General features: G+C 46.7%; 1 protein-coding gene across 1 annotated transcript; it reads right to left on the reverse strand.

Annotated features, from left to right (window-relative positions):
- Positions 1-1,011: 1,011 nt before the first annotated feature.
- Positions 1,012-77,881, reverse strand: PODXL (podocalyxin like). The gene is made up of 8 exons (XM_035127355.2): positions 77,044-77,881; positions 22,629-23,090; positions 21,571-21,893; positions 21,145-21,216; positions 7,977-8,133; positions 7,533-7,594; positions 4,198-4,365; positions 1,012-2,806 (listed from the first exon to the last, which is right to left on the reverse strand). The coding sequence occupies exons 1-8, from the start codon at positions 77,879-77,881 to the stop codon at positions 2,612-2,614; spliced, it is 2,277 nt and encodes a 758-aa protein (XP_034983246.2). The 3' UTR covers positions 1,012-2,611.
- Between the last annotated feature and the right edge of the window lie 66,298 nt (positions 77,882-144,179).

A 144,179-nucleotide genomic window follows, 5' to 3' on the forward strand; every position in this document is an offset into this window, starting at 1 on the left:
TGATGGAGGTACAGTTTGGGATCAGGGGATATTTTGCCATATTTGGCCCCTCAAAGCTTCCAGTTGCCCAACTCTTAAGAAGAGACCTTGGTGTGAGCCTACAACATTACTTTTCTTATGGCTATAGCAGAATGATAGAAATAGTTTCTTTTTTTAATAAAAAATTAAAAATCAGTGTGGCACAGCCACACACAGTCACTCTAGTATTTATTGATGAAGATAGGAAAATGTTATGTTGATCTTTTCTGCAAAGGCAAGGTATTTAACAGGGGTTGCTGGAATCTCCTTGGGCTGATACAGGAAGATGCAAGGACTGAGCAATCTGACATTTGAACGCTTCCTTCTTCCTGCACCGAACTTAAGCCGGGCCAGTAAGAGACTTTAAATTTACAGCCTCTAAATTTACATCTCCTGCCCAGAGAATGGCTTTGCCAATGTTTGGGAGTTGGGAGTTCCTGTTCAAATGGATTAGGAACCTACCGGTTTTTGACGGCGGGTTCCAAAGTTATATTTGACCTAAGATACAATCCAAACAGCTGTCATAAATCTGCTTTTAAGGAAGGAAATATCGAAGAATCCACCCATCATCGCATTGTCTCTCCTCAGAGGTCTCACAGCTGAGGGAAGACAAAGGGGCAGATTCATCAAAGGCCATCACATTGTCTTTTATTAATGGGACTTAAGGCATGTTTTATCTCATCCTTAATCTTTGTCTACTGAATAGGACTAGGAAGGGGTCTCGGGTTTTTTAGCTGCTTCCGTTCCTATAACTTATCTCGAAAAGCATGGCGAGATGTTCTCGACAACACTCCTGGATCAAATGTGCAAGGAGACGAAGAAGCAATTTGCAATGGGTTCAGAACTGGTTCCTTGTGCCCACGGCGATTTGTGTAAAGCCCTTAAGAGCATCTCTTTCGATAATTGTGAAATCCAATAACTAGGCTTAAATAAATCGCTGCTTTGAAAAGGTCGTGCTTGCAGCATGGCAAGAACAATGTGGGATTTTTTAAAAAAGGGCAAATTTGGGAGCCTGAAAGAGCCCAACGAGGCTTTGGGGCATCGTCCAATTCCCTTTCCACAGAGAAACAAGCTTCCCTTTGCAAATGTTCCGCTGTTTCAGACCCCACAGCTAAGACCCCCTATTATGCAGCACATGCAAGTTCGATCACTCAGTAGCTTTACGCCCTAAATTGCACCATTAAATGAGTTTATGGATCAAACCATGCATGTCAAAGGCACAAACCCCATCGCCACCGTCCTTGTCTTTCAATGAAAGGAATGGGTGACTGTTTCAACCTCCATTGACTAAATATTGCTATAGCTACTATTAAGAAGAAAAACATGAGATGCTCTTGGAAAGGGGGTGGGGCGCAGATTGGTGTGGATCCCTTTAGCAATGCATATTATATCCCCCCCCCTCTTTTTTCTTTTCGATATTTAGCCTTGGAATAGTTTTCAAAGTGGGCCTATCAACATTGCTGCGGGCCTTGCCTTGCTCCCACGTACAAGGCGACGGCCCATAGCTTAAGCGGTAGAACATCTGCTCTGCATGCAGAATGTCCCAGGCTCGATGATCCCCGGCATCTCCAGGTCAAACTGGCCTGAAACCCTGGAGAATCACTGCCGGCCAGTGTAGAACAGTACTGAGCTAGATGAGCTCAGTGTCTTCTAGTCAAGTATAAGGCAGCTCCTATGTTCCTGCATACAAATCTCTTTCCTGAAATTGTGCCACTGGGCTAATGCTCCCAGTCGTAGCCCATTTGGGTTTTGCGGTGCTTCATTCTTGCACAAACCCTGACGCCAAATTTGCATTCTACAGGAAGAATGCAGAAACAACAACGGAATCTTCCTAGCATGGCTGGCACATATTCAGTGCAGGCGCCAGCTGTCTTGTTGCAAAATGCTTACGTACTGGAACGGGCTAGTTAATGGCCTGATCCTGACCTACGAAGATCGGGAGAATGCTTTTAACGCTGTGCCCTGTTGCCAATATCCAGAGTCTCCTGTATGTTGGAGCCCAATGCACCCCGGGTTTTGCATATCTGCTTGAGTTTTTGCATAATGCGCCCCCCTGCGGCTGTTAACCGTGAGGGAGCGATGCCTTATCAGGCTGCCCACAAACGGCAGAAGTTCAGCTCCAACTCTGTCCTCTGAACAGGCGCTCCCACCTTTTTCTCTGCGGCCATGAGGACTAGAACCTTGGCTCCTGTTAAAATGAGCAGTACATCCAGCCCTGCTCTCATGGTCCCTTAGCATCCGGAGGGGAAAGGGAGCGACAAATCCCTAGTTCCAAACACTCCTGCCTGCCCTAATCAACAATTAAATAGGAGGCACGGTCTTTAAAAATATATATATATACACATATACACACACCAACACATAGAATTTGCTTAGAAAGCTAATGGGATTTTAAAAAACAAAAACAAACAAAACAAAGGATTTGGCCACGGCAGATGCCCCTCGACAAATCCTCTCGCCCAATAACCACGAGGCTCCTTCTGCATGTCGGCACTTGTGGCTGCAAGTTTTGAGTTTTCAGTGTTTTGAAATTTTTGCTTAGCACAAAGTTCTCTCTCTCTTTCCTTTAAAAAACAAAAAAAGCCCCAAGCAATTATAAATGTGTGTCCTCTTCGTCCTCCAGATCCTCTTTCGTTAGGCTATCCATAGGGACAATCCAGCTGTCTCCAAGCTCCCCGTTCAGGTTGACCTTCTTCTCCTGCATCTCCGAGGAGGTCTCCATCACCTCCAGGGTCGGGTTGTCGTGGTAACCGTTCTCCATTGTCTGAAGTTCCTCGGTCAGGCGCTGCTATAAGGCGGGGACCGGGGGTTGGGGTTGGGTAGGAGACATATGAACAGGGACTGAAAAAAAGCTGAAACCATAGAGTTGAGGTAAGGTAAAGGTAAAGGAACCCTGGACGGTTAAGTCCAGTCAAAGGCGACTATGGGGTTGCGGCGCTCATCTCGCTTTCAGGTTGAGGCAGCTGGCATTTGTCCACAGACAGCTTTCCAGGTCATGTGGCCAGCAGGACTAAACTGCTTCTGGCACAACGGGACAGCTAGAGCACACGGAAATGCTGTTTACCTTCCTGCCACAGCGGTACCTATTTATCTACTTGCACCGGTCTGCTTTCGAACTGCTAGGCTGGCAGGAGCTGGGACAAAGCAACGGGCGCTCACCCCGTTGTGCGGATTTGAACCGCCAACCTTCTGTTCGGCAAGCCCAAGAGGCTCAGTGGTTTGGACCACAGTGCCACCTGCATCCAATAGAGTTTACCATAGAGTTGAAAGGGACGCAGGGGTCACCTAGTCCAACCCCCTGCTAGATGCAGAGGAGCGGTGGCAGGCAGCAGCTGGGGAACCCCCAAGGGAAGAAGGCTCAGAGTGGTGGTGGTAACGTTGAGTGGTCAGAGGGAGAAGGCTGGGAGGAGGAGGTGTCGGAAGCTGGCAAGGCAACAGGGCTTAGTGAGCAGGGAGAGTCTGTGGCAGAGAGAAGTCCAGAATCAGAATTAGAAGCTGAAGAGATGAGTCAGGCTGGTGAAGATGCCAGGAGGGTCTACCCTCCTGCTACCACCAGCTCTCCTCCTCCCTGGTCTCCCAGGACCAGAAGAGGTATCAAGAGGGCCGTGCAGAGACAAAGCGACGAGTCTTAGATTGCTTGGGAAAGACCCAGGGGAGGAGATGACTCTGGAAAGGCAGAGACCTTGTCCATTAGGGCAACACCTACTGGGAAGAGCTGCTGTGCTCAGAGGGCCTAGGCTGTTTTGTTTCACTGACGCATTGCGAATTGTGGCAGATAGGCTACCGACACCCAAAACTGGCACTCTGCAATGCAGAGGTTCTCGTTACAGGTAGGTAGCCGTGTTGGTCTGCCGCAGTCGAAACAAAATTTTAAAATTCCTTCCAGTAGCACCTTAGAGACCAACTAAGTTTGTCATTGGTATCTGAAGAAGTGTGCATGCACACGAAAGCTCATACCAATGACAAACTTAGTTGCTCTCTAAGGTGCTACTGGAAGGAATTTTTTTCATTTTGCAATGCAGAGGGTTAGGGTGAGCTTTGCCGATGCCTGCAAATGAAGTGGGATATGGGAGACCCTGGCTGGGAGCAGATAATTCAAGGGTTGGGGGTGTGAAGGTTGGCCCTACAACTCCTGCAAGGCCCATTTTAATAGTGCAAAATGCAAAAAAGCCTGTTTACCTGGTCCTTCTTGTGGGAGAGGCGTTGGTGGCAACAGCCGTAGATGGCGGCGCCAAGTAGCAGAGAGGCAGCCATGCAGACAATGGTGATGATCAGGGGCATGCTGAAGCGATCCTCCATGTCGGGGTCCCTGCTCCTGCCACCGTGGGTGATGTTCTTCACTCCAATCTGTCAAAGGAAGAGGGGGGGTGAATGGCTGGGAGCAGAGGAGGCGCCACGGGGAGAGGGGCATTGGCTGGGCTACTGCAATACAAGCAACGTGGGTCTGCCCTTGAAGACTTACCCGAAAACGTCAACGGGCGCAAAAAGCAGCGGCGAAATTACTGGCCAGGGTTCCGAAACAGCAAAAGCCCTGCTTCAAAACACCTACGCGGGTGGCCACTTTGTACCACGGCCCGATTCAAGGTGATTCAAACCCTAAAAGATTGAATCTGTTCTGCCCGGACACTGAGGTCCAGTACCGAGGGCCTTCTGACGGTTCCCTCGTTGCGAGAAGCCAAGTTGCAGGGAACCAGGCAGAGGGCCTTCTCGATGGTGGCGCCTGTCCTGTGGAACGCCCTCCCATCAGATGTCAAAGAGAAAAACAGCTACCAGATTTTTAGAAGAAGGCAGCCCTGTTTAGGGAGGCTTGTAATGTTTAATTGTTTTATTTCATTTTTCTGTTGTAAGCCGCCCAGAGTGGATGGGGAAACCCAGCCAGATGGGCGGGGTATAAATAATAAATTATATTATTATTATTATTATTATTATTATTATTATTATTATTAAGCCCCCAATATTTGAAATGCCACCTGCATGGCTACTGACCTTCCTAAGGTGGGCAGAGGGGCTCTGTGTGTGGGGGATAATGGCCTGGGAGAGGATTTTCTCTGTGGCAACCCCTAAATTGTGGAAATCCCCGATATTTAGCATCTTCCGCGTCCTGCTCTGGAAGAGCGCTGCAAACGCACATCAGTTATCTTTGTTTTGTGGGACCCTCCTCATTTGCCGGATCTGTCCCTGTCCTGTTTTGGTTGCTGCCGTTTTTCTTACTTAATTGTAACTCATTTACTCTAATTTCTGAAGTATCAGAGAGTTGATGATGATGATTTTTTGCCCCCTTGGATTGGCACCCTATGTGGAGTCACCACCACCCTAAATTGAGAGCGGAGAGCCACCTGGAGCCCCTTGGAGAGAAAGTTAGCATATAAACGCAATGAATAAATACAATTTTCAGGAGCGTTACCCCCCAAGAGGGAGTGGAATTTTACTACTGTACTTTTAGGAGACAGCGGGAGCCTGTCCTTTAAAAGACTTTTTTATTATTAAATAAAAAACCAGGCTGATCATCTGACACAGAAGATGAGATGACCGAGGGGAGGTTACTGTGTTCGGCACATTTTATTTTATTTTTAAAAAAGCTCCATTGTGGTTGCTCACACAATGACACCCCATCAACGCTCTCCGCCCTGCCAGTTGCATTTCCTGGACCAGCAGGAAGGGACAGAATGTGCCTTGTTCCCAGGGCATCCCGGCCCAGGAAATGTAAACTTGATGGAGGGACTCTGCTGTGGTTGCTGTACGAGCAGTTGCAATGGCCGCAGCAGAGAAGAGCATTGGACTACTAGGACTTGGGGAGACCCGTGTTCAAATCGACCTGGGGCCAGGCACTGCCTCTCGGCCTGACCCACCCCGCAGGGTTGTTGTCAGGACAAAATTACTGGAGTGGGAGAGTCTTGCATGGTGTGCTTTAATAATAATAATAATAATAATAATAATAATAATAATAATAAATTTATTTATACCCCGCCCTCCCCAGCCACGGCTGGGCTCAGGGCAGCTAATACTAGATATAAAACAACTGATTAAAATACAACTTAAGAACAAGATTAAATACATTAAAATTAAAATGCAGCCTCATATGGAAGGAAAAGGAAAAGGGGAAAATGGGAGAGGGGATCAGGTTGGCTCCAGGCCAAATGCCAGGCAGAACAACTCTGTCTTACAGGCCCTGTGGAAAGAGGTCTGGTCCCGCAGGGCCCTGGTCCCAGGAGACAGAGCATTCCACCAGGTCGGGGCCAGTGTTGAGAAGGCCCTGGTTCTAGTTGAGGGTTTGCACTTCTGGGAGGAAGACTGGGATGCAAACGTATTAAATAAGGCTCTTTTTTATTTTTAATTGTGTGTGGAGAGGAGAAACACCATTGGGTGTTATTCAACTAAGTTTTACTCAAGTGTAGGTCCACTGAAATTTACAAACATGCCTGAGCTAGGTCCATTAATTTCACGGGGCTTACTCTTGAGTAAAACTTAGCTGAGTACCACTCATCCGCCCAACCCCTTCTGCTATTCAGTCCCCTCAAAATTCAGGGAAATTCATGTGCCCTATCTTTGGAGGGGTTTCTCCCTAAACTCCCCCAATTTCTAAATACAAGCTAGGCTGAAAATATAGCACCAAGTTAAAATGCCCTTAGCTCTTCTCTCTGTTTCCAAAGAGGCCTCAACCTCCCTCCTTATCCCTTGGGGGATGCCCGACATCTTGGCTCAACTGTTATTTGCTTTATTAATTTATTGCACATTCCCACCTTTTTCTCCAAGGACCTCCTCCCCCTCCCCATTTTATCTTCACAACGACCCTGTGAGGTAGGTTAGGCTGAGAGGCAGTGACCGGCCCAAGGTCACCCAATGAGCTTCCTGGCCGAGTGGGGATTTGAACCCGGGTCTCCCAGGTCTAACACTCTAACCACTACACCACACTGCCTCAATGTCAACTGGACACATCATCAACTAGATCACCCTCTATTAATCTACTTCCTTTGCACTCTGAAAGGCGAGTGAGGCACGGCTGACTTGCCCGTGCAAAATCTCCGCCGTGTCTACTTCCCCCAAACCGGTTCCTGCTAATTCTATCTTTAATCATGATTTCCACTCATTTCCCCAGGACATGCATTAAGCTAACTGCCCTGCAATTTCCCAAATCACCTTTGGATTCCTTAAAAATAAAAATAAAAAAGCGTTCAATTGACCACTTTCCTAGTGCGACACTCTAACCACTAGGCTACACTGTCTCTCTTGGCCTCCGCTGCTGATTTAAGAAGGCTTTCAACACCCCCAGATACTGGGGGACAAGCCCCCCACAAAGGCACCACCTCACAACTAATACTGTGAGGGGCAAGCGATATGGGTTTCTGTGCCCTCAGCAAAGCACCCTTCACTCTAACACACCTTGAAGGGCTGTTCTTGAACCCCAGTTGGTGACGGCTGGTTGCCAAGCAACACTTCAAGCAAAAGATCTGAAGATGCCTGACTGACGAGGCGACACACTGAAGGAATGGGACTTCCCTGAACAACCTCCTTACCTTTTCCAGCTCTTCCATCTTCGCCGCCAAAGAGTCAAACAGCTCCTTATCCGCAGAGTTTGCTAACGGAAGGAAACAAAGGGTGAGGAGAATAGAAACACTTTATTTACCTTTTTAAGGCGGTGCAGAAAACTGTGTGGAATAGCAACACACTCGGCTCAGTCGTTAGAGCATGAGACTCTTCATCTTGGGGTCGTGGGTTCGAGTCCAACGTAGGGCAAAAGGTTTCCTGCACTGCAGGGGGTTGGACTGGTGGGCAACTACCAGGGCAGCAGAGCGCAGGTATGAAAGTTCCTAGTTCTTACTCCCGGGCAATCATCATCATCCCAGTGCCCTCCAGATGTTCTGGACCACAGCTTCCATCAGCCCCAGCCAGCACATCTGGAGGGCACCAGGTTGGCGAAGGCTGCCCTATGGGCTCCCCACAATGCACGCGGTACCTACTCAACACAGCGACCTCGAGGACAGCCAAGTACTTGGGGTCGTCTTTGGAGGCCAGCCTCGCCAAACACCCATCCCGGCTCTGGTTGAAGGTGGGTTTCACCGCTTTGCAGAGGACATTCAAGAGAAGCTCTTTTGCGGGGCTCTTCTCCAAACTGTTCTGTAGAAAGAAAGAACAAAATTCGCCACGGTTAGGGCTTTGCTTATGGCAACTTGCTGGCGGCTGCCACCCTTGTGGGAATCGTTTCCTAACACAGGGGCCGTGCCAGTCATGGTCTTCAAATGAGAGAAAAGTGTGGGGTTCACACAGAAACCGGGGCGGGAAATCAATGGAATGGGAAGCCTCCAAGTGACTGTAGCAGCTCTGCAGTCTCGTAGCTGCCGCAGGAAAGCCTCCTTTCCAATGCATGGGCCAAAGGCACAGGAGCTCGCCCCACTGAGCAGATTTGAACCACCGACCTTCTGATCAGCAAGCCCAAGAGGCTCAGGGGTTTAGACCACAGCGCCACCCGTGTCCCAGACACATTAAAACGGCACAGTCTTAACCCACAAGGTTGTACCAGCATCACTTAGCTTCAGTTAATAAGAACATGAGAAGAGACTGCTTGATCAGGATAACAGCCCATCTATTCCGGCAGCATCCTGTTCTCAGTGTCCCCCCTCCCCCTTTTTGCACAATTTCTTTTATTTAGCATGATTTATACTGCTTTTAAAAACAACAACAAAAACCCCTTACGTGGTTTACATAAAACAGTATAAACTAGTGATTAAAACAGACATTTGAAACAGGAGATGTGAAAGAATACTCAAAAAATAGATAAATCAACAGTTTTTAAAATAAATACACGCATGAAGTTATCTGGGTAGATATACAAAGTGTTCGGAAGGCACCGACAACCGAAACAACCAAGGCAATTGCCCATTGTCAAGAAGCAGGGACTTCCAAAAGATAGGTAAAGGTAAAGGGACCCTTGACCATTAGGTCCAGTCGTGACCGACTCTCGGGTTGCGTGCTCATCTCGCATTATTGGCCGAGGGAGCTGGCGTACAGCTTCCAGGTCATGTGGCCAGCATGACAAAGCCGCTTTTGGCGAACCAGAGCAGCACACGGAAATGCCGTTTACCTTCCCGCTGGAGCGGTACCTATTTATCTACTTGCACTTTGACATGCTTTCGAACTGCTACCGTCTTTCCCCCTTTTTAAGACGTAGGCATAATATAAGCCATAGCAGGATTTCTAAGCAATTGCGCGATACAAGCCATACCCCGAAAATAAGACATACTGATAGACCCTTCACCCACTAGCAATAACCCCCCTCCCGCCAGCCAACTCCCCCCCCTAAAAATCTCTCCCCATTTTGCTGTTGTTCCACAGACACGTATTTCCTTTAAAAGCTTGTAAAAATGCACCGAACAGCCGTAGCTGCTGGCTGCCAAAGCCTCGTGATTTCCCTTTCCCGTTTCTGAGAGCATTTTTTTAAATAAAAGGATCCAAAAATATTTTTTTAGCCAAGCTGTGTAAGCTCTACTTGGTGAAGGGGAGAAAAGTGGGGTGGGGAGGAGATGAAGGCACGAGGAAGAAAAGAGGGGCGATTGAAGAATGCAAAGGCTGTTTTCCCTTTTAGGGAGAGACCTCCGTGCGCGCGTCTGTCTCTCTCCCCCCCCCCTGCGTCTCTCTCTCTCTCTCTCTCTCTCTCTCTCTCTCTCTCTCACACACACACACACACACACAGCCCACCTCTCGCTTCCCCCCACCTTTCCATTCAATGCACGTTGATTTCCTCTTAACGGGAATCTCCCGTGTCTGATTGTTGTCTCCTTGCTTTTACCGAAGGCATAAGGCAGCCTTTTAAAAAGCCTGCTGCAGTTTTCTTTCTACCTTATGCTGCTTGGTTGTCTGTGGAGCTGCCCCTTTAAGGATTTGTAAGTAGTTTGGATCGCAGTCCTTGCCTTGGGGACTTTTTTTTATTTATTAAGGACTTTTTCCTTCGCTGTTTGCGAGCTGCTAAACGGAGCTGCTAGACGCTGCTCTACACAAAAGTTAAACTGCCGGTCCTAACAACACGTGCTTCCTCACCTCGCTGGCTCAATTGCTTCTCAATTGCTACCATTTACCAAGTCAGCAATCTTAATTGCTGCTTAGCTGGCTTCTTTGTTCTCAGCAGGTAGCTTCTTTGCTATCAGTGACTACAAAGTGCTACATTGTTGGAACATCAGACTGTTGGAACTTAAGTCTTGGGCAGCTGGCTGGTAGAGATCCTTGCTTGCTTTACGTATAGGCTACTGCTAGGACTGTATCACACAGATAGATTCCATTATACTGGTTTAGATTTAAGAAGCTCCAGTGTAGCAGATTGCTATTAAGTGAGTCCCCACCTTGGAGGAGAGAGAGAGCAGCCCTTCGCGAACATCCCAGGGCCGGGGAGAGAGGGCTGCACACCTCCCTTCCCTCAGACTTGTAATAAAAATACCAGTAAGACATGCCACCAAAAATAAGCCACCCTGTGGTTTTTTGAGAGAAAAAAGTAATAAGACGGTGTCTTAAAAAGGGGGAAACACGGTAGGTTGGCAGGAAGTGGGACTGAGCAACGGGAGCTCACCCCGTCACAGGGATTCGAACCACTGACCTTCTGATCAGCAAGCCCTAGGCTCAGTGGTTTAACTCACAGCGCCACCTGGTTTGTTTGTTTTTTACTAGAATGCAAAATAAAAGGCATGTCAGTTCTGTTGGAAAAAATGCATTCTTGAATCCAAGAGTAATTAATTACAGGTAGAAGAAGCAGGGACTGGCGAATCAGAGCAGCACATGGAAATGCCGTTTACCTTCCCGCTATAGCGGTACCTATTTATCTACAGTACTTGCACTTTGACATGCTTTCGAACTGCTAGGTTGGCAGGAGCTGGGACCGAGCAACGGGAGCTCACCCTGTCGCGGGGATTCGAACCGCTGACCTTCTGATCGGCAAGCCCTAGGCTCTGTGGTTTAACCCACAGTAGGTGGGACTGCACTAAAAGATTGATTCCCCCCCCCCCTTGCAAATGCAGAGCTCACTTTATGTGGTAGCAGTTATATCTGCGGGCGAAATGTCCCTGTCCTTCCTCCCCAGGAGAGACGGGGCTTCCCCAGTTGAGGCAGCTGAAAGCAGAGCAAAGCTCTTTGTCCCTTTCTCTTCCTGGGTGGGTGGGTAAGGGCGAAGGGGGAAATCTGTGCCCTGGATCATTCCCTGCTTTGTCTAAATATTTGGAGAAAGACTCCTTGGAGGTACTAAGGGAGGGGGGGGCAGGACGCAGCGGCCTGCCAGATAGGAAGGAATGGTCCCTAGGCGTGGAACGGCATTGTTAAGATGCATTGTTAAAGGGGGTGGGAGGGGGTCAAGGTCTCCTGGAGAACAGAGCTGCGCCTGAACATTGCCTCCCCTCACTCAAAAAAATAAAATAAAATAATCTAGATCATATCCCTTTCCCTTTCCCCAGTCAAAACTGACTCATTGTGGCAAATTTAGGATTTTGAACAAAGCTGCTCAAGGACAAAATGTGAGGATAAGGAGAAGGGGTTGGAAGAGGACAGGCAGAGATTGAGGGGGGGGGGGGGTTGAGGAAAACCCGGATGGGGTTCATGTTGGGATTTATGAGGGAAAGCACTCTGTGCATGCTCAGAGTTGCTACTACCAACTATTTAAATGATTCTCCTGAACAGTGGACATTTTTGCTCTTTTTTTAATTTAATAACATTTTATTCTTTTTTCCATACATGAAAGTTACACTTGTTACTCGACAATTACCGTATTTTCCCGTGTATAAGATGCCCCCATGTATAAGACGACCCCTATTTATTTATTTTAACCCCAAATTAAGTTGTTTAGCTTTTCTGGGGGGTGGGGGAGGTCACTTCCACCAATCACTCGCCCACCTGCCCGCCACGACCGATCGCTTGCCACAGCCACTGCCAATCGCACACCTCGCTGCAGCCGCCAATTGTCTGCCCACTCGCCGCCACCAAGAGCCCATCTGCCCACTTGCCGCAGCCACAGCTAATCGCAGCAGGCCTTGCCGCAGCGACCAATCACCCGCCCAATCGCTGCTGCTAATCTCCTGCTTGCTGTTGCCATCAATCACACACACACACCCCGCATTATCCGTGTATAAGACATTTTCTTAGCAAAAAGCATTGTCTTATACATGGAAAAATATGGTAGCAGGGGTCAGCAAACTTTTTCAGCAGGGGGCCAGTCCACTGTCCCCTCAGACCTTGTGGGGGGCCGGACTATATTTGGAAAAAAAATATGAACGAATTCCTATGCCCTACAAATAACCCAGAGATGCATTTTAAAATAAAAGGACACATTCTACTCATGTAAAAACATGCTGATTCCCGGACCGTCCACGGGCCAGATATAGAAGGCGATTGGGGCCACACCCGACCCCCGGGTCTTAGTTTGGGGACCCTGGTATACAGTCATACCTCGGTTTAAGTTCGCTTCGGTTTGAGTACTTTCAGTTTAAGTACTCTGCGGACCCGCCTGGAACGGATTAATCCACTTTCCATTACTTTCAGTGGGAAAGTTCGCTTCAGGTTAAGTACGCTTCAGGTTAAGTACGGACTTCCAGAACCAATTACGCTCATACTTCGGGTTATGTAGGCTTCAGGTTGAGTACTCCGCGGCCCCGCCTGGAACGGATTAATCCACTTTCCATTACTTTCAATGGGAAAGTTCGCTTCAGGTTAAGTACGCTTCAGGTTAAGTACAGACTTCCGGAACCAATTGTGTACTTAAACCAAGGTACCACTGTATTCCAATGCAACAAAACTAGCAACTTCCCGCTCACCCAACACTGATGTTTCTAACCCAAATTGCATTTTAAGGTTCCTTCTTGTCTTATTTCATCCTCTCTAACATGTTGCTTAATACCAGGCATCTCCAAACTGCGGCCCTCCAGATGTTTTGGCCTACAACTCCCATGATCCCTAGCTAACAGGACCAATGGTCGGGGAAGATGGGAATTGTAGTCCAAAACATCTGGAGGGCCGAAGTTTGGGGATGCCTGCTTAATATGTTCTGCTGTTTTCTTACACTATGGGAAATAGCCTTTTTATATCTAGAAAGGGTTTCCAGTCTTCCTTAAAAGATTCTAAATTTGCCTCTTTTATCAGTGCTTTAAATTCTGCCATCTCTGCATATTCCGAGATTTTCATCAACCATTAATTCTCCTCCTTCCATTTCTGTGCAAAGAGAATTCTTGCTGCTGTAGCCACATACAGTACATAAATGCTGTTGAAGCTTCCTTTGGGAGTGCTCCAACTGGATGAGGCCAGTTCGGTTCACTCACGGGGTACCCTCCCCCCCCAAACCCACTATGCACCCCTCTATGGCCTTTGAAGCATTGCACATTCTTTGGCAAGACTTAACAGGCCTGGACAATCTGAGCTAATCGAATTCCCACACTAGCAGGAATCTAAAACTAACATCCCTCCCCAGAATGAGGTAATGTCACTTGAATCAACAAAATGAGCACCGAACACATGTTGAATCACACACACACACACACACAGAGAGAGAGAGAGAGAGAGAGAGAGAGAGAGAGAGAGAGAGAGAGAGAGAGAGAGAGCTTGGGGTGGGGTGGAAGGAAGAAAAACCCCACACTGACCCCAAACGGTTAGACGTCAAACCCTGAGCATGTTGGAGTTATAGTGGGAATTTGGTTCCTGGGTTTTGGGACCGGGTTGAAACAGGAGTTGACTCTTCCCCAGCAAGAAAGAGAGAATACAGTGGTACCTCTGGTTACGAACTCAATTCGTTCCGGAGGTCTGTTCTTAACCTGAAACTGTTCTTAACCTGAGGTACCACTTTAGCTAATGGGGCCTCCCTCTGTGTGATTTCTGTTCTCATCCTGAGGTAAAGTTCTTAACCCGAGGTACTACTTCCAGGTTAGTGGAGTCTAACCCAAAGTGTTTGTAACCCGAGGTACCACTATAATCTGAGTTTCCCACAAGTTTAAGGCTGGAACTAAGCAGCCTTTGGCTTGGCTAAAGATGCACTTGAGGTACAATGGCAAATTGGCATAAGGGGCATTTGGTGTTAAGAAACAGCTGGTAACAAGAAATAGGGATGTTTCACCCTCACCCTTCCACTGTTTCTCTCCTACAGTGGTACCTTGCAAGACGAATGCCCTGCAAGATTAATTTTTCGCAAGACGAATGCGTCATGCAATCTGATGGTGACTCGTAAGTTGAATTTGTTTTGCGAAAAATTCATATTGCGAATCGCGGTTTCCCATAGGAATGCATTGGAATTTAATTAATGCGTTCCTATGGGCAAAAAAGAAATTTCAATGCATTCCTATGGGAAACCGCGATCCGCAAGACGAATTTTTCGCAAAACGAATTGACTCGCGGAATGAATTAAATTTGTCTTGCGAGGCACCACTGTATAACGCAATGTCTTATTTATCTATCAGGGCTGAGTTTGGAGGAAAATAAAGAAAACTTCCAGAAAAAGGCTCCCTTGAAAATGTCAACTCCACACCCAATTTTGGGCGTTACTAGGCAAACGAGGGAAACCATTGTAACTCTGCCATTTCCTGAAGGAAAAAGTATAGTGATGTCAACAGGCAGGGAGTTCCAAAGTGTTAAGTGATTCCCCACGAAAAGATTGAGTCCTTACAAATGCAGAACAGGGATTATGTGCCAGTACCTCAAACTAGAGCTGTTGGTTGGGCATACAGGTGAAACTCGGAAAATTAGAATATTGTCAAAAGGTGCATTTATTTCAATAATGCAACTTAAAAGGTGAAACCAATATATGAGATAGATGCATGACATGCAAAGAAAGATATGCCAAGCCTTTATTTGTTGCCATTTTAATTATTTGTCATTAGGCGGGTCAATGATAAATGGAATGTAATTAATGAAATGTAATCGCGATGTTTATTTTTGTATTATTGTAACTATTTGTTTTATTACTGTGGAATTTCCAAAAGAAAGCATTTGTAAAAATTAAAAGAAAAATTAAAAATAATAAGTTGCATTACTGAAACAAATGCACTTTTCGACGATATTCTAATTTTCCGAGTTTCCCCTGTATATGGGGCAAGGCAACATTGGCTCCCAGTACATTTCTGAGCACAATTCAAAGTGTTGGTGCTGACCTTTAAAGCCCTAAATGGCCTCGGTCCAGTATACCTGAAGGAGCGTCTCCACCTCCATAGTTTTGCCCGGAAACTGAGGTCCAGTACCGAGGGCCTTCTGGCGGTCCCCTCTTTGTGAGGAGCCAAGTTGCAGGGAACTAGGCAGAGGGCCTTCTCGGTAGTGGCGCCCACCCTGTGGAACGCCCTCCGATCAGATGTCAAAGAGAAAAACAACTACCACACTTTTAGAAGACATCTGAAGGCAGCCCTGTTTAGGGAGGCTTTTAATGTTTAATAGATTACTGTGTTTTATTTTTCTGTTGGAAGCCGCCCAGAGTGGCTGGGGAAACCCAGCCAGATGGGCGGGATATAAATAATAAATTCTTATCATTATTATTATTATTATTATTATTATAAAGCGATTCCCCAAGTAAACTGTGCCCAGTCCTATGCATTTACTAGGAGTAGGAATGACGCAAACATATTGGCAGCAAGTGTTGAAAACTACCCCAAATGGAAGGTGTGTTTGTGACCCTCATGAAGAGAAACTTGGAACAAGGCAAGTGGGTCGCCTGAACCCTCGATGAATGTGTTGGGAAAGACCCAAAGCCGGGTTTGGCTTTCTTCGTTGATCCATCCACCGGAATTGCTTCCCACCGATCTGCACCTGCTTTCAATGTGGGGTGGAACGCCTCAGGTAGGACTTGGCGGAAGGGGGGGAACTGGCTCTGTTTGCATTTTGCCGTGAACCCAATTTGCCCTCCCTGAAACGACACAGCGGCTGAAATGCAACTATTTACCGAATTTTGCAATGCGCATGTCCAACCACATTTCAAGAGGAAGTGTGCATAGATTGGTGAAAGTAACAAAAAATGCATATTGCCGGCCAACGTGCACAGACAAATGTTTATGTGAGGGGAAATTGCACACTGAGGCATTATTATTATTATTATTTTAAAAAGATGGAAGACAAAAAACATTGCAAAACGGATACCTATATGTGAAAAACTAAAATTAAGACTGAAGAAACCCAGAAACTGAGAGAAATTGACATGTTTGTCTACTCCAAGCATCAGAGGGTCTTGTTATCTGTTGAGAACCACCTGGGACCAAGGAGGGTTATTCTATTCATTTCTCCTCCTTCTGAGAAGGAGATTCGGCTCCTAAGAGAGGCCTGACGTAAGACACCCATTATTTCACAGCTGAATCTTGCCCTACAGGGCAGTGAGGTGAAGGAAGGAAATTGCTATTGTGACTGTGCGAATACCCCCAGAACACCCCAATAACTGTGGGGTAAGACAGTTCTGGAGGATTTCAAGAGGATCTGTTTCAAAACGTAATTGGCGCTTGTCGTTACCGATTATTTCCGACAATGATTATGTCCCTGCGAAAATCAGGCCTGCAGACTTCCTGACTTGGCTGCCGGAAAAGATGATATCACAGCTGCCCTAATGAGCTGAAAGACACTCGCCGGCTCGATTCACACGCTTGCAATTCAACTCACAAGGGACAGAGGCAGCAGGGAGGGTACTGGAAACTCCCCCCCCCCAATAACTGTACCTCTGGCCAGGTCCTTTAATCCGCTGTCTATTTTTAGCTGAATTGTAGGACTAACCTGCTGGGCGTTGCATCAAGCACTTTGCAGAGAGATGATTAACGCCCTGCAAACATTAAGTCTTAAAAATCCCAGCTGGATGCTGTTTTGTTTTTAGTGGATGTCGGCAATTCAGAGCTTGTTCTGGTGGCTTTCAAGCCGCCCGTTTCGAGTTCAAATGTGAATCCATTCCCATTTGCAAACACACCTGGCTGCTGTAGTCCACACCCCGACAAGCTCCCAGTTAAAGGTAAAGGGACCCTTGACCATTAGGTCCAGTTGCGGACGATTCTGGGGTTGCACGCTCATCTCGCTTTACTGGCCAAGGGAGCCAGCATACAGCGTTCGGGTCATGTGGCCAGCATGACTAAGCTGCTTCTGGCGAACGAGAGCAGCGCACGGAAACGCCGTTTACCTTCCCGCCAGAGTGGTACCTATTTATCTACTTGCACTTCGTGCTTTCTAACTGCTAGGTTGGCAGGAGCAGGGAGCGAGCAACGGGATTCAAACCACCAACCTTCTGATCGGCAAGCCCTAGGCTCTGTGGTTTAACCCACAGCACTATCCACGTCCCACAACTCTTCAAAGATTTTCCCGCAACCCACACAATTGCAGCAAGCTGGATTGCTGCAATTGTGTGGCATGCGGGGAAATCCTTGAAGAGTGTCTGGAATCTGCAGAAGACCGCAAGCCGTTTGCTATCTAGAGCAGCGAGGAGGTGGGATCTCGCTAATTCAAGGTGCTGGTACTAGCGTGAACAGCTTGGGACCAACTAGCCTGGGTGTCACAATCTACTCGGGAGGGTTTGCTGGCGGTCCCCCCCCCCCCGCCTGTATGGCGCAGAGGGCAACTATGGAGAGCAGAGCCTTTTTGGTGGTAGCACCCTGTTTCCCAGAACTCCCTCCCAGGGCAAGACTGGCTGCTCTCCCTCACTACACTCATTTAGGCAACAGCTTAACATGCATATATTCTTGCAGAACTCGCGCCACTGGCAACCTCGATTGCATATTGCATGGGTGAACATAAGGAAAGACCTGCAGGGTCGGGCCAAAGGACCATCTAGCCAAGCATCTTCTTCCTCACCCAATGCCTCTGGGAAGCCAGGAAGGATGGAGTCACTGGCGATGCAAATGACACTGGAAATCTGGTTATCACTGGATCACATTCATCAATTTTGCGGAATTAAATAAACTAAATAGTTCTACTTAGATTTTGGATACACGTGCAATTACAGGTGAAACTCGGAAAATTAGAATATCGTCGAAAAGTGCATTTATTTCAGTAACGCAACTTAAAAGGTGAAACCAATATATGAGATAGATGCATGACATGCAAAGCAAGATATGTCAAGCCTTTATTTGTTGCCATTGTAATTATTTGTCGTTAGGCGGGTCAATTATAAATGTAATGTAATTAATGAAATGTAATAGCAATGTTTATTTTTGTATTATTGTAACTATTTGTTTTATTACTGTGGAATTTCCAAAATAAATTTGTAAAAATTAAAAGAAAAAGAAAAAATAATAAGTTGCATTACTGAAATAAACACACTTTCCGACGATATTCTAATTTTCCGAGCTCACCTGTAATTGCTACAGTTTCGAATTCCATTGTGTTACTATCTTCCGTGGTAGATCGAACAAGCCGGTATTCTGAATAATGTTTTTTATGGGGTAAGGTAAGGGGCACTGGGGGTGAGTTTGTGGAAATACCGTGTTTCCCCTTTTTTAATACGTAGTCAGAAAGTAAGCCATGGGAGGGTTTTTCTAGAAGTAAGATAAGTAAGACGTACCCCGAAAGTAAGCCACCATTGTTTCTGTCACCTCCTCAGCCCCTCCTGTGTGCTCAGGGAGCCAGCGAACCAGCAACAGGCATGGGGGGAAAACGCGCCTCTCAGCTGATTTCTCCACCGCCTGCTGAGCGCACAGGGAGAGGGGGGGAAGCCTCTTCCTGTCCCTCTGGAGCAGGCCTGTCTTTCCTATTGGGGCTACTGGTGCTTTCCTTTTCGACCCTGGGAGGCAGCGAATACATCCAATGGTCAGGGCGCTTTGGGGCGCCCATCTCTCCCCGTCTGCACCTTTTCTCCTCCTTCTGGGCCAGCACGCGCCCTCTTTTGCTCGCTCCCTGCCTCTCCTGTGACAACAGGCAGCGGCGGCGGCGGCGGCAGCCACAGCCGGCTGCAAGGCAGAGAAGCTAAGCCCAGCGGAGCCGAGGTGCTGTTGAGCGGCTGCGGGCTCCCTTTGGCCGGCCTTCCTTGTGTGCGTCTGGCCGCGATGCGCCTCCCTCCTCCTCCTCCGGCGTAGCAACAGCAGCGGGAGGCTCCTCCTCCTCCGGCAACGGCAGCAGCGGCTCCCGCTCGGGTCTGGCCGCGATGCGCCTCCCTCCTCCTCCTCCGGCATAGCAACAGCAGCGGGAGGCTCCTCCTCCTCCGGCAACGGCAGCAGCGGCTCCCGCTCGGGTCTGGCCGCGATGCGCCTCCCTCCTCCTCCTCCGGCGTAGCAACAGCAGCGGGAGGCTCCTCCTCCTCCGGCAACGGCAGCAGCGGCTCCCGCTCGGGTATGCACCCCTCCAGCCAGCAGCCAGCCAGGCGGCTCCCACAAGGGCTGCAGCGGTGGCTGGTGGTGCGGCAGCAGGGAAGGCCGCCTAGCCAAGCGAGTGAGCTGTGTGCCCTCTCCACCCGCCTCCCTTTTTCCACCTCCACCACCTCCTCCGCCAGCCAGCCAGCCTTGTCGCCGCTTTTGGGCGCCTGCCTCCGTCCTCCGCGGCCCCCAGGGGCTAGCAGCAGCAACAGCAGTGGGAGGATGAGGATGACACTGCTGGGTCCCGCTGCCTTGAACCGAGTGGCGCTGCTGCAAGATTGCTTAATAAAAAATAGATTGCTTAATAAAAAAACCAAGACACCCCCCGAAAATAAGCCATAGGCTTATTTTCTTGAGTAAAATAAATATAAGACGGTGTCTTAAAATGTGGGAAACACGGTAGTAATAATAATAATAATAATAATAATAATAATAATAATAATAATAATAATAATAATAATTTATTCTTTAGACCCCGCTATGACGAAGCCTAGGGACCCAGGTGGCGCTGTGGGTTAATCCACAGAGTCTAGGGCTTGCTGATCAGAAGGTCGGCGGTTCGAATCCCCGCGACGGGGTGAGCTCCCGTTGCTCAGTCCCAGCTCCTGCCAACCTAGCAGTTTGAAAGCACGCCAAAAAGTGCAAGTAGATAAATAGGGACCGCTCCGGCGGGAAGGTAAACGGCGTTTCCGTGCGCTGCTCTGGTTCGCCAGAAGCAGCTTAGTCATGCAGGCCACATGACCCGGAAGTTGCACACCAGCTCCCTCAGCCTATAGAGCGAGAAGAGCGCCACAACCCCAGAGTCAGACATGACTGGACCTGATGGTCAGGGGCCCCTTTACCTTTACCTATGACGAAGCCTATGACTTGGCCCAAGATAAAAATGATGCCCTGCGTGAATTGATTTGGGAAGGTTTGACGGTGATGGAAACGAAGCAGTGGGGCCTGGTAAAGGGTACGAGAGGCTACCCTATGCGGTGGCAATGTAAAAAAGCCTGGGAAGTGATACATGAAGATTTGAAGAAAACGTTGAAAATGACTTGTGCCGGAAAAAATGGAAGCTATGATTCTGGAAGGTACAGGTCTTAATGGATTTCCCATGCAAAAGACTTGGCTCCTGCATCTGAGAACGGACGCCAGGCCAAGGCCAGCCCATCCCTACCGAAGGAAGACGCCACCGCCAAAAGAGATGAAGGAGATTGGCAAAACAAACTAATGAACTATGCCAGACACACGAGACAATTTCCTCCCCACCCCCCTTTTCTTTTTCTTTTTTAAAAGGGAGAAATGTTCAGGCATAATCAGTAAGCTTTGTGTATTGATTTCCACATTAGTTGAACTTTTAAAGGTCACTTGTAATAATATGCACAAGGTTTTAAAACTGGATAGTTAAGAGTATAAGATTCTGTGGACGTGTATAAATAAGTAAAAAAAAAAATGGACCCAGGAGGAGGAGTTGGAGGGAAGTCAATTAAAATGTATGGTTTTGATTGTGATGTTCTTTGGGTTTTTTTTATTGTTGTTGTTTTGTTATCATAAAATTAATAAATTGTATCCAAAAACAAAAAGTTGCTTTTTCCAGGGTGGTGAAGATGGCAAAGAAGGGAATCGTGTGGCCAGGTGGCGGCAGCAGTGAGTAAAGCATGAGGCCAACCAGGGAGCTATCACAGCCTAACAATTTCAAGAAACGGAACACTGAGCATTGTTTAAACTTGAGGGTCTGCAGAAAATGACGGATCCAAAAGGGAAAGCACTGTTTATCCGCCCAGGATAAATAGTGCTCCCCCCCCCAAAAAAAGGAGAGGAGTGCCATGAAATTCTAATCATATGAAACCACCAATAAGAGACACTCCTTGGGAGGTACCGTACTTACACATGGCGTGGATTGGTTCAAGGTCAAAATGATTGCCTGGTCTTCGGGTGGCACCGCTTTTTCACAAACAATCTAGAAAAAACAGAAAACAAAAACGCTGAACAAATTCCCATGGAATGGAAAAAACAGCATCTCTAACGAAAACAAAGGCTTTCCCACAAATGCAAACTTTTTGCTTCACCCTTGTTTGGCTCTGCAGGGAACTAACACAGCTGGAGCCCAGAGAGAAAACAGCACTTTACTGAGCAAGCTGAACAAAAATGGTGTATAATTTGAAGGGGGAAAGGAACGGAAAGGTTTCACCTGTCTTACTTCCGGCCTTGTACATAGCAGGGAGACCTTCAACCAAAGCACACAGAGGAAAAACTCCCTCAGAAGCAAGCAGAAAGTTAGAGGATATATTGCTTTGGGCTGAGCCCTGGGTACCTTGGCCTGGGCTATGAAAGAAGTATCAGGAGATGCGACGGGTGGCTGCGGAGAGGCTGAGGGGGTCTTCCTTGGGACTGAAGTCCCAGAGCTTGAGCCGGGGGGTGATGTAACCGCTCCCGCTGTATGCATGGCTGTGCTGCCCGCCGTCCCCCCAAGTCCTTTCGTTGTCGCCATTCTTGTCGTTGACTCAGCTTTCTTTGGCTTCTCTGTGGGCACTGTAGCAGGGACAATGGTCTTGCTTGTAGATTTCTCTGCTGTAGAAGCAACAGTGGTGACTGCTCTTGAACCTGGCGTTGTGCTGGTAGTGCCCGGGCTCTTCCCTGTTTAAAAAGAAAAAAAGTATTGAAATTCTTTTAAAAAGTTTGAAATTCTTAAAAATTGAAATTCTTAAAAAGTTTGAAATTCTTAAGGAATAAGCTATCGGAGTAGAAATAGGTGTTATATGCTGTATTTTAATTTAAGTCTAAGATTTATGATGAGTAAGTTTTCAATATAGTTAAGATTTTGATATAGATATGTTTTGAATTTTAGAAACTGCTAAAGATGATTAGGAGTGGAATTCTGATGGGGGGACTTGGGGAAGTCACCTAACAAAGTTAAGAAAAAGTAGAAAATAGTAAGAATTATTGTGCGTTGTTTGTTGTTTTCTTTGTTTTTTGTTTTTTGTTCTTATAAAATAAAAATTATTATTTTTATTTTAAAAAAAAGCTGGGGTGAGGAAAATCAGCACCCTCTCCTAATATATGCAAAACCACGACCTCCACGGTCAGTTTTCTTTTTCACCTGAGAATGAGGCAGGGATTTTTCTGAATAAAGCATCTTGCAGTCTGGGCTCACAGCCACCTTTCCCACTGGGTCTCTTCCGCTGCACCTGTTGAACTCTCAGCCTGATGGGAGGGCTTTCCACAGGACGGGCGCCACTACCGAGAAGGCCCTCTTTTGACGAAGGGTGGTATATAAATGTAACTAATAAATGATAACAACAACCACAACCACTGCTGCCAGCCAGTGTGGACAGCACTAGACTAGGTGGGCCAAGGATCTGAGTACGGTACCTGGAGTGGTAGCAGCTGAACTGCCTGGCTTCTGAGTCCGGGCACTTGTCGCCACAACTCCAGCGTGTGGCGTCGAGGCCGTCGCTTTTGACGCAACGCCTGTCAAGGACAACGTCGTCTCTTGGGGCCTCGCAGACGTAGCTTTGGTCGACGCCACTACGGTCGCAGAGGGCGGTTGGGGGGTGATTGCAGCCACTGATGTAGCTGTGGTGGTAAGAGACCCCTTGACTCCACTTGTTGTGCCTGCTGGTTTATTAGTGGTCCCCGTGGACGTAGTTGGTGGGGGCCTTCCTGTTTGGGGTGCAGTTGTCGAGACACTGCTTTTGGCTGCAGTAGCAGAGGCGGTGGTCTTCAGGGTCGTCACGATCGCCGGTGGAGAAGCAGTAATTCCGGGGGTTAACGTGGTGGGCTTAGCAGTGGGCTTCACCGACGTGCCAATCGTGGTTCCAGCTACGGTAGTTCCTAAAAAGACCCAGAGTTAGGCATGTTTTGGAAACAGTTAACTTGCTCCCGCCCCCCAATCCCCATCATCATCGCTAACCTCCTTTATTAAGCTGAGGCTGGGTGGACCTCTGCCATGGATGCTTCATTCGAGATTCCTGCAGAAGATCCTTGCAGGATCAGGCCAATGGCCATCTAGAGCCTGGTTTCACAATGGCCAACCAGGACCTGAGCACAACAGATCTCTCCCGGTGTGCGATTCCCAGAAACTGGTATAAACAATTGGCTTACATGCTACCAGCTACCCTGGGATAACCGTTTCTCCCAAGCTCTGATTGGTTCATCTATTCAACATGTGAGCCAGAAGTTGAAACAACAAGCTATGAGCCAATGCACGCTCAGTGCAAGGAGGATCGTAGAATTGTAGAATTGGAATGGCGCTCCGAGGGTCAACTGGTCCAACCCCCTGCAATGCAGGAATCTCAGCAGTGGGAACCTTTTTTCTGTCTGAGGGCCACATGGACAAGCACCCAAGGGCCACACATGCCAGGGGCGGGCAGGGCCAGAGGGGGGAAGTGGGCGGAGCAATGGATGCAAAGGTTGTATTTGTACTGGTTACAGGTAGGTAGCCGTGTTGGTCTGGATCGAAGTAAAATAAAAAAATTCCTTCAGTAGCACCTTAAAGACCAACTAAGTTTTTATTTTGGTATGAGCTTTCGTGTGCATGCACAATAGGCTAGCTTCTGCATATGCATGGGCACTCTTTATTCTCCATCCAGCCAAGCAAGGAGCATGAACAGAGTCCAAGGGCACATTCCAGTCAGGCAAAAAACATTTGGGGTGCAAGGGAGGGTTAGTGGGGGGCCAGTTAGATGGACTGGGAGGGCCAAATTTGGCCCCTGGCCTTCAGTCTCCCAAGCTTTGTGCTTGTACTTTGAATTGATCCAGGCCACGAGAGACACAGATTTCCTCTAGTTAAGAGTCAGATTGAGAACCTGAACTGTTGGCTGCGAGTCAGGATATGGCAGTTATATCTAGAGGCAAGCTTTCACTCTTTCTTTCTTTCTTTCGATATTTTATCGGAACAATTTCATTCATAAAGAAATAAGTGATAAAGAAAAAACAAATTATGAAGAAGGGGCAAAAATGATACAGTAGGCAAAATTTATAAATTTTCGCACACTGTCCTATAAAGAAAAATAATGTTACACTCCTGATACAACTCTGGTTATTCATAACATATTACATTCTGTATAAACTCATTCCAAATATCTGTATTATAAATATTTCTATTTAAGGTAAGGCCATATTGGAGCAGAACACCAAAGGCATAAAAACAAAACAAAACAAAAGCAAGAAAGGAAAAAAAGATTCGTCTCATTCCTTCCATCCCTCCTCCACCTTCATCTGAGCCATTTAAGGGTCCTCTTGCATCGCGTTCCCAATTCTTGTCCCGGGGCCATTTCCTATCTGGGCAACTTCCTTCTCCGTCCAGCCACCTTTGGTGACACGGTGCTTAAGGCTGGCTCAGAGTCTATTAATAGCAGGAAAGGGAAATGCAAAAGAATAACTTCGGAAGGAGCAGGAGGGGGACACACCCTGCCCAGCCCGTCCTGAGCCCGCTTGCGCCAACGTCAGTGGCATGGAGCCATAGAGGTGGTGGGATGCGAGGCAGAGCTGTCAAAGGCACCAGTCCTGAGTGTGGGCACTGCAAGCCAGGCTTTGGGAAATTTCTGCTTCCCTTCTGCGGCCTGTTCCGATTAAGCGGGAGCAAGGGGACAAAGGAATCAAAGGCTTCTCCATGGACTCTCTCAAGGGCAGCTGAGGTATGAGGGAGACGGAAGAAGAGAAGGTCCCAGAGTTGTATTACTCCACTCCCTGGATTTTTTTTAAAATTGCTCACCATAAGCAAGGGAAGCAAAGAATCTCACCGAAATCAAAATCCGGTCAAAACCGCGACAGCCCAGGAGCAGAACTTCCCTGCTGTTGCAAACAAACCTCCAAATTGTCTGAAGGTGCCTAGTTTGCTCAGCCCAAAATGCACATATAAAAATGCATCGTCCGAGGGGGTATTGCGTTGCAGTCGCAGAAATGTGTATGCTAGCGAAAATTGCAGGCAGAAATGGGCGTCTTAGGAGAATTCTGCACTGAATCAGTGATGACTTTTCAGGAGGACTTTAAAAAGGCAAATAAAGCACAAACTGACATGGAAACGTTAAAGGACTGGATCTAAGGTCGGAGAAACGAGAAACTGAAATTGAGATATTTGGGCATCCCTTGGTCCAAGTTTCATTCCTTCCTTGCCAGGTCACCGGGACAAGGTTAACTGACAGTGTGTTGGCCTTTGAGCTGAAGATAATAAACGCTTGTCTTTGTAGCCAGGGAGAGGTTAAAACCATTCTCAAAACCCACACGCAGCTCTTGCTCCCTATCGCACACAGGCCTCCAAGGGACAAGCTGTTTGAGGATATGTTCCTTGCTCCGCTCCCAAGGCGCTGGCTAGATAAAAATTATTTTCTGGCTTGGGCCAAGCGGATGGAGGAACTCTGCCTCCTGCTCTTATCAACCCGGCCCAGACGAGGCCAAGAAGGGTAACAGGTTCATGATGGGCCTTGCTCTATGAGATAGCTGGGGCAAGGGGCGGCTCGGGCGGAGGCTTCTAGCCTGAGATGCTGTCTGGCACGGAATTGATCCAGAGGAGGGCAACCAAAATGGTCAAAGGCCTGGAAACAATGCCTTATGAGGAACGGCTTAGGGAACTGGGTATGTTTAGCCTGGAGAAGAGAAGGTTAAGGGGTGATATGATAGCCATGTTCAAATATATCAAAGGATGCCATATAGAGGAGGGTGAAAGGTCGTCTTCTGCTGCTCCAAAGAAGCGGACACAGAGCAATGGATTCAAACTACAAGAAAGAAGATTCCACCTCAACATTAGGAAGAACTTCCTGACAGTAAGAGCTGTTCGGCAGTGGAATTTGCTACCAAGGAGTGTGGTGGAGTCTCCTTCTTTGGAGGTCTTTAAGCAGAGGCTTGACAGCCATATGTCAGGAATGCTTTGATGGTTTTTCCTGCTTGGCAGGGGGTTGGACTGGATGGCCCTTGTGGTCTCTTCCAACTCTATGATTCTATGATGGCTGGCAGGGAAATAAACGTCCACAAAAAGCACCATATGGTAGCCTTGGAAACCTAGGGCCCATTCGCCAGGCACAGAGCTCTCATTCCCAGTTGAAAATGTCTCAAGGAAGGGCCTTATTGGTCGAGCATCCCTCAGCATCTCCAATTAGAGCTGGGGACCATTCCCTGTCCTGAAACCCTGGGGAGCTGCTGCCAGTCAGTGGAGACAATACCAAGCTAGGTGGGCCAGCAGTCACGTAATGGCACTTGGCAATGTGAAACAACGATGGTAAATTATGGGTATACAACAGATGGATAATGGGAAAAGACACAGAAATTTTAATTATAAATATGGAACTCATGGAGGGAGGGAAGACGGTCCGAAGGTTCAAAAGAACAAAACAGAATGGCAGGATAAATTATTTGAATATCTCAAATTGGCAAAAATGACAGAGAAAAATTAGGATGCAGCCTAACCAAAAGTTCCGAAAGAAATGGGAAATTTATAGAGATTACTGTACTTTCAAAAAGCTACAGTGCCCCCCCCCCCCCAAGTCAAAAGCTGGATTTGCTTTGATTAATTTTCGCAAACCGTAATATGGATTTTAAGTATAGTATGCGGAAAACAGAATGATTAAATGATAAAAGAAGCAGTTTAACAACTAGACATAACAGACCCGCGTTGAGGAAGACGGAAGTCTGTCAGGGAAGAAAAGGAATTGGAAATAAAGAATATGGTGACAGAAGTCCGTGTGTAAGAACTTATGGATTTATGGTTGTGTGTAGGTTTTTTGTTTGTTTGCTTGCTTGCTTGTTTGTTGGTGTCATTTTATTATTTTGGTTACTTTATTGTATGTGTTTGTTTATCAAGTAAGAAAACTAAGAAAAAAGCATGAAAACAACAACAAAATAACCTTTTATTTTAATGTTTGAAACGGTTAAAGTTAAAATGTATAAAATTCTGTAAAACCAATAAAAATATTATTAAAAATAAAAATAGATGGGCCAGTGGTCTGAGTTGAGCACTTTTATACGGGGCCCTACAGTTAGGACTTTAGTTTGTGTGCCTTTTGCTAGCAGGAAAAAACAAACCACTTGCCTATTAAAAACATTGGGTCAAAGTGTATCCACATATAAGAAGTTGAGTTTGGCAGTGTTATAACCGTGTTAGAAAATCAGATATATTAGCTAATCTCCAAAGGGCACCTTACCTGAGGTTGCAGCCCCCACAACAAAATGTCTGGGCACCATTTTTTGTGATTTAAATTATTATTATTATTATTATTATTATTATTATTATTATTATTATTCCTCCTTTCATTTCTATACCATATTTTAAAGGGAAAAATCTCAAAGCAGTTTACAACACATTATAATTACTAATGAAACAATCAAGAAACGCAAACATCAGGTAAATATTTCGCATCCTTCTCATTTTGCTTTCCCCGTGTTTATTCACCTGCCCAATTTATGGAGCTGCCCCCTAGCAGAAGGACTATAGGAAGCCAGAGTGGTGTCATTGATAGAATGTCAGACTAGGACCTGGGAGATCAGGGTTCGAATCTCCACCCAGTCAGTCATGAAGCTCACGTAAAAGCAGAGCGTAGTAGTAGTGATGATAATAATAATAATAATAATAATAATAATAATAATAATAATAATTTTATTATTTATACCCCGCCCATCCAGCCGGGTCTCCCCAGCCATCTCTTGTAGCCCCCTCCTCCATGAATTTGTCTAATCCTCTTTCAAGGCCATCTAAATAGGTGCCCATCTTTGTCTCCTGTGGGAGCAAGTTCCTATGTGCTGCATGTGAGTTATAACCCACTGGGAGTAGTCAAGTACAACATTCCTTGTAATGCTAGAGAAGACATGCGAGGGAATGTTTGGTCCAGCCAGTCAAAACTTCCTGTTCCTGTTCCTCCTGGCTGAAGCATCCTTCCTCTTGCATGTGGCTAGAAGGTGGGTGTGTCCTAACCTTTCCAGGTAACAAAAGGACAAGTCATGCAGCACACCTCTCTCTCTTTCCTCTTTTCCATCTTCCCTTTGTCATGTGAAGTGCAGTGACTGCTAGTTTGCAGTCACTGGGATTAATCCCCCATATGGGGTAGATCCACATGTACATATTTGTAACTAAGCCTGCCTTCAGGGATCCAACTGTGAACTGATGTAAGTAAACTTCTTTTATTGACTTTGAATAAGATTGTGGCGTCTTTGTTCTTTTTAAGAGGGATTCAAGGGAACTTACCTGGAACTTACCAATCTGAGACAGACTGAATTGTGTAATAGTCAGAGGCTCACACGAGCCTGCAACCAGCCATCTGCTGTGTATGAAAGGGGGAATGTAACTCTGCTACATAAAGGAACTTGCTAGCGCAAGTTTGGAAGGATATTAATAAACAATATATCCGCTCTTGCCACCCTGAACATTCCCACACTGCATGAAGGAGGGTTTTCTTTTAACTGTCCTGGATCTTTCTGACGTTCAGCATCATGAGAAATCCACAATTTCTAGTGTTAGGAGAGAGGGAGAAGAACCTTCCTTGTCTGCTTTCTGCAGGCCAGGCATAATCTTATGAACTTCTCTGAACTAAAAAGCCCCCAAGGCTGCAGCCTATCTCCATCAAGCCGCTTTCTTTCCTCGTGATAAATTATTATTATTTTTGCTGCATTTTGCTCCGTGAGATAGCAAGTCAGGGGAAGCTAAAGTTCGGCAAGTTGACAGAGCAAATAATTTTTTCCAGCAGGGAAAGGCAGCGTCTGAAATCCACCCAAAGGAGCAGTTCGCGGGGGGCGACCCAAAAGCTTGTCCAGCACACACAGAAGAAGAAAAGCTCCTCGCACATCTGTGCAAAAGGAGCACGCTGAATAAATACACCTATTGCCCCCCACCCGCAAGCTCTTCTCCATGAACAAATTTCCGGAAAAACCTGGAAAATCGTCCGCTGTGAGAGAGATGGAAAAAACCAATTCACAGAGCTCAGGAAATGAGAGAGGAGCTGTCGGGCAGGAAGAGAAGGGATGGCCGGTCCAAAACAGATGTTGCAGCTTGACTTAGCTGTCCCTTCCCAGAGAACCCTCAACGAAACATCAACCCCCACCAAAGAAATAAAATTCAAGCTCACTAGCAAACTTGCAGGTGCATAGCGGGTTATTCTGACTTAATTGGATTTTGCGTGGAGAGGGGAAATCCAGTTGAAATGGGAAATAAGTATGCAATAGCATTTTGAAAATTATGCCCTTTAAAATGTTTTGTGCGAGGGGGGTGGGTAATTGGTTTGCGCCTGTAGTTCTTATTTTTATTACGTATTTTGTGGTTTTTATATTGTGATTTTATGTTGCGAATATGCCCTGAGATCTGTGAGTTGTACCTTGGAAGTTGAATGGAATCCGTTCCGGAAGTCCGTTCGATTTCCAAAATGTTCGAAAACCAAAGTGTGGCTTCCGATTGGCTGCAGGAAGCTCCTGCAGCCAATTGGAAGCCATGGAAGCCCCATCGGACGTTCGGCTTCCAAAAATAGTTCGCAAACTGGAACAGTCACTTCCAGATTTCGATCGTTTGGGAGCCCATTTGTTCGGGAGACAAGGCGTTTGAGATCCAGGGTACAACCGTATACAAATTAATAAAATAAAATAAATAGGTACAGATTCAACAATGAACTCCAGTCAGGAAGCACCCTTCATGAGAAAGGGGCAAATTTCCTACGCGACTATGAATTTACCAGCCAAAACATCTGGTCTTTACTACGGTATATTTTCAATTGTCTCATAAGACTCACGATTGCAAGGGCTTTTTCTTGCGACTCTAATATATGAGGTTAATATTAGGGCTGATATTACAGGCACAGCTCACTAGCAAGTCAATAGTTAGCTTCATTTTAAAAACAGTAATCTCCCCACCACCCCACCCCGGCTTTCAGGTTTGAAGCAAAAGGTATACTGAGCAAGAAGCTAGCCCAGCACTAGAAGGGAATCTTTTGTGGTTCAAATCCCTCGAATTAAATGGTGTCCTCAACCTTTGCAAATCTGTTTCTGGCAGCTTGGGAGAACTTAGCAAAAAAGAGGGGTCTCTTTGTTCAGCCTTGGGCATCAGCCCTGCCCAGTGGTAATTTATAGGAACATCCTCCAGCTTTGTTGGAACCGAAAATCAGTAGGGCCTGCGTTGCCATTAAAGGAAGAGGCCACATTGAAATTCTGCTGGTGGTTCGCAGTTCAGTGTTAGAGCATCTGCTTTGACATGTGCAAGGAGATGCAAGTTCAATCCCAGGCACCTCCAGGTTGGGTTGCGAGAGGCTCCCCTACCTGAAATCCCGGACGGCCCCTGCCAGTAGGTGTAGGAGATACTGAACTAGCTGGATCCATGCTCTGACTCATGCTAAGGGAGCCTCTTTTGTTAGACCAGCAGTATTGCCTCTTCTGACGCACCACGACTCTTCGAATTCTCGAAGCAAAGACCTCCCCAAGCCCTGCAAGCCGATGGTCCTTCAAGCCAGGATGGAGAACCTCCTAGATGTTGTCAGGACACCAACAGCCCCATTCAACACGACCAATGGTCAGGGGTGACGGTAGCTGTTCCCCAACATTATCTGGAAGGCCGCAGCTTCAAGGGGCACCCCAACCTGGGACCTCCTGTATGCAAAGTGGGTCCTTGAGGGTTAGGAATTCCCCAGGTGCCAGCTGTGTTTTGCGACTGGTACGGGTCCAATTGCGACCACATGGAGATCTCTGGATGCCATCTCCATCTGTCTGGTCCCTCAAGATTTCTTAACCAGGTAAGCAGAAGAGCTTATTTACTCCTTCTGTGTTGTTTAGTCGTGTCCGACTCTTCATGACCCCATGGACCAGAGCACGCCAGGCACTCCTGTCTTCCACTGCCTCCCGCAGTTTGGTCAGACTCATGTTTGTAGCTTCGAGAACACTGTCCAACCATCTCGTCCTCTGTTGTCCCCTTCTGTATCCCACCTTTTTTCTGCATGGTTCACCCCCCCCCCCCCCGGCTCAGTTAATCCCTACAGCAACCCTGTGAGGTAGGTTAAGAGAATGTGTCTGACTCCAAGCTCACCCAGTAAGCTTCATGACTGAGTGGGGATTCAAACCCAGATCTCCCCGGTCCTAGCCCGACACCACCCTGGCTTCCTAGAGTCCTTCTGCTATGGGGCAGCTCTATAAATTAAGTAGGTAAATAAACTTGGGGAAAGCAAAGTGTCACTTAGAGAAGGATGTGGAATATTTTCCTCGAAGCCTGAATTTGTTTTATTCCGGATTGTTCATGTTGATCATTTAATGTGTTGTAAACTGCTTTGAGATTTCTTTCTTTAAAATATAAAGCGGTATATAAATGAAACGAAGGAAAAATACGGTGCCTAGACATTCTGCTGTGGCCACCGCAACCTAGGTTAAAGGTGCCATTGGCAATTAGTTTATATATATATATATATATATATATCTTAGTTTCAAACACTGGCGTGCGCTAACAGTGTTTTCTAATCCCCTGTGAAGCTAACCTGATCACCAACCCTTTGCAAAACAGTGCAACTTATTTTTGTGTTCTGAAAAGCAGAGTCCTGTTGCAATACAATGCAAAGGGAACAATACAACGTCGGCTAGTTATGCAATCATATCGCTGCCACTGGCTCAAAGGCTTTTTGTGCGAGGTGGTCTTTAAATAGCTTTGAATGGGAGAAAGGGGGGAGTGCTGGCATTCTCCACCCTTAAAAGAATGGGAGACTCTCCCCTGCCTGCCAAACCTCCCTTCTCGTTCGTAGATGCTGGGAAGCTCCACCGTGAATACCCTTTGTTTAAATCAATGCAAGTCTTGGACAAATGAAAAATAGACCCGATTGTCAAAGGGCAAGGTGGAGACCCACAGGGGCTGATACGACCTCTGTCTCCCAACTTAAAGGCAGTCTTGGGGGACAGAGGCATGGGGCTGGGGGACGGGAATAATTCTCTTCCTCATACTGCCCCCAACAATTTAAATCCCATTCCCACTTGGAAGGGGCTCTGAGGGTCATCTAATCCAACCCCCTGCAATGCAGGAATCTCAGTTAGAGCATCCCTGACTAGAAAATGCAACTTCTGCTTAAAAACCTCCAAGGAAGGAGAATCCACCTTCCACTGTCCAACAGCTCTTCGAACTATCAGAAAGTTCTTCCTGGTGTTCAGTCGAAATCTCGTTGCTTGTCATTTGAATCCTTTGGTTGGGGTTCTACTCAAGCAGCAGAAGACACGCTTGTTTCACCTTCGGATATTTGAAGATTGAGAAGGGCATGGGTATCAGGCAAGATTCAAGCTCTGTTACTTCTCACAAGTTCCTTTCTTGTGTAAAAGGTAAAGGACCCCTGGACGGTTACGTCCAGTCAAAGGCGACTATGGGGTTGTGGCGCTCATCTCGCTTTCAGCCCGAGGGAACCGGTGTTTGTCCATAGACAGCTTTCCAGGTCATGTGGCCAGCAGGACTAAACTGCTTCTGGCACAACGGGACACTGTGATGGAAGCTAGAGCCCACGGAAATGCTGTTTACCTTCCTGCCACAGCGGTACCTATTTATCTACTTGCACCGGTCTGCTTTCGAACTGCTAGGCTGGCAGGAGCTAGGACAGAGCAGTGGGAGCTCACCCCATTGCAGGGATTTGAACCGCTGACCTTCTGATGGCAAGGCCAAAACGCTCAGTAGTTTATAATAATACTACTAATATAATAATTTATTATTTATACCCCGCCCATCTGGCCGGGTTCCCCCAGCCACTCTGGGCGGCTTCCAAAAAAATATTACAGAAATCCATCAAAATTAAAAGCTTCCCTAAACAGGGCTGCCTTGAGATGCCTTCTAAAGGTCTGGTAATTGTTGTTCTCTTTGACATCTGGTGGGAGGGCGTTCCACAGGGCGGGCGCCACCACCGAGAAGGCCCTCTGCCTGGTTCCCTGTAACTTGGCTTCTCGTAGCGAGGGAACCGCCAGAAGGCCCTCGGTGCTGGACCTCAGTGTCCGGGCAGAACGATGGGGGTGAAGACGCTCCTTCAGGTATACTGGACCGAGGCCATTTAGGGCTTTAAAGGTCAGCACCAACACTTTGAATTGTGCTCGGAAACGTTTTCCCCAAAAGTCATTGTGCAGCCCAAATCCAATGCTTCTTTATTTAATGGGACTGGCTTCCTAACAACCCCAATCCTCTGCAAAGGCATGCTGAAGCACACGCAGAATCTTGCAATCTCATGGTCAATGACCTCAGAGTACGTCCCACTGACCACAATAGGGCGTACATAGGGAATAATTGTGATATCAACATAGGGACGAATTAGAAGGCCAACCAGCTGCATTCTATCTCTGCTCCCTTCAAGCTGGAGTTTGCCAGAGGGGTTGAAGACCACCACATTTTTTTTGGGGGGGGGGGGAAGGAACATCAGTGTCCCCCTCTTTTCATTTTTCCAGCTCTACACAAAGGCTCCCATCTGGCCCTCGTTGTTGACTCATGGCTCAAGGTTGGGGGCGACTGGTGGGACCAGCTTCAAGAAAGCATCCGAGCAATGTGGGATGTTGACACAGTCTGTGTTTGGGCATTTCCCGTCTGAAGCTGGAAGGAATGTAGGGGGCACGGCTGTAGCCTGTGACTTTGGCAGTGCGCTAAGGGAGGGAGGCGGGGAGGGAGGCAGGCAGCAGAAGTGTTGCCGTGGCAGGATGTCAGCCCAGGCCAAGGTGGTCCTGGAAAAAGGCACCCGTGGTGGAGTTTGCAGAAGGTGGCAAAGTCTGATGCGGACTGCGCACCCTTAGGACACATAATCTGGGGACTGCATCATCCAGGTAGGGCAAAATTACTGGATGGCCTTCAGAGAGCCTCTCTTCCCCTGGGTGAAAGGTATAAACCAGGCATCCCCAAACTTCGGCCCTCCAGATGTTTTGGACTACAATTCCCATCATCCCTGACCACTGGTCCTGTTAGCTAGGGATCATGGGCGTTGTAAGCCAAAACATCTGGAGGGCCGCAGTTTGGGGATGCCTGGTATAAACAATTCTGAGCACCTTCAGCTAAAACAGGTTGGAAAACCTGCAAGAGATGCTCTTTATAGCAGCACGGAAAATGTGCCTCATTAATAAGAGGGGAATATTTTACAAACCGGTTTATATAAAAAACAGGTTCGGACAAATATCAGCCTGGCTTGTTCAGAGGTCTGGTTCAAACATAAGTTTCAGTCTAGTAAACCATGGTTCATTGCCCTGCAACCTATTATAGTATGGTTTATTAAATTTGTATACCGCCCTTCATCTGAAGATCACAGAGGGCTAGAGCATGGGATTCTCAATCTCAGGGAAATGGGTTCGAGTCCCATATTGGGCAAAAGATTCCTGCATTGCAGGGGGTTGGACTAGATGACACTTGTGCCTATCACTGCCTCCTGTGGAAGCCTTCTGAAATATTTCTCTGTTGGTACCTTGTTGGTGTTGGATTCAAATTGATTTCATGTACATCCTATCATAGACCGACTCCTCCCTTTGCTGTGCCTTCTGTCGTCAGGTAAAGACTGTTTTATTCCAGCAGGCATTTGGGGACTGCCTGTATTTTAAGGAAAGGACTTTTAAATAGTTCTGCGCTATTTTTACTCTCTGTATTTTAACAGCTCTGTTTCATTTTGTTCTAATTTTAAATACTTTAAAGCAATTTTTAAAAAATATGCCTTCAGCCTCCTGCATTTTATCTCTGTTGTTTTAAGATGAGTAAGTTGCCTTGAGTCCCAGTCTGGGGGAAAGGCGGGATATAAATAAATATAATAATATCATTTTTAACATTTTTGCATTTATGATTAAATTTTTTTGTATAAAACATTTTTTTGTTTAAATGATTTTATGATGTTAGATTTTTAATTGCTTTCAGTTGCCTCGCAGGTAGGGCTGGGCGATATAACAATATATCGTCCAAAGCCAGTTTGAAATCCCTATTGTGATATTGGTTTCATAATTTTTGACCTGGCAATATATCACGAATCATAGTGTGTGTTTGTGTGCTCTGCAAAAATCACAATGTGGGGAAAAAACTGCGAAGCCACCCATTGCCTCTACATAGCACCGTCCTTATTTCAGACATTGTGATATATCAGTACATCACAATGTTTAAAGGTAAAGGTACCCCTGACTGTTAGGTCCAGTCGTGGACGACTCTGGGGTTGCGACGCTCATCTCGCTCTGTAGGCCAAGGAAGCTGGCGTTTGTCCGCAGCTTCCGGGTCATGTGGCCAGCATGACTACGCCACTTCTGGCGAACCAGAGCAGAGTGCTACCTATTTATCTACTTGCACTTTTTGGTGTGCTTTCAAACTGCTAGGTGGGCAGGAGCTGGGACCGAACAACTGGAGCTCACCCTGTCGCAGGGATTCGAACCGCTGACCTTCTTTCTGGTTGGCAAGCCCTAGGCTCTGTGGTTTAAACCAGTGTTTCCGAACCTTGTGCCTCCAGATGTTTTGGGACTACAACTCCCATCATCCCTAGCTAGCAAGACCAGTGGTCAGGAATGATGGGAATTGTAGTCCGAAAACAGCTGGAGGCACAAGGTTGGGAAACACTGGTTTAGACCACAGCGCCACCAGCGTCCCGCATCACATTGTTTAGGCTGGTGATATACCACAATGTTGAAAACCAGGTATCGACCAGCCCTACTCGTGGGAAGTCATTCATAAATGAAAATAAAGTACTGTAATAATAACTTAACACACACACACACACACCCCAACCTGCATTGGAGGGGATTGGAATAGATGGCTTCTGGGGTCTCTTCCAACCTTAGGATTCTACGATTTGAAAGCATGCCTGTCCTTACAGTCCACACAGATGCTTTAAATCAACATGCTCACAATGGTCGACTCTTGCAATACACACAACAAGCCAGACAGACACTCATCCAAGCTCCCCGAGCGCTAACAATCTCACAAAGGCTCCACCAGCCCCTCTGCATTGTACAGGAGCTGATAAGAGGAAACAAACACAGTTGCGCCCCTGGAGAGGCTTGTTTGGGCTTGCTGATCCGACAGCAAGATAAGCCCTTCAAAGGCTGTGGCTGAGCTGGATCAGAAGGACGCCCGCCCCTTAAAAAATAATAATAATTAAAAGGAGGGGGGGGGAGCCAGCTGGCCACCGGCCTCATAGCCTTCCTACTACATCCTAGACGCCAAGAGGCTGAAGACGAAATCGGCTTAGTGCCTGAGGCTAATGAGTCTTCTTCCCAATAAGGCCAGAGGGCTTCTTCCATTTCACTTGTATACAGATGAGGAGGGAAACAGAGCAGGAGAAGTAACCCCGGGAAAACAAAGAGAAAATCCAATTTCTTCTGCCTTGCTTCAACACACACACAGAGCAATATGGCTGTCATCTCCTTTCCTATTATTGCGATCATTTGGCCCGGATATCCTGGAGCCATCGCTAAGGTAGGAGGCGATTTGCAAAGGAAGCGTCCGACGCCAGAGTTGTGCAAGAAGAGCTTGCCGGCTTTGCCAAGTCCCCGGAAGAGTCCAAGGATGTGTCACACAGCTCCCTGCGGAAGCTAAGCAGCTCTGGGTGGCGGCCAGTGCTGCCTGCACTGACTGGCAGCAGAGCTCTAGGAGTTTCAGGCAGGGAGTCCCTCTCAGCCCTGTACATGGAGAAGCCAAGACTCAGCCTGGCACCTTCCACATGAAAATCAAATGCTTTGCCCATGAGCTGCGGTCCTAACCAGGGCCTTGACAATGTGTGCATGGAGGACAAATGCGGCAAGTCAGACCATTGGTCTACCTAGCCCAATACTGTCTACTCTGACTGGCAGCAGCTCTCACCAGTGTCTCAGGCAGAGGTCCTCTCCAGCACCTCCAACTTTATTAATTTTCAGAAATATAAACATACAACATAAAACAGTACAAAATCCAAATACTGTATTGAGATTACTCTGAATTTCTTGACCTCCCCTCTTCCCTTCCATGGCTCCTTTTAATTCTATTTTCAACTGCATACCAGTACATAGCTGCCAAGTTTTCCCTTTTCTCACGAGGAAGCCTATTCAGCATAAGGGAATTTCCCTTAAAAAAAGGGATAACTTGGCAGCTATGTACCAGTACTTCTCCAATTTTTCATCTTCCTAAGTTATCTATTCATTCTGTTACTTTACATACAAGTGTATTTAAAATCCTGCTAATGTTTTGACCTGTTTACAATGATTTTGTACATACGTGATAAACATTTCCCATTCTTTTTAAAATTTCTTGTCTTCCAGCACTTGCTACTTTTTAACCCAGGGTGATCAGGTGCAAAGGAGGACAGGCCTCCAAGACTAGGGAGATCCTAGTCAGAGGAGGCTTGGAGGAGAAGGTGGTCAACTGCTACTAGGCATGACAGCCCTGTTCCACCTCGGGCAGAAGCCCCTGCGTATGGGCTTCCCAGAGGCACCTGCTTGGTCTCTGTGAGAACAGGATGCTGGTCTCGATGGGCCGCTGGCCTGATCCAGCAGGCTCTTATGTTTTTGTTAACCGGCAGAAGCCCTTGTGAGACTCTGCCAGACTTTTACGGAGGAGAATAAATCCAAGGACTTCTGTGCTGTGCTGCGATCCATGCACAGCTTTCTCAGGATTGATGTATGGAGAGGAAAGAGCAAAGGATATTGGACACAATATACCAGGCATCCCCAAACTGTGGCTCTCCAGATGTTTTGGCCTACAACTCCCATGATCCCTAGCTAACAGGGCCAGTGGCCGGGGAAGATGGGAATTGTAGTCCAAAACATCTGGAGGGCCGAAGTTTGGGGGTGCCTGCAATATACCATTGGGAAGAGTTATGGAGGGGAAATTATATGAAAATGATGTGTCGCTGGTACCTAACTCGTACTAAAATTAGCAAAAATGTATAGAACCGCTTCAAACATATTTTGGAAGTGTAAAGAGAAAAGAGGGCACATTCTACCACACGTGGTGGACGTGTAAGATGACAAAAGCATACAGTACTGGGAAATGATTTATAATGAGTAGGATCTTTTTTAAAAAATTACTTTTGACAAAAAACCAGAAGCTTTCTTCTTAGGAATTCTAGGTGCAGAAATACCTAAGGAACAGAAGATACTGTTTATGTACACTATGACAGCTGCACGAATGCTACTTGCCCAAAGATGGAAGGAAGATAAAGTATCTACAATAAAAGATGGACTACGCCGAAATGGCGAAAATGACCAAAAAGATAATTTTTTTAAACAAAGAATGGGGAAAGCTTATAAGTTACTTAAAAGAACACTGTAAACCAGGCATCCCCAACCTTCGGCCGTCCAGATGTTTTGGACTACAATTCCCATCATCCCTGACCACTGGTCCTGTTAGCTAGGGATCATGGGAGTTGTAGGCCAAAAACATCTGGAGGGCCGCAGGTTGGGGGTGCCTGCTGTAAACAGTTAAAAACACTGGCAGGATTCTAAAACAACACTTGCAAGGTTGCTAGAACTATGGTGAGAATTAAGTATTAAGAAAATATGGACAACATTATACGATGAAGTTGGAAAAGAGTAACACGGGAAAACTTGGAAGGGTGGAGGGGAGTCTGGGGATTCAGAGAATCCTATGTGTATATGATTATGATTTATTTGTGATGATATTTGTTAAAGGCAAAAATGAATACAAAGAGGTTTTTTTAAAAAAAGAAGTAGCCATACCTCAGGTTGCATCCGCTGCGGGTTGCATTCTTTCAGGATACGGACGCGGCGGACCCAGAAGTGTTTACTTCCAGGTTCCGCCGCACGCGCAGAAGCGTTCTGCACGCTTCGCGCATGCGCAGAAGCGCTCTATCGCGCTTTTGCACATGCGTGAAAGTGCCGCTCGGGTTGTGGACTTTTTGGGGTGCAAACGGTACCCCAGAACGAATCGTGTCCGCAACCCAAGTACCACTGTATGGAGAGCAAAATGAGGGGAATGGGAAGCTTTGCAAGACGCAAGTTAATGCAAGGTAACTCGCTTGATCAATGCCACCCTCCCATCCCCTCGCATGAAGCCCGTCTAGGTGAGAATCGATCTTCCCTTTTCTGTTGACTTACTTGTATGTACTTTGCTGGGTTTGCAGAAACAAGACATATTAAAGCTGGAGCTCATCATGTGTGCACTTAAGCCGCAAAGAGGGGAGAAAGGGGCGCGCTGAATAATTCAGAGGTAAGCGCCAGAATGACCAGCTAAGCAAAGAATCCAAGACGGCACAGAACTTCCCCTTGACCCGGGAATATTCGCTAATGTGTCATCAATATCTAGTAATGGCTAGCCAAGAGTCTCGCTCAGCCCCCTTGGCCTCAAGACAGCCCGGTCTCTCAGCAATTTTATTTCACGGGCTTAGGCCTTCCTCCACCCATTAGGGTGGTACAGAGGCTGAATGGTGTGCTTGTCTTAGTTGGCACTATGGCTACAAGGCTGTAGATCAGGGTTTTCCAAACTTGGGTCTCCAGTTCTTGGCTTACGATCCCTAGGCTAGAAGAACCAGTGGTCAGGGATGATGGGAATTGTAGTCAAAAACCAGCTAGAGACCCAAGATTGGGGGAAACCTGGTCTAGATCAAAGCATTATGGACCGCAACTCCCATCAGCCCAAACAAGCATTGCCAATGATCAGGGATGATGGGAGTTGTGGTCCAAAACCTCTGGAAGGCACCACACTGGCTTCCCTGTTGGTGGCCATTACAACAAGGCAACTGCAAGTCAGTATTGTTTAAAACAATGGAAAAGGCAAAAAAAAGAGGGGGGAGGGGCTGAGCACATGGAAAAATGGCATGGAAAATGAATAGGTGGTCCAGCCCATCACATATGCAGACTAGGATGGTAGCAATACTGTAATAACTCTGTACTACAAAGATGTCATAAAGCAGTGTTTCTCAACCTTGGGCCCGCAGATGTTTCTGGCCTACAACTCCCATGATCCCTAGCTCACAGGACCAGTGGTCAAGTGGGTCAGGGATGATGGGAGTTGTAGGCCAAAAACATCTGGGGACCCAAGGTTGAGAAAGGCTGGAGATGGCAACATCAACCCCGCCATGGGGGAATCCTTTGCAGACGACCGCAGTGCCTGGAGTCAAACAGTCAGGTCATGTATCTGCAGCAGTGATCAGAGGAGGAACGACCGCCGGGAGGAGCGCAGAGAGAAGAAATGCCATGGTGCACCTGCAACAGCACAACCAGATGCCTTCCTCCGCCCCAGCTGCAACAAAACATGTCCCTCCTGCATCGCTCTCTACGGCCGCAGCAGGCACTGCAACATTCCAGCAGTTTGACTTCAGCCCCAAAGGTGCTCTCCTCCATCGTCTCCCGAGAGACAATGTTGCCAACTAACAACAACAACTTACCTGCCCCTTCACCCTGAATTCCCAGTGTGCGCTACAACATTACTAAACAGCCAACGAAAAACCCTCACTTTGGGTCCCTAGAACATTAAGGAAGGATGATCGCCAAAGAACTGATGCTTTTGAATTCTGGTGCTGGAGGAGACTCTTGAGAGTCCCATGGACTGCAAGAGGATCAAACTTATCCATTCTGAAGGAAATCGGCCCCGAGTGCTCACTGGAAGGACAGATCCTGAAGCTGAGGCTCCAAGACTTTGGCCACCTCATGAGAAGAGAAGACTCCCTGGAAAACACCCTGATGTTGGGAAAGATGGAGGGCGCAAGGAGAAGGGGACGACAGAGGACGAGATGGATGGACAGTGTTCTCGAAGCTACAAACATGAGTTTGACCAAACTGCGGGAGGCAGTGCAAGACAGGAGTGCCTGGCGTGCTCTGGTCCATGGGGTCATGAAGAGTCGGACATGTCTAAACGACTAAACAACAACATTGTGCTAGTTATTTGGCCTTGATCGACCATTTTGTTTCTCTTCTAAAGTTAGTGTTTTGAAGGGTTTTTAAAAAAGAAAAGCATTGCTTTCATTGTATTCAGGTGCGAGGAAGGGTGGGGCCCAGCCTCAAGCCCCTTTGGCCTCTGCCGGAGGGAAGGGCCTTATTGTCTCTGTGTTCCTTCTCCGCCGAGACTCCTGGCTCCCTCTCTGACCTTGGGGAGTAGAGGCAGCGCTTTCCTCCTGGGCCTCCGCCTTTTGCTGGCTATTAATACTGGACGCTCCAAGTCGGCCCATTTCCTGGCTCCCTGCCCTCATTCAATCGTAGGCCCTTACTTACCGGCAGCCCGTTACTCACAAGGAGACCTTGCTTGGGCCCAAGGGCTCATTTCAGGCCACTGCAGCAAGGGTGACTCACTCCCTATTCCTTGGGGGTCAGCTGACTGGGGAGTATGCAGGGGCAGTCAGTTTGGGGGTTCTTTCTCCCCAGTCTTATGTCCAAGTTCTACATCCACATCAGCTTGAGAATTCTTTACCTCTCCAAACACGTTTGCAAAGCAGTTTTCCTGAACATAGTGCATGTTTATATGCTATTTTACATTAATCCCTGCAATTATAGTCACACTTTCCACTAGAATATGCATTTTTGTGCACATAGCCCGGCTAAGGAAATCAGCCCTGAGTGCTCACTGGAAGGACAGATCCTGAAGCTGAGGCTCCAAGACTTTGGCCACCTCATGAGAAGAGAAGACTCCCTGGAAAAGACCCTGATGTTGGGAAAGATGGAGGGCACTAGGAGAAGGGGACGACAGAGGATGAGATGGTTGGACAGTGTTCTCGAAGGTACGAACATGAGTTTGACCAAACTGCGGGAGGCAGTGGAAGACAGGAGTGCCTGGTGTGCTCTGGTCCATGGGGTCACGATGAGTCGGACACGACTAAACAACTAAACAACAACAACAACAGCCTGGCTGGAGAACTGCACTGCAAAATTTGGAGAGGAGCGAATTTTGAACCAGGGCCATGTTTCTGTTCACATACTGTTTGCAAAAGTGCAAATTAGGTACATTTGCTTTTACAGTCATACCTCGGTTTAAGTACGCTTTGGTTTGAGTACTTTCAATTTAAGTACTCTGTGGACCCGTCTGGAACGGATTAATCCACTTTCAATGGGAAAGTTCGCTTCAGGTTAAGTTCGCTTCAGGTTAAGTACAGACTTCCGGAACCAATTGTGTACTTAAACTGAGGTACCACTGTAAATGCAAACCAGGGCTCCCCACCCCAGCCAGTACATACCACAACTCAGTTCCTGCACCTCTCCGGTGGGTTTAATTGCCATTAAAAGAGAACAAGGGAGGCCTTCATGGTGAATGCCGGCACCTCTTTCTCTAGAAAAATAGCACTCATGCAGCGGTTCGAATCCCTGCGACGGGGTGAGCTCCCGTTGCTCGGTCCCAGCTCCTGCCAACCTAGCAGTTCAAAAGCATGTCAAAATGCAAATAGATAAATAGGTATCGCTACAGCGTGCTATGGTCCATGGGGTCACGAAGAGTCGGACACGACTAAACGACTAAACAACAACAACACAGCGGGAAGGTAAACGGTGTTTTTGTGAGCTGCTCTGGTTCGCCAGAAGCAGCTTAGTCATGCTGGCCACATGACCCGGAAGCTGTACGCCGGCTCCCTCGGCCAGTAAAGTGAGATGAGCGCCGTAACCCCAGAGTCATTCGTGACTGGACCCTTTAAACTAAATCAAATTTCTTCCCCCAGGCCTACTGTACATGGGGGGGAAGAGTAGTCCGACTGACTCCTCCATGTCAAAGTTTTCCATTCCTCCTTGATTCCCCCCCCCCCTGCTCTATATTCTTCCTCCAATCCTCAATCTGGTCATGGCTCTCCCCTTTTAGGACTGGCTCCAGAGAGCAGCAAGGTTGGACAAATGCAAGGATCCCCAAACCAGCAGAGGATTTTGCAAATCTCTCGCAGCTGGTGGGCATGCAGGCTAGCCTCAGCTCTCAGCAGGTGATGAGGCAAACTGTATTGTACATCGTCTCTTAATCTTGAGGACTGGAAGCCCTACTTTGTTTCCTTTGGACAAGGCACCCCCAAACTGCGGCCCTCCAGATGTTTTGGCCTACAACTCCCATGATCCCTAGCTAACAGGACCAGTGGTCAGGGATGATGGGAATTGTAGTCCAAAACATCTGGAGGGCTGGAGTTTGGGGGTGCCTGCTTTAGACGTCTCAGATTTCACAGGTGTTGTCAATAAAATATCTAGTGAGAAATCTTTTTGTAAAAAATAAACAAAACAGGTGGTCAAGATACAGAGCTGGGAAACTGCTTAAACACTGGAGTCAGACTATTTGTCCACCTGGCCCTCTACTGCCAACTCTGACTGGCAACACAAATATGGAGCCTCAGGTAGAGAAGAGCCTTTCCCATCCCCTGTTATTTTACCTTTTCAACCTGAGATGGGACGGACCGTAGATCACAGATCTTCTACATGCAATGCATGTGCTCTGCTACTGAGATAATGGCCCTCTGGAAAATTCTGCAAGGAGATGTTAAAATATCCACAGGGCGCAGTAAGCAATCGCCTGCCTTCTGCAAGGTCATTAGCAATCACAGGGGTTTCTGTAGCAGCAGAGGTGGAAAAGGACTCTGCAGTATTTTTCAACTTTGGCTCCGCAGGTATTCTATCATATTTGAGCACTGCTTTCGCTGGATGGCCATTATGTGAGCTGTATTTTTCCAACAGTATCTGGGGACCCACGTTTGAAGAACCCTGTGCTAGAAGAACCCTCTCTGGGGAAAATTTGACTCTTGGATAAGCCAGTCGAAGACCTTAGAAGGCTACTCAGTGTTGGGAAGTCTAGATCAGGGAGTAGGGTTGCCAGACTCAATAGAGGACAGGACTTCTGTGCCTTGAATTGCCCTGCTCTCTTTTGAGTCTGGAAACCTTAAAGAGAAACCAGCAGACCCTTTGCTTGGAAATTAAACAAAGGGTCTGCTGGTTTCTCTTTAAGGTTTCCAGACTCAAAAGAGAGCAGGGCAATTCAAGGCACAGAAGTCCTGTCCTCTATTGAGTCTGGCAACCCTATCAGGGAGAGGGGAATCTGACAGTTGTTCAACTGAGGATCCCATTATTCCTGACAATTGGCCAGATTAACTGGAGTCCAGTAATATCTTCAGGGACACAGGTTCCCCACTCCTGACTTAAAAGAAGCATTTAATTAAATCATCATCATCTGAGAAATTGGGGTTTGTTTGTTTTTTGAGGGAAAGGGGACTGGCTGCACGTTCTCAGCTTTTGTATTTGATCTTTAAAATCACTCTTTACATTGTACTCCCAATTTACCGCCGGGTGTGTTTTAATTGGCACTGTTTGGAAGCTTCAAGCAGGCCCAGGTTAGCATTCTGCGGAGCCATGTGGCAGGCTATTTGCTTCAATAAATAGGTCAAATCAAAGAGAAATCTTCTGGGGCCTCTGCGGAAAACAGATCCCCAGAACAAATGGCCCAGGTCCTGGTGCAGACTGACTCCTGGGAGTTGCCGGGAGAGGCTGGTCAGAGTGGGCTTACCTTCCAAGTCCCGGGCTGCAGAATCCGGGACCGGCAGCCGTGTGACACCGGAAGTTGCGTCGACGTAACTTCCGGTGTCGCTTTGCCCTTCTATGGGCACCAAAAATGGCCGCCGCCGGCTTCAAAAGTAGCTTCTACACATGACTGGAAGTGCGTCGACGCAACTTCCAGTGTCACCCCACCCATCTATGGGCACCAAAATGGCTGCCGCCGACACCGGAAGTCGCGCCTACGCACTTCCGGTCATGCGTAGATGCGACTTTTGAAGCCGCCGGCGGCCATTTTTTTGTGCCCATAGAAGGGCAAATCAGGGGGGGGAAATGGCCGCTGGCAGGAGAAAATAACGGAGAAAAACGGGAGACGAAGTGATACGGGGGACCACCGGGAAAAAGTAAGTAAAAATGGGGGGGTTTCCCGGGGAAAACGGGGTACTTGGCAGCTATGCAGAGTGGGTGCAAGAGAAGTGAAAGAAAGTCTCGGAAAGGCTCCTTGGTGTGTAGGCCAATTTCCCAGATCAGTGAACACGGCGGACTCCTTCGTTGCAGGGAAAATATGAGAGAAGCCGAGCATCAGCCCTGCCGCGGCTTCATGGTCCATTCCTGCTAGCAAACTCACGCAACTGAGTCATTCCATTGGGAAATGGGTAACCAGAAATGATTCACTCTGAAGTCAATTGAAAACACACTGGTTGTGCGGGATAGGTGGCTGGAGGCAGAGAACGGTTTGAAATGTGTTGAAGATGGCATTTGAATATAAAGGGTGCATTTGGAAATGGGGCTTATTTAGCTTTCCTGGCCACAATGCTAGCGGTCCTGTTATAGTTTCCAACATTCCTTTCCCACTGTGCTTCCCATTGTGTGATGAAACTGAGGCTTTTGGACTGATCTCCCAGCATGCTGTGCTACCTTTCAATCACGCCAGTGGGCGTACCGTGGCACAACAAGGAACGTCATTGGACAACATCGATCTCCTCCATCCTTCCAACACCTGCATGCTTCTGCTCATCCATGAAAATGGTGAGAAAGGACTCCTCCTTTGGAGTAGCCATGAAGAGCTGAGAAGCGTCTGCCGTCATCAGAACTGGGAACCATGGTAACATCAACTATGGTTAGCTTAAACAAGCCAACCCAAGAAACCATGGTTTGACGTTGGCTTAAGGCTGTCACCCCAGGCAAAGACACCAAACCACATTTAAGAGAAACTAAAAGGAAAACCTTCCATATTCCTCCACTGGGTCGTGCAGCATTTTTTTGGGGGTGAGGAGCCCATGGTTTGTTCCTACTGGTTCATGTGTCACAGCATGATGTGCGAATTCAGTCAGTTTCAGGTAAACTTTTGTCCACACTTCAGCTTCCTACAGCACTCCTTCATAATGCTCACAAACAGCAAATACTGCACTTATCCCACTACACCAACCTCTTTCAAGCTTGAGTCCCCAGACGTTGTTGGACTACAATTCCCATCATCCCCAGCTAACAGAACCACTGTTGTAGTCCAACAACACCTGGGGACCTAAAGGCTGCTCTATGCAAATGTTCAGCAACATTCAGACTATATGGGGCTACCTTTGAAGGTGTTGTGGAAACTACAGTATAGCTAATCCAGAATGCGGCAGCCAGACTGGTGACTGTGAGTGGCCACTGAGACCATACAGCACTGGTCCTAAAAGACCTACATTGGCTCCCAGGATGTTTCCGAGCACAATTCAAAGGGTTGGTGCTGACCTTTAAAGTGCTAAATGGCCTCAGCCCAGTATACCTGGAGTGTCTCCATCGCCATCGTTCAGCCCGGACACTGAGGTCCAGCTTTGAGGGCCTTCTGGTGGTTCCCTCCCTGTGAGAAGTGAGGTTACAAGGAACCAGGCAAATGGCCTTCTTGGTGGTGGCGTCCACCCTGTGGAACGCCTTCCCATCAGATGTCAAGGAAATAAACAACTACCTGACTTTTAGAAGACATCTGAAGGCAGCCCTGTTTAGGGAAGTTTTGGATGTTTGATGTTTTATTGTGTTTTAAAATTGTGTTGGGAGTGGGAAACCCAGCCAGATGGGTGGGGTATGTGTGTGTGTATATAAATTATTAACACTAATAATTCATTTTATGCTCCAGTTTTGAAGGATTTACTTTCAAACATGGGTACAGTTCTTGTGCCTTCAAGGAGCAGCCAAAGTTCTTTTTTTAAAACAAAAACCACACACATCCTAAATACAATATACTGTAAGGTCCTACGGTCGTTTTATTTAAAATTTTCAACTTCCGCTTATTTGGGTCTCCAAGTGGGAGAGGCCTTTTCCTCACTTTCCTGCTTTTTAGCCTGGAAGGGAAACTCCCTTCCGACTCAACTTCAGAAAGAAACTCATCTGGGTTTTCAAAAAAAGAATGAATAACAGCTGAGCCCTCTTAAGAGTGTTCTCCCCGATAAGGGCTGTTTGACGGCACAGAGGCGTCCTTTGATCTAGGCGTAGTTTTGACCCCGACGCAGCAGACTTCCACAGTTCAGTCCTGCCTGAGATCGCCTTGCTTAGCTAATTGGGAGAACAACCCGCGGCATTGAGTCAATATCCCTCTAAACAAAGGAGGCCGAAATCCTCCTTAATCTCAACCAAAAGACCAACCCTACCTCCGACCCCCTACTCCCCGAAATTCACATCCTTTGAAATCAGCCATGGGAAGAGTTATTTCCCCTACGTTCAAAGTACATTCCAGCTGAGAAGAACATTGTATCTGTCAGACTTGGCAGGGTTGCACATCCTCCCACCGGGCTGGGTTCGATCATGACACAACGCAGTTTCTCGCTGCATGTTATTTGCTTCTTGGGGTGTACAAAGTTTAGGCCCAACGTCATGACATACCGACGAGAGGATGAGCGAATGTGTCCATTTTGGCTCATCCCCACATCTTGTTTTGCAAGGCTTAAGTTCAGCTCACCTCATTTCCACGTACGTTGGCAAATTCTTTCATTTAACAAGCCACCACGAAAACCCAAAAACGGGGTTTTATTTGCACATTAATTCCCACTAAATTGTGCAAACTTGCTGTGCATGCTTTTCATTGACACAGTTGTGAACGCATGCTTAGGTCAGACAACTGCATCACAAAATGTGGAGGATTCTGGCCACTGTGAGAACAGGATGCTGAGTAGATGGGCTGTTGGCCGGATCCAGCAGGCCCTCTTCAGGTTCCCAAGTTCAAACGGCAAATTTGGCCCACAAAGCGTGAATTTGTAAGGCTCACGTTAAAAAGTGAATTGGACAGATTTCTCCCCCACTGACACCAACCTAACATCACCTCCAACCAACAGGATGGAGTGATACTCACATGTGAAAAGGCTGAACCATTCAGGAATTTGGAACATGTGCAGAGGAAGGCAACTAAGATGAGCAAGGGCAGGCATCCCCAAACTTCGGCCCTCCAGATGTTTTAGACTACAATTCCCATCATCCCTGACCACTGTCCTCTTAGCTAGGGATCATGGGAGTTGTAGGCCAAAACATCTGGAGGGCCGCAGTTTGGGGGTGCCTGATCAAGGGTCTAGAAGCCAAGCCTTATGAGGAATGGTTGAAGGAGCTGGGTAGGTTTAGCCTGGAGAAGAGACTGAGAGGAGACAGGATAGCCATCTTCAAATATCTGAAGGGATGTCACATGGAAACAAGCTTGTTTTCTCCTGCTCTTGAGGGTAGGACTCGAACCAATGGCTTCAAGTTACAAGAAAGGAGATTCTGACTAAACGTCAGGAAGAACCTTCTGACAGTAAGATCTGTTCGACAGTGGAATGGTCTCCTTTGGGGGGTTGTGGACTCTCCTTCCTTGGAGGTTTTAAAAAGAGGTTGGGTGGCCATCTGTCATGGATGCCCGAGTTGAGATTCCTGCATTACAGGGGGCTGGACTAGAGGACCCTTGGGGTCCCTTCCAACTCTGCAGATCTATGATTCTAACACTATCCAAAAGCACACCAGTCTCTCTTATGCAAAGGCTGCCTCCAGCCACAAGCTGCAATTCCAGTGAAGTCGCGGGGAATATATACTGTTCTGCAAGCCTGCAGCGTTTATTGGAAACTGCAGAAGGGTGAGTTTCTCCTCGAAAGGCTGATTCCTCTGGGAGATTAGTTACAGGCAACTTGAGAGGCAACTGAGGGCAAAAACTGCAACCCAGGGGGAATGGAGACAGGTTGGGGTCTCATTGTCCCCGGTTTCATTGCAGCAGATGCTTCATTTTGCAAGTCACGAATGTTCTAGCTCCGTATCTTGGAGGTGGGCTTCGGAGAGCAGAGATGTCCACCCAGGTATTATGTGACCTTTTCTCCCGCTTGCAGTGCGGGCACCAAAATGACTTTGAGGACAGGATCACACTTCAAAATGACCTTAACAGATTAGACAACTGGGCCAAAGCAAACAAGATGAATTTTAACAAGGAGAAATGTAAAGTACTACACTTGGGCAAAAAAAAAATTGAAAGGCACAAATACAGGATGGGTGACACCTGGCTTGAGAGCAGTACATGTGAAAAGGATCTAGGAGTCTTGGTAGACCACAAAGTTCACATGAGTCAACAGTGTGATGCAGCAGCTAAAAAAGCCAATGCAATTCTGGGCTGCATCAATAGGAGTATAGCGTCTAGATCAAGGGAAGTAATAGTACCACTGTATTCTGCTCTGGTCAGACCTCACCTGGAGTACTGTGTCCAGTTCTGGGCACCACAGTTCAAGAAGGATACTGACAGGCTGGAACGTGTCCAGAAGAGGGCAACCAAAATGGTCAAAGGCCTGGAAAAGATGCCTTATGAGGAACGGCTTAGGGAGCTGGGTATGTTTAGCCTGGAGAAGAGAAGGTTAAGGGGTGATATGATAGCCATGTTCAAATATATAAAAGGATGTCATATAGAGGAGGGAGAAAGATTGTTTTCTGATGCTCCAGAGAAGCGGACACGGAGCAATGGATTCAAACTACAAGAAAGAAGATTCCACCTAAACATTAGAAAGAACTTCCTGACAGTAAGAGCTGTTCGACAGTGGAATTTGCTGCCAAGGAGTGTGGTGGAGTCTCCTTCTTTGGAGGTCTTTAAGCAGAGGCTTGACAGGCATATGTCAAGAATGCTTTGATGGTGTTTCCTGCTCAGCAAGGGGTTGGACTGGATGGCCCTTGTGGTCTCTTCCAACTCTATGATTCTATGACTTTTAGAACTCATTTTGTACTCTTGCAGAAGCCAGAAGAACTCGGGCATTAGAGCTGGTCTTATTATGCTGCAGGCACTCACTCTGGTGTGAGGAACTATATATATATATATATATCTCTGCATATCTCCATGTAACCCAAATAGCAAAACAGAACTTCATGAGACAAACAGCTAAAAACTAAACCCGGCCAGGTGAAGGCTGACATGGGTTCAAGTCTGCTCAAAATTAATCTGGAAACTCAATGCAAATAGAGATTATTTTGGGTGAGCTGTAGAGCAGCCACTGGGATCTCCAGATAGGCTGGGAATGTCCCCTGCCGGAAACCTGGAGAGCTGCTGCCAGTCAGGGTAGACAACATTGAGGTAGATGGAGCAATGAGTGTGACTCGGTGTAAAAGCAGCTTCCTAGATTAGGAATAAAATGTCATGACAACCTTACCCATGTTGAGCATGGGAAGGCCACACCCTTCTAGGGAGCTGTGGGACAGTCTTCTCTCCTCAGAGCCAATGACAAGCAAGGGCCACATCCTGGAGAAGGTGGGAGAGAGATGTTGAGTCAACCACCTAATAAAAATAATTTTATTATTTATACCCCGTCCATCTGGCTGGGTTTCCCCAGCCACTCCGGGTGGCTTGCAGCACATCTAAAACATAAAAGAACATCAAACACTAAAAACTTCCCTAAACAGGGCTGCCTTCAGATGTCTTCTAAAAGTCAGGTAGTTCTTTATTTCCTTGACACCTGATGGGAGGGCGTTCCCCAGGGCGGGCGCCACCACTGAGAAGGCCTTCTGCCGGGTTCCATGTAACCTCGCTTCTCACAGGGAAGGAACCGCCAGAAGGCCCTCGGAGCTGGACCTCAGGGTCTGGGCTCAACGGTGGGGGTGGAGACGCTCCTTTAGGTATACTGGGCCGAGGCCGTTTAGGGCTTTAAATGTAAACACTTTGAATTGTGCTTGGAAATGTACTGGAAGCCAATATAAGTCTTTCAGGACCAGTGTTATGTAGTCTTGGCAGCTATTCCCAGTCTAGCTGCTGCATTCTGGTTAATTGCAGTTTCCGAGTCACCTTCAAAGGTAGCCCCACGTAGAGCACATTGCAGTAGTCCAAGCGGGAGATAACCAGAGCATGCACCACTCTGGCGAGACAGTCTGCGGGCAGGTAGGGTCTCAGCCTGCATACCAGATGGAGCTGGTAGACAGCCGCCCTGGACACAGAATTGACCTGCGCCTCCATGGAGAGCTGTGAGTCCAAAATGACTCCCAGGCTGCGCACCTGGTCCTTCAGGGGAACAGTTACTCATTTCAGGACCAGGGAGTCCCCCACACCCGCCCAACCTCCGTCTCCCAAAAAGAGTACTTCTTCTGTCTTGTCAGGATTCAATCTTGCCACTTTCCCATTGTTCTGCTCTTGAAGCGAGGAAAGGACCTTGTGGGGAGCAGCTCTCCAATTCTAAAGCAAGCTACCCTGGGCTCGGCCAAATCCTTGCATCACAGAGCTCACTGCCTGAAGACCTGCCTTGCTTATTATATAATATACAAGACATTTGCCTGGGTGCGTGTGTGCATGGGGAGAGAGACAGCAGCAAGGAAGAAAACCCAATTGACATGGATATTGCAGGATCTCAGCAACTCAATAAGGCTCAAGAAACTAGGTCACTCCTCTGAGAGAAAAGGAGAAGATTAAGAGGCAGCCTCAGAGAGGTCACAGAATTCACTGGAGATGAACAATTTGCGAGAGAAACCATTAAAAACAACAAGCCCACATTCTGCAATATATAGTAGAGAAATAGCAGGCAGCATGGGAGATCCAGGCCCTCTCCCTCCCCGAAGAAAATGGCTCATTACGGAAGGAAAGGAAATGGAATAAGCACTTATGAATCAGGGCTGACCAAGCCTTTCCTGAAAAAGGCTGATAAAAATAACACTTTGAAGTATCCAAAAGTATACGTGCAAAAAGGTTAGAGATATATGCTCTCGATTCTGGAAACAATCCTGAAAGGCGTGGACTATATCCAATGCCACTTCTGCTCAAAGTAGACCTACTGAACTGAATGACCGTGACTAACTTGGGTTCATTCACTTCAGTGGAGTTTTTCTGAGTAGAACTTAATTGGGTGCAGCACAATGTTATTCATAAAAGATAAAGGGAGCCCTGACCATTAGGTCCAGTCGTGACCGACTCTGGGGTTGCGGCGCTCATCTTGCTCTATTGGCCGAGGGAGCCGGCATACAGCTTCCAGGTCATGTGGCCAGCATGACAAAGCTGCTTCTGGCGAACCAGAGCAGCTCACGGAAACACTGTTTACCTTCCCGCCGGAGCGGTTCCTATTTATCTACTTGCACTTTGACGTGCTTTCAAACTGCTAGGTTGGCAGGAGCTGGGACCGAGCAACAGGAGCTCACCCCATCACGGGGATTCAAACTGCCGACCTTCTGATCGGCAAGCCCTAGGCTCTGTGGTTTAACCCACAGCGCCACACTCGGAGCCAAACTCCAGAGATTATTAGACCCAGGTCAGTCATGTATGTATGTAGCCAATAGGTCTGCCTGGAGTAGAACTTGGTACAGTGAGATTCAAACACTTGCTCCTAGACTTTTAGTTCACCATCCTGTTCTCACAGTGGCAGACCAGATGCCCGTGGGAAACTCACAAGGAGGATCTGAGCACATGCTGGCATTCAGAAGCATCGCTGCCTCCCGGCTGACAGCTATCAATCTCCTCCATGCATTAATCTGATCCTTAAAAAAAACCTTATGAGGAACAGTTGAAGTAGCTGGGTATGTTTAGCCTGGAGAAGAGGAGGAGGAGTTTGAATTTGATACCCCGCTTTATCACTACCTGAAGGAGTCTCAAAGTGGCTAACATTCTCCTTTCCCTTCCTCCCCCACAACAAACACTCTGTGAGGTGAGTGAGGCTGAGAGACTTCAAAGAAGTGTGACTAGCCCAAGGTCACCCAGCAGCTGCATGCGGAGGAGCGGAGACGCGAACCCGGTTCCCCAGATTAGGAGACTACTGCTCTTAACCACTACACCACAGTGGCTCAGAAGAAGAGAAGAGAAGAAATATGAGAGCCATCTTCAATTATCTCAAGGGCTGCCCAATGGAAGATGGAACAAGCTTGTTTTCTCCTGCTCCAGAGGGTAGGATTCGAACCAATGGCTTCAAGTTACAAGGAAGGAGATTCTGACTCAACATCAGGAACATTCATGACAGTAAGAGCTGTTTGACAGTGGAACAGACTCCCTCGAGAGGTGGTGTACTCTCCTTCCTTGGAGTTTTTTAAGCAGAGGTTGGGCGGCCATCTGCCAGGGAGGTTTAATCCAAGATTCCTGCATCGCAGGGGGTTGGGCTAGATGACCCCTGGGGTCCCTTTCCAACTCTACAATTATATGATTCTAGGTTTGTGGCCATCACCACCTCCCTGTGGGAAATGATTCCTGTGCAGTTTGTTTATTTCACATCTTTTGCAGAAAATGGGGCAGAATGGAACGCACAGACCACAGACGTGGCCCAGAAAGAAGACTGTTCTTGTCAATCCCTGGGCAGCCGCATCCTGAGATGTCGGGAGGGAAAAGGTGAATGTGTCACCCAGCAAGTTACAGCTGAGCAATCTGTGAGGAGAGCCTGTCACAGCCCATCACTCCTGAGGGGCAAGCGGAGTTGTTACAACAGGACTACCCAGGCATGAGTTTCCTGCTTTTTTGACTCGCCCTTCTGCTTTGTCAATCCCAGCAGTTTAACACATGGAAACTAAGCAGGTGAAACATCTTCCACAGATGGAGGTCTAGAGAGGCTGTAGCTCAGCACCAGAACATCTGTTTGGCATGCAGAAGATGCCAAACTCAATCTCAAAGTAAGGCTGGGGGTGAATCCAGTCTGAAATCCTGGATAAACCAATGTTCTGCCTTGGTATTATTATTATTTTGCCCCCCCCCCCAAAGCTCAACAACTTTCCTGTCTGGAAAAGTTTCACTGTTTGAAATATGGCAACCCTACTTTATCAAAAGGTCCCAGGGCGATGTACAACATTGAGAACACATTTTACGGAGCATAATGATAAAAACATATTGCAAAGCATAACAATAGCATAATAATAAAATAATCATAAAAGCAGTCCGCCCCCCCCCCCAACCCCTAACTTTAACAGGCCATTGATTATTTAATGGCCAAAGGCCTAGGTAAAGAGGAAGGTTTTTGCCTGGCGCCTAAAGACATGTAACGATGGCTCCAAGGGAGAGCATTCCACAATTGGGGAGTCACCACCGAAAAGGCCCTGTTTTTTTGTTAGATGGTTTTAAGAGAGGATTAGACAAAGTCATGGAGCAGAGGGCTATTGAAGGCTACTAGCCACAATGGCAGTGCTCCTGAATACCAGTTTCTGGAAAACGCAGGAGGAGAACGCTGCTCTTGTGCTCAGGTCTGGCTTGTGGGTTTCCTACAGCTAGTGCCCTTCAGAAGATTTGAACTACAACTCCATCACAGCTGGGAACTAGCTGGCAAAGCTCAGTTGGTAGAGCATGAGACTCTTAATCGCTCTCCCTCCCCTTTATTAATAGTCTTACAATACTGTACATTAAATATATATACGATACATCTCATAAAGTAAATTGAAGTTTCAATCATATGCACAAAAAAGAAAAGAAAAACATATACTTTATCTTTTCTTACCTATATATAAACCTTGAACTTCTGCTGTATTTACGTTTCCTTTTATGCGATTATTAACAAAAATTCTTATCAAACATTATTAACAAAAAATATCCTAAGGACTTTGGACTTCCTGTCAATTCCCGTTGCATAATTTTATTTTGATAGTGAATGTACCTACCATTATTACTCTATTCTTTATATATTCTCTAATACATTCTTACAACAATTTGTACCGTTGATCTTATTTCTCATATGTTTCTTTATCCAAGGTCAATCAAGTGCTGCCATAGACAATAAACCACTGGCATATTTTTGCACATATCTCTTATATTTGTCCCATATTCTTTTTCAAATTCTTGTCTTGAATTACCCCTTAAACTCTTGGCCAATTGCGCCATTTCCACATATTCTTGTAGCTTATTCTGAGACTCTTAATATCAGGGTCGTGGGTTCGAGTCCCACACTGCGCGCACACACTCCATTGCAGGGGGCTGGGCTGGATGACCCTCGGGACCCTTTCCAAGTCTAGGATTCTAAGCCACGCTGGCTGGCCCCAATGGGTGCTCTAGTCCAAAACCCCTGGGCAGGCACCCACTTCGCAAAATAACAATAACAATAATTTATTATTTATACCCCGCCCATCTGGCTGGGTTTCCCCAGCCACTCTGGGCGGCTTCCAACAAAGATTTAAAATACATTAACATGTCACACATTAAAAACTTCCCTGAACAGGGCTTCTTTCAGATGTCTTCTAAATGTTAGGTAGTTATTTATCTCTTTTATTTTTATTTTTTTTTTTTTTTTTTTTTTTTGTTATAAAAAATACTTTATTTCTTATTAAACATGTTACAAAAAAAAATCGAAAAAAGAATAAAGAATAGAGAATAAAGGCTACAGTGAACAATAACTTATGTCAGTCATACATACGAAAAATAATTCAAGTAAATCATGAATACAAACTACAAAAGCAAATTTAACTCAAACAAATCATAAATACCTTGCGATCATTCATTCAACAATAAAATGCCAATAAAGACCAAGGATACCTACTGGGTACAAACTAAGCAACGTGTAAAAAAATCATCCATGTAGCAGTCCTCCGTCTCCTTGGCATGAATAAAGGAAAAAGAGAAAGGAAAGAGGAGAAACCGGCGAAGAGTAACAAGGGGAAAGGAGGAAGAAAAGGGAGGGGAAGAAAGGGGGGGAGGAGGGAAAAGGAAGAAAAGGGGAAAGGAAGGAAAGGAAAAAAGAAAAAAGATGGTTGCTTCCTACTATTTACAATACGCTTTACTTTATATACTCATTATCCCTTACCGTACTACTGTATTTTCTCATTTTTAACTTCTTCCTTTTTGTATTCTCATATCTCCTCTCCTCTTATATCTCTATTCTAAGCATGTCACCAAATTATTCTCTATGTTTTCTTTTTCCAGGTATTCCTGTACATACTTCCATTCTTTTATTATTTTTTGCCTAGATACATTTCTTATTATTGCTGTTAGTTTTGCCATTTTCAGATAATCTATCAATTTCTCCTGCCACTCTTGTACCGATGGTAATTTTTCTTCTTTCCAATTTGCGGCGATCAACATCCTTCCTGCCGCACAAGCATATAACAAAATATTTATTCTATCTGTTGGTATGTTTGTCGGGACCATACTTAAAAGGAATAGCTCAGGGTTTTTCTCAAATGTGCATTTCATCATTTTTTTCATTTTTTCATATACCTCGTTCCAGAATTTTGCCACCTTTGGGCACGTCCACCAGCAGTGGAAAAAGTTTCCCACTTTCTCATGACATTTCCAGCATTTGCCATCTCCAGATCCGTGATATTTTGCAATCTTCTCTGGGGTTATATACCATCTGTGGAACATTTTTAGGATATTTTCTCTGATTGTTGTGCATGCTGTGAATTTAATGTCCGAATTCCATAATTTTTCCCACTGGTGAACTTGAATTGACTTGCCCACATCTACTGCCCATTTTATCATTACCTTTTTGGTTAACTCATCTTTTAGTTCCCATTCCAATAGGAACTTATACATTTTCCCCAGTGGCTTCTTATCATTATTTATAATTATCTCTTGTAATTTAGAATCTTTTATCGAGAATCCAATTCCTTTATGTAATTTGAAAATACTTTGTATTTGGCCATAATGTAGCCAGCTTGCACAATATGTTCTAATTTCCTCATATGGTTTCAGTTCTAAATGGTCATTTACCTTCGTCACTAGATCCTTATAAGATGGCCACTTACCCTCTGGCCTGCTGTTACACATGGCCGTCATCTCCACTGGGGACGCCCACCAGGGGCTTTGGGGTTCTACTAACTTTTTGAACTCTTGCCAAATTTGGTACAACGATTTTTTAATTATATGGTCAGAAAATTCTCTCGGGTTGCCTTTTTGGTCTAATAAAAGATAGGCATGCCAGCCTTTGATGTTACGGAATCCTTCTATCTCTAGCAGCTCTTTGTTCTCCAACGTGAGCCATTCTTTAATCCAGCAGAACCCCGACGCGGCATAATACAATCTCAAATCTGGTACTCCCCAGCCTCCTCTTTCCTTTGTTTCAGTTAGTAATTTATACTGTATCCTGGGTTTCCCTCCTGCCCATATAAATTTGCTTAGAGTTTTCCTCCATTCCTCAAATATTGATCTTTTCCCTATTATTGGGAGCATTTGGAAGAGGAATATAAGCCTTGGTAATATCATCATCTTAATAGCTGCGATTCTGCCTGACATAGATAGGAAGAGATTCTTCCACCTATCTAGGTCCTCTTTTATCTCTTTCCATAATTTGCCGTAATTATCTTCGAATAAATTTATATTATTTGGAGTTACCAATATGCCTAAATATTTAACTTTTTTAACTACCTGCCAATTTGTCACTTTTTCCAATTTTCTTGCTTCTTCCCCTTTCAGATTTTTTGTCATAATTTTAGTCTTATTTACATTTACCTTAAACCCTGATACTTCTCCAAATTCCTCCAACCTCCTTTTCAATCTAACTATTGATTCTTCCGGATCTTCTAACATTATTATAATATCGTCCGCAAACGCCCTCACTTTTATTATATGTTTTTTAATTCTAACCCCTTTAATTTCTTCATCCTCTGTGATCTCATTCAATAAACATTCAATTGATAATATAAATAGCAAGGGCGAGAGCGGACACCCCTGTCTTGTTCCCTTGCTGATTTCGAACTCCTCTAGAATTCTCCCATTCACTATTAATTTTGCCGTTTGTTTTCTATAAATGGCATTTATACCTTCTGCAAATCTTCCCTTTATCCCCATATTTTGTATCGAATTTTTCATAAATTCCCACGACAAATTATCGAAAGCCTTTTCGGCATCCAAAAACACAAATGCTGTTTTTTTTCCAGGATTCCAATCTAAAAATTCTAATATATTCAAAAGTATTCTTATATTATTTACCATTTTCCTTTTGGGGAGGAACCCTTGTTGGTTTCTGCCAATTATTCTATTCAACACTATTTTTAATCTTTCTGCCAAGATGTTTGCATATATCTTATAGTCAACATTAAGAAGGGATATTGGCCTGAAATTTGTTATCAATATTTCTTCGTTCTTCTCTTTCGGCAGGAGGGTTATGTAGGCTTCTTGCCAGGATTGGGGGATATTGCCTTTCTCTAGGGCCTCATTTACTACTTTTTGATACACTTCTATTAGTTCTTCTTGTAGAATCTTATAATGTTGACCACCCAATCCGTCTATCCCCGGTGATTTACCCACTTTTAGCTTTTTTATAGCCATTCCAATTTCTTGCTTCGTTATTAAATTATTTAATAATTCCTTTTCCTCTTCATTTATTAATTTTCCTCTATATTTTCCTAAGTATTCCTTTATCTTTACCTCATCTCCTTCCTTCCCCTTATATAGGTTTTTGTAAAAATTATTTAAGCATTTTTGTATATCTTCGGCTTTTGACCAACAATTTCTTCCTTCTCTCACCTTTGTTATAATTTTATCATTTTGCCTTTTCCTCAATTGCCAAGATAGAAATTTCCCTGTCTTATTTCCAACTTCAAAATATTTTTGTTTATTCCATCTAATCTTATTTTCCAATTCTTGATCTACCACATTCTCTAATTCTTTTTGTAAGATTTTTATTTGGTTTGCTAAATTTTTATCCCTGGGATTCATCCCTAACTCTTTTTCTTTTTCTTCTATCCTTTTTTTGATCTCCTCTATCTTTTCTTTTCTTTCTCTCTGTTTCCTTCTCTTTTGCTGTATATAGAGCCCCCTCATAAAGGCTTTGCTTGCATCCCAGATCGATGTTAATTTTGTCCCCTTCCCCATGTTCAATTCAAAAAATTCCTTCACTGCCGATTTCAGATTTTCCACAAATATCTCATCCCTTAACAAACTCTCGTCCAATCTCCATCTCCTTGAATATTCTTTTTGATCTTCTATTTTTAGCATCACCGGGTTATGGTCGGAAATAAGTTTGGGTAAGATATCGGATTCTATTACTTTTGGGAATAAATTTTTGGTTAGCCATATCGCATCTAGTCTGGCCGCCGATTTTTTGGCCTCCGAATAGTGTGTAAATTTTTTCTTAGCGGGGTTCTGTTCTCTCCAAACATCTTTCATATCATAATTCGTGATTAACTGTCGAAAACTGCCCGGTAATTTCCCTCCTCTTTTTCTTCCTACATTGGTTCTATCAAATTCTGGTTTCATAATTCCGTTCAAGTCCCCTGCCAATATTGTCCCTTCTTCCTGAACATTTTCTCCAATTAGTTTCTCTACTTTCTTAAAAAATTCTACTTTGCACCCATTTGGGGCATAAACATTTACTACTATAATTTCTCCGATACTTAGTCTGATTTTAACCCCTACTATTCTCCCCTCACTATCTTGGAAAAGTTTTTCTGCTTTTAGTTTGGGGTTTACATACGTGACCACCCCTCTTTTTTTCTTTTTGTCAGCGGAGATAAATTCATTCCCCAATCTTCCACTTTTTAGAATCCTTTCGTGTTTTTTCGAGATATGTGTTTCCTGTATACACATTATATCCCATGATCCCTTTTTCAACAGATATTCTACCTTGTTTCTCTTACTTCTCTTATTTAATCCATTTACATTCCATGAGATCAAACTAGTTATTTATCTCTTTGACATCTGGTGGGAGGGCGTTCCACAGTGCGGGTGCCACTACCGAGAAGGCCCTCTGCCTGGTTCCCTGTAGCTTTGCTTCTCGCAGTGAGGGAACTGCCAGAAGGACCTCAATGCTGGACCTCAGTGCTGAACAATGGGAGTGGAGACACTCCTTCGGTTATACTGAGCCGAGGATGTTTAGGGCTTTAAAGGACAACACCAACACTTTGAATTGTGCTCGAAAATGAACTGGGAGCCAATGTAGGTCTTTCAGGACCAGTGTTATAGGGTTTCAGCGGCCAATCCCAGTCACCAGTCTAGCTGCCGCATTCTGGATTAATTGCAGTTTCTGAGTCACCTTCAAAGGCAGCCCCACATAGAGCGCATTGCAGTAGTCCAAGCGAGAGATAACTAGAGCATGCACCACTCTGGCGAGACAGTTCGCGGGCAGGTAGGGTCTCAGCCTGCGTACCAGATGGAGCTGATAAACAGCTGCCCTGGACACAGAATTGACCTGTGCCTCCATGAACAGCTGTGGGTCCAAAATGACTCCCAGGCTGCACACCCGGTCCTTCAGGGGCACAGTTACTCCATTCAGGACCAGGGAATCCTCCACACCTGCCCACCCCCTGTCCCCCAAGAACAGTACTACTGTCTTGTCAGGATTCAACCTCAACCCTCCAACCCCCTCCAGGCTAACACAAGTCTGTAAGGTGCCACAATAACTCTCTGCAGCTGTTGGGGAAACATGTATGACCTCCCCTCCGCAAAAAAATGTTTCACTAACTGCAAACCTCTGGATCATTACAGACCTATCCCTGCAGCACTGCATTGTGGGTAGGAATGAAAGCATCGCCTTTGCAGCGTCAGGAAGCAGGGCAGTGACTCCCCCCCCTCCCCATGCAGCAATATCTGAGATATTCCTCCATATCCCTGTATCTCCCTCCCGGGCACACTCTGCAAAAGGACATCAACATGCATCCCGCACAGCTGTGGCTTCCCCTCGCTGGCTGGCACAGAACCGAGCTGGCAGTTCTGTCTGCCCGGCGACAGAATAAACAGACGGCTGCAGATGTTGGGAGTGTAAAAAGGGCAGCCGCCAGGCCTGTGTGTCAGCAGACACCCAGAGAGACTCCAGCATCCTTGCGCATATAGCCCGTTGGAGCCCAGCACCAGCAGAGTCGAGGGTGGGGGTGATCCCCCCAAAAAAGGAGGCTAGCCCTGGGTGGTACAGTTGCTCCAAACAAAGGGGGGGGGGACTCCAGAAAAGTTCTGCAGGATCTGAAGAAGGAAAAGACAAAGCTGTAGGAGACCAAGTAGCAATAAAATGGTAGCAACTATTTGAACTATTTCTTATGGGAAGTGAATCATAGAGTTGGAAGAGACCACAAGGGCCATCCAGTCCAACCCCCTGCCAAGCAGGAAACACCATCAAAGCATTCTTGACATATGGCTGTCAAGCCTCTGCTTAAAGACCTCCAAAGAAGGAGACTCCACCACACTCCTTGGCAGCAGGTTCCACTGTCGAACAGCTCTTACTGTCAGGAAGTTCTTCCTAATGTTTAGGTGGAATATTCTTTCTTGTAGTTTGTTTCCATTGCTCCGTGTCTGCTTCTCTGGAGCAGCAGAAAACAACCTTTCACCCTTCTATAAGTGGTAGAAGCTCAGCTAATAATAATAATAATAATAATAATAATAATAATAATAATTTTTTATTTATACCCCGCCCATCTGGCTGGGTTTCCCCAGCCACTCTGGGTGGCTTCCAACAGAAAAATAAAATACAATCTATTAAACATTAAAAGCCTCCCTAAACAGGGCTGCCTTCAGATGTCTTCTAAATGTGTGGTAGTTGTTTTTCTCTTTGACATCTGGTGGGAGGGCGTTCCACAGGGCGGGCGCCACCACCGAGAAGGCCCTCTGCCTGGTTCCCTGCAACTTGGCTTCTCGCAACGAGGGAACCGCCAGAAGGCCCTCGGCGCTGGACCTCAGTGTCCGGGCAGAACGATGGGGGTGGAGACGCTCCTAGGCGCCGAATGCCTCCTTAAACCAAGATTCCAGTCGCCAAAATGGAATGCCTAGCTGCCATTTTGGCGCAAGATGGCTCTAAAGTCTCATTTCTCAAATGATTGAATACTTGTGGCATCTGGCTAGTTCAGGTGGCAACTTTGAGCTAGGTGATGAACTTTTGAGTACTTAAATGGAGAAAAGTCACTTGATCCAGGAATGGTCCACACACATACACACATATATATATGTATCGGCCTATTCCGACCACTTTTTCTCAATGGCGACACAGACCACTCATAATCCTATATAATAAAGTGCAAGTGTCTCTGCGTCCAGTATTCCGTGTGTCCCTGGGTTACTGCGCATGTGCTCCAGGGACACAGGGATTGGACGCAGAGACAACCGACAACCGCCACTCCACCAACCCCCGCTCCAAAGCCCAGTCTCATGCTGGAGGTGCGCGGCGAGGGAGAGAAGTGCTCCCCCCCCCCGCAGCCTTGCCGTGCACCGCCGGCATGGGACGGCGCTTCCTCGGCGAATGCAAGCAGGCAGGCAGCCCGCCTGCTTGCCTTCCCCGAGGAAGCCGAAGCGGCAGCGGGCGCCGGGGGAAGCCGGCTTTGGCTTGGCGGCGGCAAGAGAGCAAGCGCCTGCCTGCCTGCCTTCCCCGCCGCCAGTCCCCCGGTGCTCTGTGCAGCGCTGCTGGGTGCCGACCCGGCAGGCCACTTCCTTGATCTGGCGGCCTGCCGGGTCGGCGCTGATCAGCGCTGCGCGGAACACCGGATCGAGGAGCTAGTCTGCAGAGTCAGCGCCCAGCAACGCCGCACGGAGCATCGCCTCCTCAATCCAGCACGGTGTTGCTGGGTGCTGACTCTGCAGACCAGCTCCTCGATCCGGTGGTCCGCGCAGCACTCACATGTGTTCTAGTGCCCGTTTATTTAACGGGCTGAAGACACTAGTGTAGGAATATTCCCCACAACTGTTAGCAGAACAGTGGGATGGGGTAAGTGAAGACAAGCGACAACAGTTGTTCACTGCTCCTGCTCAGACCATACAGGAAAAGTGTTTTGGTTCCTGAAATTCATTCTGATTGTGCAGATAAAATATAATGGATAGAATTCTCCAGGATGGGGTAATAGCGTGTGAAAGCAGTTGAGTTCCAAGGGATCCCCAAATGGTGGAAATGTCAGGTTATCCTATTTTGTATAAGTGCTGTAAACTGCCCAGAGTGGCTGGGGAAACCCAGCCAGATGGGCGGAGTATAAATATTATTATTATTATTATTATTATTATTATTATTATTACTTGGTCACAAGTGGCCAATAGTCAGGTATAAAATGCTCCTGGCTAATTTCAAACACTGCTCCTATGGGAAGTGGTAGGACACCTGCTCTGCATGCAGAAGGTCCCAGATTCAGTCCCTAGCATCTCCAAGCAGGGTTGGGAGAGAATGCAGTCTGAAATCCTGATTGAGGTCAGCTGCTGCCAGTCAGTGTAGACAACAGTGAACTCAATGGACCAGTGGTCTGTGGCTCAAGCGTCTTCCTACAGCCCTAACTGCAAAATTATCACTAAGGTTTTCAAGGGACCACATGATTGTTCTGCATTAGAAGCGGCCATTAAGAACAGTTCATAAATTAAGCCTTACAATGGCCCAGCTAAATGTCATCTTGTAGGCATAAATGTGATGCGGCTCGCAAACTTGAGCGAGATGCCAAAGCCAACAGTGAGGAGATGGAAGGGAAGTGATGTTAAGCCCTTTCGATTGTTGAATTTGCAGAAAAAGACTGGCGTGCAAGGTCTCGCTAGCTGGGGGTTGTGCTACTGCGATGCAGAAGAACATTCACAAACATCCCAATTGTTGAGGCTGAGAAACAGCAAGCTACACATAGCCAACGCAGGGTGTAGCTCTTTCAGGAATGATAAAAGGCTCAAGATGCCCTGAATATAGAACTGGAGAAATTGAGAGATACATAGCCGCCCCGGCACCCTACCTCTCCTTTCTCCTGTCAAAAAACGCAAGAAGGGCCTTCTCACTTGCCAGAAGTGCGGCATTGCCCACGCCTGTGCTGGAGGGACTTTACAAAAAAATCCCATACGCCCAAAGACTCTGCGTAAGCCCATTAGGGGAAATAGGAAGCCCAGAACACTTTTTCTTCAGATGTCCCCTCTATGAAGAAGCTCGAAGGGAGCTCCTGGATCCCATACTGGTGAGGTTAGTAAGCTTCCCGGAAAAGCAATCATACAACTTGCTCCTGCAAGGCAAAGACCAGAAGATAACCAGGGCAGTCGCCAGATTCTGTGCCCAAATATGCAGACACAGACTTTCTCCCGAGTCCGTCTGAATTTCCCAAAATTTGGTACCCCGAGCGAGCTAGGCTCAGTTTTCTGCAGCTTCTATTTTAAGGCTTAAATTTTTTAGCATTGTATATATAATTAACAATTTATTTTAAATGTTGTTCAAGGCATCATATATACATTACGTTCCCTGAAATTGTTCTTTCAAAGGGATTCATTTTATTTTATTTTATTTTTATATGTTATTTTTAAGAGCTGGTCCTTGACTATAAATAAAATCATATCAACATGATAAAAGGTCGGTTCAATGGGGTAGAACACCTCATGGGAAGCTTAGGGGCAGGAAGAGCTGAATGCTATGGAAAGTTAAAGGGAGAATAGGAAATCACATGTAGGCCTGGGGACAGGAAGGTCTAGGTCAGAGGAGGGAATCATAGAATCATAGAGTTGGAAGAGACCACAAGGGCCATCCAGTCCAACCCCCTGCCAAGCAGGAAACACCATCAAAGCATTCCTGACAGATGGCTGTCAAGCCTCTGCTTAAAGACCTCCAAAGAAGGAGACTCCACCACACTCCTTGGCAGCAAATTCCACTGCCGAACAGCTCTTACTGTCAGGAAGTTCTTCCTAATGTTTAGGTGGAATTTTCTTTCTTGTAGTTTGAATACATTGCTCCGTGTCCGCTTCTCTGGAGCATCAGAAAACAATCTTTCTCCCTCCTCTATATGACATCCTTTTATATATTTGAACATGGTTATCATATCACCCCTTAACCTTCTCTTCTCCAGGCTAAACATACCCAGCTCCCTAAGCCGTTCCTCATAACGCATCGTTTCCAGGCTTTTGACCATTTTGGTTGCCCTCTTCTGGACACGTTCCAGCTTATCAGTATCCTTCTTGAACTGTGGTGCCCAGAACTGGACACAGTACTCCAGGTGAAGGTTTTCCAGGTCAGGGGCTGCATTCCCTCGTGGTGGGAAAGCAAGGCAGAGCCACCCACGTCCTGGCTTTGGACCAAACATCATGCAATGTTAAATGCACATTTAGCATGCAGGTTTTAAAAATTAGTCAGCTGTGGGGAGGCTGATAATTAACAGGCTCAGAGCAGGTGTGAAGGGAGAAATTTAGACATTCTTTCACGGCTGTCATCTTGAGGAAAACCCCTCCCTCCAGGTGCTATTTGTATTGAGACGAAATTCGGCACTGGTGCCATTAGGAGAGTTCTCCCGCAAACAAACACCTGCTTTAGAAAGCTGATGGCCAGAGCTGATGCAATTTGCATTTTACAAAAAACAAACACCCTATGTTAAATGCAAGGAGGCATTTAACCTGCAATTTAGCTCTCATTTGCCAAACCGTGATCTGCAAATCAGCCTGGGTCGGTGGCTACTTGCAAACCCAAGTTTATCCGATGCTGTCAGCTCGGATATCATGGCAAACCATGGTTTGGTGCTACATTTGAACCATGTTCATGCTTAATTCAGATACCATACCAAACACGCCAGCTTGAGAAAGGGGTTGTTCTGCAGGAACGTGTTACATTTCTGCTCTGTGCCGGTTCTGATACGGTTAATCACCAGCCTCACCAGAGCTGATGTAATTTGTATTTTGCAATGAAACACTTCTACGTTAAGTGCAAAGAGGCATTTAACTTCACCTGTACTTTGGCCCTCTGTCACTCATTTCCCCAGCTGAAAGGGATCCCATGCAGCAGGGCTTAGAAAAGACTTCCTGCCAAACACAGATGCTATCGGTTCAGATATCTGGACAGGCCATGGTTTGGCAAACCATCTTTCCTGTTCAGTTCAGGCACCATACCAAACCATGGAGGTGCAGCTCTGCAATGGCCATACTTTAGAACCCACATTACGGTATGTGTTTCCAAATGTACAATAGGCACACTATGGCTGAGAACAACTGACCTGGCTGCTTTCCTTTTAATTTATCTCAGCCCTCGTCTTTCTAAACTCTCATTACTCTGCTTCACTCTCCTTCCACCAAGCAGTAGCCCCCCGACTTAAGACTTCTCCATGACATCGCACAAGGAAGTGTCTGCAAACCCACCTCAAGCCCTGGTTTCCAAGTTAACAATCAACTGCAAACCATGTGTCAGGGGACCTTCCTACAGGGAGGCTCCCCCCCCCCATCCTGCTGACCAGCATTTCGCCCAGTGAGAGCAGCAGCAGTGGGTCAGGTGGGGGGGGAATGAGGAAGTGAGCGGGATGGAGGTGGCAAGGCTCGGAGATGTGGGAGAGCCCTTGACCAGCAGGTAGAGGGGAACAGGCAGCCCCTTCCGGCGCCCGAATTAAGGCATGCCACCAAACGTAAGGTCGGGAGGAGGCGTTTCGGGGTGCCCAAACTCTTATGCTGGTCACACAACAGGAAACGTCCACTCCCGGATTCTGCGAGTGACCAGGAGGTGTTGTTTTCTGCTACCTCTACACTGTAAATACTATGCACAATAAAACCTTTAAAGACAAGTATGGAGCGGGCATCCTTACTCGAGAGTAGCCGCAGCAACACCATTACACCATGGTTTGTCAACTCAGACATCCTTTCAAATTAAAAAAAAAAGGCTACTAATGTCTTTGAGTGAGCATCTGTGTGGCTCAAAATGATGCACGAGGCTCGTCTTGGACTTCCTCCTGATTATCTATGGGCTGGTTCCTCATCATCAAGAGCCCCACTGTCTCCACCAGGCCCACAACCCTAGGACCCCATCGAACACAGCACCTGGCTGAGCCTGCTTAACGATGTGCATTGTGTGTATTTTAATGAACTGAATTGAGCGAAAGATTATGAGCCATGGGGGAATGGAGAGTGTGTGTAAGAACTTAAACTTGTTGGCATCCGTCTGTCTCAAGAGACCATGGAGTGTGTCTCTGGGGGTGAAGTCAAACTGCTGTGTTAGCAGCACTGAAGTGACCTCCCTGGGGCAAAAGCCTGGGCAGTGTGTCTGGAGGTCCTGGGCTGCCCAAACGACAAGATCCTCATCACAGCCTCGCTGGTGTGGTCCAAAGGAAAGCAGAACCAGATGGTTGGCAGTGGCTTGGCCGTAAGACTTGCTGGAAGGAGGCACCATCCAAACATCTTAGGGCCTCCACTGCGGATTTTTGTAGGGGCTTACTCCTGAGCCTTTTCTTCTTCAGAAGATATCCAACAAGGCAGTGATGGTTTAGGATCAGAGTTTTCCCTTTCTTAGTTGGACTCCCAGGTTGACGAGCCCCATCTGCCCCCATAAACTTAATGCTTAGCTCCCCACCCCCAGTTGCTATTCTGTTAATGTTGTTTTATAGATTACCAATGCCGTTTTGATTTGTTAATGATACAATATGACTTTGGCTGGAGATTTAGCTTATTATTTACTTCCTGCTTTGTCAATACTGTTTTATAGATCACAATTTTTTAAATTGATGATTTGCAATTGCTTTATTGATAATTTGTTAATTATTTTATATGATTTGTGCTGTATCTATGTGATGTTCTGTTATGTCCTATTGTTCTGTATTGCTTGCAAGCCGCAAAGAGATTCACTTGAATGAAAAGTGGCACAGAAATACTTTTAATCTTTGCATGTTGAATCTGGGTGGGCTGAAGGGAGATTTGCCCGTGAACAGGGGCAGAAGAAAGGAATCCCACTGGTGATTTGAAGGCTAGGGAAAGATCCTGGGAGGTGCAAGCCTCACTTTCTCTAGGGCAAAAGGGCTGTGGGCTCCTTTGAGGCTCCAGCCGTTACTACACACAAAGCAATCTGGATTAATCTTGCTGTCTGGCGGGATCACTTCCACGACAGAGCATTCAGCACGCGTCAACAGATGGCCCGAGCTTTGTGAAAACAAGCAAGCGACAGAGAAGGAGAAAGGGTGGAGATTTCCTTTTGCGCTGCCCCTCCAGCGGAAAAATAATAATAAAAAAAATTGTTTAAACAACAACAATTTGTGAAAGATAACATACGAAAAAGCATTACATTAGGGGAAACCCAGGTGGCGCTGTGGGTTAAACCACAGAGTCTAGGGCTTGCTGATCAGAAGGTCGGCGGTTCGAATCCCTGCAACGGGGTGAGCTCCCGTTGCTCAGTCCCAGCTCCTGCCCACCTAGAAGTTCAAAAGCACATCAAAGTGCAAGTAGATAAATAGGGACCACTCCGGCAGGAAGGTAAACAGCGTTTCCGTGCGCTGCTCTGGTTCGCCAGAAGCAGCTTTGTCATGCTGGCCACATGACCCGGAAGCTGTCTGCGGACAAACGCCGGCTCCCTCGGCCTATAGAGCGAAATGAGCGCCGCAACCCCAGAGTCGGACACGACTGGACCTGATGGTCAGGGGCCCCTTTGCCTTTACCTAGGGGAAACTGCTTGGGGGAAATCTGCATATGTACACTAAGACGCTGATGAATTTTCATGAGGGGCTTAAAAATGAAAAATCAAATCAGCTTTCAAACCTACCTCACAGGGCTGTTGTAGGGATTAACTAAGGAGGGGAGTTGTCAGGGGGACTCCTTACAGGGAGCCTCCCCCAGACATCCTGACCAGCACTTCGCCCAGCCATAGATAGCGTCAGCAGCGGGTCAGGAGGGAGCGGTATGGAGGGAGCGCTCCGAGATGCTGCTGAGCCCTTGCACTGACTCAGACGGCCAGCAGAGAAAGGTAGGCTCTGCGACCCAGTGGAGTCCCAGCCACGTCCCAGCCAACAAAGAGGAGATGGGACGCAGCCCCTTCCGGCGCCTGATTTGAGGTGCGTGCCCAGGCGTAGGGTGAAGTGGAGGCGTTTTGGGGTCCCCAAGCTCTTATGTTGGACCAGAAACCGGAAGGTGGTATTGCCGGATTCTGGGAGCGACTAGGCGGTCATGTTTTCTGATGTCTCTGCACTGTAAATAGTATGCACAATAAAACTCTTAAAGACAGAGCGGACTGGAGCGTCTTTACTCGGGAGTAGCCGCAACAATCCCCTGACAGGAATGAACAATGGACGCTTTGGAAAATAATGTGGAATATAAAAAAGGTAAAGGGGAGGGTCTTCTTGTGCTTGGGTCCTGCTTGCTGGTTTCCCCATGGCAACAGCTTGGTCGGTGTGAGAACAGGATGCCTGGATTAGATGGGCCATTGCCTGATCCAGTAGGCTCTTATATTCTTAAAGAGTTTCTCTGTGCGTTGAAATGGGTGTGTATAGACTCTGTTAAGCACCACCATGCAATGTTTTTTTTGGGGGGGAACCCCAGGCACCAGGTGCATTTTGCAACTAGTGCAGGTCCAGTTGTGACCATGTGGAGATCTCTGGGTGCCAGGTGGGCAACTGACCTCTCCATCTGGCTGGTCCTTCCCACTTTCTTAAGCAGGTAGGCAGAAGAGCTTATATTCCTAAAAGGTAAAGGGGCCCCTTTACCTTTTAGGGACCCAGGTGGCACTGCGGGTTAAACCACAGAGTCTAGGGCTTGCTGATCAGAAGGTCGGCGGTTCGAATCCCTGCAACGGGGTGAGCTCCCGTTGCTCGGTCCCAGCTCCTGCCCACCTAGCAGTTCGAAAGCACCTCAAAGTGCAAGTAGATAAATAGGGACCGCTCCGGCCGGAAGGTAAACGGCGTTTCCGTGTGCTGCTCTGGTTTGCCAGAAGCAGCTTTGTCATGCTGGCCACATGACCCGGAAGCTGTCTGCGGACAAACGCCAGCTCCCTCGGCCTATAGAGCGAGATGAGCGCCGCAACCCCAGAGTCGGACACGATTGGACCTGGACCTGATGGTCAGGGGGCCCTTTACCTTTTACCTTTAAGTTGGTGGCCATCACTGCCTCCCGCGGGAGCGAGTTCCACAGTTCAGCCATGCACTGCGTAAAGAAGTAGTTTTGCCAAATGCATGCAGGCACTGGGAACAGCAGTCACAAAGCAACTCCTTATCTATGCAAGTCCACAATTGGACCGTGTGAAATTGTTCTGCCTTTAAAATTAGTCTGCAGGACAGGTTCCAGGCAAAGGCTGGGGGGAAATGAGAAGTTGTAGCAGAATCAAAACGACTCCTCCAAGGTCACAAAGGTTCAAGGAGGAAAAACAACCAAAAACTCCTGCCTGCCGCAGGCCACTAGGCGATCCTTCCTCACATTTTCATAGGGGGTGGGAGCCAAGCTTGTTAAAAAGGGATGAAAAGGCCCTTTGTTGTGGTTCAGTTCCCAGGCATTGCCTTCAGGTATTCAGGAGTGACTGTACAACATTGTACATTCATGATGTACAATAAGGGCCGTAGCTCAGCGGTAGAGCATCTGCTTGGCATGCACGAGCTCCCAGGTTCAATCCTCGGCATCTCCAGCTAGGCTGGGAAAGATGCCCCACGTGAAATCCCAGGCAGCCACTCCCATTGAGCAATAATAATACTGAGCCCGATGGACCATTTGTCTGGCTTGGTATAAAGTCCCTATCTTCCTATATACATAAAAATGTAAGGCTGTCGTCACGTTGTAGTTCACTGGCTGCACAAACTCCAGTGTGATGACAAAATGGTAGGCAGACGAGCAAGCAAGTAGTGTGAGGGGCAGATGTCCCAGGAGAGCTATTTAATAGAGGGGGGCAGATGCTCCTTTAAAGGGGGCAAGCTGGGAGGAAGGAGTGGGTGAAGTGCAAAGGGAGGAGGGGTTGGCCAGGTGGGGGGGGAACGGGGATAGGCGAGTGGAGCAGCAAGGGCAGCAGACCCTAATATTCCTATAGAAGGTTTTTTTTAAACACGCCTGCAGGTTGATTTTTTAAAAAACAAACAAACAAACAAACAAACGGTGAGCCAGATTCAAAACGGGCAGTTCAATAGCATTTGGGCAGTGGGAAGAATTCAAATTGTGGGAAGGTTGTATTATGTTTGGTTAGGTACATATTAGAAATCATGTTTCTAATATATTTGATATGATAGCCATGTTCAAATATATAAAAGGATGTCATATAGAGGAGGGAGAAAGGTTGTTTTCTGCTGCTCCAGAGAAGCGGACACGGAGCAATGGATTCAAACTACAAGAAAGAAGATTCCACCTCAACATTAGGAAGAACTTCCTGACAGTAAGAGCTGTTCGGCAGTGGAATTTGCTACCAAGGAGTGTGGTGGAGTCTCCTTCTTTGGAGGTCTTTAAGCAGAGGCTTGACAGCCATCTGTCAGGAATGCTTTGATGGTGTTTCCTGCTCGGCAGGGGTTGGACTGGATGGCCCTTGTGGTCTCTTCCAACTCTATGATTCTATGATGGAAATAATTCTAGAATACAGTATGGAGTCTCCTTTCCTGAGGTGGTCTCAGTGTTACGATAGAGGTAGCGATTTCAAAAGCTTCCAATTTGACATGCTAACATGAATATTGTTGTAGTAAAAGTACATGCAACAGTTGCGCCTAAAAATACCACCACCTGTTTTGATAGATGGTTAGGAAGACCCGGAACATGGAACAAGGATTGTCCTAACTGGAAACAGCAAATGCCTGGCAGGCAAACAATCCAGGGTTCAAACCCTGGCATCTCCAGGTTGAGGAATCTTAGATGGAAGGGCTGAGGAGGGCTTCTCTGCCAGAGAGGGTGAAGATCTGGCGCAATGTTGCAGGCATTGTGGGGGGAAGCAGAGTTGTTCAAGTGGGCACGAGAGCATTGGACACCAGAAAGTAGGGAATTGAGAGACACAAGCAAAAATATAATCAGGATGTTATAGAGACACTTTTTGCTGCTCGAGTCAGGAAGAAAGCAGAGAGAATTGATGTAGACCCTTTGCATCCTGGTCATTACCTGTTTGATTTACTCCCATCCGGACGTCGGTACAGGACTCTATATACAAAAACGTCTAAGCACAGGAGTAGCTTTTTTCCTTGTGCCATCAAATTGTTGAATCTGTAGCTGTGGGTGGAAGGGAGGCCAGTTGGTGGTATGGGGCAGGCACCCCCAAACTGCAGCCCTCCAGCTGTTTTGGCCTACAACTCCCATGATCCTTAGCTAACAGGACCAATGGTCAGGGAAGATGGGAATTGTAGTCCAAAACATCTGGAGGGCCAAAGTTTGGGGATGCCTGGTATGGGGTTTTTTTTCGCTGTGCTGTTGTATTGTGAGGGGAATAGTGTTTGTATGAGGTATGATGATATGATATGATATGATTTTATTTACGGTCGAGGACCAGCTCTTAAAAATAACATTAAAAAAAAGAAAGAAAGTAAAATGAATCCCTTTGAAAGAACAATTTCAGGGAGCGTAACATATATATGACGCTTTGAACAACATTTAAAATAAATTGTTAATTATATATACAATGCGAAAAAATTTAACCCTTAAAATAGAAACTGCAGAAAACTGAGCCTAGCTCGCTCGGGGTACCATATTTTGGGAAATTCAGACGGACTCGGGAGAAAGTCTGTGTCTGCATATTTGGGCACAGAATCTGGCGACTGCCCTGGTTATCTTCTGGTCTTTGCCTGTATGAGGTATGTTTCTTTACATTGCAATGTAGCTGAAGGAAAATTCCAAGTATGGTTGATACTTGGCCAATAAATTATTCTATTCTATTCTATTCTATTCTATTCTAGTCTCCAACTCCTCTCAGCATCGGCCAGCATGGGCAACAATCAGGGATGATGGGAGTGGCAACCCCTAAGTTCTGGAGGGCACCACTTTGCCTAACCTAGGCAGAGAGATGGGGCAGGAAACTGGCCCATCTGCCTCAGCACTGGTGCAGTTCATCTGTGGCCCTCCAGACGTGGTTAAACTGCAGCTCCCGTCATCCCAGCCCATTGATTGGGGCTGATTATGGAGTCCTAACAACATCTGGAAGCCACAGGCTCCCCACCCAGGGCCTTTGGATGGTCTCTGCAGCTGTAGGATTCTTGCTCCGACATTGCTTTGATCACACCTGGGTTTTAAAGAGCTTATGTAAAAAACAACAACAACAAGGTAAGGTTGGCCCGAATTATTTCGCTGCCGTGAACAAGGTGTCGCCTCCACCAAAGGGCATTTACAAAACCCAACCAGAAGCAGAGTTTTATTTCAGTGCTAGTGGCAGGACAGGATGTGCTACCACGGCACACTAGCTTAAGGGGCATCGGTCATGTTGTGTAGTACACACCCCGCCTGCCACCTGAAGCATCTACTTCTCGGTGCTGAATGCTGTGGCCGGCCCTGAAAGGAGAGGAAGTACACCTTTGACCCTCCAGATGGTACTAGACTACAATTCCCATGATCTTCAACCCTTAACCAAGTTTAACTGGCACTAATGGGACCTGGACCATAAAGAGCTGGACCATAAAGAAGGCTGATCGCCAAAGAATTGATGCTTTTGAATTATGGTGCTGGAGGAGACTCCTGAGAGTCCCATGGACTGCAAGAAGATCAAACCTATCCATTCTGAAGGAAATCAGCCCTGAGTGCTCACTGGAAGGACAGATCCTGAAGCTGAGGCTCCAATACTTTGGCCACCTCATGAGAAGAGAAGAGTCCCTGGAAAAGGCCCTGATGTTGGGAAAGATTGAGGGCACAAGGAGAAGGGGACAACAGAGGACAAGATGGTTGGACAGTGTTCTCGAAGCTACCAACATGAGTTTGAACAAACTGTGGGAGGCAGTGGAAGACAGGAGTGCCTGGCATGCTCTGATCCATGGGGTCACAAAGAGTCAGACATGACTAAAAGACTAAACAACAACAAATGGGACCTGGAGTCCTGCAGTGTCTGGCTGGGGGCACCAAATTGAGAAAGGACACTGTTTTCTAGCACCAACATCTGGAAGAGGTAAATATGCCAGAAGAATGACAGGAGTTCCTCCTAGGCAGGGAGGTCGGGTGGAAATGGGAGTCTAGTTTGCTGTCCTGGGCAAAGAATTTCCAACCAAAAGCACCACCTCATCACCCTCCAATCAATAACAATGGAACTAGCAATGAAGCAGCCTCTCCTTCACACCGTGCTCAGCAACAGGATTTCCTCCAAAAACAACAAGGGCTCAAGTCGGCTCCTAATTCAGGGGGGTGCACAGGTGCAAAAGGGGAATCAGTCACCTGTGCCACCAACAGCTCTGGAGAAGGGGGAGGGGGGATTTCAGTAGGAGCAGATGACCACGTTGCCCTGGGCTCCTTCGGCAAGAAGACGGGATATACACTGAACAGACAAGCAAAGTCTCAACACTGCAGAGCTGAGAATAGCTGCATCAGCCAAAATTCCATCTATGCAACATTAGTATCCTGCCATCTATTGCATCTGTTCATCTTATTATTATTTTTGTAGATGTGAGAGGAGGGGAGAAAGGGCCATTCTGCACACCCTCCACCCGCACCCTATTATTCGTTATCAGCAAAATGCCCTTTGTTATATTGGGTGCTGTGCTTGTGCGTGCAAATGAACCGGGGTTTTGTAATTCAACAGATCTGGGGTGTATGGGGTGGTGGGAGGGCGAACCATATTTCTGTGGGTTTTTGGTGCAGAGGACTTCCCTACAGAATCCCGAGCAAGAATGATGGCTGCTGGTGGGTAAACTTTGACCCCCCCCCGGTGCTTCTATGTTCTCCTCCATAGGGGTGAACAGCAATTTCCCCCTTATATGGGATGTAACTTAGGGTCATACACTTCAGGGAGGGACCCCGGGGATGCAATGGGCTCTTTGCGGACAGAGATCCGCTGGGTTCCTTATCCCACGGTATTCCTGTTTGTGGAAGGCAGGGGGCAACCCCATACAGAAATGAATTTGAAGGCAGGTGACCCAGCTACTCAACTACTACCCAACCCAAGAGCTGAAATCAACAGTGCATACAAAGTTGCAGAATCAGACCACTGGGTCCACCTACTATTGTCCACACCGACAGACAAGGGCTCTCCAGAGTTTCAGAAGGTGCCAGGATTTGACCCAGGGACCTTCGGCATGCAAAACAGATGCTCTGCCACTGAGCTATGGCCCTTCTTCCCCAGTATAAACTATTTGTCTTGGGTTGAGGAGCTGTTAACATGCTCCTGGGTAGTCAGGGTTGCATTAACTTCTTACAAAAATGGAAAAATAAAAATAAAAATTACCAGGAGATTTACAATAGCAATGGGCATTCAGGCCAGCAAATTGTGAGCAACGGTGACCAGAGCCAGCCGTACAAACACCTCGTCTTATACGACAGGGATAAATCACGCGTGCAAAACGGTGCGTCAAGAAAATGGGCTACGGGTGGAAGCAAAAGAAAACAAGGTTTTCAAAAGCTGAACAAACATAGCCGGGAGTGTGGTTTGGTGTGAATAAAGAGGCTGTTTTGGCCACTACTGAAGTGAGAGTGTAGCTAGTGACCACAGTGTCTGGGGTGGACTCTGCACCAGGCCTGGGGAACCTGTGGCACTAAAGATTGCTGTTTGTCTCCAATGTCCCTCAACCCTAGTCAGCGTGGCCAACAGTCAGGGACCGTGGGGGAACCAGATGTCCCTGATTCCTGCTCTGAGCTTGCAGGCTGTCCCAAATCACAGCACGCTTTGCAGTCTAGCCAGCGAGTGCGTTGCCCCAGGATGAGCACGCTAGCCTCTGCATGTTGGAAAGTGGCTTTTAGAACTAGAGATAGATGAAGAGTCGTGTGTAGCAGCAAGATGGTCAAGCTTCATCACAAAAGACAGGTTCTAGAGAGAGCAATAGAGCTCTATAAGCCACAAAACCTGTGCATGCGGGGGGCAGACAAACTGACATATCAATAAACCCAAGCAGATATAATTTCGTCCGGCGTAACTAGCAGGTGTTTTGCCCAGCAACACTGGGGCCCTCTTTATCCCAGATACCTATTATTATTTACTGATTTCTACCACGTTTCCAATGCACAAAGCCTGAAGACTTTAGGGCAGGGCAGGGGATTTTTTTGGCCTTCGGATGTTGGTGGGCTACAACTCGCAACATCCCTGACCATTGGACATGCTGATGGGAGCTGCAGCAACACCTGCCGCACCTGTCCAGGTGAACACAATCACATCCCTATTGGAAAGACGCAGTTAACCAAGTTATATGCACATTGTGGAAAAAGGAGGGGGTGAAAGAATCTGGAGGCATCTACCAGCCAAAGCGATATCACTGCTGCAGAGTGCCAAATGTAAGACAGCAACACCAGCACCATGTGCCTGCAGAGCAATAACAACAGACGGCGAGAGCATATAGCTGTGGTACCCGTATCCACATAGCTCAGACCAGTTCCTTAGCCAGAGGATGCTGTGCTGTAACGCCAAGGGAGGCTGCTGCAAAGCAGGAGGCCAGCCAGAGGCAGGATGCAACCTCGCACTTGGATTTGGCAAAATATCTCTCTATAAAATTAATTCTCCAAAACATAATTGTCTAAAAACCCGGCTGAGGAATTGTAAAGCGAATATTATTGATATGCCTTTAAAGCAAAACAAACATGACCCTTTCCTCCAACTTGGAATCCCGGTCTCTACGGCGTCAGCTGTGGTTACTCAAGGAGGAAACTCACTGCACGTGCTCAGAAACACCCTTCTCAAGAAACACTTTTGATATTCTGAAGCTGAACAGTGGCAGCAGCTAGCTCCTACGAGGCCCATTGACTTCAACCACCAGAATTTTGTGCTGGGTGGGTAAGAGTGTTGCTGTGGGTTCCAGAACTGGTTTGAATGCATTGAGTACACCAGGTCCACAAGTGTTTCCAGATCTATCTCTGTATTGGGGGGGGGGAGTTCCTCACAAATACAGCTCTAAGGACAGATTACCCCATCCTTGCCTTCCCAGCCCTTTGACACCTGCCTGTCAAGTCACTGGGGAAAAGGCTGCGACTCAGCGGTGCAGCTCGCACTTGGTGTGAAAAAGGTCCCAAGTTTCAATCCTGGCGTCTCCAAGTTGGGGTGGGCAAAATCCTGGAGAGCAGCTGCCAGTCAGTGTAGACAATACTGAGCTAAAGGGACCAACTCTCTGACTGATGAGAAAACAGCTTCCTATGCTACTATCACAGCCTGGGTGGGTGGGTGTTTACACAGGATCGACCTCAGTGCTGCCTTCACTGACTGGCAGCAGCTCTCCAGGGTTTCAGGCAGAAATCTCTCCCAGCCTTACTGGGGGACGCCGGGAACTGTACCTGGGACCTTCTGCACGCCAAGCAAGTGTTCCACGCCCCATCCTCTCCTCTTCCAGAACTGCACCCATTTGGAGGCGATGCGATGCCAACGTGCTCCCCCCCCCTCCCTGGAAAACAACAACCCTGCATGCTCGCCGGCCAGGAGCCTCGAGATCCCCTGCCCCGCCGCCCCGCTCCCCCTTGGATCCCAGCTGGCAATGTGTCTTTCCTTACCCCTGCAGGAGGAGATTACGCCGAGCAGCAGCAGCAGCGCCGAGCGCATGGCGAGCGCTGCTCCGGGTTCCCCTCTGCGCATGGGAAGAGCGCGGACCCGCTGGCCGGGATGCCTCGTCAGGCGAACTTTGCCGGAGATCCGACCCCCGGTAGGATGATCAGCCTTTTCCTGGGGGCGGTGGAGGCAAGCAGAAAGCGGCGAGCTGGTGGGGCGACGCCAAGCCCACGTTGCCTCCTCCTTTCCCTCCTTTGTTGTCCCCTCGGGGCCGTTTGCTCGGGACCCCCCTCGCCTCTTCTCGTGGAGATCTGGCTTATGGTGTTTGGCGGTGGGGGGGGGCAAGATCCGGGACCCCCAAGCCAGCAGATTCTGCGCTTCCAGCAGCAGAGCGAGCCCGGCGTTGCACCACCAATTACTGCAGAGCGCCCTGCCTCTTTTCCTCCTCGTCCGCTTTTGGGTGCCTGCGCACGCCGCTAGTCCCGATTGCGCACAGCTGCCTTTGTTCGCGCGGACGCAACAGACACCTTGGCTGCTGTGCTGCTGCTGCTGCCCGGACTGCGATCCCGCAAGCTGGGACCCGGCTACTACGATCGAACGCCGAGGAAGGAGGCGGCGCTCTGATTGGTCCGTAGCTCTCCAAGCGGGCTCCCTGAATGGCTGAAGGTTTTCCCGAGCGGCGATTGGCCAGAACGTCTGTCTGTCTGTTGGATCCCTCCCACTCTCTTTTTTTCTCTGCGAGGGAGTGGGTTTCTCTTGGCCAAGCTTGAGGGTCAAGCGGCGGATTCCCCACCCCTTTTCAATTACTGTATTATGTCGGTGAGCTGAATCATAGAATCGCATGCCCTCCAACATTTCTCCAATTAAAATAGTAACGTCCTATTCTATTTATTATTTTTATTACTCTATCCTGCCCCTCTGATTGGGTTGCCCCAGTTACTCTGGGCAGCTTACAACATATATAAAAAATAGAATCAGACATTAGACATTAAAAAACTTCCCTATTCAAGGCTGCCTTCAGATGTCTTCTAAAGGCTGTATAGTTACTTATCTCCTTGGCTCAGGGCTTGCATAACTCCATACCCTCCAACATTTCTCTGATGAGAATAGGGACGTCCTAAGGAAAAGCAGGACATTCTGGGATCAAATCAGAAACCAGGATGGCATCTGTAAATCTGAGACTGTCCCTGGAAAATAGGGACATTTGGAGGGTCCGTCTCACACCAAGAGGCTGGGTTAAGCACTTAACACCCTCCCATCTCTCCTGGTTCTCAACGCAGGAACATAACAATCAAATACTACCCTAGACTAATCTTTGAACTGTTAAGCTTGAAGATCACCATTGCTGGGGAAAACTCATCAAACAATTCCACCGTGTGTGCGTTTTGACATTTCCTTATTCTTCTTACGCTTGCAACATCCTGAACGCTGGGAAGAAATTGCCGCCGGAGATCATTAGGATGGAGTTGCATTGCGCTGTCGGTTGAATGGGAACCAAAGCAGTTTGTCTTGTAAAGGGACGGACATGAACTGGAATCAGTTCCCTTTTGGACATGCTGAACTCGAACTCGACCCTTTCCAGGCTCTGTTGCCGCTACAACTCCTAGGAAGGTGATATAGTTTTAGCTTTATGCCACAATCAAAACATGTTTCTCAAATGCAGTCAAGTCAAGCCTTACAGCAGGCATAGGCAACTTCGGCCCTCCAGATGTTTTGGGACTACAATTCCCATCATCCCCGACCACTGGTCCTGTTAGCTAGGGATCATGGGAGTTGTAGTCCTCAAAACATCTGGAGGGCTGAGGTTGCCTATGCCTGTCTTACAGTTTAATTACACCGTCCAATATCACATGTGCAACCACCGGCTGCTAGCAATGTCCTTGAGCTGTGCGTAGCTTGGCCGAAGAGGACAATGAGAACAACTGGACATGAATAACTGAAGCTGTGGGAAATGCAGAGATCAGCCTGAGAGATCTCCAGTAACCTGGACACTTTTCAAGTTCCCTGAGGAAAGGATTTCTTCACACTGTGCCTAATTGATTTGTGGCATTTGCTGCCACATGATGTATTGATTAATGGCCATTTGCTTAGCTAGGTTTAAAGGGAGGGTTAGACAAATTAATGGTTTGCTAATGGTTGCTGGTCCTCATGAGGAAAGGCTAGAAGTGATTGCAGCAAGTGGACCTGCTGGAGCAAAAGGTTGCCGAGTGAAGCACTTCTATTTCGGATCCCATCCATTCATCTAAGCCCTTTCTGAGGATATTGCATTCCGTCAAAAAAACCCCCCCACTTTTCTTTCCATCTCCCAACAGGATACAAGTCATTGCAAAAATGGGATGCACTGTGGCAGAATCCTTCAGAGTGGAGTACTCCTGTTCAGGGTGCCAGCCAACGAGCCATGCCCTGTTCCAGGACACTCCATTCCATTCCACTCCCCTCTCTTTTGCTTTTCGTCCTCCAACAGATATGGAGCTACAGGGCTACAGGGAACCAGGCAGAGGGCCTTCTCGGTAGTGGCGCCCGCCCTGTGTAATGCCCTCCCATCAGAGGTCAAAGAGATAAAAAACTACCTGACATTTAGAAAACATCTGAAGGCAGCCTTGCTTAGGGAAGTTTTTAATCTGTGACATTTTATGGTATTTTAATCTTTGCTAGAAGCAGCCCAGAGTGGCTAGGGAGACCCAGCCGGATGGGCGGGGTACAAATAATAAATTATTATTATTATTATTATTATTATTATTATTATTGTTGTTGTTATTATTTTTTGGCTCCTGACCACGCTCAGTCCCCACATGGCTCTTTAGCAATCCCACTGCGAACACAGACCACCATGTAGAAATCTGTTCAACATCAGCACTCTCTAGATCAGTTTCCCTCAAACTCGGCCCTACAACTCCATGATCCCTAGCTAGCAGGACCAGTGGTCAGGGATGATGGGAATTGTAGTCTCAAAACATCTGGAGGGCCGAGGTTGAGGAAGCCTGCTCCATATGGTGATAATTTTACCTTATCCCTTTATCTGAATAGAAGCCCAGGGAAGCAAAGGAACTAGTCCTCAATACCAGTAACCAGCTTCTCCAGCTGCTAACATGTGGCCTGGTCAGCCACCTGTGGCTACTTATGTTCACTGCTGTTCCCATTTCACAGGTAGGACGACTGAGGCCAAGAGATGGCCCATTACTCCGTGGTAGAGCACATCCTGGACATGCCAAAAGTACATGTTCAGTCCCTGGCATCTGTAAGCAGCGTTGGGAGAGACCCTTGTCTGAAACCATTGCCAGTCAGTGTAGATCAGAGTTTCCCAAACTTGGGTCTCCGGCTGTTTTTGGACTACAACTCCCATCATCCCTAGCTAGCAGGACCAGTGGGTCAGGGATGGTGGGAATTGTAGCCCCAAAACAGCTGGATGCCCAAGTTTGGGAAACCCTGGTGTAGATCATGGGGTAGGTAACATTGTGCTCTCCAGATGTTGACCACCAGCTCATAGCTGCCAAGTTTTCCCTTTTCTCACGAGGAAGCCTATTCAGCATAAGGGAAAATCCCTTTTAAAAAGGGATAACTTGGCAGCTATGCACCAGCTTCTGTCAACCCCAGCCAACACAGCTGATGAACAGGAATGATGGGAGTTGGAGTCCAACATCCTCTGGAAGGCTTCCTATTGCCTACCCCAGGTGTAGGCAATACTGAGCTGCAATGGATCAATGATCTGTCTTGGTACAAGGCACCTTTCCATGTTCACATGACTATCCCACCTCCCTTAGCTGTGGATTCAACGCAATAAGAATCCAGACCTTTGCCCAGACCTTCCTGGATGACCAGCTGTCTGGCCAATGTTGCATAGCTCAGATGAAATGTACAGACAGAAGCAATGCAGACCCGTGGCTGTGAATAGTCCCATTGTCTTCCTAGCTGTGCCATATTGTGATGGGGCATTTAGGCCAGATGTCGATCAGCTTCTGCTTTAAGCTTTGCCAGTGGTACCACTCAGTATCAAGGCACTTGGTGTTACGAAGCTGGAAGGCTCCTGGCGGCTTCCTCTGACACACCGAATATTGAGTAGCAACCAAACTACATGTTACATACAAACACGTGAGGAGCGAAAAATGTTCTGCTGCTGTATTTTCCCACGGAGCATTTTATCATGTCTAACCCGCCCCCCCCCAGCTGCTTCATGAAATGAATGCAGATCATAATGCATGGATCAAAATGTTAGGCCCAGGTAAAATGGGCAGTTTCAAAGTTCTAATTGGCTTCCCCCAGTTTAGAGAAATGGCAAGGAAGTTTTTAAATTTATGCATTGCATGGAGAAAGGGGATAGAGAATAGTATTTCTCCCTCTCTCATAACTTTAGAACTCAGGGATAGCTCAGTTGGTAGAGCATAGGACTCTTACTCTCAGGGTCATGGGTTTGAGCCCTATGTTGGGCAAAAGATTCCTGCATTGTAGGGGGTTGGACTAGATGACCCTCGGGGTCCCTTCCAACTCTATGATTTTATGATTACTTGGCTGGAGAACTGCATTGCAAAATTCAGAGATGTGTGATTCCCCCCCCCTTGAATAACGGGTTTGTTTTGGTTCACATGCTTTTTCAGAAAGTCTAAATTTATAGTTTCATTATTTATATGCTGCCCATCTGACTCGGTTGCCCCAGCCACCCAGGGCTGCTTCCAGCAAAATATAAAAACACAATAAAACAGCAAACCTAAACAACTTCCCAGTAGAGGGCTGCCTTCAGATGTCTTCTAAAAGTTGTGTAGTTCATTATTTCCTTGACATCTGACGGGAGAGCATTCCACAGGGTGGGCACCACTACCAAGAAGGCCCTCTGCCTGGTTCCCTGTAACTTCACTTCTCACAGTGAGGGGACTGCCAGAAGACTCTCAGAGCTGGACCTCAGTGTCTGGGCTGAACGATGGGGGTGGAGACACTCCTTCAATTTTGGGGTGGGTTGACCTTTAAATGTGTATCAACATTCTCTTTCATCCCTATTAGCCAGGAAGCTCCATTGGACACAATAGGTTAAAATACATAGGATTGCACTGATAGAAATCTCTGTCCAGGTTAGGAGGTGCTGGAAGATACATACATGAGTCACATCACATACATTTTACCTTTTATTTTCTGCTGGTGGTAGCATTTGCTGCTCTGAATACTTGCCCAGAACGATCGTCGGAGCCATCAAGAGAAAATAACAAACAAACCCTGTACGTTCTGCAACTCCTGGGACTTGAGGTTGGGCTGCAATCCAGGCATGGCTCACTTAACCGCCTGTCTGAGTCCCCCAGTAATCCTATGTTATTGAATGTCATCACCTCCGCAGTTAGAGCAACGGGTCCCAAAGTAATAATGTTTGGAATTCAAACGTGGGATTAAGGCAGGAAGATGATCACAAGGGCATCAGCTACTTACCTATGCAGCAAAACAAACAGGGGGATGGATATGGCTGCCTGCAGGGTCAAAATATATGGGAAGGAGAGATGGGTGGAAGAAAAGGAAGAAGAAGAAAAAAATACTTTCAGGTTGACGTCTACCTGGCAGATTCCTCCATCTTTGAAAGGTGAAGGAGGAGGCCAGATCTGGAAAAAGTTTTTAAAAACAGAGTTGGGGGTGGGGAAAGAGGAGAAAGACCATACTAAAACTCGTGGACATCCAATATAGCGCTACCTCGGTTTAAGAACAGTGCTGTTTACAAACGATTCGGTTTATGAACTCCGCAAAATCGGAAGTAGTGTCCCGATTTGCGAACTTTACCTCGGTCTAGGATAAAATGCAAAATGTTATGAGAATGTGCATTCTTTAGTGCTGGCATATATTTTTTTGTGGTGGCTTAAAGAAAATCACAAAGTGGTGCAAAAATGTGGCGAACTGAACTTAAGATCAGGAAAATGAGAAAGTGAAACAAATGAATTCACCCTTCCCTGTGCTTGACTTGATTTATTTTTGTTTCTATACCTTCAGAAATGGAATTGTGTAGAACGAGAAAGTAGAAACAAACAGGGGCTTCTTACCCATAGAGGCTAGTGGCGTGAGGCGCCGGGGCGCCAAGTTCTGGAGGGTGCCAGGGAAGAGGCGGAGGCTGGACGTGGCACCTCCCGGCATCAGCTCGCCGCCTTTGCCCGCCTCCGCCATGCCGCGCCAAAGCAGCGCCGCGCCCGGAGCCTCCGCCTGCCATGACCACTGCAGCACGAAGCGGTCAGCTGAGCTGGGAGGTGCCGCATCCAGCCTCCGCCTCTTCCTTGCCAGAGGAACCGCCCTCCAGCCACTGCCCGCCTCCTCCAGCCCCGCTGTCAGCACCGTCCTCCCTAAAAAACTCTGGGAAATGGGGGGGGCGCCCCAGAGGGAGCTTTGCACCACAGCGCCGGATATGCTTAAGACGACCCTGGAAATGAACAACTGAATCTGAATACTGAAGTGGAAAGCAAGCTCTCTGCAGGCAAGATCAATGGTAAAGGTTTGGTTCAGGAAGTGTTCTTTTATTACCTTCGTTTTTGTATGCAAGTTTGCCTCATATTTGCCAAGTATATTTTCCCTGTTGTGATGGGTTTGGTATCTTAGTACAGTATATGCCAGGCATCCCCAAACTTCAGGCCCTCCAGATGTTTTGGACTACAATTCCCATCTTCCCCGACCACTGGTCCTGTTAGCTAGGGATCATGGGAGTTGTAGGCCAAAACATCTGGAGGGCCGCAGTTTGGGGATGCCTGGCATATGCAATTTTGTATGCATTGCTTTGCTGTAGAACTTCACTGTAAAATTCAGAGAAGCGCTAGTTTCGAAAGATGGCTTTGCTGTGGTTCGTGTATTGCTTTGGAAAGTGAGAATGTGGTAGATTCATCTTTAAACGTGAACTGAAATCTAATTTCTGTCCTATCCATACCTGGGGCACAAGCCCAGACATCTCCCCCCCCTCCTCCCCAGCTAGGTGTTGATGGCTGAAACCAGGTGGTAAACTGAGCACACCCGACAAGGAGCAACAATACAGCTGTGTTTAAAATGTACACCTGACCTCTCTTATTGAACTAATCCAATCTGCTTGAGCAAGTGGCAATCTAGAGGGGGGTTATTGCTAACACATTCCAGGAAGCTGGGATTTCTGCTGTGTGCCTGAGACTTTCTGTTTCATGCCTAGTGAGCATATAGTATTTGTGTGTGATCTGCAGTGTAAACAAACAGAACCTCATTGCTAACAACAGTGCGGGGAAGCGACGTGTGTGTGTGTGTGTGTGTGTGTGTGTGTGTGTGTGAAAACGCCCCTCAGAGCACCCTGGGTAGATTCCCAAACCCTTTGGATAATTCATCCGATGCGATGAAAAAGGCTCAAACCAAGAAAAGCTCATTCATCTCCTAATTACTCCTAGCACCCTTAGCAAACTCTCAGCACTCCCAGAATTCTAAGGGGGAAAGCCATGACTATTTAAAGTGGCATCATTGTGCTTTCAATGTATGGGGTGAATGTTTAACATCGGCTAACGTTTCCCCTCCTTCTGCAATTGCTCACTTTACTACAGTATTTAGCTCGATGGAAGAATCCCCCAAGACTTGCCCATGCTATTTTGAGATATTTTGGTTGGCCGTATACAGGCATTGCCAGAAGGCATCTTTCTTAGAGGTGCAAATGTGGCTAGGCTACCTTTACATTTTGCAAACTATTTGCCCCAGTTACGGTACTTCTTGGCTTTCCTCTGAAGGCACTGTACACACACCAGTTCTTTGCAGCTTCATTGAAGAATGCACCTAGTCTCCTGGGCCTTCGGCTGCTGAATTCTTAGCGTGCCTCTGAATGCCGGTTGCTGAAAACCACAGGAGGGGAGAGTGCTTTCGCACTCAGGTCCTGTTTCCAGGTTTCCTGCAGGCATCTGGCTGGCCACTGTGAGAACAGGATGCAAGACCAGATGGGCCTTCAGTTAAGGTTATCAGATTTTTTCAATGAATCTGGGGACACTTTTCAACTTCAATGGATTTTGTATGGGGACTGATCTGTAAATCCGGGGACTGTCCCCCGGGAAACGGGGACTTCTGGTAAAGGGACCCCTGACCATTAGGTCCAGTCGTGACCGATTCTGGGGTTGCACGCTCATCTCGCATTATTGGCCGAGGGAGCCGGCGTATAGCTTCCAGGTCATGTGGCCAGCATGACAAAGCCGCTTCTGGCAAACCAGAGCAGCACATGGAAACGCCGTTTACCTTCCTGCTGTAGCGGTTCCTATTTATCTACTTGCATTTTGACGTGCTTTCGAACTGCTAGGTTGGCAGGAGCTGGGACCAAGCAACGGGAGCTCACCCCGTCACAGGGATTCGAACCGCCGACCTTCTGATCAGCACGCCCTAGGCTCAGTGGTTTAACCACAGCGCCACCTGGGTCCCAGGGTCTGGTAACCTTACCTTGGGTCTAATCCAAGTATTCTTGTGCTCTTATGAATTTGGTTTGCTTTTTGTTATATTCTGAATTGCCAAAGGGGTGCATTTTTTTTTGTCTTTTCCATGATCTACAAATCACCTTGTGTACAGGAATGCAGGAAGGTGGCTTATAAATTGAAAACTAACGTGAAATGAAGACTGAGAAAAGAATTAAACACAACAACAAAACGATGAAGAACGAAAACGAAACCCAGTTAAAATTTTCTAAAATATTTCCAGTGCCGTCTTCAGCACGGAGGTTTTCTGATAATAACAACAGCAAGCTAAATAAACAGACCCTGGTTTCAAAATGCAGGTAGAGAGACGGGCATGACTTGCCACTGTTCTAGAATAATCCATCTTTGAAGAGCTGTATCATTGTATGCACAGTTTCTTTTTCACGTCTCGTTCAAGGTCAGTCCCAATGGAAAATTTCCTCGCCACGCTGAAAAATGGCATTATTCCCCGTCACAAAGGGCCCATTTCAACAACCGAGTGTTTCAGAGATTGAAAAGCTGCCAAGGACGTTTGGGAAAACCAAAGCAAAAGTGTGTTTTTGTTTTAATTTCATCTTTTGAGCACAGAAGGATCCAGCAGACCTGCCACAGTGAATGACGACTCTTATGGTGCGAATGTGGGGAAGAAAAATTGATCTGGCCATTGAACAGTAAGTGTCCCCCCCCCTCCAAGCCAATGGGCATCTCCCAAAGCTACCCACCCAACTGAAAAAAGCCCCCCCCACCTCCTCAGCACAATTCATTCAATGGTTTTCCTCATTTCCTGCAGTTTAGCTGCAAAATGCCAGGGGGTTGCCAGGGCGACACCTCAAACCCTGGCCTGGTTAGATCACTCTTTAATCCTGACAGCCAGCCAGAGGAATTTGGCTATTTGTTTTAAGGATAAAAGCCCGCAAGCTCCCCAACATTCTTCCCCAATTTCGCCCCCCATTAGCTGCGTCCTTCTGTCATAACAAAAGCATGTGAGGGCTGTGAGAGGGAGCAGGAGGGAAGAATGTTAAGCTGGGAGCCAGGCTCTGAATGGGCAGCCATTGAAGTGGGGAGGGTGCGGTTATTTAAGCCAGAAAATGTTTTGAGGAGGGGTAGGCCAATGCAACGTTCTGTAGATGCTTCTGGACTCCAGCTCCCATCACCCAAATCTCAAGGATGATGGGAGATGTAGTTCAACAAAATCCAGACGGCGCCATATTGGCTTTCCCAAAGGATAATTTACTGTTTATCCTTTGAGCTACCAATTATGTTCTCAGCTCTAATTAGTGACGTAGCTAGCTGCTCGGTGCCTCGCTAGACGAATTTAATTCGTCCCATGGGTCTTTTCTTATAACGAAAAATTCGTCTAGCGAATCCCATAGGAATGCATTGATTTTTTTTGGATTTTTTTTTTGCCCATAGGAACACATTAATTGAATTTCAATGCATTCCTATGGGAAACCGCGATTCGCTAGACGAATTTTTCGCAAAACGAATTCGTCTAGCGAGGCAACCTCCGCTCGAAAAAATCCTTTCGTTAAGCGGAAATTTTGTTAAGCAGGGCATTCGTTAAGCGAGGCACCACTGTATGTTTAAAATATTGGGGACATCCCAATATTGGGGACATCCTGAAACTCTGTCTTTATTAATGAAATGCAGTACCCAGCCAGATGGGTGCAGTATAAATAATAAAACCATGATGATGATACTATTTGTTTCAACTACTATGGGGATAGTTGAGTAGATCGCCCACGATAGCTGATCCCTTTAAGTCCAGATGCTAAATCAAACTCTGGGGATGCTGCCATTTACCATCAATAGTAAGCTTCCAGTATCTCCATTGATTCTCTGTTGCCCATATGACGTTCTCCTCCAAATCACTGCTGTTGCACACTCCACACACACACCCCACACACTTCAACCTGGATTTTCTCATACCCTCTTCTTTTTGGAGTACCGGTATCTAGACCGAGAGATGAGAGACTCAAAAGACAAGCTGTCCTCAGTGTGAGGACTGAGTTTAAGGCATAGGTAAGCAACATTGTGGCCTCCAGACCAGGCACGCCCAAACTTCGGCCCTCCAGATGTTTTGGACTACAATTCCCATCTTCCCCGACCACTAGTCCTGTTAGCTAGGGATCATGGGAGTTGTAGGCCAAAACATCTGGAGGGCCGCAGTTTGGGGATGCCTGCTCCAGACATTGGTTGGACTACAACTCCCATCATCCCTGATTACTGGCTGAACCTGATGGGAATGGGAGTCTGGAGGACCAAAGGTTAAATGGGCAGGGGTCTTTCATGTGTATTGTCAAGAAAGTACATCACCAAAAAAAGAGTATGAAATTTTGCATAAAACTTGCATATCTTTGCTAGTTAGTAAATGAAGGGGTCAAGGACCACAGAGCTGCAGATTTCTAGAGGACTCGGCTAGGTCCTGCCCCCTCACCTTTGAGGAGGGAGGAAGTAAGTAAGGTTTGTTTCCTGTTCCTTTCTCTTTCTCTCCCCTCTGACCAGGTGCACGAGGCTGGCACTCTGAAGTGCAGCCTCCATGTTGGAAGATACTTTATGTATTTTGTAACCAAGAATACCTTGCCTGTGTTGTTTCTGCTGTAATATTGAATGATGCATGGGTGCGACCTCTGATTACTGTAAGTAAAACATTTAAACTTACTTAAGGTTGTGGTCCATTCACAGCTAGAGGGGTAAAGGGTGGGGGGTGAACACAATTTGCAAGCACTTAATACCAGGAGATTTAAAGGTCTATCAAGCTATATTTCCTGCACTATGCACACACTGCATATATTTCTGTTTTAAACTCTGCTGGGGGCTCTTTTGTCTAGAAAGTGAGTCAATCCCCGTACTTTTTTGGATTTAGGCAGTCAGCCATTTTTTTTCTTTTGCAGCTTCCCACACAGGTTGGGACTTCAGGAATAATTGGCAGTCCCCATTACAGGTAGGTAGCCGTGTTGGTCTGAGTCGAAGCAAAATAAAAAAATTCCTTTTTTGGGTCTGTCTTGCAGAGCCAGACTGATACCTAGGGAGAACCTGCTGCAAGACAGACCCAAAAAAGAAAATAACAGAACACCACTAGTCATCACATACAGCTCCCAAGTTAAAACAGTACAACGCATCATCAGAGATCTACAGCCTCTCCTGGACAATGACAGCTCCCTTTCTCAAGCTCTGGGAGGAAGACCTTTCATTGCCTACAGACAGCCACCCAATCTTAAACAACTCCTCACCCACAATAATACAACCACCAGACTTAACATGGACACTGGTACCAGAGCCTGCAATAAACCCAGATGCCAACTTTGCTGCCACATACACCCGGACAACATCATTACTGGCCCCAACAACATCCAACATACCATCTCAGGACTATTTAATTGCTCATCTTCTAACATTGTGTATGCCATCAAATGCCAACGGTGCCCTTCAGCTCTCTATATTGGACAAACAGGCCAAACCCTACGCCAAAGGATAAATGGACATAAATCTGACATCAGGAACCATAAGACTGAAAAACCAGTAGGAGAACACTTCAATCTCCCAGGACATTCTATACAAGATCTCAAAGCAGCTGTTTTATTACAGAGAAATTTCAGGAACAGACTGGAAAGGGAAGTTGCTGAATTGGAAATCATTACCAAGCTTAAAACCATGGAAGCACCTGGGATGAATAGAGATATCGGATTCTTATCTCATTATGCATGATCAAGCTTTCTTTAGCACCTCAGCCCAGGACTAATTGCAGCCATCAGCAGCCATTAACACCCATCTACAGGTTTACCACTCCCATCAGCCCATCTCCCATTCCCACCCACCCCCACCACCCTCTGTATATATATAGGGTCTGACACTTCTGTTTCTAGTGTATCTGAAGAAGTGTGCATGCACACGAAAGCTCATACCAAAATATAAACTTAGTTGGTCTTTAAGGTGCTACTGAAGGAATTTTTTTATTTTGGCAGTCCCCAGTTATTATGGTGCTGGAGGAGACTCTTGAGAGTCCCATGGACTGCAAGAAGATCAAACCTATCCATTCTGAAGGAAATCAGCCCTGAGTGCTCTCTGGAAGGACATATCTTGAAGCTGAGGCTCCAATACACTTTGGCCACCTCATGAGAAGAGAAGGCTCCCTGGAAAAGACCCTGATGTTGGGAAAGATTGAGGGCCCAAGGAGAAGGGGACGACAGAGGACGAGATGGTGGGCCAGTGTTCTCGAAGCTACAAACATGAGTTTGACCAAACTGCGGGAGGCAGTGCAAGACAGGAGTGCCTGGCGTGCTATGGTCCATGGGGTCAAAAAGAGTCGGACACGACTATACGACTAAACAACCATAAGTTATTGCCAACACTACCTGCCACACATCTCAGGTAGTGGGGTAGACTGTGAGCACGTGAACCTGTCTGCCTGCTGCATCTGCTGGGCAACTTCAAGTCCCCTCCTACTTTGCTGTCTTATCCTTGAACCAGACGTGGATTGGGGCACCCTTTCTAATGGAGGAGTCCTTCAAACAGAGGGCTGTTCCTGGAAATCAGACTAGCTTTAGTGGATGGAGATGAAGGGACTGTGCCAAAGGTATGTTTGCAGGGTCCTTTCCCAGCTGCCTATTTGAAGCAGCCCTTCAGTTGCTGATGCACAGGATGCAGGAACATAATACGAATTTCCTTGCTGCAACAGGGGCTTGAGCACAGTGTATTGTAAGGAGGTGCTTCCCCCACCTCTGTGCCCAGTAGACAAATGCTGGAACGGTTCCAATGTCATCCCTGATTTCCTGCAGTTTCCCTTGATTGTTACCTTTGAAAAGTAGCATGGAGAGAATACACCCCACACACAACAGAGCATGCTCAGCCTGCCTTTCCCCAGATACTTTCTCTGCCAAATCCATTTCTGTTCCTGCTCCCTGACCCAAGAGACATTTATTCACATCTAGGCAGATCCCAGATGCTCTGATTATTGCAGCATCAGCAGAAATAGTTCTGTATCTCTGCATGAAGCCCACTTCGAACCTGACTCTCGGCAGAATAATGGCGGCAACTTCTTGAGCCTCCTGGGCCATTCCTACTCTTAGGGGCTGTGCTGGCCTCCGGGGTGCCCAGCCCAGTGGACACCAGGTAGGATGACCAGAAACTCACCCGGGGTCGAGCAGAGGCATGGTTAACAGTCCGGGTCAACAGCGGTAGGTCCAAGCGAGGCAGCCAAGTCCAGGGGCTGGGCAAAAGCAGAGTCAGGAAACAGTCCGTGGGTCTAGCCAGGTAGCCAGAAGTCAGGAACACGCCAAGGGTTTGTCCGTAAAGCAGGGTCAAAGTCTGGTCCTAGGTCCAGGAGTCCAGCAAGGGGTCAGCCCAGCAGGAAGCAGGGCAAGGTGCAGGTCAGGAACAGACATGAGGTCACAGGCGGGTTCATGGTAGCAACCATGTTGCTCATGCAACTTGGGACTGGGTCTGGCCGGCTTTTATCTGCCTCGAGGCATGGGGCAGCCCCGATCCTCTGGTGACTCGCCTCTCCTTTTGGCCTGGAGGCGAGCACTCCTCCTGGAGTGCCCTCCGCAGCTCGGGAGAGGCTGGTGGTTTACCGGACCCAGGGGCAGCCTCGGCTTCCCCTGATGGGGCTGGGAGAGGAACAGCTGCAGGCAATGGGTCCTCCATCACATCGGGGCCCAGAGCAGACTTAGCAGATGACTGCACCTGAGGATACTGCGCAGGTGAGGACCCTTCAAGCTCATGACCTAAGACCCGGCTCAGCTGGTTCTGGAGGCGGGGAACCCTGTGCAGGCGGGGATGCCTCAGGTTCAGCATCTGAGTCCGAATCCCAGGCCATCACAGGGGCTCCCATCTGTGCATCTCAGGAGTGCACAGCGGCCATCGGTGAGAACTTCAGAAGAACCCTACTAGACCCAGCAAGGAGCCACCATCCTAGCCCAGCTTCCTGAGCTCCCAACGGCCAACCACATGAGCAGCTCGCAAGCAGGACCCGAGTGCAACAGCACTGTCCCTACATGTGACTCTGAGCAAGCAATCTCAAGAGGCGTACTGCCTCTGACCGTGGAGGGAGAACATAGCCGTTGAGGTTACTCGCCATTGGTAGCTGTTACACACCACCCCAATCGCCAAGCGGTGAGAGCTGCCAAGAGTTCCAGCTCTTACTCAGGCTTCTGTTACCTTGGAAGAAAGGTCAACAGAGACTGTGATGCCTTTAGGATATGTGGTTTTTTATTTACATATATATAGGTAAAGGTAAAGGACCCCTGGACGGTTAAGTCCAGTCAAAGGCGACTATGGGGTTGCGGCGCTCATCTCGCTTTCAGGCCGAGGGAGCCGGTGTTTGTCCACAGACAGCATTCCGGGTCATGTGGCCACCAGGACTAAACCGCTTCTGGTGCAACGGAACACCGTGATGGAAACCAGAGTGCACTGAAACTCCATTTACCCTCCCGCCACAGCGGTACCTATTTATCTACTTGCAGTGGTGTGCTTTTGAACTGCTAGGTAGGCAGGAGCTGGGACAGAGCAACAGGAGCTCACCCTGTTGTGCGGATTCGAACTGCCAACCTTCTGATCGGCAAGCCCAAGAGTCTCAGAGGTTTAGACTACAGTGCCACCCGCACCCCATATTATGCCTATATTACATAGGCATAATATGGGAGATCACGCAGCATTAACACCTCAACAGATCTTGCTTCTCCATTAGTCACAGTTTTGGATCCAGCACAGACCCGAAAAAGGCAGAAGCATTATTGAAAGCCCTCAGGGTGGGTCGGACTGGTGGCGAAAGCGAAAGAGGGAGAGGTGGGGACTTTTTGCAATGTGAAATTTCGGCAGCGGTTGTCTCTCTTTGTTTCTGCGCATTGACCCGGACAGAGAAAAAGACAGAAGAATCCCAAGAATTCCCAAGAGTCTGCTCCGAGCCAGCTCTGCCTCTCATCCACCCCCCGCCCTGAGAGTCCCTTCATCCGCTCCTGTCTCTAAGCCCACAGTGGCTGCCAGTTGACAAAAGAATTGCTGAGGAAGAAAAGGAATACATGACAGCGGGCTGCTGTGGGTGGGTGGGTGGGTGGGTTTGCCTTTTGGAGGGTTGCATTTTCGCTGTCAAGATCGCCAAGATAGTGTCAGGAGAACATAAGGAAAGCCTGACTGCTGGATCATGTCAAAGGTCCATTCAGTTCTCACAGTGACCAACAGACACCCATGACCTGAGCACACAAGTAGGACCTGAGCACAACAGCCCCTCTTCCTATGTGTGATTCCCACTAACCGGTGTCATACCCTCCAACATTTCTCTGACGAAAATAGGGACAGCATATTGCATAATAATAATAATAATATTTATACCCTGCTCATCTGACTGGGTTGCCCCAGCCTCTCTCATATATAAAAACATAATAAAACATTCAACAATTTAAAACTTCCCTCTACAGGGCTGCCTTCAGATGTCTTCTAAAGGTTGTACAGTTACTTATCTCCTTGGCTCGCATAACTCCATAGCCTCCAACATTTCTCCGATGAAAACAGGGACGTCCTAAGGAAAAGCGGGACATTCCGGGATCAAATCAGAAACCGAGACGGCTTCTGTAAATCCGGAACTGTCTCTGGAAAATAGGAGAATCTGTGGTATTCAGAGGCCGCTTTCAACAGTGGAGGTAGAACATAACATAGCCATCATGGAGATACCCCCCAGCCACCCACTCCCCACCCTGCCCTTCTGACTGGGTTGCTCCTAGCCCAGACATAGGCAATCTTGGCTCTCCAGATGTTTTGGAACTACAACTCCCATGATCCCTGACCACTGCCCCTGTTAGCGAGGGATCATGGGAGTTGTAGTTCCAAAACCTCTGGAGAGCCAAGGTTGCCTATGCCTGCCCATTGGTAGTATTACCCACCCTCAAACTCCCGAATCCCCTTTTTCTAAGCCATCCAAGTGGGTGACCATTGCTACCCCCTGTGGGATTGAGTTCCCACAGGGTTTAACTCTGCACTGTGAGGAGAAACACTTGATTTTGTCTGTCCTGAGCCTACCAACACCCAACATTCGGAAGAGCCCTTCTGGATCACACCAACAGACCACCGAGTCCAGCACGCTGTTCTCACATCATGGCAAGGAGCCATGAATTTGCCAAATCCCGTTTTGTTTCTTTTAAAGCCATCCAAGGCCCTCATTACCTCTTGAGGGAGTAAATTCCGTAGTTTAACTATGGGCTGCTGTGTGAAAGAATACAGGTGCGGTCAAGCCTGGTGTTCTTGGGGGAATTTTCTCCACTGAAAAGTGAGAGTGCCTGATGATGGTGCTTGTTTTAGAGTGGTCACATGCCAAGGCACGGGTGGGAGTTGAATGCAGACCGCCAGGCCTCTCTGTCCAAATCTGCCTAGGCCACGCCTCCTCTTCTCAGGCCACTCCCCTCACTGACCCTGCTCACATCCACTTTCCTTCCTCCAGCCCGCTGTTGGAATGTGGCCCGCAGGAGATTGTCTATAAAAGAATGCGGCCCCTAACCTGGGAAAATACTCTCCACATCTGCTCCAAGGGCTTTTTGCTGCTATTGTCTCTCTTTTTTCCAACTTGCCTAGCTTTTTAATGCTGCTTTGCTCCTATTCCACTTTGCTGTATCGATTTTGCGGCTGTCTTCTTGGTTTGATTTATTGGATGTTGTTTTAATTTGTAAACCACTATGGAATTTTTATGAGTAGGTGGTTTGTCAATCTTTTAAGTAAAATAAACACAGACATGCAAGTTTCACCTGCTATTTTATTGCTGACGGTGTTATTGAATGTCTAATTTTATGTTAATATGTTTTGATTGCTTAATCACTTGGGGGATTTTTGCAGTAGAGAAACAGGGTTGTACCCAGTTAAGTTCTACTCTGAATAGACCAATTGAAATCAAGCGTCCGTGATTTATTCTAGCCTAAGCATTTTCATGGGGAACATTGTTTAAAGGTGGATGAGGGCATATGTAAAACTAAATGAGTTTTAATGCGCTTGGAGCAGTCATCATTTTACTTAACTCTCTGCAATGACAGAGTAAGAATCTATTCCCCAAACCTCTCTCTTCAATACACATCAGAACAGGCCCAGCCCTACGTGCAGGCTGGGTGGCGCAGGGCACCATGGCGCCGGCCCGCCAGGAGGGCGCCGCGAGCTGCGCCCACCCGCTGGCCGACCGGTCCGCCGCGTAGCTGCGCCTGCCCGCCTGCCTTCCGCGCAGCAGCGCCTGTTGCACCCGCGCTGCGCGCGGCACCCACCCGCCCACCGTGCTGGGAAACGGGGTGGGAGGGCGCCGGAACGGGGCGGGAGGGCGCCGAAGGGATCCGGCGGGCTACGGAGGATCCGCCACACCACGGCGCCGGGAGCGCTTAAGACGGCGCTGCATCAGAATGACCAGTGCTGATAAGCAACAGTGGGTGAGAATTATTGCTCCTATGCCCTGATTATGGGCTTCCTAGAGACAGCTAGATGGTCCTTATGGGGACCAGGAGGCTGGAGTAGATGGGTTATTAGTCTGATCCATGCAAGACTTCTCTTACATTCTTAGGAAAATATGCTTTGGGTGTGTGAACTGGCTTTCAGTTTCAGGGAGCTTTCACCCTTTCAAAGGTGCCTGACTATTTAACAGAAACTGCCCTTCTCACACCTTCTTAGGTCTCATCTCTGCAGGTGATGTTTGGGTTTCATCAGCGAGGTATGCTTAGCCTGGGGAACAGACGATTGAAAAGGAGATGTGATAGCAGCCTTCAAATATCTGAAAGCCTGTCATGCAGAAGATGAAGCAGGCCTGCCTCCTGTTTCTCCAGAGGGCAGGATTAGAGCCAATGAATGGAATTTGCAGGGAAGAGGATTCCAGGAGGAATTTCCTAATGGCCAGAGCTGTTTGATCCCGGAACAAACTGTCGTGGGAGGTGGTGGGATCTCCTTCTCTGGGTGCCATCAAGTGGAGATTCACCAGCCACCATTCAAGGATGCTCCTCCTCCATCTCACATTTCAAATCTAGTCTAGAGGGCCTCCAAGGATCTGCCCAACTCTGTGGGTTGTAACCAATGTTAGTCCTACTCAGAGTAAACCCATTGAAATGAATGGGAATGGCTGATTGAGGTCCAGTGGCTCTGTTCTGAGTAGGACAAGCATTGGATGCAACCCTATGATTCTGTGAGGGCAGCGAGTTGTTGTTGTTGTTGTTGTTGTTGTTGTTGTTGTTGTTGTTGTTGTTATTATTATTCAGACTTATTAGCTGTTTGGTACCCAAAGATCTCCTAGCGATTTGCAATGCATTTAAAAACATAAGCAGAAATATATTAGCACATGAATAGAATTCATACAGAAGACTTGCAATTCATTAGGGAATGTGCAAAGGTGTCCTATACTGAATCTATTTAGCTCAGTATTGCCTACACTGACTGGCAGCCGCTCTCAAAGACTTCAGACAAGGCTCTCTCCCAGTCCTAGTTGGAGATGCCAGGGGGTTGAACCAGGGACCTTCTGCAGACAAAAGAGATGCTCTAGCACTGAGCCACGGTCCTTCCTTGATGTGCATGTGCACACGCACACACGCACAAACACACACACGCACACACACACACACACACACACACACACACACAACTTCCCCATAACACTCACTTATTAAAATTTTGGTCCTCCTGACTCTTCCGGTCATTTTAGCCATTTCAGGATAGTCCATTAACTTCATCTGCCAATCTTCTCTGGTAGGAACTTGATTCTCTTTCCATCTCTGGGCCAGTAACATCCGTGCAGCCGTGGTCACATACATAAATAGTATTTTCTGCTCCTCTGGGATTCCAGCACCTAGAATTCCTAAAAGGAAGGCTTCAGGCTTTTTAAAACAAAAAAACAAAGGCTATTTTAAACATTTCTCCCCCAACTCATTATATATCATTTCCCAAAATCCTTTTACTACCTTACAATTCCACCACATATGATGAAAGGTGCCTTCTTTTCCCTTACATTTCCAGCATCTGGACAGTGTCTTTCTAAACTTTGCCCTTTGATTTGGGAAAGCACCAGAGCATCCCTTGCGAGGGAGAAATGCAGTCAAGGGCTGGCCATGTCATAGGGAAGCCAGAGCATCTGCCTGCCATGTAGGAGACCCCACGTTCAATGGCTAGCAGCTCCAGAACATACACAGAACGTAAGAAGACACCTGAAGGCAGCCCTGTGCCCCAGTATTCTTCGTCTAATAACTCACTCCCCTTTACCTGATTTGAATCATAGAATCATAGAGTTGGAAGGAACCCTGAGGATCATCTAGTCCAACCCCCTGCAATGCAGGAATAGGCAGCTGCCCCTTATGGGGATCAAACCTGCAAGCTTGGTGTTATCAGCACCACACTCCAACCAACTGAGCTATCCAGGCTGCAATATAGGGAAGTTTTTAATGCTGGGTGTTTTATTATGCTTTTATATTTGTTGGAAGCCGCCCAGAGTTGATTGGGCAACCCAATCAGGTGGGCAGGATAATAATAATAATAATAATAATAATAATAATAATAATAATAAGCTAGCTGAACCAGACCAGTGGCCTCATCCTTTTACTTGTTACCCTGCTACTCCTTTAAAAAATATTAATGCCGAGAACCAAACCTAAGGTTGGAAAAAATGAGAAATTAAGGCAAATCTAAACAGACACATTTGTCCATTGTTCCTTTTGTCTCAGGATTGGAGCTAAGAGGCTGACTTGACTGCTTAGAGGTTTATCTTTGATGGAGCTCAGTGCAAAAAAGGGCACAGATAATAATAATAATAATAATAATAATAATAATAATAATAATAATAATAAATTCATTCCAGTACCACCTTAGAGACCAACTAAGTTTGTTATTGGCTACTGGAAGGATTTTTAAAATTTTGTTTTGACTATGGCAGACCAACGTATGGGACGCGGGTGGCGCTGTGGGTTAAACCACTGAGCCTAGGGCTTGCCGATCAGAAGGTCGGCGGTTCGAATCCCCGTGACGGGGTGAGCTCCCGTTGCTCGGTCCCAGCTCATGCCTACCTAGCAGTTCGAAAGCACATCAAAGTGCAAGTAGCGGGAAGGTAAATGGGGTTTCCATGCGCTGCTCTGGTTCGCTAGAAGCGGCTTTGTCATGCTGGCCACATGACCTGGAAGCTGTACGCTGGCTCCCTCGGCCAATAACGTGAGATGAGCACCACAACCCCAGAGTCAGTCACGACTGGACTTAATGGTCACGGGTCCCTTTACCTTTACCTTTATGGCAGACCAACATGGCTACCTGTAACAACAACAACAACCACTAGAACTACTACTACGACTACTAATCCAGTGCTGAGGGGGGGGGGACCTAGCATGGCATCTTGCTAATCTATTTCCCGAAGTAGGAGGGATAGGAGGGAGATAGACTCTTCCTGCTACCTCCCTTCCTCTGGCCAGCTGTCTATACTATAGCCACCCACCAGATTTTAACCCAGTGCTGTAGAAAGCTGGATGATGGGATGATCTCTCTCTCTCTCTCTCTCTCTCTCTCTCTCTCTCTCTCTCTCTCTCTCTCTCTCTCGGAAAACAATCTCTTTCTCTCCTCTGTTCTCCACCCCACCCTAGAGCTCAGTGTGCATCACTCCATTCCCTGAATGTCCCACAAGGTGTTTCCTCTCCTGCGGATGATAATAAAACTGAATGCTATTTTAGGACCCATGTTTGTTGGCTCAGCCTGACGCAGTGCTGGGGGGGGGGGGGTAAAAGCTTGATCTGAATCACAACTAAACATGTTTACAGTCATCTCGGGGTGAAGACAGACGTATCGTTGGGTGTGTGGAGGGGTCATCTGGATAACTGAGAGCAGCAAAGGTTGAAGACCAGGATGCATTTGAATAGCAATGGACGTGACTTGAATTTTGAACGGATGCCCATTGCCCTGAAAACAAATGCAGCAAAACTTGCATCAGAGCCACACTTTTTAATCTCTGTCTTCATCCTGGGAAACTATTACCTTTGTCTTCCTTAGAAACGTTAAATATCTTGCAGAATGGGGAGGTGATTGAATTAGGCTCGACTGGACCCCTCTGTTTTGTTTTTAAAAGCAATCATATCCTTACTAGTGGGGTAGGAGAGTGGAAGGGGGAACGGGACTCACATTTGGCTACCTTGGGTTTCAGATAGTACATGTGTTGTTGTTGTTTAGTCATTTAGTTGTGTCCGACTCTTCGTGACCCCGTGGACCAGAGCATAATTCAAAAGCATAAATTCTTCGGCGATCAGCCTTCTTTAAGGTCCAGCTCTCACTTCCATACATCACTACTGGGAAAACCATAGCTTTAACTATACGGACCTTTGTCGGCAAGGTGATGTCTCTGCTTTTTAAGATGCTGTCTAGGTTTGTCAATGCTTTTCTCCCAAGAAGCAGGCATCTTTTAATTTCGTGACTGCTGTCACCATCTGCAGTGACATGGAACCTAAGCCACTAGTTTGTTTGTTTGTTTGTTTATTATTATTATTAAAACTCAAACCAATAATGTGGTGCAGCTACAAAGGTGTCAAATGCAATTATTGGGTGCACCAGGTATGACCTCAGTGCAGCGATAAAACTGTTAGCACATTTGCACAGCAAAGTCTGGTTTGGTTTCAAATTGGATGGGGGACCACATGTTGAAATTCCTGCATTGCAGGGGTTGGACTACATGACCCTTGAGGTCCTTTCCAACTCTACAATTCTATGATTCTAGTACAGTGGGAAATATGAGTAATCACTAAGCCATGGAGAGGCCAGATATCAGACAGCCATCTAATTTTGCTCACTGGGTGAATTTTATTTCTTTATCATTCATTCTTTTAATTTAAAATACGGTACGTACATACCCCCTGCCATGGAAGCATCTCCAGGCAGCCTGAAACCCCAACACAAAATATAATATGGAATTTTACAATTACAACATAATTACAACATAATTAAAATTTGGCACTGTGTGTGAATCAAGCCCATTTCTGCTTGATAGCATCAGGGTGGGCTATAGCTCAGCTCTGAACAGTCCAGGTCAGGGCTTGCAACAAACCAAGATTAAGGAAGCTTAATTAAATTAAACCACAGATTAATGAGGAAATGGCACAGGACAAATTCATGGACGAACACAGAGTGACCCGGGCCGCAAATAGACCGATTCATTCATCTCTAGGTAGAGTCATGTCTCGAATCTCATTGGTGAGATGTTGGGAAGATACGCATGTCATTGTCTAGGATGCTCTGGGGGAACGTAGTTGGTGCTGTGGTCTAAACCACAGAGCCTAGGGCTTGCCGATCAGAAGGTCGGTGGTTTGAATCCCCACGACGGGGTGAGCTCCCGTTGTTTGTTCCAGAGACCTAGCAGTTCGAAAGCATGTCAAAGTGCAAATGCAAGTAGATAAATAGGTACCACTCCGACAGGAAGGTAAACGGTGTTTCCGTGCGCTGCTCTGGTTCACCAGAAGCGGCTTAGTCATCCTGGCCATATGGCCCGGAAACTGTCTGCAGACAAATGCTGGCTCCCTCAGCCTATAGAGCAAGATGAGGACTCAACCTCAGAGTCATCCGCGACTGGACCTAACAGTCAGGGGAACCTTTACCTTCAACCTTTATGATGCTCTGGTGTTTGACTTCAGAGAATGCTCGAAATGAGACGTGGGAATTGTGTTCTCCGCTAACCCAGAGCCTGGCAATGTGTGTCTTCTGCCAGAATCTTGCTCCTCCCAAGGCAAGAATCCCTCCAAAGAAATCCTTCAAACTCCTCCACGTCTTGCTCTTGAAATGTTCCGAAACAAACGCATACATCTTCTGGTTCAGGGGCTGGGAGTGCCTGTTACAGGATTACAGGCAGGGCAGGTGCCTTACCCTTTAAGGTCAACCTCATCCGAAGCCTGGGCAAGAGGAACGTTTTCAAATAACAGAGGTATGGGGTCATCGGGCGAAGAGCCAAGAAGCACCACTTGGAGATAACTCGCAAGAATTCAGAAGTGTGCTCTTCAAATTCCCCCGTTTCCTAGTCCCACCCAACATTCTGAATTGTAGACACAGCAGGCCATTGAGGTATGAGGGTTTTCTCTGTCCAGGAGGGCCCACAAGTTTGGCCATACATTTAAAGCGCTATGACATGACTTTATTTTTTTATTTTAAATTTTATATATACTTTTCAGATTTGTACATTTCCCCAATTTTACATTCATCTTAACATTTCAAAACTTGACTCCCCCCCTTTCCTCAGTTCCTTAAATTTATTTTTTAATATCTTCTGCATATCCAAATTCATTTAATTTGCTCATTAAATTATCTACTTTAAATATAAACTCTTATGAAACTGCAGGTTATTACAATAATCCTGTCAATGTCATTATCTATTTACAATTTATCTGTAAATATTCAATAAACCATTTCCACTCTTTTATAAAAAGTTTGTTATCTTGATTTCTTATTCATCCAGGAAGCTTTGCTGTTTCTGCGTATTCCATGAGTTTTTGTATCCATTCTTCCTTTGCTGGGACTTCTGCTTCTTTCCACTTTTGGGGCGAGTAACATTCTTGCTGCTGTAGAAGCATACACAAATAAATTTCTATACAGTTTAGGTAGTTCTATCCCTATAATTCCCAAAAGAAAAGCTTCTGGGTTGTTGTTTTTCCACAAACGTTATTTTAAACATCCTTTTCGATTCATTATATATCATTTCCCAGTGAGCTTTAACCTTACTACAAAACACCACTCTAAACAGTTATAGCTTCCCCCAAGAATTCTGGGAGCTGAAGTTGGTTAAGCGCGCTGAGAGTTGGGACCATACCCTCCAACAATTCTCCAATGAAAATAGGGATGCCCTATTCCATTATAAATATAATTTTATCATTTACTGCCATCAGAAGTCTTCTAAAGGTTGTATAGTTACTTATTTATTTGGCTCGGGGGGGGGGAAGGGGTGCCGCATAATTCCATACCGATATAAATAGGGACACCCTATTCTATACCCTCCAACATTTCTCCAAAGTCAGTAAGAGAGTTGAAAGAGAAAAGGCATAGTTAATTTTTTATTCCTCGCTCTGCAGTGCGCCATCTCTCCAATCACTATAATTTATGCTCGTCCTTTTCACAGGCGCAGGTTGGATTTTGTGTCTAAACAGTGTTCCGCCTTGTACCACTTCCCCCTGTGATAAAAGGCAGGTTCAACCAGAGTTTGCCTCTTCTCGCTGGCAGGCAGGTATCTCCTGCGTCCTGTCCACATTCTTTCCAAGTGCTTCAACTTGTAAAAAAAAAATTTAAAATCACAGTCTCAAGAAACACACTGCCCCAGTCCATCTTCCTGTACCAAGCACATGTAATCTCAAAGACAAATGTTTAGATGTTCATAAAGTCTCTCGGCATTGCATGATTAAATGTGACCGGGGTTATGAAAGCTATTTCACAATTTTCTTCCTGAAATCTCTTTCCCTCCCTCTCTCCTGTTCTCTGTATACCTTCCTTCTTTCCTATTCCCCTTCCTTCCTTCCTTCCTTCCTTCCTTCCTTCCTTCCTTCCTTCCTTCCTTCCTTCCTTCCTTCCTTCCTTCCTTCCTTCCTTCCTTCCTTCCTTCCTTGGATTTTTGACTAAAAGTCTCCAAACTGAGGTACAATCATAAAAGGGGTGGTGGTGGTTATAAGGTTTTATTTGCAAACCACCTTGAATGAGCATTTTGACCTGAAAGATAGTGTGAAAAATACCTAGATAAAAATGCATGCCAACAATCAAACATTGTATCAATAACTCCCCACCCAAAATAGTTATCAGAAATGATTGGTATCCTCTGGAGATACATAGTTTATGTTATGTTTTCCTTAATAGCCAAAGTCAACCGCTTCTTCTACCACAAAGACAAATGGTTGGTGTGAAAGAAGACACGGGACTAATGAATACAGGTGAGAAGGCCCATTTGGCCTGCCAGGTGTTGCTGAACTACAACTCCCATTAGCCCCAGCAAGCATGGCCAATGGTCAGGGGTTATGGGTGATGGGAGTTGTAGTCCAGCAACACCTGGAGGACCAGATGGGCCCTCTCACCTGTATTAGTTAGCCTAGTGTCTTATTTCATGCAAGCCATTTGTCTTTGTGGTAGAAGAACTTATTGACTCGGGGAGGATCTGAAGGGAAAAGGGTGGTCTGGTGAGGTTGTGTACCTTGCAGAAGAGTCCCGGGGTCCAGATTCAGAGGCACAGAGGGCCGCATTTGCTTGTGAATGTCCTTGATTTCCTGTTTTGACCCACAAGTCTAGTTTTCACCAAGCAGAAACTTTGTTGCTTTTTCTCTCCTCCTCCAAGAATCCCCTCCTTGTATCACAGCCATTGAATTTAATTAGTTGCCTGCAAGCCTTGGCTCAGGGTTGGGCCATTGGTGCCAAGGCAGCATGAAAGCTTCGTTAGCCAATAAGCCAGATTTATAGCCTCATCCTGCAACTCGGTGGCTTTCTCCCACTCCGGTGAAATATCCTCAGCCTCTAACTAGCATATTCAGCAAGTCAGCCATTAATTCAGCACAAAGCAGGAAGGATGTGATAGATCATTGTTGGCCAAACTTGGGTCTCCTGCTGTTTTGGGACTACAATTCTCATCATCCCTGACCACTGGTCCCGCTAGTGAGGGATGATGGGAGTTGTAGTCCAAAAACAGCTGGAGACCCAAGTTTGCGAAACACTGTGATAGATGGTGGACCAACAGGAGAAGGAGCTCTATTAGCATGAATGGGGCATTGCCCCACCAACCTCAGGCTGCCTCAGCCAGACCCCCCTGCCCGCCTTCTGACTTGCCACCAAACAGGTGATGGCTGTACCTGTCACTAGCTCCCAGTCCCTTAATGTTGGTTTCTCTGTCTTCCACCCTACTGGTTCCAATGGGCTCCAGCCCCCATGGTGGGTCAACATCTAATGCACAACTGTTCCAGGATTTTTAGACTCATCTACCCATCACCTTGCCGACAAAGGTCTGTATAGTTAAAGCTATGGTTTTCCCAGTAGTGATATATGGAAGTGAGAGCTGAACCATAAAGAAGGCTGGTCGCTGAAGAATTGATGCTTTTGAATTATGGTGTTGGAGGAGACTCTTGAGAGTTCCATGGACTGCAAGAAGATCCTATGTGGGCATTCACTATTTTTTTTAAATCTGAAAACGTTACATAAATATTTGCATTATTTTCTGCATTGGCGGAAATTTCCCTTCCATTAAAATGCTTTGAAGTTAATTGCAAAATTACCTTTGGGCCGTGGTGGCTAACAAGACAAATAACAAAGCTTTTAGCAGAAGCTGAGCTGTAGTGAAACAGAAACAAGGGAGAAGGGGGTGGAAATGGATGCCTCTTTGCATTACCCCTAGCTGGAGGAAACCCACCTGAAATCGTGGAGAGTAAGGTAGACTGTACTGAGCTATACAGGACAGTAGCATGACTTGGAATAAGGCAGTTTCCTAAGAATAATCTAGGAGTACATCTGCATTGCATGCAGAAGGTTCCAGGCCCAATCGCTGGCATCTTTATGTAGGGCTTAAGATCCACTAAGGATGCGGGTGGTGCTGTGGTCTAAACCACTGATACTCCTGGGCTTGCCGATCAGAAGGTCAGCGTTTTGAATCCCTGCGGCGGGGTGAGTTCCCGTTGCTCGAAGAGCCCCGTTGGATCAGACGAAAGATTCTTCTGCCCTAACTTCCTGCTCTCCACACAAACTGGCCAACCAGATACCTCTGGGAAGCCCACGCGAAGGATCTTTCTTCTTCTTATTTTATATTATTTACTGAAAATAAATTACAAGTGCACAGAGTAAGGTAAGACACAAAGAAGAAGAAACAAGAAATAGTCCACGTTTGGAAAACAAAACAGAGAAAAAGATATGGTGTACTGTACATGACAAAAAAAGGGACGCAGGTAGCGCTGTGGGTTAAACCAGAGCCTAGAGCTCCCGTTGCTCCGTCCCTGCTCCTGCCAACCTAGCAGTTCGAAAGCACATCAAAGTGCAAGTAGATAAATAGGAACCGCTCTGGCTGGAAGGTAAACGGTGTTTCCGTGCACTGCTCTGGTTTCAGTGTTCCGTTGCGCCAGAAGCGGCTTAGTCATGCTGGCCACATGACCCGGAAAAACTGTCTGCGGACAAACGCCAGCTCCCTCGGCAAATAAAGTGAGATGAGTGCCGCAACCCCAGAGTCGTCTGCGACTGGACTTAACTATCAGGGACCCTTTACCTTTTACATTTTTAAAAAAGATCCATTACCCAGGTCCCCAGACCAATGGTTTGACTCGGTATAAGGCAGCTTCCAACATTCCTGATATTATCCCTAAAAGCTTGCATACAAAATCCAGTCCTCAAAACAAACCACCATTACAACTATCAGTTTTCACAAAACAAGTAATCTCATATCCCACCATTTCCCTGCACTCCTGAATGGCAGGGGGTTGGAGTAGATGACCTCTGGGGTCCCTTCCAACCGTACAATTCTATGATTCCCAAAGAAAAGGTTCTCACTGACCCCTTATTGAGTTACAGGTAGGTAGCCGTGTTGGTCTGCCACAGTCAAAACGAAATAAAAAAAAATTCCTTCCAGTAGCACCTTAGAGACCAACTAAGTTTGTCACCTGAAGGAGCGTCTCCACCCCCATCGTTCTGCCCGGACACTGAGGTCCAGTACTGAGGGCCTTCTGACGGTTCCCTCGTTGTGAGAAGCCAAGTTGCAGGGAACCAGGCAGAGGGCCTTCTCGGTGGTAGCGCCTGCCCTGTGGAACGCCCTCCCATCAGATGTCAAAGAGAAAAACAGCCACCAGATTTTTAGAAGACATCTGAAGGCAGCCCTGTTTAGGGAGGCTTTTAATGTTTAATTATTTTATTTCATTTTTCTGTTGTAAGCCGCCCAGAGTGGCTGGGGAAACCCAGCCAGATGGGTGGGGTATAAATAATAAATTATTATTATTATTATTATTATTATTATTATTATTATTATTAAACCTATGAGCTTTAGGTTTAGCAATAATAATAAATTATTATTATTATTATTATTATTATTATTATTATTATTATTATTATTAAACCTATGAGCTTTAGGTTTAGCAAGTTTGTTGCATCATGTGCCCCTGGGGCAGTTCGTCTTACTGTACCACAACTGGACTTGTTCTTTTTGTTTTTACAGCCTCTTCTGCCAATGTTCTGCTTGTAAATCCTGCATCCCACTTCTGGGAAGAACAACATCCTAGCTCCGGGGACTCTCCTCGGCTGATGATTGTTCATCTAATAAGGACACCTGAGCTTTGGGATGGAGACAAATGGTCTTGAATTACCTGCTGCTGACGAAGCCTCCATTCACTCCCTAGCATATTTGGAATATTTTCCTTCCAGATCTTTGCTATGCATTCCCCCCCACCCCCAACCAAACCCCTTACTGATTATTCCCCGCAGTTATTAGCTTTGTAAAACATCTCCTCCCCGGAAAGTCAAGGGAGGCCTTTTCGTTCTGATGTGTGTAGCAAGTGCCCTAGGAGCAAATGGAGCTTGGGCTCACCAAGGATATGTGATGATAGCATAGCACACTAAATAACATTAAAATGAATAAATAAAATATATGGTATGATCCCTTAAAATGTGAAAGTTAAAAGCAAACTCAAACAAATAAATAATGTGAGCAGATTAAAAACCGCAATGGTTTATGTTGTGAACCACCCTGAGATGGGGTGCTATACAAATGATGATGATGATGATGATGATAATAATAATAATAATAATAATACTGTACCAGTGGCATCTCCATGCCGCCGCAGAGCTGCCAGTCAGTGTAGACAGTATGGAGCTAGATGGAGCAATAGTCTGACCCAGGATATACAGGAGTCTCCAGGGGTGCCAACTCACCCTCAGGGTTGTGGGTGCCCGCCGCTGCAATGCAGATGTGTGACGTGTGACATCACACACATGACATGCAGGCGTGTGAGTGTGATGTCGCACATCCATGTTGTGGCTGCAGTGGCTTCCTCCTCCTCTGCAGCCAGCGAGGCACCCTTTTCCGTGGGGAGGGGCTCAGACTCAGACGCACAGGTATTTTGGTCTCAGCTATCCAACTGATAAATAAAACGTTTCAAGTGTGTTTTAAGTGCAACATACAACAGGACACTAGATGGCGATGGTGAGCCTGATGGAAAATTCAATGTATTTTTTTAAAAAAAAATGCTTGAAAGAAGCATTTTCAAAGCGGTTTTTATGGGTGTCTAGATTCCACCTCTGCCTCCGCATCCGAGCCCCACCCCGCTGGGAAAGGGTGCCTCCCTCGCTGCCTGCGGAGGGTGGAGCTGAACTGCTTTCACTATCGCTACCGCCTGGCACCTTTTCTCATTGACTTTGTGGGTGCCCAGCCTCCCCCATTATATTATTGTGGGTGCCCAAGCACCCATGGCCCCCTGGAGTCGGCTTCTATGACAGTTTCCTTTGGTCCTAACAGCAGCTCCCAGGATCCTTTGCAGGCAGCCACGGCTGTTAACGTGGTCAAAGCGTGCTTGAAATCTATGGTGTGGTTGTGACCTCTGTGTGTGTTGGCAGTGCCATTTTAAGCCGAAACAAAAGGACCTGTAGATGTCGAGTAACTGCAGGCGCAGATTAGGCTCAAGATCAATAAATAATCTGATCCATTTTGAGAAAGCACTCATGTGGCCTTCACAACCAACCGGGAGGAAAACAACAACAACAACAACAACAAAGTCTAGGATTGCCTATGAAACAAGAGTTTTTAAATATCCAGCGTGATTGTTTTTCAAGAGCCTTTTTACTGCCTTGGTAGGAATGTTTCTTAAAAACAGCTCTAGTTGGCCGATGTCCTGCCGCCGCCGCCTTTTCCTCTGCTATGTTGAAGTTGTTTGATAAGAGCTTTCTGCCCCTCTCTTTTGAAGCTGGTAGAAGTTTCCCTGGGAGAATGCAAAGTGTTCTGAACAACCGCTTGCAACGAATAATAAGCAAGACAAAGAACATTGTTAAGAAACTGCTCACAGAGGCTGGTGGGCGTGAGAGTCCCTGGGGGAATTTTCTCTTGGGCAATGCAGGGGCCTGTCCTACCATTTGAGCAATCTTTCTCTACCTTGGGTCCCCAGATGTTCTTGTACTGCAACTCGGATAATCCCTAACCACTGGCTATGTCGACCAGGCATGATGGGAGTTGGTTCCTCGTCATCCTGGAAAACAGTGACAAGTGGGGTGTCCTGGGCTTGTGTTTGATCAACATCTTTATAAATGACTTGGATGAAGATATCGAAGGATTGCTCATCAAATTTGCTGAACTGGGAAGAGTAGCCAGTGTGACAGAGATTAGAGAGATTGGAGAACTGGGCCCAAAGTAACAAAATGAATTTCAGTAAGGATAAATGTAGGGGGACGTGGGTGGCGCTGTGGTCTAAACCACAGAGCCTAGGGCTTGCCGATCAGAAGGTCGGTGGTTCAAATCCCCACGACGGGGTGAGCTCCCGTTGCTCGGTCCCTGCTCCTGCCAACCTAGCAGTTCGAAAGCACATCAAAGTGCAAGTAGATAAAAAGGTACCGCTCTGGCGGGAAGGTAAATGGCATTTCCATGTGCTGCTCTGGTTTCACCAGAAGCGGCTTAATCATGCTGGCCACATGACCTGGAAGCTGTCTGCGGACAAACGCTGGCTCCCTCGGCCTATAGAGCGAGATGAGTGTGCAACCCTGGATTGTCCGTGACTGGAACTAACGGTCAGGGGTACCTTTACCTTTACCTTTAAGTATAAATGTAAGGTTCTTCACTTAGACCAGGAGAACCACCTTCACAAATATAAGATGGGGGACTCCTGGCTTTTTAGCAGTACATGTGAAAAGGTTCTAGGCGTCTTGGGGGACCGCAAGCTGAACATGAGTCAACAGTGTGATGCAGCAGCAAAAAAAGCTAACGCTCTCCTAGGCTGCATCAACAGAAGTATAGCGTCCAGGTAAAGGGAAGTAATATTACCACTTTAGTCTGCCTTAGTCAGACCACATTTGGAATACAGTGTCCACTTCTGGGTGTCACAATTTAAGACGGATATTGACAAGCTGGAATGTGTGCAGAAGAGACCCTTGACCAACCAAGATGATCAAGGGTCTGGAGACCAAGCCTTATGAGGAACAGTTGAGGGAGCTGGGTATGTTTAGCCCGGAAAAGAAGAGACTTAGAGGAGATAGGATAGCCATCGTCAATTATCTGATTGAGTGTCACATGAAAGATGGGAGCAAGCCTGTTTCCTCCTGCTGCAGAATGTAGGACCTGAACTAATGGCTTCAACTTACAAGAAAGGAGATTCCGACTGAACTTCAGGACAACTTTCTGACTTTGACTCTGTTTGACTTTGAAATAGACTCCCATGGGGTGGTGGTGAACAGTCCTTCCTTGGAGATTTTTAAGCAGAGATTGGATGACCACCTGTCATGTATGATTTACAGATAAACCACAGGGTCCCTTCCAACCTTACGACCATGATTCTGTGTATGTAAATCAATGGGGAAAGAAGCAAAAAACTGTTTGTGTCATTGCCTCGCAGTGAATTGCACCACAAAATGGGTTTATTTGTTCTTAAATTGATGCATTACCCTGCAGCAGAAAAAGTGCTTATTGGGCATAAGCCAGTTTCTAAAAAGCCATTGCTTCTTTAACCTTCTAAGTTGCAAAAAAAGGCAAGCAAAACTATCCCCCATCAACACCCAAGCTATGCCTGCCTTGCATTACCATCTTTAACCTTTGCTCTCACAGGAGTGGCTGGGAGCTTAGGAATGACCCCTTTGCAGCTTCAGGGTGACTAAAACACTCTGCTCTGAAACCGAGATATTTTCTTTTAATTATGAAGAAGACCACACAGCTGTCGTTGGGCCTTTGCTCACCTCTTCTAAATGTTAGGCTCATTCTCATTCTCATCGGAGGCCAGCTGTTTCATCTCATTTGTTCATTTAATTAGTCCTCCAACACATCAGGAGTAACGCCGGAGTTTTGAGATTTTGTCCGTCTCCATCGGAGAAGAGAACATTTATGCCTGCTTCAGCAGCTCCAGCATCTTGAGGATCTGAGACCGGTGCTGTCAGCAAATTTAGATGCTTGCGATGCACAAGGGGGGGTCCTGTATCCTCCTGGAAGGGCCAGGTCAGGGAATCTAACTGTAGGACGAGGCAAAAATAATTGGTTGGAGATGTAAGCTTGTTGGGAGTCAAGCAATGGAGCTTGCAATAAGCTACCTGAACTCTCTCTCTGTGTGAGAAAGACAGACAGACAGGCAACATATTTTTCTCTCTTTTAGTAACTACTTGTTGGTACAGTAAATCATTTCTTTTAAGGCTTTACTTTCTTCCTGCTTATACTCCAAGTATCATGCACTGGTTGGGAGGAACCAGGTGGGGAACCCCCAAGGAAAGAAGCCTCAGAGCCCAGGGAATAGTGGTGGAACAACACTGAGAAGTCGGACGGGGAAGGCTGAGAAGAGGAGGTATCAGAAGCAGAAGATGTAACAGGGCTTAGTGAGCAGGGAGAGTCTGTGACAGAGAGAAGTTCAGACTTAGAGCCAGAAGCTGAAGCAGGAGAGGAGGGAGGCCAAGAGGCAGAGATGAGTCAGGCTGGTGAAGAGTCACGCGTGTCTCTCTCTCCTGCTGTGACAAGCTCCCCCTGTGTCCCAGAACCAGGAGAGGCATGAAGAGGGAGGAGAAGAGACTGGCTGCTTGCAGACACAATCTCTGATTGCTTGGAAAAAGCCTTGGAGAGGAGGAGATATAGACAGCTGTGGGGAGGCGGGGGACCTTTAGTCTCAGCAACTGATTTCCTGGAAATGACCGGCTATGCTCAATAGACCTGACATTCAGCCAACAGCTAATAAAGAGTTAACTTCAGCATTGAACTGTGGGATTTACTGGTCAGCATGCTCCGCTCCGTGACATCAAGTTAGCTCAAGTTAGCAGCAGTGTGAGTCAGCATGTGCTAGTGTTAACTTCTTGCTTCTGTCTTGGATACAAGTAATGCCTGTAGCCCAAATAAAGTCGTATCTTGGAAGTCGAATGGAACTCGTTCCGGAAGTCCGTTAGACTTCCAAAATGTTCAGAAACCAAAGCGCGGCTTCTGATTGACTGCAGGAAGCTCCTGCAGCCAGTCGGAAGCCGTGGAAGCCCTGTTGGGCGATGCACAGATCTATGAGGTGCCTACCTCAGTCCCAAGGTAATAGCAATGAAATGAACATAACGAGAGACCTGGTGGATCAGAAGAAGGATCCCTTCCAAAAATAGTTTGCAAACTGGAACAGCCATTTCTGGGTTTGTGGCGTTCGGGAGCCCATTTGTTCGGGAACTAAGCTGTTCGAAAACCAAGGTGCGACTGTACCTTTGTTTGCCATGACATTTAAAGTTTGCTTATTCTTTTAAGCAGCAGTATTACCAGACCATTTCTTTTGGCACCACTGCAGTATATTTACCAATCTCTAACAAGCCATAGGTCAGCTCCCAGCAGTGGACAGGTGAGAAAAGGGAAGAGCTTTAGCTCAGTGGGAGAACATCTGCCTTAGAAGGAGAAGGTCCCTGGTTCAATCCCCAGCATCTTCAGACAGAGCTGGGTCTGTATTCACTCTGCTGAGAATCACAAGTGGGGAGAGTCACATTTGCTCTCATGTCCTCTTTGTGGCCTTTCCTTGGGTACCTGGTGCCACTGGAACAACAGGATGTCAGATTAGATGAGTCTCTGGCCTGGTCCAGTTGGCTGGGCTCTTCGTACATTCTTGAACATGACTTGGTAGTTAAACAGGTAGCTGGTGCAGTTTGTTCCACACAGGTGAGCTTGCGGGATGTAATCCACTGGGAGCAGTCAAATACAACATTCTTTGTTTTCCTAGAGTGGACATGCAAGGGGATGTTTGGTCCAGCCAGTCGAAACTTCCTGTTCCTCCTGGGCTGGAGCACCCTTCCCTTGCATGTGACTAGAGGTGGGCGTGACCTTACCTGTCCAGGTAACAAAAGGCATAGTTGCCAAGTCCCCCGTATTCCCCGGGAAACCCCCGTTTTTCTAGCTGTTCTCAGCTGAAAATACGGATATTTTTTTGTTTCCCCCCGGTTTATTCTGGCGCGGTGGCCATTTTGGAACTGGGTGGAGCATGCTCAGAAGCGACTTTTGATGCAGCTCTGCCCAGTTCCAAAATGGCTGCAGTGCGACTTCTGGCGCGGCGGCCATTTTGGAACTGGGCAAAGCAGCATCAAAAGTCACTTCTGAGCATGCTCCGCCCAGTTCCAATATGGCGGCAGCGCTACTTCTGGTCTGCTACTTCCGGTCCGGTCCCTTATTTCTCCCACAGGAACTTGGTAGGTATGACAAAAGGATGAGTCAACACAGGCCCCTGAGACTATAACTTCTGCCAGGCATGACTTGCCAGCCATCACGGACGGGCAGAGGACATGCAGATTACAGTAACTGCGTTAACTGCACATCTCAAGCTTAACGAACGGATAATGAGTCACTGTTGGGACATGGCGCCGTTTTCAATTCTCCTGTGTTTTATCGAAAAAGCACTGATGCAACGGGGTCACAGGATCGGGCTCCCGGCGGCAGCCTTGCCTGCAGCCATGTTTTTTTTCCAAACGCAATTTCCAGACAGACGTCAAGGGATGCCCCGGGCAGAGCACATTGCAGCGGTCTAACCCAGCAGCCACCACGGGGCATGTAACTGGGGCAAAATTTGGATGATGTTGTTGCTGAAGTAGCCGTCGGATGAGAGGAGGTAAGGAAGAGACTTGTTAGATGGCACAATGCTGTTTGGCCACCATATGCATGAAGAGAAGAGGGCAGTTAGGGCGCTTGCCAATTCCTTCTGGCTCGGGAGGATATGTGAAAAGGGCAGAGGGGAGCGATTTTTTTATTTTCTGCAGCTGGCTCCCACTCGAACGCCTTTTATAAATCAACCCAGTTAGAACATTCCTCGCTCTCGTTGTCAGAGGAAGGCTTTTAACTCCTTCAGGCTGAAGAGACGGAGGAGGAAATGATGGAGGAGGTGGTGGTGGTGGGGGAAAGAGATACTTGCCCCTCCCAAAAAGCTGGCAATAAAGTCCCCTGCTGGGTCCCCTGCTCTTGGGCAGGTGCTGTACTGAGAAGATGTTTTGCCCTGTAATTTATTCCTGGTTTACTGGAAGCGGAGAAATTGCTGCCACAAGCCAGTGCCAAGATGGGGATTCCCCCCCCCCCCAACTCTTTCCAGGGCTGTGTCTCCTCTAGGCTTAAGGGAAAAATAACAATGCGAATGGTTGCTGAGTTAGCCCCAGTTCTGAGCCACGGAAGTTTGTTTCAGGAGGATAATAAAACAGGCCTACATTTCTGGGAGGGCTGTCCGGTTTTGCATCTGAAAACCCTGCAGTGTCAGACTCAAAGCGGACAAGGCATTCTGTTTTTTCACAAAAAGACTTAAGGCAAAAGAATGAGAGAAGCAGCTTCAGTTCAGAAGGGGAGATGTTGTTGTTGTTGTTGTTAATGAAGCACCCAGAATGCACTTGAGCATGTTTAAAGTAATTTTCCTTTCTGACAGGAAGAAACTTCTACAATAAAGTGCCCTAAGAGAGTGAATGGGAAGTAAAATGGCAAATGCAATTCCACCTGAACAGATGTTGGCGGCACACTTTTTAGACGCATCATTTCATGAGGCAGGAATTCAGTTTTACTAGCCACTAGTTTGTTTGTATTATTATTATTATTATTATTATTATTATTATTATTATTATTATTATTATTATTTTATTAAAAACTCAAGCCAATAGTGTGATGCAGCTACAAAGGTGTCAAATGCGACAAGGCTGTATATTGTCTCTCTGCTTATTTAACATATGCAGAATTCATCACGCGAAAGGCTGGACTGGATGAATCCCAAGCCGGAATTAAAATTGCCGGAAGAAATATCAACAACCTCAGATATGCTGATGACACAACCTTGATGGCAGAAAGTGAGGCGGAATTAAAGAACCTTTTAATGAGTGTGAAAGAAGAGGAAAGCGCAAAATATGGTCTGAAGCTCAACATCAAAAAACACCAAGATCATGGCCACTGGTCCCATCACCTCCTGGCAAATAGAAGGGGAAGAAATGGAGGCAGTGAGAGATTTTACTTTCTTGGGCTCCTTGATCACTGCAGATGGTGACAGCAGTCACGAAATTAAAAGACGCCTGCTTCTTGGGAGAAAAGCAATGACAAACCTAGACAGCATCTTAAAAAGCAGAGACATCACCTTGCCTACAAAGGTCCTTATAGTTAAAGCTATGGTTTTCCCAGTAGTGATGTATGGAAGTGAGAGGTGGACCATAAAGAAGGCCGATCCCAATTTTGAACCAATCAGTTATTCCATATCCAGTTCTAACTGTAGCTTCTTGTCCCACATATAGATTTCTCTATGTATATAAATGGCCTAAAATCAAATAAAACGAAAAATTAAATCAAAGACATTGTGGCACACGGATACCTGATAGAAGCTGAATGGGCTCCATTAGGTGCTTCTGCCAACAGTTAATAACTTACATTATTACCTGAGCTTTTTCTAACTGTTCATATCAGTTCTTGGCATTTCTGTCTGCTGTTCTATTCATACTGTTCTATTTCTATATTGTATTTTTACGTTGTGAACTTCTCTAAGACCTACGGATGAAGGGCGGCGGTACATACGTGCAATTATTATTATTATTAGAAACAGCAACAATAATATTTCTGCTTTATTAATACGGTTTTTGTGTTATGTTGTGTTATATGCTGCCTGTTGTATTAATTCTGAATTAGAATTCTGTGAACCCCCTGCAATGCAGGACTATGCAGCCGTCCCATATGGCCGAGGTTTTCAACCTTTTTGAATCCATGGCTCCCTTGACCAGCTACATTCTTTCTACGGCACCCCTGTGGGGCTCAGGAGCCCTGTTAGGTCACCCTTCGCCTGCAGAGCCGGCAGCCCCTCGCCCCTTTTCAAATCCTGTTCCTTGTGGAGTGTTCCTTCAACCTCCCTTCCCCTCCCCTTGGGAGTCCTCTGGGCAGCACCCCTGGTCTCTGAGCTGCCCCCCCCCTGCCTCAAAGAGAGGTACCTCCTCACACCGCCCCCCAAGAACCTGGGAAGACGATGCCCCCAGCCTTAGCAACCTGACAGAGACTGGACCAAGGTGAGGCAGCCGTGGCAGCAGCGGGCACTCAGCTCCCAGGCAGGCATTGCACACGGCAAGCACAAGAAACGCCAGCGCAATTCCTGCCTACCCGGCTTCCCACTAGTCTGTCCGTTCCCAACAGCAAGGGCTGGTGGACTGGCAGGCTGGGCTCCCTCACCCGCTTACTTGCTTACTCCGAGGCCACCTCAGCTCCTGCCAACCAGCACCCCCTGGCCAGCCCCCAGAGGCACCATTCGCTTGCGGAGCTTGTAGCCAGGGCTGCTGCAACAAACAGGAACACAAGCCTTTGAGAGGCATCAGAGGAGGGAGGGAAGGAAAGAGGGACAGAGGCACCCCTGACCTTCATTCAAGGCACCTCAGGGTGCCACGGCACACTGGTTGAAAACCACTGTTTTAAAGGGTTGCCACATGGAGGGTGTTATGTACTGAGCTGAATCCTAGAACAATAGGATTCAGAATCAGCGGGAGCTACCCAATCCAACTCCAGGTGGAAGTGAATCCGCAACCTGATTGGCCTGCTGGAGCAGCCAATCAGGCGGCTGGCAGAAGTGAATCTGCTACCTGATTGGCCTGTAGGAGCAGCCAATCAGGCTGCAGGCAGAAGTCAATCCATAATATAATTGGCCCACAGGTGTAGCCCTGAAGTAGCCAATCACGCAAGGCCCATTGTGTAAATAATGTATATAAGCAGATGGTTTGGGGAAAAGAGCCATTCTTCGTCTTCTCTTCTCCTCCTTGATGACTATGAGCTGAATAAAGAGCATGAAATTCACTCTTGACTCCGAGTATATTTCAGAGGGTGAAGCAAGCTCTGGAGAGTAGGACCTTTCATATGGAGGCAGTTAAAGTCAAAGGACAGAAAATCAAAGGGGCATTGATGAAGTTCTAATACAATTAGGGCAGCTGACTCTGTGTCTCCTCATTTTTGTCTCACTTGGTGTCCTGATACCATTTTATGCAATGTTAAAGTTATTTGACTTGACCAAAACAGTTTTGATGTTTGCCTTTGTAACTTCATCTGTTTCCATCTTCTGTTTTATCATGTAGAGCTCTGCAGAGTATTTTCTGTTCCAGAGCAGATCACCGTTCCTCTTCTCTGGCTGGTTTGTTGGGTAATGCAGGAATACAGCCCAGGAAAGCAAACTCGCAAAGACCTCCTTCAACCCCAGGGGTGCCTTGAAAAACCACATCCATATGGGGATTGAACCTGCAAGCTTGGCTCTATCAACTCCAACTGAGTTATCCAACTGAGCTATCCAGGCTAAAGCTGCCAATATCATAATGCTGTTTTACAAACCTCAGGTGTGATTGTATTTGGAGTACAGTTCTGGCCATCTCACCTGAAAAAAGGATATTGTAGAGTTGGAAAAGTTTCCAAAAGGGGCCACCAAGTATACACTTGAAAATGTTGGCAGCGTTTAGATAAATTCAACAGTGTAAATAAGTTTTGATGGAACTAATAACAGAATACGGAATGGTTTAGTTTATATAAAATATTCAGGGCTTTATGCGATGTAAAATGAACCATGGAAAGAGAAGGAGGGAAGTCATTGATATTTTAAGGTTGTATAAATGAATATTTTAAACTGTAAAGCAGAAAATTTAATAAAAATTATATTAAAAAACACACACACACCCAAAAAGGGCCACCAAAATTATCAAGGGGATGGAGCAATGCCACGACAAAGAAAGCTTGCAGTATTTGGGACTTTTTAGCTTAGAGGAAAAAAGGGACGCAGGTGGCGCTGTGGTCTAAACTACTGAGCCTCTTGGGCTTGCCGATCAAAAGGTCGGCGGTTTGAATCCCCACAATGGGGTGAGCTCCCATTGCTCGGTCCCAGCTCCTGCCAACCTATCAGTTTGAAAGCACACCAAAAAGTGCAAGTAGATTAATAATGCTCTGGCGGGAAGGTGAAGGGCGTTTCCATGCGCTGTTCTGGTTTCGGGGTTCCGTTGCACCAGAAGCGGCTAAGTCATGCTGGCCACATGACCCAGAAAAAACTATCTGCGGACAAACGCTGGCTCCCTCGGCCTGTAAAGCGAGATGAGCGCCGCAACTCCAGAGTCGTTCGCGACTGGACTTAACTGTCAGGGGTCCCTTTACCTTAACTTTACCTAGCTTAGAGGAAAGGCAAGTAACAGGTGATGTGATGTGATTGAAGTTCATAAGATTATGCATTATGCATTATAGTGTATAGAGAAAAGTCTTCCTCACTCTCTCGTACCGCTAATGCTGGAACTCGTGACCATCTGACAAAGCTGAATGTTGGAAGATTCAGGACAGGTAAAAGAAAGGACTTCTTCTAAAAGAAAGGATGTCATATAGAGGAGGGTGAAAGGTTGTTTTCTGCTGCTCCAGAGAAGCGGACACGGAGCAATGGATTCAAACTACAAGAAAGAAGATTCCACCTAAACATTACGAAGAACTTCCTGACAGTAAGAGCTGTTCGGCAGTGGAATTTGCTGCCAAGAAGTGTGGTGGAGTCTCCTTCTTTGGAGGTCTTTAAGCAGAGGCTTGACAGCCATATGTCAAGAATGCTTTGCTGGTGTTTCCTGCTCCGCAGGGGGTTGGACTGGATGGCCCTTGTGGTCTCTTCCAACTCTACGATTCTATGATTCTTCACACAAAACAGAGTTCAATGGCAAAACTCCCTCCTTCAGGAGGCAGTGATGGCTGCCAGTTAAGGTTGGCTTTAAAAGAGCATTCGGCAAATTAATGGAGCAGAAGGTTTATAGAATAACCATTCGAAGAGCAGCTTCACATATTTATCTTCTGGAAAGATGAGACCATAATTCAGTACTAGAGAAGATGTTTTCCATGGAGAAATCCCAGGTTCAGTCTCCAGCTTCTGCGGGTGGGGCTGGGAGAGACACTGAAACCCTGGAGAGCCACTGCCAGCCAGTGTAGACACTATTAGCTAGATGCACCAGTGAGCTGAGCTTCCTACATACCTCGGAAGAAACTGTGACTGGGCCAGTGGAATTCTGGCACGTCAGTGACCCTACTTTGCAGGGCTGTTGTAGAGATTACTGAGATAAGTTGTGGAAAGTATTTGTAAGCACATATGGGGCAGGGGAAGATGTCAGATACTAAGGACATGATCCAGACATAGCTGAGCACTAAGATAGGAGAGTTGAGGTTGTGCTGAAGTCTTTCCTGGAATCCAGGGGAATTAAAAATGTTTAATTATGCTGCAGGCATTAGCTTCATTACATCACATTGAAAATAAAGTGGCAACAGAAACCCATTTTTAAAATAAAAATCCCCTCCCTTTGCAGATCACCCTCAGCAGTTTCCTCACACTCTTGCAAACGCACCCAGCTGCCAGAATCACAATTAAGCTATTAAAAAAATTAAAACATGCCAAAAAATAAAAAGCTATTGAGAATATTGCAGACAGAGAATTCTGAATGTTCAATTGACATTCATTAAGATTTGTGGCTCGAGGCGATCACGGGAGGAGGAAACCTTTCTTTGCAAATTGTAAGCTGCCACGCAACCTAAAGGGGTGCTTTTTTTAATGTCCTAAGCGAATAAATGCAATTTAATTTTTGTCATTGTTGTTGGCATCTAAGCATTATTATCTTTTGCACGCACAACTGAGACAACTGGATCTGACCCTCCCCGCTAAAAAAAAAAATCATTTCAGCACAAGAAGCTGTTGTACTTCAAAGTACAAGGGGAGCTGAGTTTGATCTGAGCGAAGCGAGAGAACATGCCACACAAAAACCAGAGAATGTGGATTAGCACCAGGCAAACCTTGTATCTTTGTGGCTATAAATCTACTGTTAGGGATCAAGGGTTTGATGAAAGCAGTCATCTCAGATGGGAGCATCCTCTCTGCAAGAGATGCATAACCGCTTTGATTTTTCTGGTGGGCCTGCTCAGCGTAACTTTGCAGACAGGAGTGTCAGAAGAGCTTTGCCGACTTGGGAGGGCCGGCTCTGAAGTGCTCTTCTCAGCTGGGGGAGGCAGAGCAGGCCTGGAGAGCCAGTGCAGAGCAGGTACCAGGAACGAAATCTGAAGGTGAAATTCCTCGCATTGCTGGGATATCACGGTGCCCTGTGAAGTACTGCTTTGGGATGCCCTGTGAGCTGGCTTGCCTGTTCTCGGAAGGGAGAGGGGGAATTTTAAGGGAAGGGAATTATTTCACGATGCAACTGTCGGACACAAGAAGAGACTTCCTGGGTCAGGCCAAAACCCCATCGAATCCAGTACAGTGGCTGTTGTTGTTTAGTCGTTTAGTCGTGTCCGACTCTTCGTGACCCCATGGACCATAGCACGGCAGGCACTCCTGTCCTCCACTGCCTCCCGCAGTTTGGTCAGACTCATGTTCGTAGCTTCGAGAACACTGTCCAACCACCTCATCCTCTGTTGTCCCCTTCTCCTAGTGCCCTCAATCTTTCCCAACATTAGGATCTTTTCCAGGGGGTCTTCTCTTCTCATGAGGTGGCCAAAGTATTGGAGCCTCAGCTTCAGGATCTGTCATTCCAGTGAGCACTCGGGACTGATTTCCTACGGAATGGATAGTTTTGATCTTCTTGCAGTCCATGGGACTCTCAAGAGTCTCCTCCAGCACCATAATTCAAAAGCATCAATTCTTCGGCAATCAGCCTTCTTTATGGTACAGTGGTACCTCGGTTTAAGTACACAATTGGTTCCGGAAGTCTGTACTTAACCTGAAGTGAACTTAACCTGAAGCGAACTTTCCCATTGAAAGTAATGGAAAGTGGATATGAATATGAATAAGTTCGGCTCAGTGATTTCAATGGGTGCCACACCCTCCAAGTGTCCCTATTTTCCTGGGATAGTCCCGGATTTACATAAGCCGTCCCGGTTTCTGATTTGATCCTGGAATGTCCCATTTTTCCTTAGGACGTCCCTATTTTCATCGGAGAAATGTTGGAGGGTATGTAATTATGCGACCCCCAAGCCAAGGAGATCAGTAACTATGAAACCTTTAGAAGACATATGAAGGCAGCCCTGTATAGGGAAGGCTTTTCTTTCTTTCTTTCTTTCTTTCTTTCTTTCTTTCTTTCTTTCTTTCTTTCTTTCTTTCTTTCTTAAAGTTTAATGTTCTATTGTGTTTTTATATATGTTGGAAGGTGCCTGGAGTGGCTGGGGCAAACCAGTCAGATGGGCAGGGTATAAATAATGAAATTGTTGTTGTTGTTGTTGAATAGGATGTCCCTATTTTCCTTGGAGAAATGTTGGAGGGTATGGGGCCCCCTCTGAGTAAAACTAAATTGAACACCACCCCTTGCCTTTTTGCTTCCTCTTTGCGTGCCGAGGTACCAAGACATCCCCCCAATAACTCACACTTCACACAATATTTTAAGTTTAAGGTTTTTGGCATTAATTTTGGCCACAACTTTATTCAAATACAACTGAATGTGAGCGGTTGCTTAGGCATTGGTTCTTGCCATCTGTCCCCCGCCTGGGACAGATCTGACTCCCACTAGCCTAGTAGGGGAGCCAGTAGGTAAGCACCCTCTGGGAGAGATCGGGGCAGGGGCCCACATCCTTGACCTCATCCCTCAGATGCTCCCCGAGGCTCATGCGTGGCCCTGGCCCCTAACGGGGATAAACGGGAAAACATGTAGAGCCCCAGGATTCCTTTAGAAGAATACCCCTAAAGGCAGCAGCAACCATGAGGGGCAGGCCCAACCAAAATCCGTACCCCTCCACCATCCAATTTGAAGCAATGCCTAACCGCCAACCTTACAAGTTGTGACTTATTGCAGCGTAGTAGGCAAAAACCACCTGGCACCAGCCAAGCAGCCAAGTGGCAAAATTCCTACCAGGCCCCTGATCCAAAACAGGCGACCCCATGAGAGGCGCATCAAGGTCAATGCAAAAACACCTAAACTTAGAGGAGGGCGGGCGGGAGATTCGTTGCGAGCAGCAAAAGTGGAACTGAAAGCTGCTCTCTAAGCATATATAGGGTAAGGCTGTCAATCAATCACTTGCTACAAGCAAATTCCCCCAGCAACAGCACACCCACCAATCACACCTGTGGCCATCCAAACTGACCCGCCTCTCCCACCCTGGGATGTCTTGTTAACCCTTCCGCAACCCATGCTCTCCTTTATGGGAGAACCTGCTTTGCCCAGGTGTGAGTTACCTGAGGCTCTGTAGAAGTTGCTGGACTCCCTCTCCCATCAGCCCCTGCCAGCATGGCCAATCATCGGGCACGATGGGAGATGGAGTCCACAACTTCTGCAGGTTGTCCCACTGCATCTCAGGCCATTGTTGTGACCGACCCCTTGACACTCTTTATGCTGACGCCTGGTGCAGCCTTTCACGGTGAGCCCTGACTTCACAGGAGGAACATTGTGTGTCTACCACATTCTCCGAGGTGCAGTCAGGCTGCGTCATGCTAAGATGTGCCGAGGATAGTGAGTCTCCCCTCTCAGCGATGCTCCCCCCCCCTTCCTAAGTGGGAGGAAGAGAACATTCTGTGCCAGAGAGATGGAAGCAGGCTGTCAAAGCATGAATACTCTGCAGAGTCGAAACGAGAATTGCTCCCCAAATTTCCCTCTGTGGGATTCTCATGTCGTACATTTACCAGGCGGGTGCTGCTCACTTTTCCAGCCTTTGCTGAAGATTCGCTTAATTTGTCATCTGCATTTGAGAGCTCGTGAGCTTTGATTGGGAATATTTTACATCAAGCCTTCAGCGTGTGGCTTGCGGTCTTTCACATTTCGTAGAGCTGTAAGGGCCCCCAAGGGTCATCTCGTCCAGCCCCCTGAAATGCAGGAATCTCGGCTAAAGCATCCCTGACAGATGGCCACCCACAGAGCCAAAGAATTGTCTGTATGACAGAACAGACTTGCAAAAGTAATTTATTTTCTTTCTTCCTTTAGTAGGATTTTCATCTGCCGTTTTAAACTTTTTATTTATTAAGGACATTTATACACTGCTTAATTATTTGCATTTGTAAGCGGTGTGCACAAAGTAACATAATACAAGAACATAAGAAGTGCCTGCTGGATCAGGCCAATGTCCCATCTTGGCCAGCATCCTGTTCTCACAGTGGCCAACCAGATGTCTGTGGGAAACTAATAATTATAATACAGGTGAAACTCGGAAAATTAGAAAATCGTCGAAAAGTGCATTTATTTCAGCAACGCAACTTAAAAGGTGAAACCAATATATGAGATAGATGCATGACATGCAAAGCAAGATATGTCAAGCCTTTATTTGTTGTAATTGTAAATTATTTGTCGTTAGGCGGGCCAGTTATAAATGGAATGTAATTAATGAAATGTAATAGCGATTTTTTTTTTGTATTATTGTAACTATTTGTTTTATTACTGTGGAATTTCCAAAAGAAAGCATTTGTAAAAATATAAAAAAAATAATAAGTTGCATTACTGAAATAAATGCACTTTTTGACGATATTCAAATTTTCCGAGCTCACCTGTAATTGCTACAGTTTCGAATTCCATTGTGTTACTATCTTCCGTGGTAGATCGAACAAGCCGGTATTCTGACTAATGTTTTTTATGGGGTAAGGTAAGGGGCACTGGGGGTGAGTTTGTGGAAATAACAACAACAACAACAACAACAACAACAATAATAATATAGTAATAATAATAATAATAATAATAATAATAATAATAATAATATAGTATAGTATAGTAAAGCTATGGTTTTCCCAGTAGTGATGTATGGAAGTGAGAGTTGGACCATAAAGAAGGCTGATCGCCGAAGAATTGATGCTTTTGAATTATGGTGCTGGAGGAGACTCTTGAGAGTCCCATGGACTGCAAGAAGATCAAACCTATCCATTCTTAAGGAAATCAGCCCTGAGTGCTCCCTGGAAGGACAGATCGTGAAGCTGAGGCTCCAATACTTTGGCCACCTCATGAGAAGAGAAGAATCCTTGGAAAAGACCCTGATGTTGGGAAAGATTGAGGGCACTAGGAGAAGGGGACGACAGAGGACAAGATGGTTGGACAGTGTTCTCGAAGCTACAAACATGAGTTTGACCAAACTGCGGGAGGCAGTGCGAGACAGGAGTGCCTGGCGTGCTATGGTCCATGGGGTCACGAAGAGTCGGACACGACTAAACGACTAAACAACAACAACAACATAGTATAGTAAGTTGCATTACTGAAATAAATGCACTTTTTGACGATATTCTAATTTTCCGAGTTTCACCTGTAACAACAACAACAACAACAACAACTTATTATTATTTATACCCCGCCCATCCTGCTGGGTATCCCCAGCCACTCTGGGTGGCTCCCAACAGATTAAAAACAGAATAAAACATCAAACATTAAAAGCTTCCCTAAACAGGGCTGCCTTCAGATGTCTTCTAAAAGTCAGATAGTTGTTTATTTCCTTGACGTCTGATGGGAAGGCATTCCACAAAGCGGGCACCACTACCAAGAAGGCCCTCTGCCTGGTTCCCTGTAGCCTCACTTCTCACAGTAAGGAAACCGCCAGAAGGCCCTCAGCCATGGATCTCAGTGTCTGGGCAGAACGATGGAGGTGGAGACGCTCCTTCAGGTATACTGGGCCGAGGCCGTTTAGGGCTTTAAAGATCAGCACCAACACTTTGAATTGTGCTCGGAAACGTACTGGGACCAGAACACAAGAACACTTTTTCTCCTGCAGTCCCCAGGAACTGGCGTGCAGAAGCATCACTGCCAGCAGCTGTGGAATTAAGGCATAACCATCATGGCTGTTCACCTTACCCTCCATGAATTATTCCAATCCTCTTTTAAAGCTGTCTGAATTGGCACCATCATCATCTCCTGTGGGAGGGAGTTCCATAGTTTAACGATGTGCTGCGTGAAGAAGCACTGTCCTGAATTCTCCAACATTCATCTTCAGAATAAAGAAACAACACACAGAAAGTGGGGCAAACAAGCAATCAAAACCCATCATGAAACTGAACACTGCCTTAAAATGGCTTCTGGAACGAGGAAGTTCTAGTTGTGCACCTGAAGTTCAACAAGGAGGGGGCCTGTCACATCTCAGTTTGGAGGGAGTTCCACAGGATAGGGCCCACTATGCTGAATGTAGGCTTCTAGTAGTTACGAATTGTGCATCTGAGTTTATGGGACGCGGGGTGGCTCTGTAGTCTAAACCACTGAGCCTCTTGGGCTTGCTGATCGGAAGGTCGGCGGTTTGAATCCCTGCAGCGGGGTAAGCTCCCGTTGCTCAGTCCCTGCTCCTGCCAACCTAGGGGTTCGAAAGCATGCCAAAAAGTGCAAGTAGATAAATAGGTACCTCTCCAATAGGAAGGTAAACGGCGTTTCAATGCGCTGCTCTGGTTCGCCAGAAGTGGCTTAGTCATGCTGGCCACATGACCTGGAAGCTGTATGCCAGCTCCCTCGGCCAGTAAAGCAAGATGAGCGCCGCAACCCCAGAGTCATCCGCGACTGGACTTAACGGTCAGGGGTCCCTTTACCTTTTTACCAGAAGGACTCCCCTAGAGTTTTCATTTTGTTTCACTTCACTTTTAATTTGTATACTGTCTTTCTACATACAAGAGGCATTTTACAAGCTGAAGATTGACAGCAAAGATCACGCACGTAATGAAAATCTGATCCAACACAGAAAAGTCATAATTTCTTTAAAATAAACAACTTGTAGCAAATAAAGCAATATTCAGTAACCCGTTTCTCAGTGACTGGGTTGGGATATAAGGGATTGGGTAGTCCCCGAGATATCCTGTTCCCATGTTGTTTTCTGTCCCTGATTTATTTTCCCCGGAACACTCAAGAGACCCTGCCCAGGTTTCTTGAGCAGATTCCCATCCATTCACACTGAGCTGACTCAGACCTGCCCGGCTTTCAGCAAAGTTGTATGAGATGCCCTCAGGTGACCCCACAAAACTCCCTATCTCCATGTTTCAGGCCGAAGCTGACCAGTGTTTGAATGAGACTCATGTAAGAGTTCTGCTAAACGAAAACACCCATTGTTTCTCATTTGATTCTTAACACCAATTGTTTAGTATAAATATTTGATCTTCCAACAGATGTCCCGGCTATGCGCTTTTTAAGCATTCCATATGTAAGGATATGGGGACCCAGGTGGCGCTGTGGTTAAACCACTGGGCCTAGGGCTTGCTGATCAGAAGGTCGGCGGTTCCAATCCCTGTGACGGGGTGAGCTCCCGTTGCTTGGTCCCAGCTCCTGCCAACCTAGCAGTTCGAAAGCACATCAAAATGATAGTAGATAAATAGGAACCGCTACAGCGGGAAGGTAAACGGCATTTCCATGTGCTGCTCTGGTTTGCCAGAAGCGGCTTTGTCATGCTGGCCACATGACCTGGAAGCTATACACTGGCTCCCTCGGCCAATAATGCGAGATGAGCGTGCAACCCCAGAGTCGGTCACGACTGGACCTAATGGTCAGGGGTCCCTTTACCTTTATGTAAGGATATGCTTTTGGCATCCCTGTTAATTTTAGTTCTAACTTTGTCTTAGTTAAGCTCACGCCACATAGTTCCTGATGCCGACATTTCTGTAAATACATCGCCTCCTGATGCGTCAGGGCACACTTACATTATCTTTCTTAAAATCGTATTTCTTTTATTAAGTTTTCCAAAAATTTAACACATACCTTTCAATACATAGTAAAACTTTTTTTCTTTGTTGTTCCATGGTGTTTTTATTTCCCTTCCCTCTGTTGCAGCCTGACTTCTGTCTCCGATATCTTAACAACACCATTACAACCTTTAAGTTCTTCTGTTGCCCAATCCTGTTCCCTTGTTCATCATGGCTTCCTGCAAAGGATCATGGGAAATGAAGCTTGCAAGGGAGAGCGCTCAGAAATTGTGCTTCGAGAGAATCCCTTTATAGCAGGTGTGCTGGCCCTCCAGATGTTTCTGAACTACAATTCCCATCATACCTAGCAATGACCAGGGGCAGCAGCGGGAGTTATAGTTCAGCAACTTCTGGAGAGACAAAGGTTCCCCCCCCCCACTCCTGCTTTATTGAACTATAGCGCTATAGTTTCCATTAGTATAACTCTGAAAGAGGTTTCAGACTGTTTATATGGACAATGTAGGCACGGTCTCTGAGAGTCTCCTTGCAGAGGAAAATATCCTTTTGAATTATATACCCAACACATGGAATCTAACAAAGGGACAAGATGAATTTGGCCCTTTGTTGTTGTTGTTGTTTAGTCGTTTAGTCGTGTCCGACTCTTCGTGACCCCATGGACCATAGCACGCCAGGCACTCCTGTCTTGCACTGCCTCCCGCAGTTTGGTCAAACTCATGTTCGTAGCTTCGAGAACACTGTCCAACCATCTTGTCCTCTGTCGTCCCCTTCTCCTAGTGCCCTCAATCTTTCGAATTTGGCCCTTACTATGGCCAAAAGACTGGTACTGACGAACTGATAAGTATATTTTCCCCTTTAATGATTGGATTGAAGATATGTACAAACTCGCTACACATGAACAAGTCGTGTAGAAACATAGATTTGCCATGGCCAAATTTAATGATATTTTGAATTCATTTTTATAAATACCATATTTGATTAAGGTCTGGTTAACTAGAATAACAATCCCCCCTTTTGTCATGTAAAAGGTAAAGGGACCCCTGACCATTAGGTCCAGTCATGACCGACTCTGGGGTTGCAGCGTTCATCTTGCGTTATTGGCCGAGGGAGCCGGCGTATAGCTTCCAGGTCATGTGGCCAGCATGACAAAGCCGCTTCTGGCGAACCAGAGCAGCGCACGGAAACCCCGTTTACCTTCCCGCTTGGAGCAGTACCTATTTATCTACTTGCACTTTGACGTGCTTTCGAACTGCTAGGTTGGCAGGAGCTGGGACCGAGCAACGGGAGCTCTAGGCTCTGTGGTTTAACCCACAGCGCTACCTGCGTCCCTTTTTTTGTCATGTACAGTACACCATATCTTTTTCTCTGCTTTGTTTTCCAAATGGGTACTATTTCTTGTTTCTTCTTCTTTGTGTCTTACCTTACTCTGTGCACTTGTAATTTATTTTCAGTAAATAATATAAAATAATAAGAAGAAAGATCCTTCGGGTGGGCAAGATCCTTCGGGTGGGCTTCCCAGAGGTATCTGGTTGCCCAGTTTGTGTGGAGAGCAGGAAGTTAGGGCAGAAGAATCTTTCGTCTGATCCAACGGGGCTCTTCGGATGTTTTATAAATGTTGCAGGTATAATAATAATAATAATAATAATAATAATAATAATAATAATAATTTATCATTTATACCCCGCCCATCTGGCTGGGTTTCCCTAGCCACTCTGGGCGGCCTCCAACAGAACATTAAAATACAATAATCTATTAAACATTAAAAGTTTCCCTAAACAGGGCTGCCTTCAGATGTCTCCTAAAAATCTGGTAGTTGTTTTTCTCCTTGACATTTGGTGGGATGGCGTTCCGCAGGGCGGGTGCCACTACTGAGAAGGCCCTCTGCCTGGTTCCCTGTAACTTGGCTTCTCGCAGTGAGGGAACCGCCAGAAGGCCCTCGGAGCTGGACCTCAGTGTCCGGGTAGAACGATGGGGGTGGAGACGCTCCTTCAGGTATACTGGACCAAGGCCATTTAGGGCTTTAGAGGTCAGCACCAACACTTTGAATTGTGCTCGGGAATGTACTGGGAGCTATTGTCAAACAATCAAACAATCAAACAAACAAACAAACAAACAAACAACAAACCCATTATTTCTCCAGTGCTGACTCCTCCAAAAAAACCCAACGCTGGGTCATCTTGCCCCAGGAACGTCTCACCATCACTTGGTGAATTGGAGAGTACGAAACAAGATGATAGACCCTATGAATAACAGCACTCCCTTACAAGGAAAAAGGCCAAGGCTGCAGGTGGATTTTCATCTCAGGAAAATATTTGAGTGTGGGGAAAGGGAGGGAATGAAAGAGGAACAGGAGCCCCTTCTTCCTGCCACCCAGACGATTGCAACTAATCTGATCTGAGATAACACTGGCTGAAAAGACCCAATGTGGCCTTGGCTTAGGGTCACCCTCTTGAGCTGTCGTGGTGGGGCCTTCTCCTATCAGGTCTCGTTTGGGGGTGCACTTGCTTGTTCTCTCTCCCCCCCCAAAAGAGATTCCTCGGGAAGGAAATCTAATCAGCTGCAGATAAACAGGCTAGCGGTGTGGGAGACTGGAGATTTTGCTCTTGCCTCCGGGAGGAAACGCTTCCCAAAGAGACTTTGGGCTTATGGGAATTCTCAACAATGCAATCTTGCTCGGGCGGGGTGTGGGAATGAAACGCTGCCTGTTCTTAGCGCTGGAGAGCTGGAGAATGTCTCTCAAAGGCCGTTTGAGCCTCCCCCCCCCTTGCAGCAGGGTGCAGAAACTTTGTTTAGGGCCGCATTCCTTTCTGGACCGTATTCTGGGGGCCACATGGCACTGGTGGCAAGAGTTGCCACTGTTTTTCTGGGTGGTGTGGTATGGTTGGGGGACAATTTTATTTTATTTTTCACTTGGTGCTGAAGTGATTTCAAAGCAATCCATTACAATCTATTGTAGCCCAACAGGATGGCCCCTCTGGATTTTGTCTCACACAGGGATACCTGAATTTGGAAATTGGTCTGTGCTTGTCTACCCAGAGCTTTAATACATGACCTTTCACACACCCTTTCAAACACATGCATTTGGAGAGAATCTTTGAAGGTGACCCGGAAACAGCAATTAATCCAGAATGCGGCAGCCAGGCTGGTGACTGGGAGTGGCCGCCGGGACCACATAACACCGGTCTTGAAAGATCTACGCTGCCTCCCAGTACGTTTCCAAGCACAATTCAAAGTGTTGGTACTGACCTTTAAAGCCCTAAACGGCCTCGGTCCTGTATGCCTGAAGGAGCTTCTCCACCCCCACCATTCAGCCCGGACACTGAGGTCCAGTGCCAAGGGCCTTCTGGCGGTTCCCTCATTACGAGAAGTGAGGTTACAGGGAACCAGACAGAGGGCCTTCTCGGTAGTGGCACCCGCCCTGTGGAACGCCCTCCCAGCAGATGTCAAGGCAATAAGCAACTATTTTACTTTTAGAAGACAACTGTTTAGGGAAGTTTTTAATGTTTGATGCTGTACTGTTTTTAATATTCGGTTGGAAGCCGCTCAGAGTGGCTGGGGAAACCCAGCCAGATGGGTGGGGTATAAATAATATATTATTATTATTATTATTATTATTATTATTATTATTATTATTATTATTATAGGGGCAGTGTGTATGGAGGTCCTGGGCTTCCCAGACAACGAGACCTCGCTGAAGAGCAAGATTTTTGCCCCCAGCTTGGCTGCAGGAGTTGCCGGAAGGAGGCACACCTGGAACCACCCAACCACCTTAGGGACTCCACTTTGGATTTGTCTAGAATTTACACCATAACCTTTTCTTCTCCTGGAGATACCCCACAAGGCAGCAGAGGTTGAGGACCAGAGTTTTCCTTCTCCTAGATGGGTTCCCTTCCCAGGTTGACAAGCCCCACCTGCCCCCCACTTCCCTCTATGGCAAATGCAGAAACCGCCTCCTTGACTGCTGGAGCCATTATTGGTCTCACCCACTCAATATTGGCGTGCAGAGTAAGTCCCTAAGTCACTGAAGGTGTGAGGCCCATCGGCTATCCTCACCTCGATTAGTCAGCCGGCCCAAAGCCATTTCCCTGGGTGTGGCCACCATCGCATGCCGAGAGCTTCTAGGAGCCACAGGTGAGAGCTGTTTGGGTCAGGATAATGGCCCGTCCAGTATGGCATTGAAATATACTCGGAGTCGAGAGTGAATTTCATGCTCTTTATTCAGCTCGTAGTCATCAAGGAGAAGAAGAGAAGAAGAATGCCCTTTCCCCAAAACCATCTGCTTATATACATTATTTACATAATGGGCCTTGCGTGATTGGCTACTTCGGGGCTACACCTGTGGGCCAATCAGTTTGCGGATTCAGTTCTGCCAGCAGCCTGATTGGCTGCTCCTGCAGGCCAATCAGTTTGCGGATTCACTTCCACCTGGAGTTGGATTGGGTGGCTCCTGCGGACCAATCAGACTGCTGATTCTGGATCCTATTGTTCTATGATTCAGCTCAGTACATAACAGGCATCCTGTTCTCACAGCAGCTGATCAGATGCCCCCCATGGGGAACCCCACAAGCAGGTTCTGGGCACATCTGCATATGCCATAGAGGGAAGTGGGGGGCAGTTGGGGCTTGTCAACCTGGGAAGGGAACCCATCTAGGAGTAGGAAAACTCTGGTCCTAAACCTCTGAGCGCAAGTCTCCTGGGACCTCTTTCCGTGGGAGAGAAAAACAGTGCTTTAAGCCGAGACCAGCTATCAACGAGAAACCAGAAACAGCGCAGACCTGGAAAAAAATAAATATATCCCAAATCGTATTGTTTGTCTTTCGATTTCTGTGAGAACGGAATGCATCGCCACTGTTTATAACTAAGTGACCTGTTATTGCAGGGATTATCAGTCAGGAGGTGGACTGGAAAACTCTAATCTCTTTCCTGCCAAAGCCGGTGCTTATCTGGAAAACCAAAAAGCCATTTGGGCTTGTGAGTGGCTCTGATTAATGAGCCCACAGAGGCTCTGCTCCTTGCAGGGGGGCAGCAGAGGGAGGAGGAGGAGGAGGACGGTGGTGTTGCTGTGATGTCTGGTCCCAAGCTTCAGGGAAAAGGGAGAAAGGAGTCAGGCAGGAGAAGACAGACAGATGCCTGGGGCTGTTCCATTTAGACCAAGTCCCCCTTGATCCATAGAAGTGCCTCCTTCATCTTTTACTGATAGGGATTCGCAGCACAACACAGGTGGGAATCTGTAAAAGACCAGCCCATCATTCTTTTCGTGCTCTACCCGCTTCTCTCAAATCATCTCTCTGCATAAGATGAAGCTGAAACTTTTCTTCTAGGGGTAATAACAATGGAGGTTCACCGAAAAGATGGCTAAACTATTTATGTATGCAAAAACGGCAGCTGTACGCATGCAGAAATGGAAAGAAGGACGAATACTCACTAAAGAGGAATGGCTTCAAAAGTCAATGGATTATTGGCAGCAAAAATAAGAGAGGAAACAGATGGACTTATTACAGAAGAGCGGAGACCCTTTTCGGACTATTTGAAGAACTGTTGCAGTCAAATGAAAACATGGGCAGGGTTTGAATTATGAGCAGCGGAATGAAAACAAACAAACAACAACAACAACAACAACAACAACAACAACTTCTTATTTGTATTCTGCCCTCCCCGGCCAAAGCCGGGCTCAGAGCGGCTAACAACAAGTAAAAATAGCACAGTGTACATAAAATCACACAGTCAATTAATGAAAATTCATTCTAAAATCAATTCAGAATCAAATTAATGACAACCATTGGGTTAGAGTTCTATGACGTTTACAGAAGGAGAGAGGAGGTTCAGACTGTGCTTTGGCCAAAGGCCTGGCGGAACAGCTCCAGCTTGCAGGCCCTGCGGAAAGATGTCGTCCCGCAGGGCCCTAGTCTCTTGTGACAGAGCGCTCCACCAGATTGGGGCCATAGCTGAAAAAGCCCTGGCTCTGGTCGAGGCCAGCCTAACCTCCCTGTGGCCCGGGATCTCCAAGATGTTTTTATTTGAAGACCATAAGGTCCTCCGTGGGACATACCAGGAGAGGCAGTCCCGTAGGTACAAGGGTCCTAGACCTTATAGGACTTTAAAGGTTAAAACCAGCACCTTATACCTGATCCTGTACTCCACCGGGAGCCAGTGCAGCTGGTAAAGCACTGGATGAATGTGATCCCACGGCAAGGACCCCATAAGGAGCCTCGCTGCGGCATTCTGCACCCGCTGAAGTTTCTGGGTCAGCTTCAAGGGCAGCCCTGCATAGAGCGAGTTACAATAATCAAGTCTGGAGGTGACCGTTGTGTGGATCACAGTGGCGAGAGAGGTAAGGAAGTAATGATAAGTGAAATAGTGAAACAATGATAAGTGAAATATTAAAGTTCATCATATAAAGCAGTAGGTGTAAGGTGGGAACAAAAACATCATGGAAGTTAGGGTAGAAGTCAAAATTTTATGAAATATTCCATATACTGAAGTATAAGTAAATTTGTAAAACTGGTGAGAATCAATAAAAAGATTTCCTGGGAGGGCTGGGTATATCTTCTGATTTGTACGCCATCTTTCTGCAGTTAAAACCAGGCTCAATGCGACTTATAACACGGCAAGGCTTACATCATTACAAACGCAACAAAAATCGCAAACATCCAAAAGCACACAACCAAATTGAAACGATTTCAGCATACAGTACATCACAATGAAGACGCACAACTGAATACCATTACCATCAACACCAAACCCAAATGAAACACCCCAAACAATACTAGCCCAAGAGCGTGTTCAGCAGCTTTTGCAGCTGGAGTCAGTCCAGGGCTCCGTCCTCCCAGGCTAGGTGGGGAAAGGTCCGTAAGGCAGGGAATAAGTCTTCCAGGACTCAGAGTTGAGATGGGTTGGGGCACGTAGGAAAGGGTTGTCCCAGAGCTCAATGGCACTACCTGGAGGTTAGGCAATGCTTAAGGATGTGTGTCTTCTGGAAGCCAGGTGAGACCAGGAGCGACAAGCACAGCAAGGCAGGAACACTAAGATGCTCTCCTGGAAACGGCATCACTGACTGTTTAGTAGGACACCATGGGTGTGTCATTTTAGGTGGTGAAACTTTGTTTTTTTTGCAAATTTCTTCAGTGAGGGGTCTTAAATTTTTGTTTTAGGGGGCAAGGAATTCAAATCTGCTATTCTTTTTGTGATTGGACAACATTTAGCTTGGTAGAAGAATAGAATCAAAGGGTCACCTAGCACAACACCCTGCAATGTAGGTAAGTCTACATTTGGTGAAGAAGAATGACTTACATGTCATTTCATGCACATTTTATTTACTAAGCGAAACTAATTATATTATTGTAACTAAAATACCTTCTGAACTCGCAAGCCCTGTTGCAACTTTTAGCACCCCTCAGTTTGGGAATCTGAAAGGTGATAAATTCTACACACCGTTATGGGGCAGGGCAGGGCAGCAGCGACGATGGGGTTCTGTGGGCACTGCTGCTGCCAGTGTAACCACACACCCCACAACCTTTCCAATGCCCTGCCCCATCACAGCTTAATGTCCCCACCCCACAGAACTAGCCACTCTTCCATAAAGCAAGCTTACAGTAGTATCCTTTAAATTGGCTTGTGGTGGCCAGGAACAGAGACAAGTTGGAAGAATGAGTCATCTGTTACCATGGTAACATAGGATGCTGACTCATACTGAGTCAGACCAGCGGTCCATTCAGCTTAGCAGGCAGCTGCTCTCCAGGATGCAGAAGGGCCTCCGTTTGAACCCTCAGCATGGGTTGATTCTGACAGTGGAGGTGTTTTATAGCCACCCTACCGTGTTTCTCATATTATAAGACATGTCTTATATTTATTTTTTCCTCAAAAAAACACACCATGGCTTATTTTCAAGGGATGTCTTATTTTTTTTTCTCCTCCTCCTGCCATGGCCGGCATTGCTGCTGCACCTATCACTATGTCTTATTTTCGGGGTATGGCTTATATTCCTTGAATGCTTAAAAATCCTGCTATGGCTTATTTTATGGGTATGTCTTAAAATATGAGAAACAGGGTAGTTTGGAATCATTGATTCCTCCACGAAGCAGCTGCCTCACTTTGCCCAATGATAGGGCCGGCCCTAGATTTCACTAATGGTCAACTTCAAGCTGAAATGACTAAACTCAATATATTGCTACGGAAATATGAGTTTGGGTACAAAAATAAATGGCGGCATTCAGAATTTAATGGGGCAAATTCAGAAGGGATTTCTGAAGCATTCATATTTGATGCTTATGGATTTGTGAGTGTTGGATTATTTCAGATCCTGTAGGATCATTAGCTCCAAGTAAAGACATGATTTTTGAGGACTGATGCCTGCAGTTTAAAGTTGTCTTGGCCACCAGAGGCAAAATTTCAACAACTTTCTTAACACCCCGGTGAACTTTACAGCTGGAAGCAAATGAGACAGAAATGTTAAAACCTTTAACAGCACCCAGTTGGAGAAATCAAATAATCTGTGCAAAAGGACAACCAGCCAGCCAGCCAAAGAAAATGAAGCAGAATATATTAGGTGGCTATGTTTTCGACCTTTAATGTTGCAAAAAGAAGGGATGAGCTCGCCCTCTTGTGGCAGTAGCTCAGAACAGCACATTTCATTTCTCACTTCCATACAAACATAAAAACAGCTCTGCAGCATTAGGCCAGAGACCCATTTACATAGAACTTGCCAAATTACTGCCCATTCACTCTGTTTGCAGAGATTGCTGTGGAACTATTCAGAATCCATGTTTGCTTTAAATATCCTGAGTGACAGGGTTCCATGAGCTCCTCAATATAGCTTTATGAGTAAAATGAGCAGGTTTGGTGGGTGTGGAGTGCTGGCTGGCAATTGAGAGAGGGAGGTGAGAGTGAGCCAGCAATAAATCACACTGAGCAAGTTGGAGTTAACTCTTTATTAGCAAAAACCGGATCTGCACGGGGGTGTCAGGCCTAATGAGCACAGCAACACATCTCTGGCATTTTTTGGCCCCATGAAGCAGTTGCTGAGACTGAAGGTCCTTGCCTCCCCACAGCTGTCTAAGCCCCCCCCCCTGTGGGAAGTAATCCATTGGTACAGTCAAATGCAACATTCCTTGTTTCCCTAGAGTGGACACAGACAGGGGGATGCTACTCTAGTCAGTGTAACTTCCTGTTCCACTGGTCTGGAGCATCCTCCCCCTGCATGTGACCTGGGAGATGGGCATGGCCCTGGCTGACTCCATAAAAGAGCCGAGTCACACAGCCATTTTCTCACTCTTGAATCTGCTCCCTTGCTGCCATGCTGCTCTCCTGCAGCCATTTTGTTCTCTTAATGTAATTTTGCTGTCTGCTGGCTCTCAGCCAACAGTACATGAACTCAATCTCTATGTGAGATGAACTCAGAAGAAGAAGAAGAAGAAGAAGAAGAAGAAGAAGAAGAAGAAGAAGAAGAAGAAGAAGAAGAAGAGTTTGGATTTGATATCCCGCTTTATCACTACCCGAAGGAGTCTCAAGAGGGACGTGGGTGGCGCTGTGGGTTAAACCAAAGAGCCTAGGGCTTACCGATCAGAAGGTTGGCGGTTCAAATCCCCGTGACAGGGTGAGCTCGGTCTCTGCTCCTGCCAACCTAGCAGTTTGAAAGCACGTCAAAGTGCAAGTAGATAAATAGGTACTGCTCCGGTGGGAAGGTAAACGGCGTTTCCGTTCGCTGCTCTGGTTCGCCAGAAGCGGCTTAGTCATGCTGGCCACATGACCCGGAAGCTGTACACTGGCTCCCTTGGCCAATAAAGTGAGATGAGTGCCGTAACCCCAGAGTCTTCCATGACTCACGACTGGACCTAATGGTCAGGGGTCCCTTTACCTTTAAGGAGTCTCAAAGCGGCTAACAATCTCTTTCCCCTTCCTTCCCCACAACAAACACTCTGTGAGGTGAGTGAGGCTGAGAGACTTCAGAGAAATGTGACTAGACCAAGGTCACCCAGCAGCTGCATGTGGATTAGCCCTCTTTATGGTCTTCATGATCACCAAAGAATTGATGCTTTTGAATTCTGGTGCTGGAGGAGACTCTTGAGAGTCCCATGGACTGCAAGAAGATCAGACCTATCCATTCTGAAGGAAATCAGCCCTGAGTGCTCACTGGAAGGACAGGTCCTGAAGCTGAGGCTCCAATACTTTGGCCACCTCATGAGAAGAGAAGACTCCCTGGAAAAGACCCTGATGTTGGGAAAGATTGAGGGCACTAGGAGAAGGGGACGACAGAGGACGAGATGGTTGGACAGTGTTCTCGAAGCTACGAACATGAGTTTCACCAAACTGCGGAAGGCAGTGGAAGACAGGAGTGCCTGGCGTGCTCTGGTCCATAGGGTCACAAAGAGTCGGGCACGACTAAATGACTAAACAACAACAACAACAACAACAACAACAACAACAACAACAACTGACGACCAGTTGCTGGAAGCCACAAGACGGGAGATGGCTCTTCTGCACAGATCCTCCTTGGTGCAGGAACCAAGGTCCAATAGCTAGATAGGCTATTGGCCTGATCCAAGAGGACTATGCTTAGCTTCTGTGATAGAATCTGCTTTTCCTATGTGCTGGGGGCCTCACTGCATCAGCCATCGCCTGTATTGCTTTCACGGGTGGGAGTCTGGTACATCCCTTGCCAGCAATGTGGACTGAAATACAAATGTCGTTAGAGGTCTGATTGCTGATAGTGGGAGGAGAAGGGGCTTTTTAAAGTCGTAACCTAAAGGGACTTGAGGGCATAAAGTTTCCAGCCCCAGAATCATCAACGTTCTAGATTTATCACGGAAAAAACCAACCATGATAGGAACGAGGGAATCTTGAAAACAGCAGCTATCAAATGGTACTGATCAGAATCTGCCCCCTTCTGCATCCTGTACACCAAATCACATATTTCCCCTTTGTTACGATCTAATGTCCAAATGAATAACTTTTTCCATTTGACGCGCTTGATTTGATTTCGATTTGATGTGACAGATCTAAACATGATAGCTTTCACTTCGGCGGCTGTTAAAGGGAGTGTGTGACTCTTTGCTTCCAGGAACACCGGAGCTTCAGGAAGTCTTTTAAAAATATGCAGCTAAGTCTCTGCCTTAACAGCGACGGCTAAGAACAGCCTTCATCAACCTGGCGCCCTCCAGAGGTTGGGACTACAAATCCCAGATTGGCTGGGGTTGATGGGAGTTGGCGTTCCCTAACACCTCAAATGTACCTGATCGGTGAAGGCTGGCTAATTTGCTCAATCTGCCAGAGCCTGCAGCCGAAGTTCCTAACTCACTGATGGTTTGAGACCCATCGGCTCCCCTCACCTGGTTTAGCTGGCCTGTTGAAGTCGTTCCCGGGGTGTGGCTGCAGTCGCATACTGACAGCTTCTAGGAGCCACAGGTGAGAGCTGAGTGCAGGGTGGGGACCAAAATTGGACAAACGACCCCAGAAAGAGCATGATGTGTCCCCCACCAGAGGTACTACCCTCCCTTAACAACTCATACACCCCTATAAATAAATAGATCAATTATAGCACCTCCCAGTGATTCCTATTCGTTGCCTCCCCCCCATCTGCACCTTGCCTACTGACCTGCCACCTGCCTCACAGACTCCCACCTTTTGTAACTGAGAGTGCTGAGCGTTTCCCTCAGAGAACGACTCTTAATCTCAGGGTTGTGGGTTCAAATCCCACGTTGGGAAAAACATTCCTGCCTTGCAGGGGGTTGGACTAGATGACCCTTGCGGACCCTTCCCACTGTACAATTCTATGATTCTATCATTCTTAAGCCCCTCTCACAGAACCACACTGGGCAAGGGGGATGGCATTAATCCAGGTGAAGCTGGGCCTCCCACAGGCTTTCTTTCTTTCTTTCTTTCTTTCTTTCTTTCTTTCTTTCTTTCTTTCTTTCTTTCTTTCTTTCTTTCTTTCTTTCTTTCTTTCTTTCTTTCTTTCTTTCTCTTTCTTTCTTTCTTTCTTTCTTTCTTTCTTTCTTTCTTTCTTTCTTTCTTTCTTTCTTTCTTTCTTTCTTTCTCCCCCCCCTCTGCTTTCTCCTGCTGACCTCAAGATGGCAGTGATGCACTGGAAGCCAGGCAGCAAAGCGGTCCTGCTCCCTCCAAGGCTTTTGGGAAGAATTTCTGCCATTCCCTTGAACAGCTCAGGCGGCGTGGCCCCGAGGGGCTTCGTGATGTCGCTGCTGTTCGCCCACGCCACCCTGGCTGTGTGGCTGTAGCCCTGTACTCTGCGTGCAGGTTGCATGCTAAGAAGGAGAAGGGAAAGGCAGATGGAAATTCTGACCGCTTTGGCCATCCTTCTTAAGCATCGTTTCCAGGTGGGGTGCCCATGGCTGGTTTAGGCTCTAGGGGGCAGCATTGCCCCGTACCTGTAAGTTCTTAGACTACAACACCCCTGGCTGCAAATAAATAAACGGTATATTGGCCTACAAGGACCGCTCAGGTCTCGCCGGGCCTGGAAAATGAAAGGTACTGAGACTGCAATCCTAAATGTATTTATCTTGGAGTAAGAAGAATTGAGCTCTGTAAGGCTTTCTTCTGAGTGGATTGTGCTGTAACCAGGGCAAAGCAGGTCACCGGACAAAGTTGATCAAGGGGGTTATGGTTTAAAGCAAGAAAATTGGGCAAGAGATGTATGTCATGTACACAAATGCTTCTGAATCCGGAAGTATATGCAAATGTTATGTACATGCCACTTAATGCAGTGCCCAGTAGGGTTAAAGGGCCCCTGACCATCAGGTCCAATCGTGTCCGACTCTGGGGTTGCGGCGCTCATCTCACTCTATAGGCCGAGGGAGCTGGCGTTTGTCTGCAGACAGATTCCGGCTCATGTGGCCAGCATGACAAAGCTGCTTCTAGCGAACCAGAGCAGCGCACGGAAATGCTGTTTACCTTCCCGCCGGAGCGGTCCCTATTTATCTACTTACAATAACTTATAATAAGGCTAAAACTTAACACTATATACAGGGACATGGTTGGTGCTGTGGGTTAAACCACTGAGCCTAGGGCTTGCTGATCAGGAGGTCGGCGGTTCAAATCCCCGCGATGGGGTGAGCTTCCGTTGCTCGGTCCCAGCTCCTGGTCCTGGTCACATGGCACACGAGCCAAGAAACAGCAATTTGAATGATGTATAAACATGCAACACCAGGTGGCGCCAGAGAGCAGGAAATTTCAAAACACGATTTTCCATAGAGATTTTTTTCCCTTTTGTTATAACGATCTAATTTCTGACTTATTTATGGCGTCCCCCCCCCCCGGTGTTTAAATCCACCCCATGTAACATTTTGTCATATAGAAATTGCTCCACCCCCTTGACCATTTCGGTTGCTCTGAAGCTTTTCCAACTCTACAATATGCTTTTGGAGGGGAGGCAACCAGAACCGTACATTGTATTCCTAATGCGGCCACGCTGTATAGATTTGTACAACGGCATTATAATATTGTCAGTTTTGTTTTCAGTTCCTTCACAAATGTGGAATTTTCCTTTCTAACAGCTGCTGCTCACTGGATCTCCTCTGAGCTCTGCACTATGTCCCCTAGCCTCCTTGTCCCTGGTCAGTCACCTTGTGTTTATGTATATGTGAAATAATAATAATAATAATAATAATAATAATAATAATTTTGCCTTGAAATGCGTCAATGAATTGCACTTGCTATTTTACCTCCCATTCACTCAGTTTGGAGAGGTCCAATCCCTTTTTGTTTTAACAACCCCGGACAATTTAGTATCATCACCAAATTGGCCACTTCAGTGCTCATCTCCCACTCTGGATTGCTTATGAACAAGTTGAAAAGCACAAGAATTAGTAGATGGCGGCTTCCTATGTTCCTCTGTGAAATACTGAAATCTTTCATTTCTTTCTATCCTTGCCTTCTTTGTTTCCCCCTCCCTCCCATTCAAGTTGAACTGAGCATCCCTCTGGGGAAGGGGCCTGCTGATTCATCAATTTAAGATTGCTGCAACCCTCCCTTTGCTCAGTGGATGGGGCCTGCACTACAACCCAATAAATACACGTTATCAATGAATACGATGACCATTGCAGAGGACCTCCGCCAGTTAAGGGGAGCGTCAGCTTCCCGCAAACTGCTTCATGGAGGAAGCCTGTTAATTAAGCAGGGAGGCAGGGAATCTTCTAACCCCCAAGAGGCTCAGAAGGGAAATAAATATGATCAGAAAGGATTAGGAGAATCATCTGGAGTTATTGAAACAATATGCGGCTTAGGCTTGCAGGGTGAAATCGGGGAAGGAGGGAGTCGGTTGTGTTCTCCCGCTCCCGAGCTCGATAGCTGGGCAACAAAGAGGATATGAATACTTCAGTGATCTTAACATTCTTGCTATGCAGCCTCCTCAAGGAAGGCTGGAGTGAAATTAGGATGGTTTGACTTCTTGAAGCTTAGGACGCTACTGCTATGAGATAAAAGCATGTTGCTCTCTGGGCTCCCTCTGGCAACTTGTTCATTGAGCTTCCATCCCAACTTGCTTGCAGAAAGCTCATGCAGAGGTTAGACTTTCATAGAATCATAGAATCATAGAGTTGGAAGAGACCACAAGGGCCATCCAGTCCAACCCCCTGCCGAGCAGGAAACACCATCAAAGCATACTTGACATATGCCTGTCAAGCCTCTGCTTAAAGACCTCCAAAGAAGGAGACTCCACCACACTCCTTGGTAGCAAATCCTACTGCCGAACAGCTCTTACTGTCAGGAAGTTCTTCCTCATGTTTAGGTGGAATCTTCTTTCTTGTAGTTTGAATCCATTGCTCCGTGTCCGCTTCTCTGGAGCAGCAGAAAACAACCTTTCTCCCTCCTCTATATGACATCCTTTTATATATTTGAACATGGCTATCATATCACCCCTTAACCTTCTCTTCTCCAGGCTAAACATACCCAGCTCCCTAAGCCGTTCCTCATAAGGCATCGTTTCCAGGCCTTTGACCATTTTGGTTGCCCTCTTCTGGACATGTTCCAGCTTGTCAGTATCCTTCTTGAACTGTGGTGCCCAGAACTGGACACAGTACTCCAGGTGAGGTCTGACCAGAGCAGAATACAGTGGTACTATTACTTCCCTTGATCTAGATGCTATACTCCTATTGATGCAGCCCAGAATTGCATTGGCTTTTTTAGCTGCTGCATCACACTGTTGACTCAATGTCAAGTTTGTGGTCTACCAAGACTCCTAGATCCTTTTCACATGTACTGCTCTCAAGCCAGGTGTCCCCCATCCTGTATTTGTGCCTTTCATTTTTTTTTGCCCAAGAGTAGTACTTTACATTTCTCCTTGTCCTGTCTTAATTTAGCATTTACTCTGATTTTTTTTTTGTGGGGAGGTTGTGCATTCAACTGGGTTTGCTCATTGTTTGCTTATATGTCTTCCAGTTAATCATTCACTCCTCTCGCACTTATTGATGCATTTCCCGATCACTTTCCTAACAGCAAAAAGTCCAGTTTTTTTAATTTAAAAAAAGAGGATTTGTTGCAGCAGCAACCAGCAGTCGCTATCATCTAATCTCTCTGCAAACAAATAGGAAATAGCACTTTTTAAAAAAGGCAAACGTCATCTAAGCTCCCTACAAATCAATCTGAACAAATGCTTTAAAAAAGGGCAACGTCAAATCAAGATGATTGCTCAGTAAACAAGTTTTCTCAAAAGACCCTCAGTCTGCAGTGCCCTTCCACCCTTCTGAAAGTCCTGCAAAAAGGCCTACAATCTTCAGTTGCCACTTGAATGATGCATCTCAAATGAGGAGCCACCACTGAGAAGGCTCCCCTGTACTATGAACCACATTTGGCAGCAGAATATGGTGCAGGGCCTCTCTTCACACCTTAGCACCTGGTCAAGCTGGTAGGGATGGGGAAACCTGCCAATTTCAGTTTTCCATTTCCCCATTTTTTTGTTCACTTCTCAACATTTGCACATCAGTTAGAGATTTTATTGTCTATTTTCTTTTTAATGACCCCGATAGGGCTGCCATACGTCTGGGATTTCATCTGTTGAAAATAGCACCCGGGCGGAATTTCCGAAAATTGGGTGTATGACAACCCATGAAGGCAAATTTGGCAAATTTCCAAAAACTTTTTTCCTAAGAAAATAGCTTGTTTTTGGGGGGAGGGGGGAGAAAGAGAAAGCTCACCAACTTTGCCAAATTAGTCAGTATTTTAGTGTGAGTTTCGTTGAACGTGCACATTTCTGGGTGCATTTTTGCCAGGTGTATACTCATTTTTGCAAGGCAATTTCCCCTATGTTATTTTCACTAATATATGCACTTCTATGAAAATTTCAAGTATATGCATTTTTGCACACACCAGTTGGTTGGAGGGCCACATTTCAAAACACAGAGAAGCATGGCTTTTGTGGGATGGGATGTGTATCCTTTCAGAAAGCACAGATTAGGTATGCAAATGAAGTGCCACAGAGCATTGTGGGGCAGCACTTTCTGTGCTGTGCTCACTGTGACTTGAAGGAGTGTGGGCTGAAGTTAGCCCAGGTCCAGGTTTTTTTTCAACGGAGGCAGCTTCGCTGCCGCTGCTGCCGTTTCGCTTCAGCCAAGCAGCCTGAGGCGGAGCACAGCAGGCAGCGTCCCTGCCTGTCCTCTCTAGCTGCCCTGCTTCTAGGGGGGGAGCTGCCCCCCTGCCCCATGCTGGGTACGCCCATGTTGAAAGTGTTTCAGTTTGCATATTGTTTCAGAAAGTACAAAGTAGATGGGTTTATAGTTAAGTTGCCTTTAAAGGTGCCTGGCAAAAACAATTATTTCGAATTTGGCATTTAGCTTTGAATTATCTGGCCTTTTTGGGTGAGTGGGATGTCTTAGTATAGTTTTTTTAAAAAAATGAAATAGAATTGTCATATATATATATATATATATATATATTGCTGGTTTCAGTGTATGTATATTTTTGTGTTTTGCTTAAAATATTGCAAACCACTTTGGGTTGCCACAGCAAAAAAGCAACTAATAAATTTAATTACTACTATTAAATTGCCAACTTAAAAAAAAACGTGTTTAGGAATATCCATCCAGACGTAGTTTATTTGTTTTTAAAATGGTTGATTTCATCTGCACTTCATGAATTTGATTGTTGTTGTTTAGTCATTTAGTCGTGTCCGACTCTTTGTGACCCCATGGACAGGCACTCCTGTCTTCCACTGCCTCCCTCAGTTTGGTCAAACTCATGTTCATAGCTTCGAGAACACTGTCCAATCATCTTGTCCTCTGTCGTCCCTTTCTCCTTGTGCCCTCCATCTTTCCCAGCATCAGGGTCTTTTCCAGGGAGTCTTTTCTTCTCATGAGTTGGCCAAAGTATTGGAGCCTCAGCTTCAGGATCTGTCCTTCCAGTGAGCACTCAGGGCTGATTTCCTTCAGAATGGATAGCTTTGATCTTCTTGCAGTCCATGGGACTCTCAAGAGTCTCCTCCAGCACCATAATTCAAAAGCATCAATTCTTCGGCGATCAGCCTTCTTTATCCGTTTTTAATAATCATTTAAACAAATGACAGCATTATACCATTAAATATTGTACATAGTATGCTTTGATTCGATATTCTTTTAAATATGATGCAGTTTCGAAATGCTTCTAAATAAATAAATAAAAGTAAGCCACAGAGTTATAGTGTGATTAAGTGGTATATAAATTGTGCTAAACAATTTTTGGGGGTGGGGTGTGGCAACAGGAAGTTGCAACCTATGCATTTTTTCACCAGTTGAAATTTTGCGACATTATGAGAATATTCACCCAAGTATCGATCCTGTCGGTTCAACCTTTGAATCAATGAATGATAGTGGCCCCTTGTAGCTGGAGACCTGGATGTGGTGCCTCCTCCAGACATCCACAGAGTGTGGGAATGTTAGGGATGTGGATTAGGATATATTATTAGATAGATCCTATCCAAGCTTGTGTTATCAAGCTTCCAATATCAGCAGAGTGACATTCCCCTTTTGTGCACAGCAAAAGTGTGCGTTCAGGTTTGTTAAAACCTATACAACAATATTATACTTCCTGGCAAATCCCCTTTGTCCCTCTTAAAAGAAATACACAACACAGTGTTCATAAAATAAGATAGAGTTTACTTACAGGTTCATCCTGAGTTAACAGCATAATCTCAGAAAGCCAGGCTTACGTAGAAAAGTTACAAATATGGAGTCTACTTAGTAGAGTAAGGCTCCATCTGGTCTCTCTCTTGGCAGCAGGCTGAGAGGGAGAACCATCCTAACTGGAGATTCTCTGGAGATGTGTTCCCATTGAAGAAGAGATGGCTATGAGAGAGAATGGCTGCTGGCTAGGGGCTTTTATCTGCCAGCTAATCCATCCCATCTGCATGTCTGGAGGAACAGGAAACTGAGCCTTGGTCAGGTGTTCCTCCAGGTGAGTTCCTCTTAGTGGACACTCTAGGAACTGTTGTGACTTGTCTGCCCCAGTGTTCCATCCCACACAGAGGACACCAGTAGCAAACAGAGAAGGGCTGTAGCTCAGTGAGCAGAGTGTCTGCTTTGTGGACAGGATGTTGCAGGTTCAATCCCAGGTATCTGCATGGACTGATGAATGGTCATGTCCCCTGAGAGTCCAAGTAAACATCAGGAAGAACTTGTGACAGCAAGAGCTGTTCAACAGGGTCCCTCCCAACTCTACAATCCTATGAAACCCTGGGGAGCCACGGCCAGGGTAAGGCAGTTTCCTACCTCAGTAACAGAGGACACCCAGAGCTCAAGGGCTTCGCCGCTCCCTTTCATTCTATGCCGCTGTATAATCCCATCGCTTCAGAGGGATGTTTGATATCCGTGGCAAGGTTTACCTCTTCACGCCCAGTTCCCTAAAGAGAAACTTTCGGCATACACAAAGGAGGTGGCAACACAGTCGAACAATGCTCTTTCCTCAGGAAAAAAGAAATCATATTCTAATTTGGATGCTTTGGCAAAGGCTCAACACCCTCTTTGTATCCCTTTCAATAACATGTGTCAAAGATCATTTCTGCAGATGTTGACTTCCGCTACGCTGTGGGCAGAAGACATTTTAATATCTTAAAGAGACAGCAACAAAGGGTGGATGGCAATTCAGAGAGAGATGTTTTGATCCAGAGCTTTTGGAAATGAATTTATGCGCTGCCTTTATGTCCAATTTTCTACT

This window comes from Zootoca vivipara, chromosome 10, assembly GCF_963506605.1.
Source record: "Zootoca vivipara chromosome 10, rZooViv1.1, whole genome shotgun sequence".
NCBI lineage: Eukaryota > Metazoa > Chordata > Lepidosauria > Squamata > Lacertidae > Zootoca > Zootoca vivipara.

Bases quoted from the DNA above. Each gene is read 5' to 3' on its own strand.
- PODXL (XM_035127355.2), bottom strand. From the start codon at position 77,881: ATGCGATTCTATGATTCAGCTCACCGACATAATACAGTAATTGAAAAG. The intron at 8,134-21,144 runs GTAAGTACGGTA...TTCTTTCTACAG, and splicing joins TGAACCAATCCACGCCATGT to AACAGTTTGGAGAAGAGCCC. The intron at 7,595-7,976 runs GTAGGTACCGCG...TCCTTCCGTTAG, and splicing joins CCTCGAGGTCGCTGTGTTGA to CAAACTCTGCGGATAAGGAG.